The sequence below is a fragment of the Ochotona princeps genome, chromosome 23, assembly GCF_030435755.1.
Source record: "Ochotona princeps isolate mOchPri1 chromosome 23, mOchPri1.hap1, whole genome shotgun sequence".
Lineage (NCBI taxonomy): Eukaryota > Metazoa > Chordata > Mammalia > Lagomorpha > Ochotonidae > Ochotona > Ochotona princeps.
The window spans coordinates 11,373,644-11,517,822 of NC_080854.1; the positions used below are offsets into that span (position 1 = coordinate 11,373,644).

The 144,179-nt window shown below is 44.9% G+C and overlaps 1 protein-coding gene across 2 annotated transcripts; it reads right to left on the reverse strand.

The window, feature by feature from the left end:
• Positions 1–15,147: 15,147 nt before the first annotated feature.
• Positions 15,148–90,362, reverse strand: MAP3K1 (mitogen-activated protein kinase kinase kinase 1). 2 transcript variants are annotated; one of them, XM_004583803.2, is made up of 20 exons: positions 89,846–90,362; positions 45,958–46,108; positions 42,559–42,759; positions 38,664–38,864; positions 37,293–37,409; positions 36,788–36,936; positions 32,499–32,620; positions 31,872–31,953; positions 31,581–31,758; positions 29,837–30,112; positions 26,332–26,453; positions 24,823–24,914; positions 24,368–24,557; positions 22,798–24,067; positions 22,291–22,443; positions 21,109–21,271; positions 19,991–20,122; positions 19,082–19,224; positions 18,328–18,459; positions 15,148–16,186 (listed from the first exon to the last, which is right to left on the reverse strand). In XM_004583803.2, the coding sequence occupies exons 1-20, from the start codon at positions 90,343–90,345 to the stop codon at positions 16,037–16,039; spliced, it is 4,524 nt and encodes a 1,507-aa protein (XP_004583860.2). In that variant the 5' UTR covers positions 90,346–90,362; the 3' UTR covers positions 15,148–16,036. The 2 variants fall into 2 exon arrangements, with proteins under 2 accessions (XP_004583860.2, XP_058536174.1); XM_058680191.1 differs by lacking the exon at positions 89,846–90,362 and adding an exon at positions 88,593–88,784.
• Positions 90,363–144,179: the final 53,817 nt, after the last annotated feature.

Here is a 144,179-nt window from a genome sequence, read left to right on the forward strand (position 1 = left end):
TTTAACCGCTACTCTATCGCATCGGGCCCAGAAATAAATCTTAATGATAAAATTTCCACACCCTGGGCCCAGCACGATAGCGTAGTGGTTAAAGTCCTTGCCTTGCACTGGAATCCCATATGGTCACCGGTTCTAATCCCAAAGGCCCCACTTTCCATCCAGCTCCCTGCCTGTGGCCTGGGAAAGCAGCCGAGGACGGTCCAAAGCCTTGGGACCCTGCCCCCGCGTAGGAGACCCAGAAGAGCTCCTGGCTCCTGGCTTCGGATCAGCGCAGCTCCGGCCGTTGTGGTCGCTTGGCGAGTGAACCATTGGGTGGAAGATCTTCTCTGTCTTTCCTCCTCTCTGTACATCTGACTTTCCAATAAAAAAAAAAAAAATCTTTAAAAAAAATATCCACATCCTACTGAAAGGAAATGGCTTGGAAAGACCGACCTCGCCCCCAGCTGAGGAGAGGCTGGCCGCCTTCAACTGCAAACAGCTGAGCTCCATTTGCAAGACTCCTCCACCTGACTGGCTTCCTGGCTTGCCCTGACCACCAGAATAGCTCCTGAAGAGCTGCTTAATTGGTAGTTGTCTGGACTCATTGTGTTCTGGCCTCCACCTGCAGCCACCTTGTCCCTTTATAAACTTTTTGTTGGCTTGCTGGTGGAGAGGAGCATGTTTTGAATCCACGGGTCGCTCTTTGCCTCAAAACTGTTGAGTTCATGAAGCGAACCTCCTCCTACCGGCTCTCGGCTTGCGGGTCGCGTCTCCGATGGACTGGGCATCCGGCGGTGAGCAGTAGGGGCCTGGTTCTTTTTCCCTGTAACGCCTGTAGGTTTTTAGATATGCTATGTTATTGTGCATTTAATTTGAAGTATGTTTTAAATTTTTCAGACTGATAGAATGTGCAAGTAAAGCCATCGGCACTGAGTTTTCCTTCACAAAGAGTTCAGTTTCTTTTAGATAGATATTGTGCTAATTGAAAGTTTTTATTTTACTTTAGGTCAAGTTCGGTCAGTTATTTATTTATTTATTTTTTTTGTAGAATTTGTTGATTTCATCTGTTTTAAATTTATTGCAGGGAAGTTTTCCATAAGTGTTATCTCAGCATTTAATGCCTGTGTGACCTAAGGCGGTAAACTCGGTTTCTTTTCTCCTCGACTTAGATTGTTTGTATTGTCGCACATGGTCAGTAAGCTTTCCTGATTTTGCTCATTTTTTATGTGTGTTTTCTATTTTGCTGTCTCATGATTTATCCTTTGGGTTTACCTTGCTCTCCTAGCTTTTGAAAGCTCCCGGTTCTCATCCTTTCTTCTGTCTGATACGCTACACCTGCAGGTAAACATTTCTTCCAAAGCGGCCCAGACCTAGGAATTTTGATACATTGTTACCTGGTACAAAACAATTCAAAATCTCTCTTGTGGTTTCTTCTTTGATTCATGGGTTATTTAGAAACGTTTCTGATTTCTAAATGTTTTGCGGTTTCTAGGTACTTAATTTTCAGTTTGATTCTGTTGTGGTAGAAACACGCATGATTTCGATTCTTTTCATTGACTTCCTCTCTGTAGCCATTTGGTTTCATACGCTAAGTATGAATTGGTTCATGGCAGTTAGTAGTGTCCTTTAGGTCCTCCAGGTCCATAATTTCCGTAATAATGTAAATATATTCGTGTGGAATAGCAGGTGGGACCTGGTGCTAGACAAGATGGTCCCCTGAGCAGCCACGGAGCTGCGCTGCGTTCTAGAATCACTGCTTTGCACTTCTGTCCCTTCTTCCCATTGTTGTTTGCAGTTTTCCCGATACCCTGGCTCCAGGGAAGGTCAGAAATGCCTGTGCCACTGTTTCCTATTTAAAGCCCTGAGGACTGTGGAAAGGCCCCAGGATGCTCTAAATCCCACAAATACAGTGTAGGAAAGATGGCCTTGATAACATCATCGTCCTATGATATCACAAAGTAGGGCCTGTGTCCCTCATGGGTTGTAACTTGTGAAGTTGAAAATGCGATGTGACTTGATCTTTAAGCACCTACTATGTCCCAGAGTCCAATGCAGTAGATGGATACTAAGTAAATGCCTAAATAACATCAGATGATGGGTGATGGCCTGAGGGGATAGGGTGGGGTGCTGAGAAGAGTGGCCTGGGTATGTTGGGTAGCCTTCTCAGATCCACAGTCCTCGCCCTTGGGGACTGAGGTCGGCACTTTACCTGGCTCCCTTGCCCCCCATCTGCAGGTGCATCCACTGAGGTGGAGCTTTCATTGGAAGACAGCTGGAGAGATGTGAGTCTGTGCAGGCTGTGCTCTAACCAAGTGCTCCTTCTCCGTCCCCTCGCCTTCTCGGTCTTTGTCAGGTGTGGAGGTGAGATGTCGCCTGTCGTTAGCGTCACGGTTCTGCAGTAGCTCTTGTCTCCCTTCACCCTGCCCGTGTCTGTATACAAGGCTTCAAATGGCTGAATTTGTGGCAGATGGGGTGATGACGGGACACAGGAAGACTGGTGGGCGAAATTTCAGGATAGGCTCTGAGGTGGGGAGGAGCTTGCTCACAGAGCTGAAGGAAGGCAGAGTGCCTTCAAGGAAAAGAGAAAAACTAAGTGACCTCAGGCCTGAAGAGAGGAGGCCCAATCCTGTAGGTTCTTGCTCTTAGAAAGCTTCTCTCTGCCGATTTACTCCTGAAGTGGCTGAGACGGCTTGTTCCGGGCCAGGCCAAATCAACGAGCCTGGAGCTTCATCCAGGTGTCCTGTCAATGGCAGGGGCCCAAGTCATCTTCCGTTGCAGGTTTATTAGCACGGGCATTTGGGACTCCAACCAGTGGTCTTATGGGGGTGGTGACATCTTGGTAGCTTAACCTGCCATCCCACAATGCCAGTCCTGAGTTAGGATTTATTTTCTAAGGCTTACTTTTTTAAGATTTATTTTTATTGGAAAAGCAGATTTACAGAGAAGACAAGACGTATCTTCTGTCCGCTGGTTCACTCCCGGAGTGGCTGCAACAGCCAGAGATGAGCTGATTTGAAACCAGGAGCCTCTTCTGAGTCTCCCACACGGGTGCAGGGTCCCAAGGCCTTAGGCCATCCTTGACTGCTTTTCCAGGCCACAAGCAGGGAGCTGGATTAGAAGTGGAGCTGCCAGGACTCAAACTGTTGCTCAGAGTCAGTGCTTCAGGTGGAGTCTTAGCTTGCTATGCCACAGCACCAGACCACTTCTTTAACTTTCTGAAATACCCAAACCTGTCACTACAACATTCTCTCACCAAGTTACCACAGTGGTCTCAGTTTAATCTAGAAGCTTTGCTATCTCCATCCTGTCCCTTGGTGTCTTCATCCTGTTTTTTTTTGGCTGAAGACTAGTTTTACCTCCAGCTATGGGATTTGGAGCTTCAGAAGTGAATACTCAGTTAATTATGTGACATGTCTCAAAACTTGGCTTTCCTATACCCTAGCCATGTGCAAGGCCCATCAGCTCCTGCTCCAGGATGCGGTCAGTCCTCATCCACCCACCTCTGACCTCCACAGTCACCAAGCCAGGCCTGCCACTCTTGTCCTCTCCTGACTTTGCTGATATAATTGCCCAGCTAGTCCCCACATAGCGCCAAGTAATCTTTAAAAATATTTTTACAGATTTTCATATGAAAGGGAGGGAGTAGGGCAGCATTATGGCATATCAAGCTAATCGCCTTCCTGGGGTGCTAGCATCCCATGTGGACACCAATTCGTATCCTGGCTCCTCCACTTCCAGTTCAGCTCCTTACTTATGGGCTGGGAAAGCAGTGGAGCATGGTTCAAGTCCTTGGGCCCCCAGGCTCCCATGGGAGACCTGGGAGAAACTCTGGGCTTCTGGCTTGGCTTGGCCTAGGTCTGGCTGCTGTAACCGTTTGGGGAGTGAACCAGCAGAAAGATCTTTCCAATTCTGATGTTCAAGCAAAATAAACATTTTTTTTAGAAATAAATGAACCAGGATTAAATGTTTTAGCTAGGACACCCAGATCCCAGCTCGGATTGCCCGGGCTCCACTCCGACGGCTCCCCACGAATGGGCATCCAGAAAGCAGCAGCTGATGGCTCAGGTAGCCGAGTCTCTGAACTCATGCCAAGGACCAGATTCTTGGCTACCAGCTTCAGCCAGGCCCAGTAGATCACATCTGCTGGAGCGAACCAGTAGATGTGAGCTCTGTCAAGTAATAATAATACTTAAGTAATAAATAAATACTTAAAAATGAATCACATCTTATTGCTTCACCCAACACTTGCTTAAAAATCCTCCCATGACTTCCCATTGCACTAAGAATTCCGACTGTGAAGCCAGGGTTGTGCCAGTGAGTCAGCCTGCTGTCTGCAGTGCTGGCATCCTGTACGGGTGCCAGTTACTCTACCGGCTGCTCCATCTTTTTTTTTTTTAAAGATATATTTATTTTTATTGGAATGCCAGATATACAGAGAGGAGGAGAGAGAGAGAGGAAGATCTTTCATCCGATGATTCACTCCCCAAGTGGCCTCAACGGCTGGAGCTGAGCCAGTCTGAAACCAGGAGCCTCTTCCTGGTCTCCCAAGAGGGTGCAGGGTCCCAAGGCTTTGGGCCGACCACGACTGCTTTCCCAGGCCACAAGCAGGGAGCTGGATGGGAAGTGGGACTGCTAGGATTAGAACCGGCACCCATATGGGATCTTGGCGTATTCAAGGCAAAGACTTTAGCGACCAGGCCACGGCGCTGGGCCCCATGTGGTTTTGATGGTTCTGGAATGCTGTTGGTTTTGTTGCTCCAAGGATAAGGAAATCCTTCCAAGGTCCGTTTGCTGACATAATCCGCTTTAGAGTCTCCATTTGCCCAGATACTGTCAATGCTTGCCACCCCCTCCCCGTCTCAGCACTTGGCAGCTGATGCTGCAGCCAAGCCCAGGCAGTCTGTACTTAATTCTGGCTAATGTGTGTACCATGGGATATGATTGCTTAGCTCAGCCTGGCTCTCCACCACCCAGCTCACATGCAGGCCATGGGTGTTGTAGCCCTGTCCAGCCTGGTCTGCCCCAGTCCCAGTTCTCATGCTCACCAATGGGAGCAATGGCCCAGCGGGGAAACCGCTGCAGCCCCCCTGCTGGCTCACCCATCCCCACTGCCTCCAGCCCCCAGGTCTTATGTGTGTTGGTGGGAGCTGTGGCTCAGACCAGCATGGTCCACCTCACCTCGGAATTCACTGGCAGGTGCTGCAGCCTGGCCTGGTCTGCCGCAGTTCTAGCTTATGTTGGCAGGTGCTACAGTCTAGCCCAGCCCAGCAAGCCTCCAGTCCTGGTCCTAATGTGACCCAACCCACCTGAACCCCGTCCTGATTCTCATATCTGCTGGTGAGTGTTATGAATTGTCCCAGCCTTGCCTGCTGCCAGACCTGGCCCACATGTATGCTGGCTGGTACTCTAACCTGGCCTGGACTGGATTGCTCCCAGCCCTGGTTCTTGTGCTCACCTTCGAGGACTGTGACCTGATAGAAGAACTCCCCAAACTCCTCTGTCAGGTCACCTCCCAGTGGTAGATCTTGCGCACACCGGTGGGTCCTTGGGCCTGCCTGACTTGGCTCACCTCCTATCAGGCAGATACAGCAGCCTCACCGGACTAGCCCACCCCCATTCTGGCTCTTACTGTTGGGTGCCACAGCCCAGCCCTGCATGGTCCACCCCCAGACCCAGCTCTCACGCTGTTTAGTTGCTACTGGAGCCTAGCCCAGTCTGTGTGCCTAGGTTTAACTGGGAGAACATAATTTAGAAAAAAAAATACTACCATAGAATCTCAGTATGAATTATGGCATTGGAAGGACTTCAAAGAAAAACTGGGAGAAGAGTGGTGGGAACGGTTGCAGAAGGCAGCAGGGGGACGCCTGGCGTGCCCGGGGTCCCTGCTGGAGGTCTACGACGTCAAACCACGATGTTACTTGCCTTCTCTCACAGCCTGGAGTTTTCCAGAAGTTATGTGATGTGTGACAGGAAAATAGACTGAGCACAGAAACAAAATGAGAATTCAGTGATCTTTTATTAAGCCAGAAATTGGAGCTGCAAAAATATCTTAAAATGCCATTCTCTTCACTGTTTTTGTTTAGGGGGGGGGGATTTGGGAGGGGGACAGAGAGCTATTTTTCATAATGCTTTAAGATTCATATTAATGCAGTAAATACTAAGATTTTTAAAAAAGATTTATTTATTTACTTGAAACAGAGTTACAAAGACAGGGAAATACAGAGACTTTCCACCTGCCTGCTCCTTCCTGCCACAGGGGCAGAGCTGGGCTGGCCTGAAGCTAGGAGCCAGGGGCTAGGAGCTGCTTCTGGCTCTGTGAGTCCAGGGGCCCGAGGACTAGGGCCATCCTCCATCGGTTTCCCCAGCCATGCCAGCAGCGAGCTGGATCAGAAATGGAGCAGCCAGGAATGCAGCTGACGCCTGTAGGGGACCCACAGTGCTACAGTGCTGGCCCCAAACATGAGTAGATTTAAGCCACAAAAGAAAACTGTCATGGGAGCTCTTGATAATTTTTTAAAAGACTTATCTATTTTTATTGGAAAGGCAGATTTGCAGAAACAAGGAAATACAGAGACAGATCTTCCATCTGCTGGTTCACTCCCCAAGCAACCACAATGGCAGGAGCTGAGCTGATCAGAAGCCAGGAGCCAGGAGCCTCTTCCAGGTCTCGCATGCAGGTGCAGGTTCCCAAGGTTTTGGGCCGTCCTCTGCTGCTTTCACAGGCCACAGGCAGGGAGCTGGATGGGAAGTGGAGCAGCCGAGATACGAATTGGCGCCCATATAAGATCCCAGCATGTGCAAGGCAAGGACTTTAGCCACTAGGCTACTGTGCTGGGCCCACTCCTGATAATTGTACAAGTTTAATGGGGTCTAAAACAAGTCTAGAATTATATGTTGGAGCCAAATGTTGTGTTTGAAAATGTTGAGAAGGAGGTGCTTGCTTTGGCAGTGCATGTAGTAAAATTCTGAAAAGGAAAGCATATCATGAGGCATTTTGTGGGATGTTGAGCTTAATATGATTTAATTCTGTGATTTACATTAGTAGTTATGCATTGGTGAAATCAACTCATTTACTGCTGCAGTACCCACCTGAAATACTGTATAAAAAGTAGGAATATATATATTTTTTGCCAGCCTTTTAAGTTTCAAGTAACAACAGCTCCCCTTTTTCCAGCTGATTTACTGCCACCTAGCGGATCACAGTTGTAATACACATCCTTAGAAGCAGGCATGTGTGCATGGTGCCTGTAGCGTTGCACAGCACACAAATGTCTGCAGCCTTGGGTAGCAACAGGAAGATCTCCAACCGCCCTAAGACCAGAATCTTGAGAACTGGCGTGAACAAAAGTGCAAGACAGTGTGAAAGAGAAGAGGAAATGTGCATTAGGAATGGGATGTACACTTTTAGGCAGACTTAAGGTCGGGCTGTTGCAAAACCTTACATTTGAAGTGCCAAGTACCACAGTGTCCTGGAAGGCCCATCAGCAGAATGCCAGCTAGAAAGCTAAAGTTCAGAATTGTTCAAGAAATAGTGGATGGGTGGGTGGATTGCTGTGCAGGGGGAAAGCAAGCTGTACTGAGATCAGGAAAGGCGGCGTCAGACAGGAAAATGGAATTCTCAGTTATTGTCCTCAGTTTTTCCAGCCTTCTGAGAGGAATATAGAAATCTATTCCTGAGAAAGGGGTGAGGGTAAAGTTACAGGGTATTGGGAAAGTCAACACCGGATTAAGAGAACAACCTGGGAGTTTTACTCTGCTGCCCTCTGCTGGTCATAGTTAAACTGCCTGAATAATTCCACTGGTGTTTTCCAAGTAGGCTGAACTGTCACCGAAATACAGAAACTCCAATGGAAATCAACAAAAATGGAAAGGAGGAAATCGAGGCAAAATGCAAAACAGGGGCCGAAATCTGACGTAGCCAGGAAAGCCTGTAGCACCACCATCCCGTATTGTTCTGGGGTCACACCAGACATGTCTAAGGTTTATTAAGGAGTCATTATTAACCAAGTTTGATGATAACAGGGCCCACTAGAAATAGCAAATCACAAGTCCATATGGCAATCCAACCAATCATAGCCCCAAGAGCAACAAATGCTCATTACCCTCAAGTCCATTCGTTAAGCTGAAGGCCTATGTCCCAGCTTCCCCAGCAATGTAAGCTACCCTAACAGACACGCAGTGAATAACCTGGGCACACTTACAAAGCTGCAGACATTCACCTTCCCTGGCTTCTCTGCCCACATTCCACTACTGCTAGGCCTCACCCCTGCTGGAACTCCTGATAGTACACAAGTTAGAGATACAAAGCATCTTAGCATTGCCATCTTCATTGTCCCACCCAAGCAGTGACAGAGGGTGAGGAATAGAGACACACAGGGGCCATGCTCAGGGGACACCTGTCTTCAGGGGTACTGGGGAGGCCAAGAGTCAGAGTGCCAGAGTAATGGAACCATGTGACCAAGACAGAGAGCCCCTCCATGTCATGAGTCTTTAGAGGGGCTTGTGAGGGGAGTGGTTACACAACAGCGCAACACCGCCCCCTCAGGAGATAGGTGAGAGTCACAGGTGGGCAGGAGGGAATGCCTAGGTGGTGGGCGGGGGTAGTGGCTTCCAAGCTGGTGACCCTGAACTTGCTGCCTACCTCACCACAGTAGGGACATTGGTTCGAGTCCCAGCTGTTCCACTTCTGATCAAGATCCCTGCTAAACCTCCTGGGAAAGCAGTGGAAGATGGCCCAGGTCCTTGGTCCCATGGACCTACAGAGGAGACCCAGAAGAGGCTCCTGGTTCCCATCTCTGACCGTTGTGTCTCGGAGTTTAAACCTGCCAGCAGGCCCCAAGGTCACCGGTGTGAGGCAACAGTGTTCTTCGGCTGCAAGAACCGCCAGAGACAAGCTGGTGAGGAATGTCCGTTTATTCAGTACAAATTCCAGGGTTTTAAAGGTTAAGGAATGGGAGGGCACAAGGGCATCTTCCAGCAGTCCCCCCACCCACCAAAGTTGCTGTAACTGGCTAGAAGGCACATCTATCTCCCTTGAACTTCCGGTCATGTCTGAGGTCATGTACCACAAGTGGAAGCTGTGCCTCAGGTCATGGGCAGGTAAACTCTAAGCCACACCCACCAGGGAGCAATTGCTCACAATTGTGGCCATTTGGGGAGTAAACCAGTGGATGGAAGATCTAAGTCTGCCTTTCAGATAAAATGTTTTTAAAGTTTTATTTTTATTTCAAAATCAGATACACAGAGAGGAGGAAAGACCGAGAGGAAGATCTTCCATCCAATGATTCACTCCCCAAGTGACTGCAATGGCCACAGCTGTGCCGATCTAAAGCCAGGAGCCTCTTCCAGGTTTCCCACGTGAGTGCAGGGTCCCAAGGCTTTCCCAGGCTACAGGCAGGGAGCTGCATGGGAAGTGGGGCTGCCAGGATTAGGACCTGCGCCCATGAGAGATCCTGGTGCGTTCGAATCGAGGGCTTGTAGCCACTAAGCTAGCTCGCCAGGCCCCAGGTAAATTTTTAAAAATGCAATCCAAAAAATATGCAATTGTACACATTTTTCTAACTTTCTTTATTGAACACTTCTAAAATACAGAAAAGTATAATAAGCAACTGAATCTTTTAAAAATACGGATTTGAAAGGCCTAATCAAGAGTAGAAATAGAGGGAATGTTCCTTCTGCTGGTTCGTTCCCCACATGGCCAATGTCAGGAGCCTGGAGCTTCTTCCATGTCTCCTTCAGCAGTGAAAGGGAGTGTAATGGCTTGAGCCATCCTCGTTGCTTTCCCAGGACATTACCAGGGAGCTGGATTGGAAGTGGAGCAGCCAGGACCCAAACTGGGGCTCCTAGGCATTGCAGGTGGTGGCCTTGTCTGGCTCGCCCACAGTATCAGACCCAACAACACGGTTTTGTTTCTTGGTTATCTTTTTTTATCCAAGTTCAATAGCGCTTAAAATTTTGCGACATTACCCTCTTTCTCTCACACATACAAAGGCATATATAAATACATACATATCTTCTACATTTGTATATATTATTTGTCCCACTGTTACTGATACTGCATGGAAGCACCTTGTCAAAGTGGCAACCGACATACTTCTGCTGGAAGGCAGCAGTTGTGCCTGCTTTGGCAGTGTCTAACACGGGAGCGTAGTGGTGTCCCTCGTCCTGACATGTAATCTACAGCCATGCGCCTCCCTGCCTAGCCACCAGTGCGCCACTGAGCAATTTCAGCATCAATGACAGTTCTTACCTGGGATCAGCAAAATGATGCAATTCTAATTCTTTAACTTTTTTTTTAAGGTTTGTTTTTTTTTTTTTATTTGTTTGAAAGACAGATTTAGAAAGATGAGCAAGTCTTCCATCCATTGCCCAAATGGCAACAAGAAGCAGAGTGGGCCAGGCTCAAGTCGGGAGCCAGGAGCTTCTTCCATGTCTCCTGCTGTTTACAGGGCAGATGTTCTGGGGCCATGCTCGGAGGCTTCCCTGGGTGCGTGACTAGGGAACTGGATGAGAAACGGAGCAGCCCCTCCTGCTGAGCAATGTGCAGTGAGGGGCAATCCAGGCCGCCTCTATGTGCGGTCTGCTTCCTGGCCCCAGTGGATCTGAGATCCCTCCCTTTGAACATGGAGATGCTTTCGTCCTGTGTTTCGTTGTATCTTGGGCTTGAGGTGGTTGGGTTGACTCTGCCTGGAGCCCTGGGACAGCCCGTGCCTGCAGAGTTCCCTCTTTCTCTAGGTCTGGGCGGCTTCTGTCAGTATCTCTGACTCCCCTGCATGCTTAATTCCCCCTCAGTCCCGGTACCTTCAGCATCTGCTGCCTTCATGCTGTCCCACAGTTCCTGGAAGCAAACTTCACTTTCTGATTTTTTTTTTTGATTTATTTACTTTTATTACAAAGTCAGATATACAGAGAGGAGGAGAGACAGATTAGATCTTCCGTCCGATGATTCACTCCCTCAAGTGACTGCAGTGGCCTGTGCTGTGCCAGTCCGAAGCCAGGAACCAGGAAACTCCTCCAGGTCTCCCATGTGGGTGCAGGGTCCCAAGGCTTTGGGCCGTCCTCAACTGCTTTCCCAGGGCACAGGCAGGGAGCTGGATGGGAAGTAGGGCCACCGGGATGAGAACCGGAGACCATATGGGATCCCAGTGCATGCAAGGCAAGGACCTTAACCACTATGCTATCACACCAGGCCCATGTTATTAGTTATTAGTTTTCAAGCTCCTTGACTGTATCTTGTTTTATCTTTTCTATTGATCAGTTTGTGAAATTTTAAGTACGATAGAAATTTACTTTTCAGTTGGAGGATTTCTGCTTTAATTCCCTCTGTCGGGTGCTGGTGCGGTGACTTAGCCTGTTAATCCTCTGCCTGCGCACCAGTTTGTGTCCCAGCTGCTCCACTTTGATCCTACTCGCTCCCGATGGCCTAGGAAACAAGGGAGGATGGCTCAAGTCCCTGGGCCTCTGCATCCATGAGGGAGACCTGGAAGAAACTCCTGGTTTCTGACCAGTTCTGGCCATTGTGGCCATTTGAAGAGAGAACCAGTGGCTGGAACAGCTGTCTCTCCTCTGTGTGACTCTGCCTTTCCAATAAAAATAAATCAAATTACTCCTAGTCGAGGATGTTAGAGAACACTGACTGGTTGCTTTTTCATTTTCTGAAGTTTCATTGAGCTTTAAAAGAGCTATTTTGAAAACCGAATTCCTATGTGGTTTTCTGGCACCTTCTCTTGCTTTTTGGTTGGTCTCAGTTCCCTGGAAGGTCTTGATGTTTGTGGTGTATCGTTTCATTTGCACATCGGAGGCTTACACGAATGTAGCTGCATTTGTGGCTGTCTTTCTAGAAATTCCAAGGCATCTTCTGTCTGAGTCTCCGGCTACTTAGCTATTTCAGCACTAGACAGCACCCCAAGTTGTGAGCCATGCAAGCTCTGCCATCGTCCCGATCAGTCTTACACTGCTTCTCGGGTGCAAATTTATCCCAACTATTCAGCCGACATGTTGCCTCGCTACGTAAAGGGGAAGTGCCTGAAAGGGGGTAATATGTTCCTGTAAGCCTTTCCCAGGGCCTGGGGCAGGTCCAGATCTCCTGGCCCATGTCTGCAGATACCATGATGCCCACCAAGCCCAGTGCAGCCGGGCAGAGGGGACTGGGGACAAGGGATCCAAACTCGGCCTGCTCTGGTCTGCCAGGTGCTGTGCTGTGCTCGCTGCCTACGCTGCTGCTCTCAGCCACTGCCCAGGCTGGCTAGGGCAGAAGACCGCTGAGCCAAGCTCATCAAGTTTGCGTGGACACTGAGGCAGGTGGAGAGGGTCTGTCTGCAAGATCTGCTCGGCGCTGGGGTTTATCGGCCTGGCACAGAGTAGGCAATTGAGTAGGCAATTCTCAGAAACAACTTGCCTGATTCCTTGCCGTCTGGTGGAAGCAGCCCCTGGCTGGATCACATCCAGGCCTTGGTTGCAGGTCCCTTGTGATCCCTGGGAGTAGTAGGTACCAAGTCTGTAAGGGTCCCGGGGTGACACACCCCAGGTAAGCCTGTCTAGCCAGGGCGCAGGTCCCACCACCTGGCAGTAGGCCAAACCCAGAGCCTGTCCCAAAGGAAAGTTAGTGTCTGCCTCTCAACTGTGGAGGGCAAACTTCAGAAGGTCACATGCCCATGTACTGTTCCACTTCTTGTACCTGGCTTCACTTAACCAAGGTCCTCCAGGTGCATTTGGCTTGTCACCAATGACAGGATTTCATCCTCATGACCAACATTTCAGTGTGAGTGAGAGTTACAGAGTTTATGAAGAAATGGAACTAAAAAGAAAAGTTTGCTAGTGCAAAACATTGCTGAAATCCATGAACAGCTTTTTGACATTACGCTTTTTCTATGAATTTCTAGAAATTCCCTGGTATAGGTACCTTTTAGTCACCCACTGTTCTCGAGCCTGGCCCCACACTGAACGCGCCGCAGTGCCCCAGGCTGCAGGGGTCTAGTCAGTGCGCTACTTCCATTTCCCTTGGATATTCTTCTTAGGACTGGATTTTATGGTAGTTTTAAATATTTCTGAGGAACTTCCACTGTTTTATCCAGAACTTATAAAGAACTCAACTATAATCCAATTTGAAAGTAGGCTAAAGACTTGAGTAGGCACTTCTCAACAGCCCACAGTTCTGAACAAAAAGTTTAGCTTATGTGTAGTCATCAGGAAATCATGCATAAAATTCAGATTTCAAGTTTGTTTTGAAACGTGATAGATTTTGGCAATACTGGGCTTTCATTCTGACATGGCAGTCGTGGCTCCTGCTGGCCAAGAATTTGACATCAATTCCACCCCCAGGTTGGCTGAAGCCTTGGGACCAGTGACACTGTGGTCAGGTAGTCTGTAATCTCCAGGTAGTCACACACACCCCTTCCATCGGCTGCTCCTCTCCCTAAGTGGTTGCAAAAGCCAGGGCTGTGCCAGGCTGAAGCCAGAAGCCAGGTGGTCTCTGCCATGGTGGTACAAGCCCATGCACTTGGCCACCTGCACTAGCAGGGAGCTGCATCAGGGGCAGAGCAGCCAGGACCTACCTGAACCAGTGCTCATGTGGGAGACTCCAGTGTTGCAGGTGAAAGCTTCACCCACTGTGCCACAGTGGCCCCTATCTGCTACCTTTTGATAAAGATAAAATTATTTCAAAACAAATTTTGTTCAAAAATTTTTATTTACTATAAAGACAAAACACCAAAATAGGTACAAATACTATAAAATTGGTTCAAGGGGGTAAAAATTTTAATTAAAATATCTTGATATATTTAAAATAACAAAGGATACATTTAAGCCAAATTTTCTTAACCCAGAGATTTTTTTTTTCTGTTTTTTTTTTTTTTTTTTTTTTCCTGTAACATTTGCTTACACAGTAAGGTGCTAATAGAAGTTAGCCCTTAAGCCCTGCAGTCTTAGGAATCATAGTCACACAGCAAATAGAATATCATTGTGAAAGTGAACTTTGGTAGAAGAAAAATCTATAGGACACCTGAGGTAGTAGAAACTGGAATTAACAGCAGTAGACATTATTTACAACTTGAGTACCAAATAACATTAAGAACACAAAAATAATTACACGATTTTCAGTCCAGCTTTGATCCAAAGAAAATAAGAATATTACATCACATTTGCATTGAAAACAAAACAACAAAACACCACAATTACCAGCAAGCTGAGGGAACTGCAAACAAACTCAAACCCAAGGGATTTTGACAAGGAGAGCCAGTCTGAGTTTGAAATGTGGATGGGTGTGGTGATGTACAGGGTAACACTGATTCGCTGAGGTTCCTCAGTTTCTACAGTTTACATCTGTGCCAGACGCAGCACCGTCTGACCAGTGATCTTCCAGTACACAAATGGCAAGAGTGCATCCTTTAAAGCTTGCACATGGGAGTTGGAGACAATCTTAGTAGAACTGTGAAAATTCCAAGTAGTCCAAGAGGGAAGAGTCAAGTACAACACATACACAGCTAGCAGACTTCACATTTCTGCACTATTTTTTTTAACTCTTCAAATATTGCCAATCTTCCAAAACAAAGGAATGTAAAAATTTACTAAAACACATTCACATAAAAAAAAACAAACTGCCTTTTAAAAATTATATGCAACATATCCCTGTAAACTTATCTTGTAATTGTAACTTATTTTACTTCCAATTTGTGTTGTACATTTTAAATGTACTCTACGTAGCTTATTTAGTTTATCCTGAGTCTTTGAGAATAACCAATTCTATTTCACACTGGCTTCTGAAGAGTTAAAATTTCTCAAAGTTGTATTTAAGAGTTAATCAGTACTTTGTTTAAAAGACTCACCCAAAAAGCAAGGCCAGAGAGGAGCTGTCCCCCTTGAGGAGTCCATGCATCTGAATTCTACTCCAGACTAAAATCAGCAGGTCACTGTGCAAATACAACTCCATTTCACTTTGTTCCGAACTATACTTTCCAAGTTCAAAGCCAAAAATTACTGTTTAAAAGAATTTTTCAAATGGTAATTGGGTAAATTAAAGTTCAGTCCCCTTTTCTTGGTATTTAGCAACCAGGCCTACGGTCAGATGCACAGGAGGACGACAGCAGCTGCACGTGACGAGAGGAAAGGAAGACGAGTGGTGTGACGCCCTGCAGCCTCACACGAGAAACCAGACATCTGGGAACTAAAACTCAAGGTAATCTTGACCTTGGCCTTGAGCTGCAAGCCAAAGAACAGCTGATTTTTTTGTTTGTTTATAGTTAATCTGCACAATAAAAACAGTATCTGCCTCAATGTAGGTAGTCCTTTATTCCAACTGGAAAAACAGAATTAAATCTGATTTTTAAAAATTCTTGCAGTAGCAAGATATTAAACTCTAGTTCACATCTAGTTCTTTTTTTTCCTGGTTTGAAAAGATCATCTTTCCCTGAATATAAAAGAAAACTGAAGGTGAAATGACTATATAGAACCATAATTTCCAAAAACGAAATGAATGGGCCAACAGTAAAATGCACAATGAGCCACAACTGCCCAGGAATTAAAAAATAAAAACAAGGTCAATTGTGGCTCATAAAGAAGTTACCAGCTCTTAGAGACACATGCGCTGACTGCTACTCACAGCATACTCCGGCTGGAGGAGACAGATACGCTCTTATAACCAGTGACACTAACTAAATGGAGCTGTGGAACCCCTGCCGCTTAAGATCACTACATGAAATGGAAGTCATTGAAACATTAAAATTGCTCCTGAGCCCCTCAGCTGCTAATATTGCTGAAAAAGTGCTCCAAAAAATAAAATTAGGTTTCCATTACTTAGTCATGCAGACTTCACTGCTATCCTTTTCCCCTAGGGCCAGTTCTTTGAAAGGCACGGCTGATAGTTTCTGCACAAGTTGTGGACTTTTGCATATTGAGCTTAGCTACAGATGATTTGTCAATCACATACTTAGGTAAGGGTTCCCCACTGGCCTCGTGCGTTGCAGCCTGGGAGCAGGAAGGCCAGCCGGTTATTCGCGCATTTCCCCACAAAAGTTCTCCTGTTGCACGTCCTGTCTCCACCTTAGCGGATCTGCGTCACCAGCTACCAGGAGGTGCGGAAGACGGGATGCTTCAGCAGCTCTCGCGAGGGAGGTCTGTCCTGAGGCTGCAGCTCTAAGCAACGCAGAGCCACATCCCGCAAGCCGGGAGACAGGTGCGAAGGGATGGCCGGGGCGGTGGTGGCACTAGCGATCTGCAAGAGAAAGGCAGAGGGCTGAGACGGACCTAGCCACGGACAAGTACCTGTGCGGAGTTCACGGCCTCTGCAGATGGAAGCGCAGGAAGGGGGTCTGCCTGCTCCCAAGGGGCCCACAGGAAAGTCGCCCACTGGACGGGTAGGCCTCCTCTAAAAACCCTTTAACATTTAGTACTTGAGTGCTATCTCAGTGAATGAGGCTAAGTCCCCCAAATGACGGGGTAACCAGTGTTTACTCAAACGGATTCTCCTTTCCCCTCCTAGGTGGTCAGTCTTTTGGGTTCCATTAAACAGGACCATTTTTTATTTCCAGTACAGAGACGGAGTGAGAAAAACTAAATATGTCCAGTCAATCCAAGGATATCCACACCACAGTTGCATTTCTTCAGTACAGGCCAAGTTCATGGTTATCTATTACACTAATGCTCATAACGAAATCTAAACTAGCTAGGGCACCTGGCAGTAAGAAGGGAATTCAATTATCCACATACTGTAAAACTAGAAGGTTGCTGGTGCTGATTTATAAAATGTAAAATACATATCGAGTGAAAAGAGCAAGACAGTTAAAGTGATCCCTTCTGTAAGGAGTGAACACTGGCCTTCCCCCAACCACAGAGAAAACACAAGAAACACACACAGTAGGGCTGCATTTGGGGAAGAGAAGGATTGCTGCTTTTGCTTTTTATGGTCTGTAAGATGTGTATATAAAAGCGTATCCGTATATCTTGAAATAGGATACAGACCTTTTTAGAATTTTTTTTTGAAATTTTAACTTACATTTTGGAGTTTTCTCATGATTTGGAATGAGCAGGTAGGCTTAAATGATTTAATCTGTAACCTGTTCATCAGAAAGCTCTTCGTGCTAAAAGCATTGATATCTATATTGTTTCACATTGCGTGGGTAATTACTTTAATGCTGGATAACACAGGTAGTTTAGGTTTGGGAGATTACAAGCAATAGTGCAATAGATAATCCTGAACTTGACAACTTTCTACAGGTTAAACCTAGAGGAAATGTCTAACAATGGGCAGAAGCATATTTAAAATGTTGGCACTATTACCAAGTCATTCTCTAAACTAACACGCTATAGCAATTTAAACTACCACAAATAGAGTATAAAAGTGAGAACGCTGTTTCTCTATTTGATTGTTTTCAAAGACCTTCAAGTACTTACTAGAAGTTAAGCAAACTGAAAATGCTACAGTATAATCCTTTTAGCTCTATCTATGAAACAAATGCAACAAAATCTATTAAAATGAGACTGTGCCAATTTGAAACACACTTCCCATTGTTTCCAGGGTGTCACTGAAACTCTGGAATAACACCACACTTCATTATTTACTGAGCATCCCCTCTGTCCAGGAAGGAAGAGGGACTCGGCTACGAATGAGCTCAAGGACAGCCGGGAAACCAACAGAAAGGGCGTCGGCACCTGCTGAGGCACCCTGGAGGCTGGGAAAGGGCAGCCAGTGAGTGCGGGAAGAGAACACAGCATGGATGTGGGCCTTGTGAGCAGGGGGTCTCTGCCACAGGGGGAAGAGTGATAGAGAAGTCAGAGGTGGCTGAGGCCAACACAGGCACTTGGCCAAGTGGAGGCGACTCGGGGCCTACTGGTCTACCTGTTTACCTTTGTGATGGCCAACTGCTGCATGACTCTGCCGCGGAGCACACAGAAAGTGGAGTGATGACAGGTAAAAAGGTAGAATTTAGCAACTGACTTGGTTGTGAATTTAGATAAAACTCATTTACCATTTTGTTTAGTGAAAAGTACATAAAAATCTTCATGTTTTTAAAGTGATAAGTATATAACAAATTCAAAGAAAAAAATGTAACTAAAAGATGTTTTAATTTTGGTGAACAAATTGAAATACATAGGTTTTTTTTTTTTAAACAATGTGTTTTCCATGAACTTACTGAAGTTCCCTTGAGCGTGAATGATGATTCATGTTCAAACATTCAGTGTCTGCAATGACTTCACGGAGTATAGCTACTTCAAATAGTGAGGACTGACCATACAACCACTGCTACTGGCAACACCAAAGTCCTGGGGAGGCATTTACTGCAAGGGAGTTTCCCTTTACGTTAGGTTGATAGTTAGGCAGAACCTGTGAGGAACTGCCTCCTGTCGCATAATTACCTTAAATATCAAAGCAAGATGATTGGAGTGTTTTTCTGCATTCCAGGGTGGTTTTGCACAAGCCATTTCTATAATAGCGCAGCCAACACTCCAGACGTCACAGCTCCTCCCATACTGCTGGCCTCTCAGTACCTGAAATAAAGCAGAGGGAGTTTGGAAATGAGACTTACTACAGTTTTTTCTTGTGGTTATGAATACTAGTTTTTTAACTTCCAAGCAAAACAGTGGTACCAAGAGCCACGGCGTGGACTGCATTCATAGAGGACAAATATTTGAGAACTGTGAGATTCTCAAGCAGGGTCACACCGCAGAATTCGGAAGCAGCCTGTGTTCTTGGCAAATCAGGGGACAAGAGGAAAACACGTGATGATTTCACGTGCAGGTGACTGGCCGTGCTGGTGCAACTTCTGCTATTGATAAGACTGAGCCCTCTGCTCGTCCGCCTTCAGAAGAGGGAAAGTACTACGGCTCCGTGTGTGCACTTTGGGCTTACTACAAAACAACTGCTACTAAAAACTCAGCAACTCCTTGTTGGAAGCAATCTTGCAGCCAGTCTACTAAAACCTAACTTCTGGAATTCTGTCAAAGCAATGATGGAAAAACCTAAAATGAGGAATATTACCAAAACCTTATTTTTAGGGCTACGGGATTCTAGCTGGTGAGCGCAGATGGGGGAACCACTGTGTACTCACAGGTGTAATGCTGTCACACAGAACCCCGAAATACTGTCATCACGCTCGCGGCTGCTTCTCACCTCAGGTGCCATGAACGCAATTGTGCCCAGCAACTGTCCCTGAAACTCCCCTGCCCCGGTGCCTTTCGACGCCAGGCGGGCTGCAGCTCCGAAATCTGCAATTCTCAGTCTCTGGCCCGTGCTGTCAATGAGCAAGTTGGCACCTGTCGGGAAAGAGCAAACGAACCTGGATGTTAAAGGCAAGGAGAGATGAAGAACCCTAGTGTGACTGCACCAAGGGAAAGGAGCGGACTACATGGCGCAGGCTCAGACCAGCTGTTACTAAAGGGACACAATCTCTTATAAAAATCTAGTTCCAGAGGGAAAGCCTGAAGAAGAGGCCTAAGGTAGTGTGAAAGCTTAAGTACTGGAAAGCCTTCACAGAAACCCTTTTCCCCAAATTTCAGTGTGACTTAGTTTTGAAACACAACTGACCTAGACCAATTCAAATTGTATGCTACAGTTAACTATAAAGGTATCATGGAATTACTTCAACATACTGTCAAATACAAGCTAAAGAGATGCATGGACACAAGCCCAATGCTGCTCTTAACAAAAATAAACAGCTTATAATTTTCAAAATGATTTTTTGTGAAAGAAGTTTATGACATTCCAATTATTCTAAGTAAAACCAAGAACACTTGGAAAGTCAGTGCATCATAAGGCTAAGAAAGGGAATGGGGGGACTTTCTTTTCTTCTGCCATCAACTAGCAGTAAAGCCGTGGGAAAGTCGGCTTGACACACGGGTCGTAATCCGCTGTAGAATTGTGAAGGTGGACGACGGGACACCCAGAGCTCCTTTCGGTTCTAACATTCTAGAGACAGACAATCCCATACTTGGACCTTTGCTAGTAAACTGAATTTCTAAGCTTAAAATCACATGCTTCTCCTTATTGTCATCTCATTGTCATCTCCTTATTGTCTCGCACCTTTGACATCTCTGTGAATGATCTGGTTTTCATGGAGATACGAAAGGCCACGAAGTAGCTGTTCAGTGTAATTAATCACTACTGATTCCTTGAATGCTCCATATTTACTCAGCAAATGAGCCACAGATCCCCCTGTGTAAGAAATACAAAACAGTAATAATTATAAGCGCAAGCCAGAATTTGAAGAATTCATTACGCTCTGGTTTCTTAAACTTACTACTACATTTAAACTTGCTACTGCTGCATTTAACTTACAATCATATTTGGAGTGATGTATTTATATCCTATGTCAGAAGTGAAACTAAAATAACCCATTCCTGTGTCATTTCAAAAGTCTAGTAATTGGACTTCTTTTATCATTTTCAGGTTGTTTATTTTTACTTGCAAAGTCAATTTACAGAGAGAAGGAGAGACTGAGAGCAGCAGCTCTTGGATCTGCTGGTTCATTCTCCAAATGGCTGCAAAGGCCGGAGCTGAGCCCATCTGCAGCTAGGAGCTTCTTCCAGGTCTCCTACATGGCTGCATGGGTGCAAGAACTGCATTCCCGAGCTACAAGCAGGAAGCTGGAGTGGAAGTGGGTAACTGGGGCTTGGACTGGTGCCCACATGGGATACCAGCGCCTTCAGCCCATTGAACCACCACACTGGCCCCCTTAGGAGACATTTTCATGGAACCCTCGTGGAACAAGTTCACTTGAGGGCTAGACTACAGAATGCGTTAAAATTGAACAATTGTGGATGCAACTGTTCCTGCAAAGTACAATTCACTCCTGTCTTCTCAACCAAAATATACAAAATATGGGCACTGGGCTCTTAGTTTTGGCTGACTCTCTGGGAGAAAACAGGTGATGGCTCACACAGCTGGTTGCCCCAACAAGGGACCTCTGGCTAGAATTTCTGGCTTCAGCCCGTGGCTGTGACACTCGGGGAACAAACCAGAGAATGGGAATTTGCTCTGGGTTTGAGTCTCTCCCCCCTTTCATCTCCCTCTTTGCAGTTCATATATTTGGGGTGATTCACTTTTGGAAATCGAAACTATGTAACAGAAAAATTTCCCCTAGACTTGACAGCAGACAGTCCAGTCTGTCCACGGGTCTCTGTAATTCACAGCCTGCACACCTGCCATCCACTCGATGAAGAGGTTGTAGTTGCTCTTCTCGCACGTGGCGCCCAGCATCCTGATGATGTTCGGGTGACTCAGGTGGCTCATCATCCGGATCTCCTCTCGCAGTGCTTCCACCACCTCCTCCTGCTCAGAAGATGTGTTTCGGACATATGTCACCTGTTTCAAAGAAACATTCACAAATTGGTGAATTCTGATGAGATGCTACTCATAATTCTCATTTAACAATCAGATCGAAAATGGACAAATCCCGATTAGCTGTACCATTTGTATTCATGGATGCAGGGTACTTTGTCAAAAGAAGCCAGGTCAAGTGCTCTTGGACAGCAAGGGGCTGGTGTTGTGTAGTGTGTAAAACTGTCACCTGCAATACCAGCATCCCTTCTCGGAGTCAGTTCCTGTCCTGGCTGTTCCACTTTGGACTCAGAGCCCTGCTAACGCACCTGAAAAAGCAGCAGATGCTGGCCCAAGTGTGTGGGCCTCCCTGGCCCCCACGGGGGAGGCACGGATAAACCTCCTGGCTTCGGCCTGGCCCAGCTCGGGCTGTTTGCAGCCATCTAGGGGAGTAAGCCAGTGGATGGAAAATTCCTGTCTCCCTTTAAAACAAACGAACCAGAACTCCTAGGACGGCACTATTTTAGTAAACTGCTCAGAGGAGTGTGAAAATCACACCTACAAAGTAAACACAGAATTTGTGCTAGTTCTGGTGCTTTTTAAGATTTTTATTTGAAAGATCTACAGACAGAAGAAGGGTGGGAGAGCGAGTCCGTGCACTTCCGCCTGCGGTGCACTCCCCATGGCTGCAGGGGCCACAGCTGAGCCTGTCTGAAGCAGGAGCTCCTTCCAGATCTCCCACGAAGGTGCAGGTGCCTGAAGACTCGAGCCATCTTCCCTCTGCTGCTTTCCCAAGCCATAAGCAAGCAGGGAGCTGAACTGGAAGAGGAGCAACTGGGACACGAATGGCTGCTCACATGGGGAGCTGTGTCACAGGAGGAGGAATAGCTTGTTCTGCACCATGGTAACCCCAGCAATGTCCACTTGGGAATTTAGGTTTCCCAAAAGTTGGAGAAAGTATGTATACACATAGTGTTATCCCCTTATTCTTTTTTAGCTGCTCATGTGTTATGTGTTATTTCATAATATGAACTAGTTTACTTACACGCTCACTAGATGTTTACCTGTTTGACAGCCATCAACGTTCCAGTTCCCACATCTTGAGCTTGGTAACAGGAAGAAAATGCTCCAAGGCCTATCTGCTGGCCTTTCAACCATTCAGTGTCTTCTCTGTATGGTTGTTTTGCTTTGGTATGTCCTGGCAGTGTTTCTGGTGTCTACAAATTAAATGGAAGAAATCTTTACTGTTAAGTTAAAAGAATAAGGTTTTTAAAGAGATGAGCCCAGCAAAAATATTTCTCTTGTTCAGTGTGGGTTCCCAAACCACCATCATCCTTGACCTCTATGGCCACTGTTGGCAACTGCTATCTAGCGCAGCAAAGGTCACCATTATAGAATCACAGAAGTAATTATACAGCAAAGTTTAGACTAACGCCTTAGAAATCAGGAGCACTGCTGCTTAAACAAGACCAGCGTTATTCGTTAACTGTGCGTGAAGAACTTGACTGCAATGACTGAGCCCTGGTAAAGGCACAGTCCCCGCCAGCCTCCCCCAGAGGCTCTCCACTTACGTCCTGCTGGATGATGATGATGTCCTCGCCGTTCTCCACCTGCAGCTGAGGAACGATGGGGAGGGCATCCTGAGACGCTGACATTGCCATGGCGATGGCTAACGCTTCTTCCTCCTCGGCTTCCATCTTTTCTTTGCACTTCTGATTATGATTCACATCATCTTTGTAGGTGTCGTCATTTTCAGCCTTTTCCGGAGAGAGGACAGCGACTTCTGACTTAAACGTTACTGTCGTGTCGCCTGAAGGCATCGAGGCTTCCAGAAGGTCCTCAATGCTGGAGTTCAGCTCAGTGTTGACATCTAGCCTGCCCTTCTCCTCGACTGGGGTGAATACCGTCTCCTCACTGGGGATAAGAGCGTTCCCAGCACTGCTGCCGCTGCTGCCGGAGCCGTCCCCACACTTGGCAGTGCCGTTCAGATCAAGTGTCATGCTGTTCGTGGTGGCGTCTCCCTGCTTGCTTGTGTTACCTGGGGCAGGTCGAGATGGCTTTGGCCTGTGTATATTACTGGAGGGCAGTGGTCTTGATTGAGTAAAGATTGGGGAAAGTTGATCTGAGTCTTTGTTTTCACAACAGTTTCTCTGGAATTGCAGAGAGAGTTTGCGCTGTGTCTGAGGAGATGCAGAAGGTATTTTGCAGGGAACGAATCCCTGCGGCCTCTGCTTGGGGACGTCTGTGGCAGTGCCGGCTGGGACCGACGGGGCAGACGACGATGGGGTGGAGGAGGCTGGGAGCACTAGCTGCGAGAGATGAGACACAGGAGAAGAGTTCAAACACTGACTATGGGGTCTGCCTTTTGTCTGAAGCACTGGCTTTGGTTGTTCCATTGTTGCTGAGCCAGGAAGTCCCACTGAAACACTGGCCAGTCTGTCACAGACGTCCTCTGAACTGGCACTCAACTTTGTAGCACACAGTCCTTTTCCAGTTTTCTCTAGGTGGGTTGTGCGCTCTGCGGTTGCTGGATAGCTGTTAGGGGCGGAGGCCTGCACAAAGCCGCCCTGTTGGCCACCCAGGGAGTCTTCGGCACCCAGCTGGATGGCTTCGGCAATCTCCACCTCGTCGGCAATGGCCATCAGCCGCCGCCGCATCCTGGTGAAGTGAGTCGAGCTGGAGACGCTCAGCATCTCTAACAGCTTCGAAAACACGTGGGGCACTGCTGTCACCATCCTCGCAGAACTCAGATAGATCCTCCGGGAGAGCTTGCCAACCATCGAGTGGGAGTTATCAATGGACTGCAAAGCAAAGGCTAACAGGGACAGCAGCTTTTTATACCTGAAAGAGAAAAGTATGATCACCACACAGGTTCAAATGACTGAAAAAATACACACACAATACAAAGTTCCAATTTAGTCTGTGTACATCACAAAGCAATTCAATTTTACAAAAGGGTCCTCAGATCTGACTGAACAGTCGAGCTTACAGGCTCTTCTGGCATTTTCCATAAAATACTAGAGTATCGGAGTATTCTAGCCATTGCTCTATGTAAATTCTGAGTCTTTCATAATTCTAAAATGTGTCATTCTTGAGGAAGATGAGGGGTTGGTGGGAAGAAAACATCCAAGGCAAAGCTACCTGATTTCCACAGGCTCAGCTTGTGAGACATCAGTACTGACGATGTGAGGATAAAATTCTGCAGGAAATTCTAGCAGCAGTCTCTCTACCAGAGAAAGGCGGCCCAGGAGTTCCTGCCAGTTGTTTGATTCAATTTGGCTTCCAAGAATACAATTTAAGACATAATCAACACCACCAATGCCAATGGATCCTAGTAAAACAAAGGAAAGCAAAAATAATATTTTAAAAGCAAACAAAACACGATTAAATATTCTAAGGCCAACAAAATACAGTACAATTTCTATTTGTTTAAGAATCTCACTTTGATCTAATTCAGGTCTCTAACTGGGCTGAGTGAAATCAATTTATACTTCAGAATGCTGTAACTGCCCCGTGAGATTATGAGTTTAGGCTGCTGGGGAGGCGGCGGGGGGGGGGGGGGTGTGCTGTGCTACTGTGGGGTGAGCGAGGATTACCGGCTTTCAGGATTTCTCTGCCGACCGCCAGCTCTCCCGCTTGGCCTTTGCACAGTTCCAGCAGTGTGGATATGGACAGCTGACTCGTGCGGCTGGAAAAGGAAGGAAAGCAGCGTGAGGCTTGGGCCGAGCAGAACCCGTCCGTCGACAGCAGCACAGGAATGTCAAGCTCTGACCAAGCCGGGTTTCCCGAGGGTTGACTTTTTACCCCTGAAGCCTCATCAACAAATGCCACTGGAAAGAACACTCACCGTTAGATCTAATCATGTAAGTTCAAGCTTACCTGCTACGGTAGCACAGCCTCTTTAGTGCTAGCTTTTATGAAGTACTGACTTAAATATCAAATGAGATAATATCTTACTAAAAAGGATGCAGCTCCTGAGGTTTTCATTTCTGAACTTCAACAAGAATCTCTTGAAAAACAAAACCTTTCCATTCAAATCCCTTCAATTCTCTGAGCTGGTCAGAATGAGCTGCCAATATCCAAATGAAAAATTTAAGTATTGTCATTAAACTGAGATTGTCTAAATAAACAGCCTAATAGATTCCAGGAAGGAGCAAACACAACAATGCTGTGAAAACATTGAAATTCTCAAAAAACAAAACCAAAAAACTATTCTGATATTGAAAATGATACTTTTCACATGCATTTTACAAAATATTTGTGATTTTGCTTATTTTATTGAGTTATAAGGTATTCTCTGAGCAACAAGCATTTTTCAGTAGGTAGCTTTCTGTGGGCAAAACAATGGCGGGCAAACATAAACTTTATGAGAAAAGTTACTAGTCTGATTAGTTTTTGAGGGTCTCAACAATTAGCTAAGTCAACTTGGGGAGGACAGGAACGCACAGGGAGAATGGGTGTCATGGCAGAGGCCACACCAGGAAGACCCAACACTGGACAGCCAGGATGTGCTGGGCTGCAGGGAAGTGTGTCACACCTGTCTACGAGGGCCTGCCCACTGAATGAGGTGGCCTTTTCCTCCTGCTCTGAAATTGGAACACCAAAGGTAAGCACTGGCTTAGGAAGCCTGGACAGGGCTCCATTTTACAGCCCCAACCTCTATTTCACCGCCTCACAGTTTTCTTCCTAGTTAGCGTTACTTTGTTCCTTGTTAGTCTCCAAGGATATTTTCAGAAATACATAGATTCCTTGAAGAATTCAAGAAAAACTCTCCTTGCAAGAGTAAAACAATAGCATCTTTTTGGCTCCTGATAGTAATGACTGGAAGATGTAAGGATTCTACTAGTAATTCATCTTCCAAGGTCAGATTCTAGTTTACAGATACATTTATTAATGTTTCCCTCAACTGGATTTCAGATTAAGAACGTATTTAAGAGAGCTGGTCACTAACACAATAATGGTTGTCAGGCTGGCTTTCGCTCACCACTGGCTCTTCCCTCTAGGGTCAGAGATCGTGAATTCTGAACCCACGTTACAGAACAATATTCAGCTGTAAATACGAGACAGGGCCTTGCTGGAGTGAGGGCCCCTCGGGAAGGCCTCACCTGTTGGCATCAGCACACTTGACCAGGATGGTGTCGACCACGGGCCGGAGAAGTCTCTGCAGCTTGAGTCTTTCTGCCATGCTGTGACAGGGGGTATACACCAGCATCGCGCGCAGCGTTTTCTGGGGAGGAAAAACTGCAGGTCAGTCTGGGTTTAAAAAGCATTGCAGATCACAGACTACTCTGAGACACTCTGAGTAACAATAATGACAGTGATGGAGCTTAACCAATGGGAAACAAAACAAAACAAAACAAAAAAACTGACACGTTGAGATTTGATCATTGTTTACAACCTCTGTCTGTATTCTTGGGGAACAATGTTTTTCTCCACCCTCCTCCCCCCAGTTTGCCATTTGTTGAGTTCTTTACCTATGGAATGCTAATCTGGTGATTGTGAAGTGAACTTAAAGCATGTCATTGTAAAAACTAATAAAAAAGGAAGCAGAAGGAAGGAAGGAGGCAGGGAGTGGGGAATGTGGGCAGGAAGAATAGGGTGGGAAGTACCACTGCTCCCCTCAATTTGCATTGAGAAATACATGAAATTTGTTTACTACATAGAAGTACAACAATTTAACATATTAAAAAAAGAATAAGAACTTATAATGGCAAGAAGAAATAGCTGAATAAATAAAAAAATGTAGCAGAAAGTATTCAAATTCAGTATTTAAAAAACACTAAATTTGGCTAATAAAAAGAATTATTTTTGGGAAGAGAAGAGGAGCCACGCCCAAAGAGCTCCTGATGACCAATGCTGGAATCTTCAAGCAACAAAATGAATGATGGCTGACCTGTGAGCTACAGAATATCTGAGTGTACATTAATATAAATTAAAACCTGGACAGATACATAAAAGGGAAAGAGACAGCTCGTTATGAAGAATCTCAATTGACAGGGAAAGAGTGAGGACAATAGATTCATCACCCTCAAGAAGACCAGTTCTATTGGGGTGGTAACATCTGCCCTACGTCAGATGTGACAAATGCTGACATTAATGGACAAAATTTCAACGAGAAAGAGAATCTGTACAGCCTCAAAGATACCAACAGTAAGTTTACAGCAGACACCAGACATCCCACAATCCGAGAGCATGAGCCACATTCCTGTGCCCAGAGAAGGGACCGCCCCCGCCGCCCGTGGCTTTCTTGTGCAAAGTGTGAAGTACTCTCAGTGTACCCATCACATATACCCACACGGACAGGCACTCCACTCCAACTAGGTATAGTTCAAGAGTGCCAGGTCATAAAGACAGGCAGAGGCGTTGAAATCACAGATGACTAGCAGCAGACCAGGGCAGGATGATTGTAATGTGGGAGTCTGCACAGGATCTTCAAGCAGAAAAAAAAAAATGGTGGGAAAATTAATGAAATATGAATCAAGTTTGCAATTTAGCTGTAAAGTATATTGCTGACCCAACCGAGAAGACTGGAATAGGAATTTGGTAGCACACAATGATGGTATGAATGAGAACATGCAGGTTGCATTGAGATAACTCAGAAGCATATATGTTTGACATGTGCCAAGGAAGTGAAGACCAAGCATCATGATACCTAGATAAGACTCCCACATGGTTCAGCAAGGAATGATACATGGGGAGGGAAGTGGAAGGAATAAGACAGGAAAAAAGGGTGGGGAAATGGTGACGAAAATGAGAAAGGAAAGCTCTGAGAGCAGAGAACAAGAGGCATCCTTTAGAGCGCCCAAGCTCCTGGAGCTCCCAGGCCAGTTGACGGACAGCCTGAACCTCGGATGGATAACCAGGGAGTGAGGCACTAGATGGCATCTGTAAGGTGGGTGACATGGCAGGAGGAAGGGGTCACCACTGGCTGGGAAAATGAGGGATGGCTCCCAGAAGATGGGTTCTCAAAAAGAGAAACCTGCCAGGTAGTCAAGCGTGCCTAAAGGTTTGTGCTGTGAAGAGCCGGAAGTAAGAGGCCAAAGGCTGAGTCAAAAATTCCACAGTATGCTCGTCTCATATGACTGATAGAAAAACGGGCACATCTGGGAACAATGCATCCTGCCTGCTGCTCTTACAGATTCACAAATTGTTTCAGCTTATTTCAGGGTTCCTAAAAACTCACTAAACAGACCTGGTCACCTTTGAGTAATTTTGCATTTGATGATCATAACTAAGAGAGGGGTGGGGTGGTGTGGTGTGTGTGTATGTGTTCAGCGAACTTCTGAAAACCCTATAAGACTTCTACAGAACATGATGTATAAGATCCTTAAGTTCTAGAAGGTTCTAATGGTTTCTAATTCAGGTGGTGTTTATATGCTACCAGTAACGACTGTATTTTCAATACTGCACCAGGCATCATGCTTAGAAGTTTCCACATCATCTTATTTCACATTGAAAAGCAAAAATATTTTCATTACTTTCAAGGCGAGAAAATGAAAGTGTAAGACAGTCTGTGGAGTAACTCTTGTAGAGTCCCACTGCCAATACATGGAGAATCAGAAGTTAAGTCTAGATTTCTGAAATCAACTGAATAGCCAGATAGGTCAGGTGAGACCAGAGCTGAGCATGCCCAGGTGGCCCACGTCCCTAACCTCCAGGCTTACTATCCCCTAAGGAGAAGACTTAACAAAGCACGCACCAGCAGATGGGTCAGACACAAAGATTGTGTGTCTCAGAAGGAAGCTTAGAGACTGAGGAAGTGAAAGAGACAGGTACCAGGTGAAGCAGGGATTCTAAACTGGGGTGCCCTACTCAGTAACGTTACCAGGAGGTGCCACTGCTGGCTGGCTGGCATAACTTGGGGACAGAGAGGTTAAGGCAGGAGTGCATCTGGCATGTACTGGGCAGAGGCCATTAGTGGCGATAAACACCGGACAGCCCTTGTAGCCGCACCCTAACCTCCAACAAATACATATCTGGCCAAGGTGCACACGCTAAGGCTGCCCTAAAGAAGCCTGTGAGCTGGACAGGAAACATCCAGCCGCAACAGCCTCCCCCACTAGTGGAAGGCAATTGCTCCCAGACTAAAAGTAGGAACAAGTCAGCAGTCCCAGACCACAGCAGGTTCTTCTGTGGATCTGCTCTTGCATTTCCATAAAAAAATGCTTATTAAGAATCAGGCAAAAATGTTTCTTAAATTCTCTGAGAAGTCAATGGATATCAAATTAAAAAAGAAAAAAAACAAAGTCAAAGTAACTGTGATCACTTCATCCCAAAAGGCATTTGGGAGTTTTGACTTGATCATGTGTAAAGTGGCTGCTCAGGAATACGCAGAGATGCAAACAGCAAGACACTCTGCTTGAAGAACAGCAAAGAGATGTAAGAAAACCTGACCACATTCAAATCAGCAGCAAGGGAAGTCAGGTGGGAAGCTGGTTAAACCGAAAAATGTCATCTCCTGGGATTCTGGGAGAGGAACTTTAGATTTTTCCAGAGTTCAATTTGGTAATGTAACTCTATTGTATTTGGTAAACAGTATATGAAACAAGCGGCCAAGACCCCCTCCCCATCCCGGCCCCAATTAGATGGTTAGGGAATAACACTACTTACTAAAGCAGCAACATACACTTTGTAGACAGGGTCGCCGCAGACCACTGACAGGACGTTGCAGCAGGCCCCCACCACGTCCCCGGAGACGCTGGCCTGCGGGGATCCGCTGGTGGCTCCCACGCTTGGGCCACTGCCGCTGCCCCCAGAGTTTCCAGTGCTCTCCCCGTTCGCCAGCAGCAGCGCCCCACTAACATCATGGGAAAGACGCCTGAGGGCCATCTCTCTGACATTCCAGTTTCGAGAAAATAAGCAGCCAACGAGCTCCATTCCAAACACCTGGGTCAAACACACACAATTTAGTGGAAGGAAAACTGGATAAAGCCGCCCCATTTTAAACATGATTTTTGATCACTACGGAAGAAAGGCCCTTTCCTGACCTCGTCATGCACCTGCAGGTATGTGCAGCAAGGAAGAATTGCACACTCAAGTTCACCTGAGAGTTCTCACAAGTCATTAACACTCATCCAAGGAAAATGAAGAGTGAACTCCATTCCACTGAAAAATGAGGAGGATACGTGCATGCCCAGGTCTGGGCACCGTTCAGGCTGACCCCTTCAACCTCCCAAAGAAAACACTGCTGGGATTCCCTCACAGAGAAGCAGCCTGGAGCAGGAGTTATAAAAGCCAAACAGAAAAGCACCAGAAGGCAGGATCCGAGAGCAACAGGCACCATTGATAAATCAAAAGCAGTTGTTTGTTTTCCATTAGACAGAAATGGCCTTAAAAAAATCCTACAAAACAAACAAAAAACCTAAAATAGCCAAATATGAGACTACAGTACATGGAGACAAAAAGTCCAAAACTAAAAAATGCTTGTGCTCAGAATAGCAAAGGGTTGTGGGATTCCCTAGAATTACCGAGCATGTCCTTAACTTGTCCTGCCAGAGGCGAAGGAAAGAGTAAATGGTCTTGAGTTTTAGCTAACAATTAGCAAAAAGTAAGCTTAATATCCAAGGTAATTTATCATGTGAAAAATGTCCACATATTAGAGTTGGGGAGAAAATTCTGGGGAGCAAAATGACATACTTAATTATTAGACAGCGGCTCTAAAGAAATGTCAGTGGGACGATGATGGTCATGAAGATGAATTCACATGTCTCTTCCCAAATTTAACAACAGTCTGTGGAATTTAGTAGATTATTGGAAAGAATCATTTTACTTCTCCTATTGTCTACTAAAGACACTCCCTGGTCTTGGATCCTACAGTTTTCAAGCAAGGACTAAGCAGTCAAGAAACCAACAAAAGCCCCTACGTTACTGAAGTTAAAGTGATTGGAAGAGAACAGTAAAGGAACAGAAACCATTTTTACAAATGACCATGATCGATGTTTTTCTTACTCACCACTTGGTGGTCATTTGGCATCACTATTTACCATTAAGATTCAGAAAGGAAAAACTGACAGCAAAAAAGCAACAGAAATTTCTGGCAAGAAGGGAGTGTTAAACATCAGAAAAAACATGGAAGGATTTTAGTTTCTGTCCTGGGATAACTTGTTAGTTCTGTTGGTTCAGAAAGATGTTTATAAACTGGCAGGTAAAATTACAAAGAACTTTTGAAGCTTAAACTGTATTAAAAAGCAGCACAGTATTAACACTAAACATAGAATTAAAAGTTTTAATGGAGTAAGAGTCATGTTAGAAGCAAGCCCAAGTGTTTTCTAAGTGATAAATAAGTAACTAAGGGGTCCGGCATATTAGCTGATTTCTCACTGATTCTCTGGGAAATGAACAAAAAGCCACGGACCTGAATCCAGGGCTCAGCTATATCTTTGTAAGCAGGTGGAATCTGCTGAGCTCCGTAGTGAGTAAGGTTCAAGTTGCTCTCCTGGTTCCTTCTCTGTGACCCACCCAAGGGTGGCTGGTGGATGGGCTGTGAGGTTCGCAGGGAGGAAGGGGAGTCCACAGGGCTTGATAATTCATGGCTGAAACAAACATCAGTAACACTGGTTAAAAAAATGCTGAACAGATTCACACAACTTTTTGAGAACACTTGTTTTTTTATTAAACACGTGAGTCATAGATTCAAAATTATTACCTGTAGAAATCATGGGATCGCCACTTAGACCTACAAAGGGGACATATTAAAGGTTCTCTATTTCTTCTACATTCTTCTGCCCCTGGAAAATGAAACAAAATAAGCTTACAAAAATGTAGATATTTAACACCAAATGTATGTGTAACTATTTGCAATGGTTAGTACAGAATTTGTTTCTGGGGAACCTCAAGAGAATATTTGTAAGCAGGCAAACAGCTACCTCACTAGTTGTGGTGACACACTGTTCACTCTCCTCCAAGTGCCCTGCCCGCCTGATCACCGACCTTGGCAAGGTCATCCCGACCCCGCTGCGATGCTGTCCCCTCACTGCACTGCCCTCCCAGGTCACCTTCCACTTCCTCGCCTCCGGGTGCGCCGGCCAGGCGGGCACTGTTCCTACCTCATCATTACCACACGGACTAGACGATCCTGACTTTCTCAGACACCTCATCTAGCAGCTTCTGAACTCCACAACCTGTCAGAACACCTCACCAAGGGCCTAGGTGTCTGACCTTCCTGCTGCTTCTCTTGCCAGTCTCCCCACCAGCCGTGGCCACGCTCCTAACATCCTAACTCTGCCCCGAGCCACTGTGCTCTCCGAGCCCAGGCAGGGAAGGTGTCACGTACAGATGGACATGCAGTGGTGGTGCAGCTTGTTCCTGCAGCCCTCCTCACACACCGTCAGGCTCTCCTCGTCCAGCATGCCCAGTAAGCAAATAGGACACATCTGCTCCTCTTCATCCTTTATGCTGCACGCAAGGGAAGCAGAAGCATTACACGCTCAAAAAGAGAAAAAGAATGCTGCATGCCAAGATCTGTATTTTAGAATGTGAACACCATAAATTCTAGGTATTTCAGAGTTCCTTTAAATTCAGTGCAAACACTCGTGCACGCACAGGAGGAGGAAGGCAGGGGTTTAGCCTGCTTGGCTATGAAGATAATTTAATGCCTGAACTTCAATCTTACAAAGGACATTTGTGCCTCAAATTCTGCCACTGTTCTTTTTAAATGAATAGACTGCTATTAGGTCTGACCATGAACAAACGTACCACATTGTCCCAGATCTATAGCTCATCTATTCGTATCCTGAATCTGAAAGATCATTTCACATTTTTTGTGGCAGTGTAGATCTGCCCACTTCTCTAGAATTACTTCTGAAAACATACGTCATGCTTTGAAAGCACATATATCCTTGTATGATTGGAGGTGTGTGTGATTAAGCACAGAACGCGGAGTTCTGCTGGCTTCATGTAGCTCTAGAAAGTTGTAGCAAATCAACAGTCATTTTACGCAGAGCCAGCCTAGACAGATGACTTTCTAACTTACATTTCTGGTTGAAAATTTCCATGACAACATAAAGAAAAGGCCCCTGTATAGTAGGTAAGCTGTCTCATTCATTTGTTGATGTATATTTGCTATCAATCTTTCACTGTAAAACCATGGGAAGTGGCCATATGTGTAAGGAATATACATTTCCAAAAACTATGTTCCTTTTTAAAAAACAGTACATTTGTTGCATTAATTAAACATTTTTTAAAATCTGCCTTTTTTTTCCAGAACAGCTATACAAAAAAGGAAATTAAAAAAATCTTATCATAAAAGTCTCCAAATTTTAGTAATTCTACCGAAAAAACCCTCAAAAAACAAAACTAGTATATTTTTTTTTTTAAAGATTTATTCATTTTATTACAGCCAGATATACAGAGAGGAGGAGAGACAGAGAGGAAGATCTTCCATCCGATGATTCACTCCCCAAGTAGCTGCAATGGTTGGAGCTGAGCCAACCTGAAGAAGCCAGCAGCCCAGATCCTCCCCTCCAGGTCTCCCACTTGGGCGCAGGGTCCCAAGGTCTTGGGCTGTCCTCAGCTGCTTTCGCACGCCACATCATGCTGCACCAAAACTGGAATTTTAAAAAAAATGTGTACTCTCTTATGTGAATAATTATCATATGTTAGCCTGTGAAAATTTTTTTTGTGAATATTTTCTTTATGCCTCTGCCCATTTATGTGCTAGGATCCTTGGTTCCCATTTGTAGTTTTATGGGTTTTTGGGGTAAGGTTTTGTTATTAAAAAAATTATTTTGGGCCCGGCGGCGTGGCCTAGCGGCTAAAGTCCTCGCCTTGAACGCCCCGGGATCCCATATGGGCGCTGGTTCTAATCCCGGCAGCTCCACTTCCCATCCAGCTCCCTGCTTGTGGCCTGGGAAAGCAGTCGGGGACGGCCCAATGCATTGGGACCCTGCACCCGCGTGGGAGACCAGAAAGAAGTTCCAGGTTCCCGGCTTTGGATCGGCGCGCACCGGCCCGTTGTGGCTCACTTGGGGAGTGAATCATCAGACAGAAGATCTTCCTCTCTGTCTCTCCTCCTCTCTGTATATCTGACTTTGTAATAAAATAAATAAATCTTTAAAAAATTATTTTATTTTTATTGCAAATTCAGGTATACAGAGAGGAAGATCTTCCATCCCCTGATTTCACTCCCCAAGTGGCTGCAATGGCTGCAGCTGTGTCAATCCAAAGCCAGGAGCCAGGAGCTCTTCCAGGTCTCCCACATGGGTGCAGGGTCCCGAGGCTTTGGGTCATCCTCAACTGCTTTCCCAGGCTAAAAGCAGGGAGCTGGATGGGAAGTGGGCTGGTGGGATTCAAACCTGTGCCCATATGGGATCCCGGCGCATTTAAGGCGACGACTTTAGCTGCTAGACCACCACCGCGCTGGGCCCGAGGTTTTGTTAAATTTTTTAAAAGATTATTTATTTGAAAGGCCGAATTATAGAAAGGAGAAATGGGGAGGGGGGAGGAGAGGTCTTCCATCCCCTGGGTCTCTCCCCAGATGGCCAGAGCTGGGCTTTTGCTGCCTGCCCAGACCACTAAAAGGGAGTCTGACAGGAAGTGGAGCAGTTAGGACTCCGACCAGTGCTCATATGGACACCAGCGCCACAGGCAGCAGCTTCACCTGCTATATCACTGCGTGGGACACAGTTTTATTAATTTTTAAAAATACTTTCATTTTGTTTGTCCCCATTTAAAAAAATTGTTTCTGAAATACTATTTAAAATTTTATGTAATTTTGGGCCAGGTCCAATGGCTCTATTGGCTAATCCTTCACTTTCAGCACCGGGATCCCCTACGGATGGGCACTGTTCTGTGTCCTGGTGGCCCCACTTCCCATCCAGCTCCCTGCTTGTGGCCTGGGAGAGCAGCAGAGGACAGCCCAAAGCTTTGGGACCTGCACCCGCATGGGAGACCCAAAGAAGCTCCTGGCTTTGGACTGGCTCAGCTCCAGTCACTGTGGCCATTTAGGTAGTCAACCAGCGGAAAGATCTTTTCCTCTCTTTCTCCCTCTCTGCAAATCTTGCTTTTCAATAAAAATAAATGTTTTAAAAAATTATATGTAATATGCAGAGAAATAGTTTCTTTTTACTGATTTTTAGTTTTTTTTAAACATAAAACAAAAAATGTAACCAGCCAAGCAGTACAATCTGACATGAGAAAATGGTATGTTTTCTGAGTTCTCTGTGGAGATATGGATGCACACAACCAACCCCAGCTGGCCCATACCTGAAGCTTTTGTTCCATACCTCCCTTCCCCATGTGAAGAGGGAATCTATTTTAACCTTGGCTACCTGGCTTTCAGCATTTTTTATTTTTCTGCAAAATGGAAAATCATAGAAATGTTGTCAATCAAAAGAAGAAAGGCTCTAGCCCTGGAATACAGTCTGGTCCACATGCTGGACTCTCCTGAGCAGACAGGTTGGAGAAGAGCCTCGCTGAGGCAGGGCCGATCTCCAGGCTTGACTGCCTGCCCTGCTCCCACAAGCTCCCAGGCCCTGTGTGGCTTAAAGCATTGCTGAGCCACAGAAACCAGAAAACCCTCAACTTCCCGAACAACTGAAAAAAAATCTGGAGCTCAGAAATCAACTCATTTTATCAGAATTGTAAAAATTTAAATATTTGTTTTCTCTAGAGGAAAACCTCTCTCTCTTCTCTTTACTAGGTGCTTGTCATGATAACAGCACTTTCTTACTGTTCCCGAATTTGAAGGCAACTACAATGTTTCAAGGGTTGATGGGATGAAGGTGGAACTAGGGTGCTTTGGGAAGGTCCAGGAGACATCCTCATGAGAGAAGCAGCTCTCCTCTTGGAAGCAATTTAACCCTGAAATCCATCAAGTGATGTCATGGATGGCAAGAAGAATTGTTATAACACTAGAAAAGAGAACACTTGACACCTGTCTCTCTGGGCTACATTTTAGATGCTTTAGGCATATACGGTCATTCTTGTAACATCAATTAGGCAGTGGGAGACTGAGACGTGCTGTAGATTTTAAGCAGTAACTGTGATAAACAGCCACTGTACCTTGACTTACAACTAACCAGTCTTCTGAAGAGCCACGCCTGGGTTCTCACAGGTAAAAGAACCAAGGTAAGAATTCCCTCGGGACAGCTGTGAAAGCAGCAGTCACACAACACAAAGTGGGCTCTCTATCTGAAAGTGATTTTGAAGAACCTTCTTGTCCTATATAAAAGCCTTGCAAACACTTCCCATTCACACAATGCCTCAGCTGCATCATCCATAAAGAAAGACTATCCACCAAAGTGGTTCTGAGCACTGAATGAAACAGTTAACAGGTGCTTGGCTCAAAGCAGTAACTAACTGATACACACCACACAGTCATTTTCTATCTGCCACTCTACTTTTCTTACCAAATGGACATTGTTGTATTAATATTCCTGTTTTAACCTAGTAGCTTTGAGGACAAAATGTCCACATTTATTCTCAGATGACCTTAAATATTTTTTATCCTTGATTTTAACCAGAGAGATTCAATAATTGCATCAAACAGCAAGATATAAACATTACCCCTAAAATTAAAAATACTACATTAATGGTTTACATTCCTTAAAAAAAAATACTAACCTGTTTTCTGAACTAGATGTAGAAGTACTAGATGATGACAATGTATGAGAATTTGACATGCGTGAGACAAACTTCTGGATGGTGTTACGAGATGGGGCTTTGATCCTTGAGCTACGTCTACTGTGATATTTCTGGAACAAACTCTCAACCTAACGTTGGAAAAAGACAGTAACAATGATATTTTTACCATAGTTATTTTGCTTATGAAGAACTCTGTAAGTTGAATTCTTCGTTTGTATATGCATTAAGTTTTTGATAAAGCTAGCTTCAAAAACAGAAAAAATACAGTAGACAGTCTTTTTTTAACAGTTCAGTGTTTACTGTTTTTTTTCAGACTAGGAGAAAAACAAAACATCACTCAATAGGCACAGGAACCATTTGTAAGTGTCTTATGTAACCTCACACCTTGAAAACATTGTCTATTTAAATTCTGTGCCCATGGAAAATTTTCATAAGTAAGAATTTGTTGGCAATTTTACTCTGAAGCATATTACAAAAAAATTACCTCAAAATTCTTTAAGGTTTTCCTCCATAACATTGGGTCTGAAGGTTCTAGTTGAAATACCCGGAGCATAACAAATAACAGATGAATGCAGAATGTTCCACGCCCGCAGCTGCAGTTCTGAAGAGTTAAAAAAGACCTACAAATTAATAAATCTATGATTCTATTAGAACTTGAATATTTATATTTTTTATTTCCAAATTTATTATCAATAAATGTGTGTTTTTCATTTTCCTCATATACCAGGATAGTTTCAAAGTTCATGGAAAAATTTAATCAAAAGATAGGCTCATTTTTGTGCAAACATTTTAAAATATCTTTGTATAGCTTTTCCCTAATACACACTTTCCACAAGCCTCCTAAAGTCCCCTTGTATGCATGAGATATAAGCAGTCTCCAGCCAGCCATCTCATGAATTAATCTCCTACAGCCAATGATTATATTAAACAAACGTATTTTATTGGATATGTTAAGCAATAGTAAAAAAAACACAACTGTGCTAAAAAAAAAAAGTTATCAGCCAAAATACATCTTAAGTAAACTTTATTACTGATCTAAACTTTTGTTTTACTTGTACTATTCTTAAAAGTCATTTATTACAGAGATAGTAAAAAAGAGAGAGAGAGAGAGAACGACAGAGTTCTTCCATTTGCTGGCTCACTCCCTAAGTGGCCACAATGGCCGGGGTGAACCAGGGCCTTCACCTGGGTCTCCCGTGAGGGTGCAGGGGCCAAGTCCTTGTGCCATCTTATGCTGCTTTGCCAGATGCATTAGCAGGGAACCAATTCCAAAGTGGAGCACCTGGGACTTGAAGTGGGTTCATACATGATGCTGATGTTACAGATGGCAGCTTTACCAGCCAAAATGCTGGCCTCCTAGTCCATATTTTACAGCGGTGGCAGGGTCAGGTCAAAGCTAGAATCCAGGGACTCATTCTAGGCAGAAACTCAGTTGCATGAGCCATCACCCGCTGCCTTCCAGCTATGCACTGGCGGTAAGCTAGAATCAGGAGCACAGCGGGACCCCCAGCCAGGCATTTCAATACGCAAGTGGGCATTGCAAGGGGGTTCCTAAGTGCCAGGCCGTTTGCGTGCCCCAACTGACCTACATTTAAGAACACTGTAATATTTATTTATTTATTTATTTATTTATTTATTTTTAAAGATTTATTTTACTTTTATTACAAAGTCAGATATACTGAGAGGAGGAGAGATAGAGAGGAAGTGGAGCTGCCGGGATTAGAACCAGCGGCCATATGGGATCAAGGCGAGGACCTTAGCCACTAGGCCACACTGCCGAGCCCAAGAACACTGTAATATTTAAATCTGAGTTAGTAACATCTACTAATAAAATGTAAAGTGTGACGAATCCTACCTGTGGGCCAATGAACACGCGGTATTTATTGTCTGGGCTGTCCCCGCCGATCAGGAAGGAGTTGGGTCCTATTTGCTGCAGCAAGTAGAGCCGGGCCCGCATCACCTTGTTCACGCGGCGGCTCGTTTCCTCGGGACTGTACGGGGAGAAGCCATCGGGGGACGGGGCTCTTCGGGGTGGTGTGATTCTGCCACTCTGAAACTGCACACAATTGTCTTCTGTTAAATAAGCGTCTCACTTTTCGATAAGAAACTATGAATCAAAAGAGGTCACATCAGATAGCTGTGTGGCAGATTACAGTCTGAAAGTGTGTAAATATATGTTTTTTCTTAAAGAAAGGCAAAAACGCTTCATCTGATGTACTGAATTCAGTCAAACTTTTAAAATCTGTAACTGAGGATAAATGTCTGGCTGAGAGAGCCAACTATGAGCTAATTAAAATTTTTTTTCTGTAAATATTTGAGCTTTGAAAGGTATCATGTAAATAAAAATTAAAAGCATTAAGAAAAAAAGCACAAAAACTGAAAGGCAAAATGACTATGTCATATTCACTGTCTTTATGTAACAAGCCATTTGCAGGTACTGTGAAGCTCTTTCCTCTACTGAAACATCTCACCTTGCACAGCACAAGGCTGCCTGGCAGCACGCACCATGCCAGTCTCAATTCTAGCCCAGGAGTTCTTTCCAACAGTGCTAATGGGAATTCTAATTCTTTGGGATAAAGAACTGCATAAAGACAAAACATGCTGGCAATAATAAAAAGAAGGTGGTATCTTCTGATACAGCTGGTAGAACATAAAACGTATAAGTTGTTTTGGAAAGCACCATTGCAATTCTTCAAAATGAATGGCCCAACAAATCCACTGCTGGGTGTAAACGCCAAAGGCTGCGCAACAAAACTGCACAGCTCTTCATAGCAGTACTGATTATAACAGGCAAAAAATGGAGGCAACATCTCAACTGATAAATGGGTAAGCAAAATGTGATGCATCCATGCGAAAAAAGTGTTATTCTGCAACTAACCGCAGTAGTAACACGTGCAACTGCATGGATTTACCTAACGACATGTTCTAAGTGAAAGACGCCAGTCACACACCACCTAATATACGATTCCATTTGTATGAAATGTCCAGAACAGGCAAATATGAGAGGGTCTTAAAAAATCATGAAAAATCTGCATGACCAACAAAAAAAGTACTGCATGGATTTAAAAGATGTTTTGCTTGACATCAAAATAAATGTCTCTTAATTCTACTTCTCATAACATTTTTGAAGTTATCTTGATTATTGACAAAAATTAGATTTGTGGCTGGCTGGGGCTATAAAGAAACGGCTTTTCGTTAATGGAAAACTTTACACAAAATAAATATAATAGGGTATTTGTGACAGGACTCGTGAGTCGGGCAGCATTCAAAATTGGAAACGGGTCAGAGAGCTTTGAGCAGTGTGAACAGCCAGTTTGCACAGGCTGAACAGGAAGCAAAGTAACCACCAGCCTGGCTACACAGCTGGATCCCTGCCTGAACTGCGCACATGCGATCTAAGAGCGTAGTTATAAAATCAGCTTGACTGGCTGAAGCTCAGTTTGGCTTCCTAGAAACAACCCCAGGTAATGGTCTCATGTTTATTCTGCCTTAATGCTGCTAATAGGGTTCAGGGTCATCTTAAAGGTTGTAAAATGAACTGCAGCAATGGGTATACAACTGTGTGGGTATCCCCCAAAACATTAAAGAGCACAACTCAAACAGGTGAGTTGTATATGAATTATATAAAGGCATTCAGAGAGTTGGTGGAAAAAAAAGAACTAAAAATTAAGCTTATTTTCGTGCAAAAATTTGCAAAATCCATGTATATGAAGGAACTTGAAAATATTCATAGAAAAGATGTGTTATAATAAAAAAAACTGCATTGATTAAAAAATTTTGCATGAAAATAAACTTCAGTTTTGCAACTTCTTTGATCTGTGAATTTTCTGAGTTATTTTCATGTTCACGCCCCGGTACAGTCCACTCCTACATGGCTTCTGGGTCTGGGTTTGTCACCAGGTTCGTAAACATGCGAGTGGAGCCTTGAGGAGCTTGCACGTTGGGACTTGCTCCTGGAGCATCCCGGTCACAGCCTAGCTACCACGCTGTGAGAAAAGATGCCAGCAGGCTCCCCAGCATCTGGGCTGGAGGGATCCTGAGGGGACAAGCAGCCGTGGCTGCTGCAGCTTCAGCACAGGTCACGGGGAGCAGAGCTGGACGGCCCTGCTGAGCTCCACCCAGATTACAGGCTCATAAGCTAATGAATGAGTGTTGTTATTGCAAGAAAGTAAAAAGCTGAGATAAGGGCGTCAACACAGATCCAAAAATATCGTCAGGTCTCATGGGTTTGCTTTTAAATGCACTTTTTAAAGGACACATGTGCGCTGACAGTTTCAGACAAGAGCCAAAGGTCCCAGCTCATTCTTCATCTCAATCATCTTCCTCGTCTCTCACTGGCTCTTCAAGGTGAGAAAGCATTGCCACCATTAGAGTCTCTCAGCTTTTTACAAATATCCTTTGTCCAACTCAGTACAGAAAACAGTAAGATTATCACAGCTGCTTCCACATTGTCAGCTGTGATGTGATGCTTCAAGTACATGAAAAAAATCCAACACAGATATGTAAAAGGCAAAATGATGGGAGATGGTAGTGACAATGAATCCATCTTCCATCTGCTGGTTTGCTCCCCAAATGCTAGGGATGGGCCCGGGAGCCAGTACCTTGAGCCTAGTTTCCCACGGGCAGCAGGAACCCAACCATTTGGGCCAACATCTGCTGCCTTCATGCAGCACCAGCAGGAGGTTGGACTGTCAGTGCAGTGGCCGGGACTCAAGCCAGGCACCAGGACATAAGGTGTGGGTGGCCCAAGCGGTGGCTTAACTCACGCTGCCAACACTTGTTTCAGAGAGCAGTCTTTTAATAGCCCTTTCAAATAATTATTAATATTCTCCTTAGATAATAAACCACATCTCAAAAAGTAGTTTCCCAAGGACAGCTGCCATGTAGAACCTGAAACCACATGGAGTTTTGACCCATTATCACTTTGATCCACATTGCACTGCTCATGTGTAAAAGGAGAGCTCACTGAGCTACTCAGATCTCCTAACAGCCCACATGCACATTTCATTGCATGACAAAGATTACGTTACATTTGATGTCAACCGATCTCAATAAAAAAGTCTAAGTATTTGAGAAACTATCAAGGTCACAGTGACAAAGAGTTTCATCAGCTTTCAGGTTTTGCTCTGAAATCTCAAATTTTATCACTGATGAAAGAAACACTTTTAGTTATTTTCTCAGAATGACAGTCACAACTCATCTTTAAGAAAACGCCTGCTAAATCCCGAAGTCTATAAAATCCTAATCGGCTGGCATGTTCCCTCACGTGATGCTTTTCCACGATAGTGACATTAACAACCGCACAACTGCTTTTCCCTTGAGACAGCTGCTGTTTGGTGTTTCGTCCTGCCACCCATTTCATCACAGAATGTCACACACGGGTGTACCTGAATAAAGACTGAGACTTAACAAAACTTCCGTTCCCTCATCAGACATCCTTATGAAATGAAATTGTCTTTCTTCTCTAGTGAGCAGTGCAGGACAGTGAAATAAACCCTCCCCACTGTCACAACTCTCACTCCAGTGAAGGCCTCGGCAGTAGCTTTACTTGTCACGTCCTTGCACATCAAAGCAGGGAAAGACAAGGGCCACACATCCCGTTTTACCCAAGGCAGTGCTGCCATGGCGGAGGGCCGGAGGGGTCTGGGGCCCTGTGCCCCCAGGAGACCTCTGCTCTAACAGCACACCATAGGCCAGGTTCTTCCGTGTTCTGGAGAGCCTGAAAATCAGAAGCACACACACTGACTTACGGGCACAGGAGAAACTCTCTTCCTCCTCACTCCTGGCGACTCGGATTTGACGGTGCGGCCAGATGGGGAGCCACTGGGGGACGGGCTCCGGCGGCCTTTAGGGGCTGGAGAGGTGCTGCCCGCCTGGCTCTCTCCCGGACATTCAGCGGCCAGGCTACCCACTTCGGATCCATCTCCTTTAATAGGGATTGGTTTCACCACCTGAAGGAAAAGTATTCCAGTATTTGTTATACTTAAAAACACAAGATAGGTAGAATGGAACATCAAAGGCTAGGAAGTGAACGTAATGAGTCTTATTATTATTATTATTATTATTAAGATTTATTTATTTTTTATTGGTAGGCAGATATACAGAAAGGAAGAGAGACAGAGAGGAAGATCTTCCATCTCCTGATTTCACTCCCCAAGTGGTCACAATGGTCGGAACTGAGCTGATCCAAAGCCAGGAGCCAAGAATTTCTTTCCAGGTCTCCTATGAGGGTGCAGGGTCCCAAGGCTTTGGACCATCCCCAACTGCTTTCCCAGGCCACAGGCAGGGAGCTGGATGGGAAGTGTGGCTGCCAGAACATGAACCAGCGCCCATATGGGATCCAGGGGAGTGCAAGAAGAGGACTTTAGCCACCAGGCTACCGCACTGGGCCCGAGTTTTATTATTAAATATACAATTATACCAGCCACAGAGCAACTTTCATTTGATATTAATTGAAAGGTATTCAAGTTAATGATACCTTTTATCTACATAAATTTCATTCACTTGGGGTTTATAATTAAAATCTTATTCTACAAAATGTTATGGTCTCATATGCCGTACTAACTCAACAAGATTCATAAACAGCAATGAAATGTAAGCAAACATGGAAAAAAAAAGGATTTATAACTTCTATATTAATTTATTCAACTATTATTAAAATTTTTAATTTTACTTTAAAAAATCAGGACTTGAAAACAATACCAGGCATAATTTTAAGCATGACTGTGTCTGATGAATATACAATCATTTTTCCTTGGTGAGTTTTCATAATGTTCTATTACAGTAGATCGTTTAGGGATGTATCTCCGCAGGGGAGGGAGGGAAAGCTGGAAGTTTAAAGACCAAGTAGAAATGTAATTTTCAGGACTTGCTGCTTAAAGAAAATTATCAGGGCTCTCAGACCCACCCGATTTAGTCATCCTTAACTCCCATCCTTTCTCCCACTACTAAAAAGCAGCCACTGTGTTCCCCAAACTTGCCCACCCCTTCCTCCGTGCGTCACTCCCAAGTCCCTCCTCCTCAGCGTCTCCAGCCAGCAGCGCCCTGAGCAGCCCACGCTTGAACAAGAGACACGGTTAACGTCCCACCTTTGTGAGGCCTCCCCTAATCATCACCTGGCATGCCTTCCTGGCCCGCTGTGCATACCTGCTCACAGACTGCTCTGCCTTTATTTACTCTGTCATCTGGAGAAGTTTACAAGTTCCATGTGTTTCAAGAACAATGTCAAACAACTTGAACATTAACAGTAAAAACAGAACAAAATAAAGCTTCCCGAGCAGACAGTAACTTCACGAATATGAAATCTGTAAAGCACAGATGTAAGGTGGCGTGACTGACTTTTCTTAAGAACCATGTGCTGGGCCCGGTGGCGTGGCCTAGTGGCTGAAGTCCTTGCCTTGAACGCCCCGGGATCCCATATGGGTGCCGGTTCTAATCCCGGCAGCTCCACTTCCCATCCAGCTCCCTCTTGTGGCCTGGGAAAGCAGTCGAGGATGGCCCAATGCATTGGGACACTGCACCCGCATGGGAGACCCGGAAGAGGTTCCTGTTTCCCGGCATCGGATCGGCGCGCACCGGCCCGTTGCGGCTCACTTGGGGAGTGAATCATCAGATGGAAGATCTTCCTCTCTGTCTCTCCTCCTCTGTGTATATCCGGCTTTCCAATAATAATAAAAATCTTAAAAAAAAAAAACAAAAAAAGAACCATGTGCTGTGTGTTTCCTCCCATACGTCTCTCCTCCTCACTGCCCATAAACAGACACAGTGCTCCGGTACTTGCCAGGAAGTAGACAGTACAGTAAGATTTGCTCTTAGGAGACTCGGTGTTCCTGGTTCACACAAGGACAGAGCAGGCTTCTCTCTGTGCTCTCTGCTGGAGGACGCTCCAGAATCCGGCTTTAATGAATGCCTCCCGCACAGAGAGCAGCCCACTTCTACTTGGTTACCTTCTTCAGGCTGATGGAGTGGGAATACACGGCTTTTCCACTGCTACCGTCTACATCCCGTTGCAACAGGGCTTTCTCTTTCTAAGACAAACACAACTTCATCTTCTGAATTGAGTACTAAAATGATGAAGGAGTCCCACCACACTATCTTGTGTAAGGAATAAACAAGAACACAGAGGCTTAGCTGGGAAGGACTCAAGGTACCACAGTGGCTTGAAAGCTGATCTGTAATGGAATAATGAGATTTATTCTGAAGAGTTCCGTGGGTTAGAATTCAAAGGGGTGGGCAAGAATAACTGAACACAATGCAGCTCAACGCCCAGTGGATTTAGACACATTTAAGTAGATCCTAGTTAGGGTGAGACCTTGAAATGCTTTTTCAGATGACAGGAATGTTCTATCACTGCACTGCCCAAAGGGGGCCACAAGCCACTTAGAGCCACTGAGCATCCAAAGTGTGGCTAATGCCACAGAAGAGCCACGTCTGTTTTTATTTATGTTTCATTAACTTAAACAGGCACATGGGATGCATGTGCGATGAGATGATCATATGCCAAAGGACAGAAGAATTAAGCTGCTGCCTCTGTTTACCAAGGTCAGAATAAACCAAGCCTGCTGCTGCAGAGTGGGGATGCGCTTGGAACAGACGGGACTGACCACTGCCCTGGGAGAACAAAGCAGCACACTCAATGATCTTAGACTTTACAAGCCAATAACCAGGGAAGGCTGGAGGCCCTTGGCCTTGCTAACCCAGGAACTCAAGTCTTCTTTAGCCAAATCTTACAGATTTTTAACTCATTTGGAACCTCATGAGTCTATTTTCCGTTTTCCTGTAAGATTTCTGGAATTAAGAGCTTATGGATCTTAACTTAGAGATAAACCATTTACGTTGATTGCAAACTTGATTTAATTTAGCATGGAGTACCATATACAACTCTAACAAAGGATTTTAGATGCTACCATCAGAGGGCAGTGTTGCTTAAAACACTCGGTCCTCTACCAGTTATATTTCTAGAACTGGGTGAGCTGCTAATAGGCACAGTTTTAATTATGATTTATTCCGAGTGGCCAGACTCTCACGTAAATAAAATTACTGCATTTAACGTGAAGAGGAAGGAAAGCTTACAAGGGGATCTATTTACGCTTGATTTTCCGCTTCCTCCTGTGTGCCCTTCCTTAGAGGTGCCTTCCCCTGCCACTCACCACTGGGCCCCGCCTGTTCCTCCTCTCCAGCCACTCGTGCTTCCAGGCAGGCATGCAGGTTGCCTTCAGCTTCTCCCTGATCATTCGCTCTTCGGGGCGATCGTCCATCTTGTGCAGGCCTTTCAGAGTTTCTTTATTCTCCATCTCGCGACTGCAAGGGAAGGAGAAAGGAGAATGACATATTGATACAGAAGTCATTTCCAAGGACAATCACAGGCCTCTGTTTTACGCGGTCAGTGGACGAAGAATCCAAAAAATAACAGCTAACAAACACAAATGATTCAAGAAAAGCTAAAGTACTGTGAATTATACAGCACTACATTATTGCATGTATAAAGTAGGTAGCCCTAAGTGCTGCCTGATAACAAAATCAGGTTTTTATAAAATAAGGGCTTCACTTACAACACACAGGCTTCCCAGTAACATTCACACAGATCTTCAGCTCCTGGGGCTAAAATGCAGTGCACTAACAGACATACTCATGAAGACTGCACGAGTTTGAATGCTGCAGCCTAACATATCAAGTCCACATCAGATAAGCACTAGGGGGCTGTCTTACTCCTCTCAAGCCTCAGCATTTCCAATCATGAAAATCCACATAGAATCTGGCATGGACGCTGGTGTGCTGACATGACTTGACTGTTTAGTAGGGTAGGTGAAATGCAGCTACGTATTTTGCGATCCTGAAATAATTTTTCCAAAGTTTCAATGATGAAAACTTGAACTTTCCAAGACCACTAATTCCATGACACAGTGTTTGGGGGTACTCCTTTAACTACAAAGTTATCTAGAACAAACATTATAATCTTTACTTTGTAAAATAGTTACTAGAATAAAAAAATCTCTAAGAGCTTTTGAGAATTCTACAAAGTCTAACGAGTAAAGCAAACCTATACCTAGGAAAACAACCAACTTCAAAATACATTTACATCATTTGCACATGTATATATACACACAAACCAAAATATGCATGTTTTTTAAAACTTGGCTCATTTCCTAAGGAAAAATTTTTACTTTGAAAGAGAAATGATTTTTAAAATTCTGAGCTAAACTTCAACCATGATTCCACAAAGTGAAAAATGATTTTTCTACACTGATGGTGAGCCAGTGAAACGGCAAGTTCAGACTCCTGGAGAGCTTTTCAGCTAACCACGGCTCTCAAGTGGCATCTCCAGGGGTCCAGCTAAAACGTCCACTCCTCACTGCACCACCAAGGTAACGGTCCAGGGGTTTCGTCAGGCCCGAGGCATCAGGCCCGGGGCAGGAGGGAGACCAGCAGGCTCACCACCTGTGTGTCACACACAGCAGTTCACCTGAACCTCATGAACAGACAAAGGGGTTTCTACCACAAGGGTAGAAAAGCTGACATGTAGAAAGACGCAACAGGACATGAAAAAGGAGAGAAATATCTGCAAATGTCTGGTAGTTTTCTGTACTCAGACTATAAATTAAAAACATTTGAGGGACTGGTAGTAGAAACAGGGAGGGAGGGAAGAGGCCGTGGACAGTCGAGTGGACAAAGCAGGGGGAGCAGGTGGGGGGAAGGAGGGGAAGGGCACGGGTTGGGGCTGGAGTGGAGGTTCTGCCGAAGTCCATCCTGCTCAGTCAACCCTTGCTTGGGACGGATTTACCTGCACACTCACTGCCCGCCACAGCTCCCTCGCCAGGCTGCAGAACTGGCTGCAGACACACCTCCTGCTACCTGAGGTGTGGTTAGTTTCCAGGTCATTCTGAGAAGGCATGCACACCTGCACCATCTTCCTTCTGGTCTCTCATCTCCAACACTCTCCTCTGTGTTGCACCTTCAGCCTCCCTCTTCCTGGCACCCTCCCAAATGCACAGAGGACTCTTCCCAGGCAAATACATTTTCTGGGATGATATGACCGCCTTGAAGTCTGCATGATTTTTCCCTTCCCTTTCCGTTTGTTTGAAAATACTATAATCTTTTTTAAAAAATATTTACTTAATTTTATTGGAAAGTCAGATATATAGAGAAAGGAAGATACACAGAGAAAGGAAGATACACACTCCCCAAGTCGCCACAACAGCTGGAGCTGAGCCAATCTAAAGCCTGGAGACAGGATCTTTCTCTGTGTCTCCCTGTGGGTGCAGGGTCCCAAAACCTTGGACAGTCCTCCACTGCCCTCCTAGGCCACAAGAAGGGAGCTGGATGGGAAGTGGAGCAGCTGGGATTAGAACCAGTGCCCATACGGGATCGCAGCACCTGCAAGGTGAGGACTCTAGCCACTAGGCTACCGTGCCAGGTCCTGAAAATACTATTATCTTTTAAACTAGATTCTTACGATAAACACTAAGGAAGAATGTACTAGAAGAATGAACACATGTAGCTGAGATAATTTCTTTAGAATGTCCAGAAATGGCCCTGCTGGGTCACAATGTACACAAATTACAACTTTTGGTAGTATGTACAGTATGTTGATACTGGTTAGTATCCCTTAACTAGAATCCTTGGGACCAGAAATACTTCAGATTTTGGAAGTGACTTTGGATTTTGGAAAAGATAATTTGCATACTAAATATCCTAACTGGAAAATTCAACATCCAAAACTTTTAAATAACATTGTGTCAGTGTTCAAAAAAATAACATCTTCCTTCACAAGCCCCAGGCTGAGCAGCCAGCTGACCTGATCTGAACCAGCCATAGGCTCCTCCAGGGGTCATTTCCCCCTTTAAAATCCTCCAGGTTTTCCCCTGGGCATGTTCTGCACAGTCTCACATGACAGGGCCTGTCCTCTGCTCCAGGGGAGGCCACCGAGGCCCAGGCCAGTTCCAGCACAGGCTGCCTCCAGTTCCTGACACTTCCTCATGGTCCACCCCACCCACACAGTCCTCTTAGCCTAATGAGAGCTCCCGGGTCAGAGTTTGCACAGGATTTGGATTTCTTCATGCTTCTGGCGCCTGACAGTGGCCACCTCTCAGCAGCATGAACTTGGGAGCTGCAGGAGGGCAGAGCTGTTAGCTGTAATCCTCAGATCTAATCATGTGTGACCACTCAGACTAAAGCAGATTCAATACAAATGATCACCGACTATCATCTTTGTCAATCCTAAGAGCTTTCTTGGTTTTAAAGGTTAATGACTACCAATATTGCTGAATCTTTCTGTAGGTCTGTATTTTAACTAAGACTAAGTCTGTAATTTAAATGTTATTTAATCCAACAATTTTCATTGTTCCTAATCTGCAGATATAAGCCAAAATGTTCTCTCTAGTTTCTTTATAATTATGCATTAATTTAAAAACGTGTATTTTCCCACATCCAATGACTGAAATTTGAGCACTTCTTACAGTCATTAATAAACACGTATCATTAATTTTAAAATCTGTATTTTCCTCAATATTTGAAACTGAATGCCTCTAAAATCAAATGTTACTGTGCTTCGGTGGCATCATTTTCCCCAAGAGACTTTTGTGTTTCCTTTTTGTCACTAATGTGTTGGTTACTCAGTGGTGCGTTTTTTCATGGTGCTGTAATTTGTTGTTGATGTTGTTGTTGTGGCTGTTCTAACTCATACCAGTTGTTGACCTGGTTTCATGGCTTCTCAATTATGGTAATGTATAGTGATGGAGTACTGGGGTCTATCATATACAGATGTGGGGGTATAATGGAACATGCATCCCTGCATCCAGACGAAACATGGATTCCCAATGAAACTATTGGATATGTGTAGACAATGGGATGCTGGACTGCCGGACATTGTCTGTACCAACAGTGTCGAGGCACACTTAAATAAGAGACTAATAGAATTATGAAGGACTATACCATTGTAGCAACGTGGGGAAAACATGTCAAGGGGTGGGAGTTTGGGGGGGGGAATCCCAACCTATATGAAATTCACATAATTCAGAATTCAAAATAAAAAAGTGAAAAAAAAAGTTACTTTACTTGGTAGGGTTCTCCCCCTTCTTTCATGATATATAAAATAATGATACAATTTATGACCACTGGGATTTTAGAATCAATAAAATATATAGCCAAGAAGAAGTTAAATTATATCTACTCAAATGGTCTCTGAAATGGAAATCAAATGGGAGAAAAAACAGTAGTTTTCAGACAATCACATTATTGTTATAATTCTAACATATATATACACACTTATATACGACTTTGGTATTTATCTGACATTTGCTTGCATGTATGTATATAGAAGTGATTGTCATTCAACTAATATGGGTTATAGCAAGAAAAAAATTTTTTAACAAAAACAGATAGCTGTGAAGTCCTCAGTGATGACAAACATACCTGACTCACGTTCAAGATCAATGTTTCTGTCCTATCTACTACTAGAAACATACCTGCTAGTTTAACTGAAAAAGCTTTTATATTTGACTTTCAGAATGAACAGATTTTAGTAAAACAACATGCTCGGAGAACATTGTCTTTGAGCTTTAAACAATAAGCAAATCAAGTTTGAGCCAATAAAAACGAGAAACTTAAACACTGTACTGGATCAGGCTTCAGCTTCCTTTCCTGTTGACTCGGCCAACATGAGGCTTCTTGGTTTTGGGGGAGATCTAAGCGCTTAGAGCGAATCTGTGGTTGACTTTGAGCTCCAAGCATCCTTTCTCCCTCGAGATTTTGTTTCTAATCCTGCACTCCTTCTAGATTTACAAAACTCACTTGTGAAAATCTGAGCTGTTTCAAGGGTTCTTCTTGGGGAAGGCCTTCCCCACATCTGACCTGCTCCAGCGCTGCTGATTTTTCTTCAAGATCAATTCCTTTTAGCACTGAGCGTGATTGTTTTAAATGTCCCAGAGCCATAACTTGGAGCCCTTTAAAAGGCAACTATTGCCCTCTTCTCACAGCACTGAAACACCAAATACACCAAGACAGCTGACACTCTGCAGATTTCTTTTCCCTCACTAGAGCTACCCTTTGTCATCATCATGCCTTCGGTAAAGCGTTTCCTATCACCATTCTATGGTGATTAGCTAAACTTCCTGGTATACTAAGTATAAATTGCTACACGGCTTAAAATAAAGTATATCAGGCCTGGTGCGGTAGCCTAGCGGCTAAAGTCCTCGCATTGCACACCCAGGATCCCATATGGGTGCCGGTTTGTATCCCAACTGCTCCACTTCCCATCCAGGTCCCTGCTTGTGGCCTGGGAGGGCAGAAAACAGCCCAAAGCCTTAGGACCCTGCACCTGCTTGGAAGACCCGGAAGAAGTTCCTGGCTCTTGGCTCCGGATCACTGCTGTGGCCACTTGGGGAGTGAACAAGCAGACAAAAGGCCTCTCTGTCACTCCTCTTTATAAATCTTTCCAATAAAAATGAATAAATCTTAATATATATATATGATTATTATTATTAAGTATCTCTCTGTTTCACCACATCAAGAGCTCTTGCAATACAGGTACATTTTATTCACTTTTCCAGAATTGGTGCCAAATGGTCCTGGACAGGTGACAAAGGGCACCTAACGCAGTGCCCTTGTGAGGGACGCCTGAAGAGCCTTTCAGGCACAGCCCTCCCTTCCGAAGATGAGCTGTGATGTTGAGGGGTGCCAGAGTTTCCACAAAGAACCCACAGTGTCAACATGGGTGTCGTTGTGTGGGTGTTTCTCTGGCTGTGTCTCTGCTGATCATGGGAGGTTGGTTCAAAGACCATTTATACTGCAAGTTACTGGACATCCAGAACTGAACGAGTTTTCTATCTCTGGGAACCTAAAAACAATTTACATGAACCATGTCACTGCAGGAGGAATGGGCATGTGAACAGAACCAGGCAGAAAGTAGCAGCAGGGAGACTGAAATTCATCAGAAGCTAGATGGAAAAAGAGCTACACCCGAGACCTTCGGGGTGGCTTGGAGGGGCTGGATCATGGCCAAGGCCACAGTTGGTGAGTGAGGAGCAGAAGTAGGAGCAGGGCCAGGTCCCATTCCCTGTATCAGTAGAGTGGACTCTAAGGCCCACTTCCTGCTGTGCCGCTTCAGTCGGCTGTCACTGATGAGCGCTTGGGTGCCTGTGCTGACAGTACTAACCAGCGCTATGGCATTGGCCATGGTGACTGTTTACTACAAGAGTCAAGAAACATACTAATTCTTCACAACAGCAGTCCTTCATGGTAACAGGAGCAACTAAGACATAAAGGTCATATAAAATCTTTCTAGAAATGACGGAGATTTAACCATATCCCAAGTGAAGAGTTGTGTAACATTTAGATTATGGGTGACTCTATACAGAGTGAGTCTTGACACTGGATCCTGAGGATCCCCAGAAAATACACTGGGTGGTCTGGGGCAGGCACAGCTTGCCAACCGCATCCACTGTGAAGTGCACACATGGGCAGGACCACAGAGTTCTTCCAACTCACTTGCTCCGTGACAGGGATGAGAACAGGGGCCCTGTGAGACCCTCACAATGTGAGGTGCCAGGTAGAAGTGAGACGAGAATGGGAGACAAAGCAATGAAGTACAAGGCTAAGGATTCCTTCCCACCCACAGGATAGTGCACTAGCAGCTCCAAAGGGATTAGCTCAGCAGATCCTCATGGGACAAGGCTCTTACTATCCCACCTTACAGATGAGAAAAGGACAGGGTTAAATTACATACTGAAGGGCCCAGTGTGGTAGGCTAGTGGCAAAAGTCCTTGCAGTGTACACCCGGGAGGATCCCATATGGGTGCTGGTTCGTATCCTGACTGCTCCACTTCCCATCCAGCTCTCTGCTTATATAGCCTGAGAAGGCAGTGAAGGACAGCCCAAACCCCTGGGACCCTGCACCTATGTGGGAGACTCAGAAGAAGCTTCTGACTCCTGGCTTCAGATCAGCTCAGCTCTGGCTGTTGCAGCCACTTAGGGAGTGAACTAGCAGATGGAAGCTCTTTCTCTGTCTCTCCTTCCCTCTGTAATTCTGACTTTCCAATGCAAATAAATACATCTTTTTCAAAAATTACATGCTGAATGTGATACAGTCCTTACAAAAGAAGTAATGGTGTAAAAAAAAAATGGCTCACCATTATGAGAATCAGTTCCAAAAGATTTTATTCTAGGTTATATTCAGCAATGATTCTGAGAACTAAACCAGCACATGGGGTATGAATTTACATGGACAAGAAAAAAAAAAAAACTGGCGCTGGTTTTCCCCAAGTAAGCATCCTTTCTCTAGAGCAGCAAAGGGCTGGTGATTTCCACAGTGTTAGGCTGAGCAGAGCACACAGGCCGAGAGCAGAAGTGACTCCATGCTGAGCGCCCTGAGCACACAAACTCACACTGGGGGATTACTGCCTGGCCTCAAGCTAATGTCCCCTGCCCTGAACATTCCGAGCCGATGCTGAAGCCTCTGCCTGATCTCCTGGTGCCTGACCCACTGCTCCCACCCCTTGTGTGAAAATGTATAAAACCCCAGTGCTGGATAGTCCAGGTGGCCACTCCCCTGGTGTGGAAGGGGAGTGGCCACAATCTCCCATGAGGGAGTTGTCTGCCACACTCTCCCTCTCTCAGATGTACCCCAGCACCTCCAAACCTAACACACAGTTTTGTCATAGACTGAATTCCATCAGATACAATTTTAGAGGGGTGGGATGCATTATTTCCAGTACTGTGCACAAACCTCCCTATTTAGTTCCTTGACAGATACAGGCAAAGATCTCATCCTTGAAAAACTCATATTCTGATTACATTAGCAGCAAAATGAAATGGAAGCTGAGTAACAGACAGTAAGGGGACTGGTTACAAACCATGAAGATACACTGTAGTGTTCCTGATTTGTGTTTATAAAATATTCTAAGCTATCACACACATCCTTTAATCCTTTTATCTCAAATTGTGGATTAGCTTCTATTTAAATATTCCATATGAGTTTGAAAATTAGAAGTGTTCACCAGCAGAAACTACAAGAATTTGAAAAGCAGTATTTATTTATAAAACAGAACATATCACGGAATCACAAAAAATGCGCATTAAGCTAATTAAAACTAAACCCAGACACGGGCCACTGACACTGGAGATGCCTCTAAGCAGTTGCCCTAGATGGGAACAGGTTCATTCTCTGTGGGGCTGCTCCTTCCCTTTCCTGTCCCGCAGCTCCCAGCCCAGGGCACCGCAACAGCCACCAGGAGCTGCGTGGACAAATGGTGCCTTTCGGGACATGTCAAACAATTTCAAAGACAACAGAAAGAAAGGTTTCCCTGCTCTAAATTAGCAACAATTTGTAAGACTGTTTTAGCAATCATGCCAATTAACAATAGCAGATTTACAAATGGCAGAGTGCTTTCAGTCAAGGCAGGCAGCTCTACAGACATTTTTTCTAATCCAATTATCTTTGATCTACTTCTCAGCGTAAACTACATGTTCCAGGCTCCCTTAGAGAGCACCAGAAAAAAGGAAGCCCTACGGCTCTACTACACTGTATGTTCTTTTTACAATCCTTATTATCTTATTTTATTTTTATTTGAAAGGCTGAGACACAGAAAGGAGGAGAGACACAGACAGATCTTCCATCTGTGAGCTCCGGTCCCAAACCAGGATCCAGGAGTTTCTCTGAATCTTCCACATGAGCATGGGGGTAAAAGGACCCTGGCCATTTTCCGCTGCTTTCCCAGCTATTACAGGGAGATGGATTGGCAGTGAGCAGCCAGAACATGAACAGGCATCCATATGGAATGCTGCCACCACAGATGGAAGCTTGGCCTAAGACACGGCACAGTCTCTGTATGTTCTTACGTGTCAGAATGGGTTGATTTAAAGTAACTGGTATTCCAATCTTTCCTTGTTGTTCTCTATCTATTCTAGAGTTTTGTTTGTTTGTTTGTATGTTTGGAGGGGTTTCTGGAGCGATCCTGATGGTCATTGCAAGAGAGGGTGGGGACTCAAAGTTGGAACCAAGCGAGGACCAGAGAAAGCCCTCCTCCCTAGTCCCGAAGGAAGTTTACTGTTCTGTTTCTGCGGACTCTTGCTCAGGGCTCCTGGCTGCTGTTCTGATGCCCTTGGATCCTTCGAGGAAGGATTTGGATTTCTTTCATCCCATGTGGTGGATCCAAGTGGGAGTGGATGACCTCAGAGTTCTCGGCCTCCGAAGGCACTCCAATTCCCCATAGTCTCCTTGGCAGTTGGGATGTAGTCCTTGGTGCTCATACTGATGGTCCTTGGTGAGAATCCGTGAGTCTTCAGGATTGGGATACAACCTCCTCCTGTCCCCCTGCTCCACTCTGGGGTCCCCCCCCTCCGCTCTGTGAACATGACCTCCTGTTAACAGGTTGTCAGGACCGCTCTTAATTCCCCTTATATGTCTTTGTAGTTTAACTATTGTCTAATGCTGATTCCAGTCTGTTGTCTATGAGTTACCAGTTATGAAAGCTTGGAATCAGACAGGAAACGGTCAGCGTGGATACACTTATACCTTACTAGGTGGGACACAAAGATTGGTTACTCCTCACTAGGGTATTGAAGATTTCTCTGCACACCCCTCCTAAAACTGTTCTGCACCTCAATTGTTGACATATGTCTTATGTCTTGTTAGTTATAAGCCAGTCTAGACTACCCAAAAAAAAAAAAAAGCCAAGTTCAGCAAAACTATGCTTTAACGCTATATAATGCTAAATACTATAATGTAAATAGACACAAGACAGCTGAATAGTAATCTATAGCCATTTTAAGGTGTATAGAATCTGGTCGTGTATAAACTAAAATTGAAATGTCAATGAAGTAGTCACAGGATGTGGTAAAGAACTTGCATTTTTTTTTCAACATGTTGGTTACTCAATACTATGTCAATTACTTCCATAACATTATAAATTGTTGCTGATGTTATGTCAGGGCTTTTAATTGATATGGGTGATACTCTGCTGGCTCTACCTTCAGACCAGAGATGGTCTCCCCAGCAAGCCGTTGAATTTGTCTGGACAATAAGATGCTGGTCTCTATGCTTGGTATATGCTCGCAATGAAAGAATCTCAACTGATCTTGAACTGTGGTAATGCAACAAGGTGGAGGAATCCACCATGGGGGGAGGGTTTGGGGAGGGGAGGGGGAATCCCAGTACGTATAAAACTGTGTCACATAATGTAATGTAATCAATTTTTTAAAAAAGTAATTGGTATTCTACAGAGTACTGAATAAACTAAGAGACTGCTTAGGATAGTGTAACTGGTAACTCAACTGGATGCTATAAATTTTAGTTATCAAAGCTATACAAGTATATGCATAAATTACCAGCAACTTCAGACTAGGGTTCTACAGACTGAACATCCAAAATCTGAAAATCTTTTTTTTTTTTTTTAAAGATTTTATTATTATTGGAAAGCCAGATATACAGAGAGGAGGAGAGACAGAGAGGAAGATCTTCCATCCGATGATTCACTCCCCAAGTGGCTTTAACAGCTGGAGCTAACACAATCTGAACCCTAGAGCCTCTTCAGGTCTCCCACGTGGGTGCAGGGTCCCAAAGCTTTGGGCCATCCTCGACTGCTTTCCCAGGCCACAAGCAGGGAGCTGGATGGGAAGTGGAGCTGCCGGGATTAGAACTGGCGCCCACATGGGATCCTGGGGCATTCAAGGCAAGAACTTTAGCCGCCAGGCCATGCCGCCGGGCCCAAAATCTGAAAATCTTAAACCTGAGATGCTTCAAAAGCCTTGCAAAACTTTTTGCATGCCAATATGATGCCATAAACAGAAAATGCCACACTTTATCTCAGGTGATGGACCACAGGCCAAATACAAGCACCCCGAGAAACACTGTGTAAAATGACCACCAAGCTACGAGTGCAAGCTGCATACGAAACATACCTGAGCTGTTTTTATTCATTTTTTAAAAAATATATACTTGGGCCCGGCGGCGTGGCCTAGCGGCTAAAGTCCTCACCTTGAACGCGCCAGGATCCCATAGGGGTGCCGGTTCTAATCCCGGCAGCTCCACTTCCCATCCAGCTCCCTGCTTGTGGCCTGGGAAAGCAGTCGAGGACGGCCCAAGGCTTTGGGACCCTGCACCCATGTGGGAGACCAGGAAGAGGCTCCAGGTTTCGGGCTTCGGATCGGCGCACACCAGCTGTTGCGGTTCACTTGGGGAGTGAATCATCGGATGGAAGATCTTCCTCTCTGTCTCTCCTCCTGTCTGTCTATCTGACTTTGCAATAAAAATAAATAAATCTTAAAAAAAAAAAAAAAAGAAAGTGGTAGGGTCACAAGGCCCTTTCTTAAAAAATATATACTTATTTATTTTTATTGGAAAGGCAGATCTATAGAGAGAACGAGACACAGAGAGAAAAATCTTCCCCTGGTTCACTCCCCAAGTAGCCACAACAGCCAGAGCTGAGCTGATCTGAAGCCAGGAGCTTCTTCCATGTCTCCCATGCAGCTGCAGGGTCCCAAGGCTTTGGGACCTCTACTGCTTTCCCAGTCCATAAGCTGAATGGGAAAGCAGCATGTGAGACATGAACCAGCATCCATATGGAATTCTGGTGCTCGCAAGGGGATGATTAGCTGTTTGAGCCATTGCGTCAGGCCCAAGGCATCTTTTTCTTGATCGCTAATATTTACAGGAATATTTAAACTTGATAAATCAACTGTCTTCAGGGAAAAGCCATCTAACAGAATGGACATACAAACAGATATTATTGACACAATTAAGGGAAGAAATCAAGGCTACTCTTTAAGATGGACATGCTTAAGTATCAAAGGGGACATTACTCCCTGTGGCTGAGACTCAGATAAAGCATGAAAAAGATGCAGTGCAAAAAGATTTTTTAAATTTGCTCTTCATCTGCCTAGGCCCAGAGAGATAACATGGCAGCAACCCAAAGCATGGGTTACAGGGCTTCCTTGGTACACCTGTCTCAGGCTGACTGACTCCATCAACAACACATTCATCAACAACCACATTCAAGTGAGGATGATATCCCTCAATAGTGGAAATATTAGCTCCTATCCAAATCTAGGAAAACAGTAGATGTTTTAAGACTCAGGCATAAAACTCAACCTATTTATGTACGAATTAATACCAACTACATATACTCCGTGAAGCCATGAAAACAATTAGGTGTCCTTGCAGGCCAAGGAAAATGTCAAACTGCAGAGGAAGTTACACCTGCCAGACCTGGGGGTGGGCAGGGAGCTGGCTGAGCAGACCCAACACTATGCAATGCTATATCACATTTGTAAGAATCCCAAAAGAGAAGAGAATCAAGTCAGTAGCTAAGCCAAGGAAATGAGAATCCTGGAAAACCAGCAATCTGAAATCAGATAAGACTGAATTGCAAAAAGCAGCTGAGGAGAAGAGAGCAGGTGGGGAGGAGAACCAGGTTTCCTGGCTCGCACCCCTTGCCTGCAGTCCCGGCAGGGCAAGGCCAGCATGCCCTCCGCTCAACAGCAACCAAAGACTTGAGTTTTTCCCAAGTGCACTGTCTCATCACAAACGATGAACTTCATAAAATTGGTGAAATTTAGGCTGATAAGTGAAAATTCAAAAAAAAAAAAGATCAGAGCTGGAGTGAGATTATGAGTTTGGTAATTTTTTTTTTTTTTTTAGGATTCATCATCCCACGAAGTATGTGAAAAACCTAGTGACAGCAAAACAATGCCACTCTGCTATCAATGACAGGCAAAGCAAAGGGACAGTAAGGTGGACTGGCACTCTGAGAAATCTACAGCTTTCAAAAATACTTCCCCTGCTCATCGAAGCAAGCAGTAACCTCTGGAACAGTGCCTCTCTGTAATGTTCTACCACCCTAGTGTTCAGGGGAAGGAGTCTTCCCTTCCGCCAGACCCTTAGAAAATCCACCTTGCTTGGATAAAGCAGTTTCTGAGAGCCAATGGTTTCAGATGCAGTTAAGGATCAATTTGGCTCTATTTTCCACTCGTCCCTTTCCAACATAAACTTGTGAAGCATGTATTCTTTTGATCTTCACGGCTAAAAATTCCACTGTTTATTCCTTCCTCTGTTGTGTGCCTGACGCCTGACGAAGATCCTTTAGAAGAAACCTTTGGGAAAAAGTGGGATGCTGTGAGCATCCTCTTCCTTCACTGTGGAACACAGATCAGTAAGCAGAAAAAGGATGCTCGTTTTTTACAAACAGCATTTGGCTGAATGTGTGTTTCCTTTTAAGAATTCCCCTTTTGTGCTACCAGACAAATCTAGGAAGTGTCCACAAGACAGTGATGCATAAATCCAACGTGATCTCACACTCTCCTCAACAAGTAGACTGGAACTTCCTGCATCCTGATAGACGGGCCATTCTTAGCAAGGCTACATGTCCTGCCATGTCCTGCCCTCCTCCTAAGTGCCCTGGTACAGAGCATATAGCACTACAGTACAGGCAGGCATCCGACGAAAGCAGAAACATCCCTTCACAATTTAGTTTTCATCAGAAAGACCTCAAGTGACTGTTACGTGGAGATCCTGTGGTGCCTTCTCCAAATGGGTGTGTTGACAACATTCTAACTGTACCAATAATCTTTCAAGAACCATGGGAGTCCACTGTGAACTGTAGAAGGCTTAGAAAGAAGGCAAGCATTCGGGAGAGATCTGCTATGTAGGTAGATCCTCCTCCAATATTTTAAATGGTTTAAAGTTAAATATGTCACATTTTGAGTATATGTTAGTGAATAAAATCCCTAGACTTTCTTTTTAAGATTTATCTATTTATTTTTCATTTAAAGATTTATTTATTTTTAATTAGAAAGTCAGGTCTATAGACGAGGGGAGAGAGAGAGAGAGAGAGAGAGAGAAGACAGCGCTTCCATCCACTCCCAGGTGATCCAAACTCAGCAGCCAGGAGTTCTTCCAGGTCTCCCACACGGGTGCAGGGTCCCAAGGCTTTGGGCCGTCCTCTATTGCTTTCCCAGGCCACAAGCAGGGAGCTGGATGGGAAGTGGGGCAGCTGGGATACGAACTGGCGCCCAATATGGGATCCTAGTGCATGTATAGCAAGGACTTCGGCTACCAAGTTACTGCACTGGGCCCCCTTAGACTGTGTTTACCATTCTGAAGCGAATGAAGCAGCAGTGGCAGTGCTAGGAACACAAAGCCATTGCTGGGCATCGTTTCCTTCCAGAGTGCACGGACTAGCTGGAACGACTATGCTAGCTTCTTGCCGGTGAAGGGCATGAGAAAGAAGGCAGCTTTTCAAGGCTGGAGTGACAGGAGGAGGTGATGCCTATATAACTCTTTAAAATCATTTAATTTTTTAGTGTTCACTAAAAAGGTGAGGGGACTAAAGAGTCGGATGGGTCACTAGTTGGGATGGAAATGGCGCAGAGGGGAACGTGGGGTGTGTGTGAGGAATGAGTCCACAGTGGGGCGAGGGTGTGCTGCTTCCTGCTGCCAGAGCATGCCATTGTTGGTGGATGGCGCGGGTCTCTTCATGCCGCCTCAGGGGCATCAGTGCAGGAAAGAATGGCCAGGGGGTGCTCCGTGGGTGGCAGGCAGCTGGGTAACACTGACAGACCAGGGGACACACAACCCCCAGCCTGTGGCATGATCATCTGATCTAGCGGGTCCTTATTACTGGCCACAGGCTTTCCCTGCAGTAGTTATGTCCCGTACATCTGGAGTGTCCCCTATGTCATCTGGAGTGCTCTAAGATGTTGGCTTCATTGCCTAAGAGGTGACACAGTCCATCTGTCCTCACAGGAGCTCTTCCTTGTGCTCTCTGTTAAGTGCCAAGGCCTCTTGGTATCCATGTGCACCTCAGTGCCCAGAGGCCTAGGTACGCTCCATAGAACTTGGCCTGAAGTGTTGTGCCACTTGTTTCTGTTTCCATCCTTCAAAGAGGTTCTGGAGGTCTTCAGTTGGGGTGGAGGAACCGGCCATCCCTTCATCATGTGCATCTGGACATGGTCTTTGCCCCTTCTCTAGAGCCAGCAATGGAGGGTGCCTGGTTCTACAACAACATTCCACAGTCGGATCACGTTGGTCAAAGGTTCTCATGGTATTCAGGGAGTATCTTTCCTGACCAGGTCATGCTACCTGGTGTGATCCCAGCCCTGGTTCTTGCACCTTTTAGGGAGTGCTGCAGCCTGGTCAAGCCTACTGCCTGCTCTATCTCCTGTATGTATCTGTGGGTGTGTTGGCCTGCTCTGGGGGAGCCCCCTCCAGAACCTCTACCAGATCGACTCCCACATCGTTTCCCTGAGTGCCAGGGGGTACAGCAGTCTGACGTGGCCGCTCTCAGTACTGGCTCTCACACACACTGGCAGGTACAGTGGACCACTTGGGGAAACCCCTAGAATTCCCTACTAGGCTGTTCGCTACATGGGCTCTTGTCTGTGCCAGCAGGTGCAGTGGCCCAACCTGGCCCACATCCAAACCCGACAATTGCGCTCATTGGCAGGCCTTGGCCTGACTGAGGCAACCCTCCAGAGCCCCTATCAGGTCAGTCCTTAGATGTGGCACTTGGAATGTGCCAGCAAATCCTGTGGCCTGTCCTGTCTCTGTAACTGCAAAGAACCAGACTGGTAGATATGAGACTCAGGAAGACTGAAGGAAAATCTTCTACAGATGACAGAGCTCTGGCGAAAAAAAAAAAAAAAAAAAAAAAAAGAAACCTGTCCTTGAATACTAAACATTCAACATTCTGAAGATTAGGAAACTACACAAAATGAAATTTGCTGGGTTTACTTAGAGTGAGAAATCTCAGCGACTCTAAAACAGGCCGATATACACATGCCGATTCTTCGCATTCACAGCTGATGGCAAAGAACCTTGCGGTGGGCCACCCTGGAGAAAGCAGTGCCCCTCAGAGCACACTGAAGAAACCCTACTGCATTTCTCCTGCAATTTGACTCCAGCAAGTCAACACTGCCATGAAACATTTAGAGAAGAAACCCATGCCAGCAGTCTTAGCATTGCAAGACTTCTTAGGCCATCACAAAGTTCAGCATGTCTCCAGTGCAATTAAGGCTCCAAGAAGTCAAAATGCAGGGGAGAAAAAAGATGATGTGACACCACATCAGTGAGACAGGGTCAAGTCACCCAGTGCGGGCCCTCCTTCAGGAAAGTGGCCTCAGACACTGCAGCGTGGCCCAGCCCTACTGCCACCAGCAGAGACCAGAGTTTGTCACAAAGATTTTCTACCCCTGGCTTAATCTACTCACTTTTCACCCGATACATCACTATCTCTAAAATCTGTGTTGGTGACAAGAAAGCCTTAGAACCACACAACCTTTAGAAGGGCTTGGGAGTGGTTCTCATTTCGCTGCAAAGAAACCCTGGAGCTCAGGCACAGCAGGTCAGGGCAGGAGGAGCAGCACCCAGAAGAGGAGGGGAAGGAATAGATAGCAATGGCCAAGGAGGTAGTACACTGCCCAAAGAAGGCCATGGGGCAAATGGTCCACGTGGGACCCTCACCGGGGAGCTTAGGAATCATTGGGGTGAGGTAGAGATGTTAGAGGAGCCGTCAAAGTGATAGCATTTCACAGGCTGGGACACATGAGGAACTTGAGACTGTATATACAACAGAACCCACAAAAATCTCACTACAATCTGAATAAAAGGATCAGAAACAGGGCTGGCACAGGCTAAAACTCCACCTGTGGTGCCAGCATCCCATATGAGCACCAGTTTGGGTTTGGGTCCCAGCTACTCCATTTCTGATTCAGCTCCTGCTAATGGCATGGGAAAGCAGTGGAGGATGCCCCAAAGTGTTTAGGACCCTGCACCCATGTGGGAGTCCTTGAACTAGCTCCTGGCTCCCAGCTTCAAATCAGCCTAGCTCTAGACAGTGTGTCCCATTTGGTAAGTGAACCAGAGTAGGGAAGCTCTTTTTCCTGTCCCTCCTTCCTAATACTTTGCCCTTCAAATAATATATATTTAAGGGTCAGAAACAGCTTTAGTCAACTTACAGAAAAGACAGTTTGGCTTTTTGTTGAAGTAGGAAAGCTGGACCAACATTAACATGCCACACCAGTCTTGAGTGCTAACATGAAAACATGACTGCTATGATAATGAAAAAATTTTTAATTGCGGAGAATGGAGTTGGAAGATATTTTGGTGTAAAAAAATTATAAAGTTCTGCATAGTTTTTTTTATGATACACATTTACCATGAACTTTTGAAGACACCTTTCTTTGCTTTAGTATTAGTAAAAAATCATAATATTTCCAGCCAATTAATATTATCACTTAGACAACACAATTGAGTATATGCCACTACAATTATACTTTAAAGTGAAAAGAAAAAAAAAGCTAACTAAACCTCTGCTTAATAAGAATGGGTGTTTGGGCCAGGCGGTGTGGCCTAGCAACTAAGTCCTCACCTTGAACGCGCAGGGATCCCACATGGGTGCCGGTTCTAATCCCGGCAGTTCCATTTCCCATTCAGCTCCCTGCTTGTGGCCTAGGAAAGCAGTTGAGGACGGCCAGAAGCCTTGGGATCCTGCACCCATGTGGGAGATCTGGAGGAAGTTCCTGGCTCGTGGCTTTGGATTGGCTCAGCTCCAGCCATTGCAGCCGTTTCCATCATGGGATGGAAGATTTTCCTGTCTCTCCTCCTCTCTGTATATCTGATTTTGCAATAAAAATAAATAAATTTTTTAAAAAAGGCAGAGTGAGAACAAGAGAGAGAGAGAAGGAATGAGAGAGAATAAGAGATGCCATAACCTGCAGTGCCCTTCCCAGAGGCCCACGAAAGCAGGGCTGGGTCTCATTGAGGCCAGAACCAGCCATCTCCCGGCTGGGCAGCATGGATCCAAGGACTCAAGCCATGAACAGCTGCTTTCCAGAGCGTTTGTAGGGAGCTGGGGTCGGAAGAAGAGGCAGGGCTTAAACTGATAGAAGATGCAGGAATCCAATGTGATGTCTTAACTCACTGTGCCACAATGCCCACTAGAGAATAAAACATGTGGAATAAATTCTAACATCTTCTACTATAGACCGTTTGTCAGCTCAGGAGCTCAATGTAAAATATTATCCCTAATGGGAATCATCTGTGTATCTACTGATTTATCAATCAAACTATGTTATCTATTAGCAAGCATAAATCAACTTAGCAAAGATTATCTCCCCTCTAAAAGGTAACTTGCTGGGGTAGGTGTTTAAAGCAGAGGTTAAAATGTCTCTTGGGACACTCACATCCCGTATCAGAATACCTGGGTTCGAGTCCCAGTTCCTCCCCCTCAGTAGTGTGCATGCTGGCAGGCAGCAGCTGATGTTGGCTGAAGTTCTTTGGTCCCTGCCACTTCATGGGAGACCTCTCCTTTCAGCCTGGCCTGTCTCTGGCCATTGTGAACATGTGGGAAGTGAACCAGTAGATGAGTAATCTCTGTTTCAAGCAAGTAAAGTAATATTTAAAAGATGACTTTCTACATGCACAAATAACAGGTGAGAAAAGATGGAGGTGACACACTGTAGCCTCTTATAAATTTAACTAAAATGCTTTTTTTAGAAAAGTGCCAATGCACTAAAAAGAGTAGCCATGTAAAATTTTGGAATACTGAGTGTATTTGCTAGTGTTCATTATAATCTTTTACTGGTGAGATAACATACTTAATACTATGAACTACTGAAAAGGTGCCACTGTATGGGCTTCTCTGAAGTAGGTCTTTGGATTTGCAATTTGGCCCCAAGAATCCTCCCAGTGATGAATGACAAATCTGTAATCAAACAATCTCTCCACTAACATTCTCCCCCAAGAGAATCAGCAGGCTGATGTTATATGCTCCTCCATCCCTTTCAATTATTCCTTAAAATAGCTTACTTCTCCCCAGCCATCTGTTCACCTATTCCTATTCAGAGTTCTAGTACACAGCTCAAGACAAAACAAACAAAAACTTAGGAGCCAGCGAGTCCTATGCAATGCTGGGAGAGCTAGAGACCTGTGAAGAGCTGAGTCACGCTTGTGTTTAGATTCTTTTTCTTTACCTAGTTTTGCAGGCATCCAGCTCCCTCTGGGAATCCCAGAGACCTTCCTTAACCGATGGTAAAGTGGGATTATTGCAGAGTCAACAGTAGCACAGAGAAACTAAAAAGATTAAAGGAATGAAACAAGAGGAAAGAAAAAGAGATTTTTTTCTTCAGTAGGTGGCACTCTTTCCTTGCAAATGCAACAGGCAACTAACCATAGCACAGAAGGCATCCGCCTACTAACTGCTTGAGAGAGAAGGCACAGTAACCCCAACAGCCTGTCCTAAAGGCAATCTGTTGCTCATCTCAATGGAATGGTGGAGTTCACAAATTGCCCATTTCTTTTCACTGAAGCAAAGGTACAACTTAAGACCAAATAATGGCATTCACTTCACACTGGTAGCTTTTGACTTTTTAAAAAATACATAATATTTATTACAAAGATGATGAGGTTGTACACCCATGTGAATTTCTGATTGCATGGGGAGGGTTGGGGTGGAGGCAGGGAGGTGAGTTAATGTCTCAGTTTTCCCTCCAGTGTCCAGGGGAGAAGGGGAGGTGGGAGATGTACCACTCCTGGCTGTCAGTCTCTATCAGCTCCCCTTAGAGAACCCCAAGAGGGAAAGGATGTTCCAAGGGTGTTGAGTGGCCTTGATTGTTCTGAGAAGTGGTTGGCTTCCTTATACCAGAAATGAGAAATTCTTGTTTAGGCCCAGCTGCCTGTCTGTGCACCTCACTGTGTCCACAGACCTAGGCGCGTGCTGTGAAACTTGGCCTGTAGCGTTCCATCCTTTACAAGGTGCTTGATGTCCTCTGTTGGCTCAGATATGCTGGCTGTCTTGTCTTTCGTGTGCCTCTTGGTATGTTCCCTATTGCACAGGTGTTAGTGACTGAGGAAGCCCAGTCCTGTAACATGTGCTCCAGGGCCCTCCCATGTCTGTGATTTCCCTGAGGTCAAGGATTGAGCGCACACTGTCCGGTTTGGGGAGTATCCTAAGAAACCTTCCCTGGGAGGTCCTCAGACCTGGCTCTTATGTGTACCAGCTGGGTGCAGGATCAGGCCCAGCCCATCCTCACCCCAACCCTGCACCAGCAATACATATACTGGTAGGGGCAGCTGGTTGGCTAGTCCCACCTCCAAACTCTGACTTGTACCTATGGGTGCTATTATCTAGCATAGCTCAGTCTGGCCTGCCCAGCTCTAGAGCATCCTGGTAGGTGCTGGGGCCTAGCTGTGGCGACCCCAGAGAAACCCCACCAGGAAAACTCCCAGCACTGGTTTTCATGCATGCTGGTGGGTGCTGCAGCCTAACCTGGTCCCCAGCCCACCCCTACTCCCAGCTCTCGCACACACTGGTGGGTGCTGCAGCCTCATTGACTTATTTCTTAGCTTGGTATATGCTCCAGAAGATATACACTATTATCTTTTTCTAATTTTAATGATTTCAAATATAAAAGAACAATCTGAATGGAAATGGGGCAAAGAACTATACTTGTAAAATTACATTATTCCCATTTTAAACTTTGATCAAAACTCACATACTCACACACAGAGTATCGTTTTTACTGAGAACAACTGTTTCAATTCACCACCATTCTGGCTGATATCAGGATTAAGTTAACAACCTCAAAACCTTTGAATCAAAAAAAAAAAAAAAAAAAGTCAAACAAAAAGGCCTATGGTAGTACACTGGTAAGGCCACCTCTGGCAACACCTGCATTCCTTAGCAGAACACCCAGCTCTGCTCTCCCTGCCAGCTTCCTACTAAGATACAACCTGGGGTGGGGACGGGGCAGTAGGTCACTCTGCTCACTGCTACCCTTGGGGGGAGAGCCAGACCAAGCTCCTAGCTCTTGGTTCAGTCTGGTCCAGTCCTGGCTTTTGAAGGCAATAGGGAATAAACCAGAGAATGAGACGGATCTCTCTTTCAAATAAATTACATAAAAATTTTTAGAAAAAAAAAAGCCAACAGCTAAAAATAAGTAAATAGAAATTTATCCAGCTAACAGAAGAAGCAAAAAAAAAAATTTTTTTTTCAACCAATAAAAAGCCTAAACTTGTCTGGTTGTCCTCAGCTGTAGCTGCTGGTCTCATTAATACTCTGCAGGTTCCACCTCATCACTGGAGCTGCACGGTCACCCCCTTCCTCGGAGAAACAGCCCCATATACTGCCCTGAGTCTCCCCCGATGGTCCAGAGCAGTGCCACCCAGTGTGCAGGCCCCTTCCTCAGCTCTCATTCAGCAAACAGCAACCTATCCTTTCTTTCACCGTGGGATGCTGATGGACTGAATGTCCTCTTCCTTGGCCAGTACACAGGTGCTGAGTGAATAAACACATGAATCTTCCTCCCTGGCTGGGTCTCACTCATCCTCCACCCCAACGGTGCCAACCCTTCCACACCTGGTATTTGTGCATGGCAGGCTGTAAGGAAGCAAAGCCTTTTGGGTATGAGCTCCCCAAGATGTCACAGGCTTCACTGAGGTCTCTGAGTATGCCAAGTATCCGCCACTGGTCCTAGGGTACACTGTGGACAGAGAGAAGAGCTCTGGCATCAGTCTGAGGGAAATGACAGATTTCACTCCCAGGATGAAACGAGCTGGACAGTGAAAGAAGCTAAGAGCCATGGATTAAAAAACTTTCCCATAACTTTCCCCCTTTTGAAGTTTACCCATATCTATAAGTTTGTCAATGATTGTTGATTTTTTCCGATGGGTCATGGGAATATAAAACCTTGAAGAAAACCCCAAAGATGCTGTGCCTGGGAAGGAAGAGGCGGGAGCCATGACACTGCACCCAACTAGGGAAGCCCCGAGAGGAAGAAGATGAGCCGCTTAGAGGGGTCTAGGGACATGGCAGTGCTGCCAGCATGAAGCCAGGATCTGCAAAACTGGCTTCTCTGAGCTGTGAGTGTTAGAAACCATTAAGGAAGCATCAAAACTACAGCTTCTATTTCCAGAGTGTTGACTTCATTCTAAGATTTGGAGGCCATGGGGGGCATATAGTTTATGTTAATAATACAAAATGTAAAAACACAAAACTCCAATGAAAGCGAGGCAAAGACAAGACTTGAATCAACTTTGCTCACTGTTCCCAGGCAACATGTTCAGGATGGCAGTACACACAGGACCCTCAGGAGGCCCCTTCCCGCTTCAGTCCCTTCATGCAAATTGGCCAAATGGTCCACGGGAGCTGAAGCAGTGGTTCTCAACAACTCTGCCTTGGCGATCCCATCATCACAGGCAGAGCTGACCCAACTACATGAAACTGTGCAGGGAGTGTCACAGTTAGCTTTCAATATGTAACAAGTCATCCCCCTTTCCATCACACAGATACCATAAGGCTTTGATCGCTGGCCAGCCCAGACAGCCTAGGGGGAAACACAGCGTGAGCCAGAGATACCTAGAAGGGTATTTCTAAAATGGTCCTATTTTCTTTTTCTTTTTCCAAAAGCTATCTGAAGAGACTTGATATTTTCTTTTCTTATGACCACGAAAGTATTCCAGGATCATCTTCCCAGCAGTTGCCATGACTGTGCTCTGGCTCACCAGCATTTGCCTGACTGCCACTCAGCTAGGGACAGAACTTCTGTTAGGTGGCTGAAAAGTCACAGCTAGGAAAAAAGCAGAGAGATGCCAGAGGCACCCAGAGGCTGCAGAAAGAACACAACTCTCTGAACACTTAAAGCATATGCTGAGATAATCCTAAAACAAGTCTGCAAAATGTGGGGAAAAAAACAACCATGCAAGCAGAAACCATGAAAACAGGACCAGGGCTGCATACCTTTTATTACTGCGTCCTTGAGTGCCCAGCAGGGTCAGGTCTCAATAAATCTGTCCCAGTGACTACATTTTTATTACATCATGAGCTCTAAAAATGAAGTCAAAATTCCTCTGTATGTATTTCCCATTTCCTACTGGTGGAAAGCTTTTCATCAGACTGGCTTCCTGATTAACTGTTAATTAACCCCCTCCAGACTGTCAAGTTTCAGAAAAGCATGCTCACAACTTCCCCTCTTCTCCTCAAACACAAAGCCACTCCAGCAGACTCTTCAAGGCCTGTCTCTGCAAACCCTCTGGCTCCACTCCCTCCCCCTCCCTCTGCCCCCAGGCTTTAGTGGGTCCCTTTAATCCACCGGTGGCTACCAGGGCTTCCCCTTCCAGCTCTCCACTGAACCTGCTGCAGCAGTTGAATCCTGGCTGTTGGCAGCCCTCGCCCAGGGACATCACCACTGCTGATCATCTGCTCCTTAGCTCTATGTCTTCTCTGCAGGATCCTCTCCGTTCTCTTCCAGAAAATACTGTCCCTCCCCAGGCAGCAAAAGGAACCAATATCTAGCTCCCTGCTCCTTTCAAAGGTACAGATAAGAGCCTGGATCCACCTATCACAGATTTCCAAGCTGAAGCAGCCATTCACCCCTTGGCATGTGTGCCAGAGTGGGAGCAACCCAGGGTTTCCCCAAGCAATGATATCATCAGATAGAACCCATCAGAGGCCCTGATACGTTGATCCAGTAGACAGAGCTACTGTAATCATAATAAGATAGAGTTAAGCAATGCAGGGACTGAACTCACACACTTCTTTTAAAAATATTTATTTATTTTTATTGGAAAAGCAGATTATATTTACAGAGAGGAGAGACAAAGATCTTCCATCCACTGATTCACTCCCCAAGTGGCTGCAATGGCCAGAGCTGGGCTGATCAGAAGCTAAGAGCCAGGAGCTTCTTCCAGGTATCCCAAATGGGTGTAGGGTACACCAAACCTTTGGGCCGTCCTCCTCTGCTTTCCCAGGCCACAAGCAGGGAGCTGGATGGGAAGTGGGGCAGCTGGGATACAAACCAGCACCCATGCGTGATCCCGGCACTTGAAGAGGGAGGATTAACCTATCGAGCCATCACGCTGGGGTCTACATATGTTCTTTTTAAAGTTACACACAAATAAAATGTACGTAACAAAATCATTTTCAAGAGCCTGACTCTTGCACCATCCTTGATACCAGGGCAGGGTGTGGGTATGTCCACTCACATTTTAATTCAAAGGGCTTTCTTAAAGCATAATAGCAGTTTCTTCCCAAACATGCAAACCAGGCAGCTGGTCTCACATTCAGAGAAAACAAATCCTGTTGAATTCAGGTAAGACCTGCAACTACCTCTCCATTTCTCCAAAAGCTTCTCATGAAACTAGCTCGAGTGAACCAATCACTAGCTAGCAAGTACAAGACATAAACTCTGCTACCATCCCTGACTCTAGCCAGTAGTACCTGGGGAGCACTCAGTTCCTAGCACTGGTAGATTGACTTGAAGTGAGCATGTAAGCCTCCATTAACAGCTCATGGGATAGCAGACACGTTACTGTTATTGAAGAACAGTAAATCACGGAGTGTCAAAGCCCTGTGAAGGGCAAGGCCATTTATCTTGCCACGAAGGAGATTTCAGCTTTACCTGACTGACCCCCAGAGTTAATCTCCTTTGTTTGCTGGGTAGACAGATGACTAAGTTCTCTCAGAGCCACTAAGCTCTTTTAATTACCAAAGCAGGTGCCTGCTGGACACAAAAATAAAAGCCCCACACTTGATAAACAGGCCAGCTTTAACGTACTTCCGGGGAAGAGAACAAACACTGACAAAGGCAAAAATGAACTGAAGTTTACTGAGGCACAACTTTATAGCAGATGCTGGTTTTGGATATTGTTATATATCATAAAATAAAATAAATACTGCCTGAAACTAGGAAAGCGCACCAACTAAAAGAACGCTGAAGTCTGAGATAGGGTTGAATTGGAAATCACCGCAAATGAAAAGTGGCAGACTTGGACTGGCTCACGCCAGTCCCTGCTGTTTCGGCATCTGGAGAGTGAACCAATCAGTGCATGGAGTCTTCCCTCACTCCCTCTCTCCTTCTCTCTGCCTCTCCAGTAATAGTTCACATCTTTCCCTCAGCTCACACTGCTTCTCCGGGTTGGGTCAGTTACTGGAGACAAAATGTAGGCAGACATTGAGTCATGAGCAAAGCGCCCTACAAGCAGAGACAGCAACAATCACCTGTAACACCAACCACAAGGCAGCTCCCCGTTCTACTGCAAAACTGAGCCCACAAGGAAGGCTGACGCCCCTCTGTGGTCTGCTGTCCCCTCTCTTCTTTGGCACTCTGCTCAGAAAACACATGGAAGACTGATTTTGTGTTTACAGTCTGCCTTCTTTTCTTAGAACTTCATGCAAATAGCAAAACATGTTAAAATGCTTCACAGATGCTTCCTGTCTTTTGGGGAGCTCTAAACAGATAATTTAAGAAGTTATCACTAGGTATGACTTCCATTGCATTATGTGCTGTGTGCGACTACTGAGAGGCCAAAGAAAATTCTCAAGGACTTCACCTGCTTCACATTTTCCCATTAGTTCTACACAGGCAACCAAAGGCATCTTGAAATAAATCACACTGTTCAAAAGGTCTTTATCTTTAATGTTCAAGGTTTTAAAAGAGCCAACGTTTCTGAATCTTATTTAGTAAGTGTAGAAATTAACATGATACCAATTATTGAAATGGCAGACAAAATGGGACTGCTTGGTACTTGGGCAAATGAAACTTGAACTTCAAAGCAACAAAAACAAAATGCAAACAGGAACACATGATATTACACACACACACACACCAAGAGTTAAATGTAGGGCTGGTGGTCCCTCTTCCTCTCTCAGTCTAACTTGTTAGAAGGAAGGCAGTCTGGGGTTTGCAGTTCCTGTTCTGGAGACTGATTCTACGCCATCCCACTGCTCCTTAACTGAGTTTCGCTGGCTGCATTTACATCACAGCAAGAACAGCCTGCTGTCCTGGGCCTGCTGTGCTCAGGAGGAACAATTCCTGGAGGTCTCTGTGCCATCATTGCCCGGACAGGCCACTTGGATCCAGCTGCAGCAGACAGACCCTCTGCTACCTGGAGTTTCAAGGTGGGACTTGATGTTTCCATTTTTCAAGTGACTTCAAAACATGACGGTGCTGTGGGCAAGACTGCACAACAGAGCAGTAATGGCGCCAGGGTCTCTAGGTGGGAACAGCAGCTGACACCGCCCTGGAGGAGCAAATGATGGCTGTGAGGTCTCTGCAGTGACCACACACAGTCTCTGATGCCTCAACTCCCAGACACCTCGCTAAGAAAAAAAAAAAAAAAAAACACCCAAAATTTTAACCCACCATTTACAATGGAAGACACTGGAATGCCAACATGCTTAAAATTTCCAGGATATTTTGGTGGTTTATGTAAAAAAATATAGCATTTGAAAAGATTTGACGTATGCAGTTGACTAGACACAGGGGAAAAATTGTACCAACAGTCTAAATATGTTACATTCCTTATCAGAAACCTACGAAGTAAACTCCTGCTGCCCAAGCTTTTATGCGGTGATCTCTCAGAACATTAAGAAAAAAACCAAGTCCAGGTTGGAAATAAAAAAATCAGTAACTGAGAACATAACATTCTGTCTGTAGGCTAACATTTGTGACAGATTTCAAAACTACTGGCCAAGTAGTAAACTGAGCTCATGCAATCAACACACACACACACACACACACACACACACACACACAAACCAGCCTGGCAGGGGCAGCCTAACAGCATGAAGACAGGAAGTGAGCCCAGGACCAAGAACGCAGCAGAAGGAATCTAAAACACAAAGCACATGGGTACCAGCTGATCACAAAAACAGAATCTCATCCCTGCTCCGACATGAGATGTGCGTTTACAAAACCACTGAGGAGACACAGGGAAAAGCAGGGATGCCTTCACTTGGCACTATGGGCAACTTTGCTCCAGTGTGGAATTCAGTCTCGGTACCTCGCCACTGCAGTGTGGAGCAAAGAGGTGGTCCTTCAGCAAGATCTGTGTCCGCGTGCATACACGGGGCATATATGTGGTGGGGTGGGAGGGGAGAAAAACAAGAAACAGAACTTAAAAAAAAAAATTCATTTTGGCTCAAGATACGACCAATCACATTTTCTACTTAGATAGGAATTTTCTAGGAATTTTATTTTAGGAATGAAAATCTGTGGCATTCAGTATGAACAAATCTCCAAATAAAGTTCACGAAAAATAAGCGCTAAGAAAAAACTAAGCATGGATTTCAAATTATTTTTTTTTTACCAAGAAAACGTGATGTTTTAATTCCATTTTCCCACAAACTTTGTGATGGCCCCTTCACATTTTGGGAAACCTTCAACAACAATTAAAGATGCTATTACACATGGAATTCTGAACACAATTCTTTATCAAGCTGCTGAATCTGGATATGCTGACTTCAGATACTAACAGTTTTACACCTTGTCACCAGAATTTGGCCCAGGGAGCAGGAAGAGTAGAAAAAAAGCACAAAAGTTCTGAGTACAAACCTTTTTTCTCTTTGATGCCCAAACTGCCTTTTTTGGAGAGGCGCCCACCCAGGGAAGGCTTTGTGTTCCTGTGTCTCTGGCACTATTTACAACCCTGCTGGCAAATCCTCCTGCAGAGGAGGTAACTGCAGGACAGCCTCGCTCTGCACCAGGAAGGGGCCGTTCCAGCTGCCTTCTCCACCATGACAAAACTGACAGCCAGTTATCACAGCCAGCTCCAGCGAGCTGCCCAGAGGTGCTGAGGTGACCAACGTTCAAAAAGACTTGGCTCTGTTCTCCCCTACAGCCTTGTTTGAAGAGTATGCTGCGGTTCCCAGAATGCAGGCATGAACAACTGGTCCCAACGTTTAAGAACTAGCAAACTGTACAGGCTGTGACCAGGCAGGAAGGACTCCCTGCTGCAGGCCCACGTGCTCAGCAGTGCGTTCTGAGAACTGCAACGGGCAGCAAGGTCTGTGCAGATACATGCCAAACCAGTGTCATCTCAATGACTAACCAGTGAAAACCGTATCCCAAATCCATTCCAAAGTCTTAGTTTTCTAGAATGCAATGAATGCATTCCCTTTCTTCTTTCTCTTTTTTGTTTTCCTCCCTTTCTTCCTCTTTTTGTTTCTCCCTGCATCGCCTCAACACCCATTTTTATTTGAAAGGCAGACAAAGACAGAGAGGGAAAAAGAGACCTTCCCGTGGTTCATTCCTCAAGTACCTGCAATGCCAGAGCTGGGCTGGGAAGCTTTTCCTATGTATTTCTTATTGATGCTGGAGCCGGAGTTTATAAACCCAACAACTGGAAGTTCAAAAACTAATTGTTTCATAATGATAGCAAACTCAGCTTCAAGAAACATTTTAAACTAAATTCTGGAAAGCTCTAGAACTAGAAAGGAATGAAGAGATTAGACAGAGTAATCCTGTCACAGATGAGAAACCCAGGGGAGCTGCCTTGAGTCGCCGGGTGATGAGAGCTCTGATTTATCTGTGACTGACGAAACGCTTCGTCTGCATTGCAGTTGGAAAGTTGTAGTTTTATGTTCTTGCAGCAAATCATCTCAAAATAATAAGGAAAAACACATCATGCTCCAGACACATAACTCATACCAAACGCCTTTGGTTAGCCTAACAGGTAACCAGGCAAGGTGACCTTAAGCAGGTCTCCTCTGTATGGTCAAAGGTTTCACTTTGAACAGTGGGTCCTCACTGTTACTTCCGGCGGTGTCAGCCACAACTGAGTACTCTTCTGAGTCAAGGCCATGCTGCACTGTCTCTTCTGGTCACCACACTCACCCCTATTTTTGGGGTGAGAAATTTGAGGCCCCGGAGTCTAGCGGCAGAGGGGAGCTAGCACGGCCAATCCTAAGGACCCAGGTTCTGAGTGACAGTGTTCTGGAATGGAGCCAGCAGTTCCTACACCACATTTGGGATCACAGGGGGCGGACTCCATGCTGCATGAGATCTCTGGCTAATGTGGAAAGCCCTCGGATACAGGCTTGCTGCTGCAAGTGCACCAGCCGGCATGTCTAGCCAGGAGGCCTCGCGCTGTCCTATGCAGCGCTCTGGCTCCACTGCTCTTGGGCCTCCTGACCCACTTCCTCATGCACTGTAGTGACCTGTCCAACGACAAAGGCTTTTTATTTTGTGAAAGCACTGAGACCAAGGACGGGCCCGTGGGAGCAGTAACAAGACAGAGTGCTCACTCCAGTCAGAGCTGAGCCTTGTCCCTCACTTGGTCGCTGCACTCATCGGTACCTGGTCTCCACCCAGGCTATTCCTGCTGTCCTCCACGTGGTCCCACAGCTGCTGGTTTCTGGACTTGCTTGCTCTCTGCCCACACTAAGGCAGTCCCTCTCACCTGCTTCCTTCCTCCACACTCCTTAGGACGTGGAACCCTGCCTCCCATCACAGAATACCCTGCCAACACCTCCTCCGCCCAACAACCCCCTTATCACCAATCACCCCCTCCCCAGGCCAAAGGGCTGCTCATAGACTTCCTCCCGGCTGGATCCCAGCAGCTTAGCGCCTGGCTCGAGGCAGTCACTTGGGAGTGTTTCCCGAAAGCACCAGTATGCCCTAACTGTGAGGAGGGGCAGCATGAAACAGACACTCGCTCTGGCCGGCTTACTGCTCTGCTCTTCATTATTCCAGAAGAGAATGCCAGAGATGGGTACACTGGATCCACCTTCCAGTAAATCAAGTTTGCTTTACAAACACCTCTTTGTAAGCACTGCTGTCCCCACATGCATAGCTGCCCAGCTGATGACAGGAGAAAAACTAACGAAGGTTCAAAGTGACAAATAGGTGAGAAACTGCAGCAAGAGTTCACAGGATCCACACTGTAAGACAGACTTCTACACAAGCGCCACTTGTTTTTGGGAGAATGCCAATACTCCTTTATTGCAAAGGGAATACAAACACAAGACACATCTCAGAGCAGAAGGCATCAGTGTTTTGGGTAGAGGAACAGGCACTCAGCACACTGAAGAACAGCGGGGAACAAAACACGAGCCCAGAACCAGAGGACTAGGCAGGGGTGCCCCGGAAGGGGTGGTGAGGTGAGCGGAGGCCTGGCTGGCCTGGCCTTCTGGAGAAGACAGAGGTTCAGGTTTGCAGTGACCCTGGGTTAGCAGCTGTGGGGAGAGGGATAAAGGGAGGTGGGTGTAAGGGAGCACGCAACAACAGAACCAGGCACCTGGGGGAGGACTTGGGGGTGAGAAAACCAAAGACTAGGAGAAATTGGGGAGACAGTAGCAGTGCTGACTCAGATGGACACGTGTGAGGACACAGGCGCGGAGGGGCCAGGAGTTTGGATTGAAGCACTGGTGTCTGCAGGGCCTGGCAGAGCCTGCCCCACACAGCAGGAGCTGTCCCACAGACAACCGCTGCAGGCTCCTGGCACTGCAGCCAGGGTACTTTAGGCACCATCGTCTCCGTAAGAATGATTCAGCACAGGCACGGCTGACAAGCCCCTGGAATGGTCCCCTCCTCTGGCCAGCGACCCTTGTTATAACCATTCTATGAAACGTCAGATTGAGTTGCTTAGACCCTTGGAGCAAGAAGTTTCTCTTGCTGTGCCTGGGAATTACCAAATATACTAACATTCAGTATGTGCTGAACGGGATGTCTTAACTCAAAACACAGTGTTGGGACACCCAGTCAATCAGGGGAAGACACAGCCTGGAGCACCAAGTCATCAGATGGAGATGAAATTAAAGTACTTCTTGAAACTCATAAGGCTAGTGCTAGAATGCTGTAAGAATAGTGATTGCCCTTACTAAACAGGTGCACAGGCACAAGTCTACGACAAGGGCTACACAGACACCTATTCAAGCTTCACAGACGTGAATTAAAGCCCATTATCATCTTCAAAGGGGGGAAAACTGAGAAATAAAGTTAACTTTATTCTAACTGCTTGATAGTGGGACAGCCTCGACTAGAAGCCAGGCATCTTTACTCTTAGTCACTCCAAAGGCCCATCTACAGGACCGAGACACAGAAGCCACAAAGAAGTAAAATATGGAAACAAAACAAAACAAATCTAATGCTTATTTAATGCAAAATACCTCAAAGTCCAAAGCCAGACAAAGTGGAAGGAAAACAACTGTCACAAATGTTGGAGCTGATTTTCCTAATATGCAAAAGTAGCTTACAGACTGGCGAGAAATAAACAATGTGATCCTACATATGAAAGGAAAAGAATAAAAACATGGAACTGCCAGTAAATCTAAGATGCGCAATGATGCTAAGAAGTGCAAGTTAAAATAAGAAACTGTGCTTCTTCATTGGATTGGTAAAAAAGGAACAACTGATAAACACAACATGCGGAAGAATACAGGGCATCGGGCATCTTAGAAACCACAATGTGTATGTAACCTGGCATGGGTCTGGCAGGCTAATGGGTCCATTTTTAGAATACGCACAACTTTTGACCTGGTAACTTCACCACAAATAACGCAAATGTCTTAAAATAAGAGACTGGCTAATTAATTAGACATCCAGATAATGGACTACTACATGCTCATTAAATACATAGTTATAAGGGCCACTGTGGTGGCTCAACATGCTAATCCTCTGCCTTGCAATACCAGCATCCCATATGGGCATCGGTTCTAGTCCCAGCTACTCCATTTCCAACCCAGTTACTTGCTAATGGCCTGGGGAGGCAGTGGAGCATAGCTCAAGTACTTGGGCCCTACACCCACATGTGAGCCCCAGAAAAAGTTCCTGGCTCCTAGCTTCAGACTGGCTCAGCTCTGGCCGGTGTGACCACTTGGGGAGTGAACCAGCAGACAGAACCTGTCTCTCCTTCTGTCTGTAAATCTGCCTTTCCAATTAAAAAAGAAAAACTTAAAAAAAGGATCAAATATATTTTTAAAAAGTTCTATGTTCATGGATATAAAAATACTATTAAGAAAAAAAGGAAATTCTATAGTGCATAGTATGATAGCTAAGCAATCTAGACACTTTTTAAAAAGATATATTAAAAAAAAAAGATATATTAAACATCATCATTAGGACTGCGTTACAAGACAGTTTAACAACATGGAGGTGCCAGTGCACTAGAACAACTGAAACGTATTTTTTATATTCAAAGTAAGTTTAGATTAAGACACTAAAACCAGGCCAGTGCTGGGTCACAACAAGTTAAGCCACTGCCCACTACACTGACAGCCTATACAAGCACCAGTTTGAGTCCTGGCTGGTCTCAAGCAATTCCACTTCAGATCCAGTTCCCAAGATGGCCACAGTGCTTGTATCCCTGCCAACCACACTGGAGACCAGAATGGAGTTCCAGGCTCCTGGTTTCAGCCTGGCCTCATGCAGCCATTTGGGGAGTCAATCAGAGTATAGACAACTCAGGGTGTCCTCTCTAACTCTTCCAAATAAATCAATATATAAGACACTAGAACTTCTCCAACAACACTAATAGATACATCAAGCTGCCATACTTCTTTGTAAGGTTCAATGAAAATAAATTAAAATCATTAACAGAAATCCAGAAAGTAGATAAGAGGTAGCCAGAGGATTACGAAATTTTGCGGGAAAAGAAGGAATAAGAAACTGAAATGTCTGTTTCCAAGTAAACACCATCTTAGAATATGTAGACATTACAGTGCTTTTGCAAATAACCATCTCATTAAATCAAAATCCTTGCCGTGATTAATTTGGTCAATGCTACAAAGCTGGATTTGGGGACCTGACTCCTTGCAATTCATCTTGGAAAACAGACAGTACCTACTGGTGGCGGCAGCAGCTTAATGCTTACAGACAAGCATGTTAAAAGAAACTTCAAGGTATAAAAGGAGTCCAGCCAAATAAAGCCAGATAAAATATCTATATATTTTTTTTCTACAGACAAGCCACAAGATGTTTCTGATGAGCAGCGTGGATCCCACTGCATGCAATTTTAAAGTAGATCTAATTTATTTTGTATCACTGAGGTTACAAAACTATGTTCTCCAGATAACTTAGAGGCTTACCACTTCATGGATCAAAGTCACATCTAAGTTTCCCTTTATGTTATAACCTCTGTCACTTCAATTTACCGAGTATACAGAAACTTTTTAAAAATGAGCCACAGTTGCAATTTTATACACAAAAGCTTGCATATACAGCCTGGACCACATCCACTTTACCAATCAGGAGACTGGTATCCAGCAAGCAACGTGCAACAGTGCTGGGATGTAAGGCATCTATACCTTCAGGAGCTCCCCAGGTGGCCCCCCCCCCCCCCCGAAGGCGTTTTACTGTCCTCCTCTATCCCAATCATGCCTGCCAAGGTAGCTGTCTTCAGGAAACCTGTCATGACCAGGGCTCTTACTGCTGCCCCTCCTGCCTGCCTGCCTCTAGGTGCTCCATGCTGAGGGAGCCAAATGCAAAAGACTGTCGGAGTAACATCTAATCGCCAGTCCTGGACAAACGCACTCAAAGCTTGTCCAAGTGTAAAACTAAGACTTCAAAATGCAGGGTTTGTTACGGAGCCCTTGGCTGCAGGAGTCTGTCTGCCCAGTGCTAAACCATGTTCTAGATAAGGGAGACTGCCAGGCTCAGTTACCAGAGGTAAATGCTCAAGTGTTTCCTGTCAAAAAGTACTTGCCTATCAAGTCTTCTCTTTAATGCAAATGCATTGATCCCAAGTTTAATTAGTCACATTAATGAACTTTACATGCAATAAGGTTTTGGAAACACAAATCCTAAAAGTAGTATCTTCAGTTTCAGTACTTTAGAACTTCAAAAAAGGAATAACCATGTCAGTGTAAGATACCCTTATGTGTGTATGCAATCTCGAATTCCTAGTAAAGTACTGAAGAGTTTTATACATGTGAGAAACTTGTACCCATAAAGTGATCATGCAAGACACCTGTTTGCTCCTTACCACATTAAACAGTTCTACTCCTGAGGCACTAGGCGTGTCTACAATTCCAGCCACCTTCCAAAGGACCCACAAACCTACAATTTGGTAACTCCATAGTCTAGACTTATACCATTTAACTCCTTCTCAGCTGGCTTGTAAACTACATCTGATCAAAAGGCAAAAAGAAAGATGGCCCATGAGCTGGAACATGCCTATGCCATGCCATTACCCTGCTCATCCATTTATTCAATGAATCTTTCTTCCAGGTCAGGCATTTCCCTGGGTTCCCCCACAACCACAGGCCCTGCCACTCAGGTGCTTGGACTTGCTGGGGATGGCTATCACTCAGCCGAGGAGATAACCATGTAGAGTCCCAACACTGCCTGTGGGGATGCTGCGGAGACAAAGGCAGGGGTCAGGGCAGGCTTCCCTGAGGCAACAGTGGATGCCACAGTGAGGGAAGGAGGCAAACCTACAAAGAGCAGGGGCAAGTGTGCCGAGAGGCAGCTGGCCCAGCAGGCAGGGACTTGGTGCAGCACATCACGGATTCTCTGGTCTTTATCCAAACGGAAGGTGTGTGTAAGCTTTTACCTGATTTGTTCAGTTTTCTGGAGGGAGGACATTATGAAGGTACTCACACTCTGACATGACTGCTCCAGCCACAGCATGGCTTACAGATCTCAAGGGAGAAAGCAGACTACAGAGGCTATGAGAAAGAAGGCTGTGCCATCAGGCCCAGTGGCAGATGGCTCGGTGCCTGGCTGGTTCAGTGCTGTAATGTGCAGGGAATACGATGAGAGCTGGATTTGGGAGGACTGTGCATTTGGTACTGGACATCTGGGTGTGGAAGTGACAGACAGGTGCAGGCCCAGAGTTTAGGGGAGGTCATGGTTAAGAAACCAAACTCAGCAAATGTTTATGAACAGCCAGTAACTGATCGGAGGGTGCTAGTGAAGCTGGGGTGAGAATGGAAGAAAGAGAGAGGCCACCTAGGAGCACCCTGAGGGGCAGAGAACATGGACATGCAGGAGGGCACAGATGGGCCACAAGGAAGAAGATAAAGGAGAAAATCCAGATGGCTGAGCCATTAACATAAGGAACTAGGCACTTTCTAAGGCCAGGAACTCAGTTTTCTTGATATCTGACAGTCTGGTCATGGCTCCAGTTTTATTATAACTACACGTAGTCATTAAAATGTATGAATGATTGCAATTTTACATTATATAAAGCTGGTCAGTGAGTATTATCAATGACCGCTACTAAACACCAAGCAACGTATAACTCACAAGAAACAATTCCTGTTTTCAAATCTAAAGCTAGGATTTCGTTAAAATCACTTCACATGCAGTTACTGTGATTTTCAGACACACTAATTAAACATTACCAACAGGGAAAAGTTATCTTGTGCTAACACTGAGGGACACCAAATATTCATTGGGTGTCGGACACACCTAGGTGCTGGGAGGTGCTGCAAGGAATAAGACAGAATTCCAGGGCTGCTAACAAAAGGGTGCTAGGTATTCAGAATGCTCTAAGACTAGTCTGAAGTTTATTTGATAATATATCAGTTAAATGATCATTCAGGCAATAATGAGAAAGACTGACCACATCTAATTCTTGGGAGCAGGGCCTCCACCTGCAGCTGTGTGTCTGCCCTCTCCCTACACATACCTACTATCATGATGTTCCCATGTAACACAGTTAACACACTAACCACAGTTGTTCCCTGCCATGTAGCTTGGAGACTTCCCGCCGTCCTCAAAGGGTCCAATGGATTCATCACGGAGTCCCAGGGGTCCGATGTGCACTCTCAGAGACAGACCCTTGTGCCTTAACAATTCTCAATACACTACCACATCTCAATCTGCCACATCAAACTAATCAGCCTGCCACTCTAGAGGGCTTGGTCACCAATGGTACAGAACTTCCTTCCACGCCAGGTGGAACTAAGCCAATCGTAACATGTCACGCAGTGTAGGTTTGAACAAGGATACCACCTTATGCCCAGGAATGGGGACTGTCTGGCCCACCAGCTACCCAAGGCCTCCAAAATCATGGGGTCTGGCACTGCCCAGGCAACTACAGTAGGACTTGTAATTCAGTAAATCTGTAGCAAGACGATTCTTGGTTTTAAGATTTACTGTATCTTTATTGGAAAGGCAGAGTTACAGAGAGGAGGAAGAGTCAGAGAGAGAGAGAGAGAGATCTTCCTTCTGCTGATCTACTTCTCATATGGCCAGAAATGGCTGCAGCTCAGCAGACCTAAACCAGGAATGAGCCATGAAGTTCCTTTGGGTTCCCCACTTACATGCAGGGGCCTAAAGACTTGAGCCCTCTTTCGCTGCTTTCCCAGGCCACAAACAAGGAGCCGGACTGGAAGCAGCTGGGACTTGAACCAGCACCAATATGGAAATGCCAGCACTGCAGGGGCAGGCTTAGCCTAGAGTACACCACAGCACGGGCCCCAAGGCTAATTTTTAAGTTGATAATTCCATGTGGCATGTGAATGATGCTATATATATATATATCCAGATGGCCCTTGGCAGAAAAAAGGTAACCACCCCTTCCCCTAGAACACATTTTATATTTCCCTATATTGTTTTCCTAACTAATAGGACTGTTGTTAGTTACAATGAAGTCTGAATTCTACTTATTAGATTTACTTATTTATCTGAAAGAATTAGAGAGAGGGGGAGGGAGGGGGGAGGGAGGGAGGGGGAGGGAGTTGGGAGGGAGGGAGGGGGAGAGAGAGAGAGAGAGAGAGAGAGAGAGAGAGAGAGAGAGAGAGAGAGAGCGAGAGCGCTCTTCCACCTGCTCATTCATTCCCTAGTTAGGAGTTTCACCTGGGTCTCCCACATGGGTGGGGGAGCTGAGCATGTGGGTCATTTTCTGTTGCTTTCCGGGCATTGGCAAGGAGCCAGTTGGGAAATGGAGCATCTGAGATTCGAACTAGTACCCATATGGAATGCTGACCTTGCAGGCAGCAGCTTAAGCCACAACACCACAATGCAGGCTCCAAAACTTAAATTTTAACACTAGTATGGGCAAATAACCCATCTCTTGCTCTACATGCTCCTATTTTAATTTTCTCTTAAAAGAAAATTCCACTTGAACTTACAGTTATGCTTAACAGCACCGGCACAAATTGTTAGAAACTGGGGCCAGTGCAATCAGTGTTATGTTTTAAAAAGCAGTATTTTAGGGGGACCCCAGAGTGGAGCAGGGGGACAGGAGGAGGCTTGTATCCCAACCCTGAAGACTCCCAAAGCCTCACCAAGGACTATCAGTACGACCACCGAGGACTACATCCCTACTGCCAAGGAGACCACGGGGGAAAAGGAGTGCCTTCAATGGCCAAGAACTCTGAGGTCACCCACCCCCATTTGGATCTACAATGTGGGATGGAAGAAGCCCAATTCCTGCCTTGCAGGATCCAGGGTCATCGGAACGACAACCAGGATCCCTGAGCAGTCCACAGAAACAGAAGAACAGTAAACTTCCTTCGAAACAAGGGAGAGAAGCTTTCTCTGGCCCTTGACTGCTTCCAACTTTGGGTCCCCACCCTCTTTTGTAAGGACCATCAGGATTGCTCCAGAAACCCCTCATAACAAACAAACATATGAACAAACAAACTAGAATAGATAGACAGAGAACAACTAGGAAAGCTTAGAAACAGACAGGAAGCGGCTAGCCGGGATGCACTTATAACTCACTGGGTGGGACACAAAGATCAGTTACTCCTCTCTGGGGTGTTGAAGATTCCTCTGCACACCCCTCCCAAAAACGTTCACCTAAACTGTTGACATTTGTCCTGTTAAAGTTATAGAGTTAGACTACCTGAAAAACAACCAGGTTCAGCAAAATCATGCTTCAATGCTATAAAATGCTAAATACTAACACTGAAATAGACAAGAGACAGCTGAATAGCAATCTATAGCCATTTTAAGGTATATAGAACATGGCTGAATATAAACCAAAATTGAAATGTCTATGAGGAAGTCACAGGTTGTGGTCGAGAACATGCATTTCCCTAGTAACATATTGGTTAATCAATACCATGTCAATTAATGCCATAATGTTGTAAATGGTTGTAAATATTATGTTGGGTTTTTTACTTGATTGGGATGATACTCTGCTGGTTCTACCTTCAGACCAGAGATGGTCTCACCAAGAAGCCATTGAACTTACCAGGACAATAAGATGCTGGACTTTATGATTGGTCAAAACCTCCAATGAAAGAATCTCAACTGAATTTGAACTATGGAAATGCAACAAGGAGGAGCAATCCACCGTTGGGGGGGGGGGGTGTTGGGGAGGGGCGGGGGGAATTCCAGTGCATTAAAAAGAAAATGTGTCACATAATGCAATGAAATTAATAAATTTAAAAAAAAAAGCAGTATTTTATGTTAGCAGTATTTGTAGATACAAGGGCACTTGAAAAAGTTAGTGGAGGGGCTGCTGTCATAGCTTAGTAACCTAAGCTTCTGCGTGTGGTGTGGCATCCCCTCCAGACACTGGTTCAAATTCTAGCTGCTCCAATTCTGATCCAGCTTCCTGTTTATAGCCTGGAGAAGCAGCAGACGATGGCTCAAGTCCTTGGGCTCCTGCACCCATGTGGGAGACCTGGAGGAGGCTCCTGGCTCCGGGCTTCAGATCAGATCAGCTCTGGCTGTGGCTGCCATTTGGAGAGTGAAACAGCAGATCAAAAATCTCTTTGTCTCCCCTTCTCTGTATGTAAAATCTACCTTCAAATAAAAAGAAAAATAAATCTTACCAAAAAATCTTGTTATTAATCTGCATTGAAACACCACTCCCCTCCCCACCCTACCCTCCAGGCCCAACCCATCACGTAACTGTTCTACAAGAAGGGAAAGAAGGCACAGAATCAAAACCAACCTGGCTGAACGTACCAAAAGAAGGCAGGACAAGCCCACCGGTCCTCACTACGATGCTGGAACGTATGCTTGAGTGCTCACAAAGTGAGGACGGTACTGTGGCACTCACCACAGGGCCAGGAATGGCATGCTGCGGATGAGACTCAGCATCCAGTTTAATCAGGGGGCTCCTCTGGATCCCCCTCTCTCAAGCTCTTGGCATGAGGTTTTCAAACCAGCCTACATTGTAACCCATCACCAGACAAAGAAGCTGTGCATGATCAGCTTCCTCCCCAACCTTCCCTGACACCCCAACACACCCCCCCCCCCCCCCGCCCGCCACCTGGACCACACCCGCAGAGGCTGGTGAATGCTCAATCACTGAATGAAATCTAAAATTGTAACTAAGGGCTGGGGTCCAACAGCATCTCTCCCGGGGTGATGATTTAGATAAGCAAGTGATGTTAATACCAAGTTATTACTATTTTTGCAACCTCCTTTTAACCCCTAGTTTAACGTAACACAAACCAACACATATAAGTAAACATTCAGCACAAATCACTCATCCTCTTTGCCTAACATGATGGAGAGTGGAGTGGATCTAAACACAGAAAAATTATTACAGGAACGAGGCCAGATGATGGAAAGATGTGCATACGGGAACTTGAGAAGTTCATAGAAAATGAAATTAAAAGCCAATTTTTGGAGGAGCAATTTTTGAAATCCACAGGTTTGTTTTTGTTTTTGTTTTTAAATAATATTCATTTCCAAAAACTTTCTGAAGACCTTTTCAAGCACGGATTTCAAAAGCTTCTGCACCAAAGTAAACCTGAGCAGACACAGCTCCGTTCTGCTGGTTCACTCCTCGGATGCGCCCACCAAGGCCAGGCCGAGAGCCAAGTGCAGGGAGCTCAACGCAGGCCTCCCCAGTGGGGAGCAGACACACCCAGTCACTGGAGCTCTCATCCACTGCCTGTTCTGACAAGAAGCTGGAGCCAGAGCCAGAAAGCAAACCTAGGCACTCAAACCAGGGACACAGGCACCATGACTGAGGGCTCCTAAATTTACCTTTTAATCGCATTTTCAATGAAGCTTTTGAAGCACTCTGTACACATTTGAGGACCAATGTAACAACGCAGAGACCTAGCTGGCAGTCTAGTCTTCTCCTGCAGACAACATCCTCCTTCAAAATCACCAATTTGATTACTAATTTGAAAAGGAAACAGGAGGCATCACAGAATAAACCAACAGCTGTGGGTCTTCTGACTGTGAGATCCTGTGGCCCTTAACACCTGAAGGAGTTCCCACTGTCTGGAAGGGCTGTGATGATTAAGTCAGATAATATGCAAATCAACTTGCCTGACACTCAAGGAAGGCAAGGCAAAGGACTAAACCTATTCATACGTGCACTGAGCCATGGGTAAAATCCTTACATTGCAACAATTTGAAAAGAGCCCTTGAATAATATCATTATGTTGCAATGAGCCATTTATTCTACTCCTGATCCCAACTAAGTCTTCCGGGATTACAAATGGTCTTCAATTAGGTCTTAAGGACAACTCTGGTTTGTTCCTAATATCGCCTATTTCCTTACATTCTACCACATGGCTGTCTCTCCTGACTTAGGGTATAGACAGAGGCCAGTAGTTTGGACCAACCCCAAGTCTAAGGAATACCCTTGGTAACAGTGACAGAAGCAAGGCAGGCGTACGTCAGAAGGGTGCATATACATACAGCTCCTAAGCAGCTTCCCAACACTGTCAAAACCCCAGGTCACATTTTTTTTCTCCCACTGCCTTCCATCCCAAGAGACAACACTTAAAACTCAAGAAAATGACTGGGGTACAAGGTGCAAAACCAGTGCCTTCTCTGAGCTTTTCTGAATGTCCCTTATTTTTCTTCAGGGGAATCCACTCCCCATTAGCTACCTTGCCACCCCATCATTTCTTCCTCTGGAATGCACACAGCCAGTGTCATGGATTTGACGAGCCGACTCAGCCTAGGCAAGCTGCAGCTGGTTTGTCTGGCCTAGTTGAAAGCAAAAGAACACTCCTTTCTTTGCACATTCTGAAAACTTCAGGCCGAAGAGTCAGTGACCATCTCTGAGGCATGCCCACACATTATGCTCACGGTGCTACAGAAGACGCGAAGGAACATCAATGGACAGGGCTGCTTCCTGTTTTTCCTACCAAAATGGAGTTATTACAGTGTATTGGAAATCATCTATTAAGGAATGTTGGTTAACCAGTCACCCTTGCCAAAATCAGATATGAAAAGAAAACAGAAGTTGGCAACAATTTTAGTTCTGATATTTCTCTTCCAGAACTATATTAAACAAGGTTAATCTTTGAAGAAAGCATTAATTTTCTTGCCCAATTTAAAATGAAACTCGAAGACAGTTCATAACCACAAATCTTGGGAATTCATAAAAGACTAAGTTATGTGATTACCTCTACTGTTTTGGTGAAATCACCAATTTTGTAAAGGACTTATTTTTAGGTAGAAATGCTTTAAAATCTTTCTAGCAAAAGGTTACCAAATTATATTTTTAAGCAAGCAGCTTCTAAAAGGAAGTGAAACTGAGGGCTGTATGAAAATATAAAAGCAGCCTATGAGATATCTGTAGTTTTAAACAAAAACATTAACAAGTATAGCATATCTTGTTCTTCCATAGGGCCAGCAAATTGAGAGTTTGGTTTTTTAAGTTACAAAAATAGGATGGAATAATTATATCTACTAAACTCACAGCAGCCTGGTCAATGGAGAACAACACTGTAATTTTTCTTCAAAGGCAGCAAATAGCAAGAAAAGCCAGGGATTCTGTAACATCAGGAGAAATTCCAAACCCTTGGGTGCCATTTAAAAGCACAACACTCATTTCAGCTAAACAAAGAGGGAGAGACTTAAAAATCCTCAAATGTAAGGAGCTACTATTTATAAAATGTATGCTTTACAAATGTATCGTCTACATCCTCAATTTTCACATCCAAATATCAGATATTGAAGGAAATTGTAAAATTAGAAAAACCACAGAGGTGTCTTTTTAAAAAACAAATATTTAGACAAAAGGGATTTTTCAGACCTTTATTACTGAGATATAAAAATGCTTGAAAATCTGGTGTCCAAGTTTTGAATTTAAGGTATGATTGTAACTACTGTTTAAAAAACAAAATGAAAAATTCAACTGGGATTCTGATAGAACGTTATATCATCAAAATTTTTTCTTCTAAGACTTAAAACAGCAAATAATAAAACATAACATGCAATATAAATAACTAAAAAGTTATTTGATGCAACTATTTTCCTCATAATCAGATTTATGCTGACAGACTTAAATAAATTTCAACTCCCATGTCAAAGAACATAGGAACATATATTTCAAAAACATAGGAAATCAGCATTTTACCAGAGTGAAATCTTTACTCAGGACATTTGGGACAACAGTATTCTGATTAATAAAATGAACTTTTAAAAAGCTGTCTATTCAGCAGTCTGCTATTTTACATATTGTGCCATAACAGACCTCTTACACACAAAAAGGGGGTATTAACAGTTATAAAATGTAAAAAAATCAAGCATGGGTGGCCCAGTCCCACAATTCTATCTGCCCCCAACTTGGTCTTCTTATTCCATGTCAAGGCCTGCCACTAAACAACTTTTGTATTTTCACTTATACTACACTTTAAATATATAGAATGCTGATGTTTGCTAAATTCTTGAATCCCAAAAAATCAGGTCTCATGAAATTAGGTAAAATTAATTTCTCAAACTGAGTTGGAAAGATGACTTCTTTGGAGTTCACCTACAGTAACAAACACTCTAAAAGATACAGTTTTAACCTAACTTGAGCAGCAAACAGGAAAGCCTTCACAGAGGAATGTAACTTCTGAATACCAATTTACACGTACAAGTGCACAGGGGAAAATACCAGTCACAGATCTCCCCTTCGTCTGAACGCTGCCATGGTGCAGCACTTAGCATATTTTTTTAGGATTCTTGTGTGGGGGGGGGAGCAACTTCTAAGTAATAATTTGATTTTCAACAACTAAATCAAGGACACACAAAGTGCCACTCTAGCTCTCTCAGCAAAACCACAGATTTCCCACTGTCAAAACTCCTCTCACCAGAAGACATACTTTGCTCCAATAATAAAGGTCAAGGAATTCTACGATGTAACGAGTGCCTAGCACCACAAGCATTTCTACCAACTCAAAATGCCCACCAAGACGTCGCGCTCCGCACGCACCAGTCAGATTTCTGTGAAGATCAAGGGTTACGGCTGTCACACTTAAAGTCATTTTCTTCCGCAGAAAAACTCCCAGGAGCCCAGACAGGGCGAGGCCAAAGAACCGTTGGACTAAAGTGCCTCCAACGGATCGTCCTCCGCATGCACCGGAAGACTCCCCGGAGCCCCAGCCCACCGCACCGGGGGAGGCAGTGGGGGGCGGCCCTGCAGCTGCCCCCAAGCAGGCAGCCCCGGTGCCCACACCGCGATCCCACCCGGGTCACGCCGGAGGTGCTGGGGGAGCCGTCACCACCGCTTTCAAACTGAATGGCTGACACATCCGGTCCTGGCTCCGGCACCACTCGGCCGATTGCAAACTTCAAAGGCCAAATTCAAACTCCCAGCGCAAGTCACTCAACGTCTTAGGCGAGCAGAGAGTGTGCGTGCCCGAGAACACCAGAAATCCCTAAATTAGGGTGCGGTGCGGGGGGGTAGGGGGGTGGACGCCAAGTTAGCACACCCGCACGACCTGCGAGCCTCCTGCAGACGGCGGGACACCGCTTTGACAGGGGGTTACCCTGCGGTCCGTCCCGAGCCTCTGCAAGCCCGGCGCGCCGCCCGCGCCCAGGGACCCGCTGCCCCGACCTGCCCGGAGACTCAAGCCCTGCCTGTCACGTCCTCGGGGACCTGCTTTCTCCTTGGTCCTGCGTGCCCCCCACTCGACCTTGGGCGCCTCATCAGCCCTGCCTGCCGCAGGCTTGGGCCTCGCTCCCCAGGACCCCCATACCCCGGCAGCCAGGAACACCCGTTCGCGGGGGGCGGGGGGCGCCACTGGGCTGCTCCCCGTCCCCTCAGCCTGGCTTTCTGGAGAACCCCGACCTCCTCAGCCCCTACAAAGCCAGCCGGGTGTGTGTGTGCGTGTGTGTGTGTGCGCGCGTGTGGTGGGGTTGGGGGAGAGCAATCCGTATCTTTTCGCAACCGCAGCCCGCAGCGCGGCTCGCACGCCTGTCACATGTCTGCAAACAATAACAAACTCTCCGGCACGTCCCCATCCCGGATCTGGGGCGCCGTCCGACTCCGAAGGGGTCCGGGGTACTCGGGGTTGGAGGGGTGCGGGTCCCGGAGAAGGAGCGCGCAGTCCCGCTGCGGCGAGCTTCAGGACGCTGTGCGCAGTGCCCGGGATTCATTCATTGCCCGTTCGCCCGCCCGGCCTCTCCTACCACCCTCCACCACCACCCCAATGCCCGCCGCACCCCCACGACCGCGCTGCTCACCCGGCGGGGGCCGCTGCAGGAGGCTGCTCTGAGGCGGACGCCCGCTTCTCCCCGGGCTCGGCCCCCGCGGGGCTCGGGGCGCCTCTGTCCGGCGCGGCCGACGGCTCGGCTGGGTGGGCTCCGTGAGGCGGCGGCACCACAGCCTGGAAGCCGCCGGCGCTCGTGCCCGCCGCCGTCACCGCCGCGTCCGAGGGCTCGGGCGACGGGGAAGTGGAAGAGGACGGCGGTGAGGCGCCGAGGAAGAGCGGCGGCTCGGGCAGCTGGTCCAGCTCCACACTCCGCACTTTGCGCAGCTGCCGCCGCCGCCAGTCCGCCCGCTCGCGGCCCGCGCTGCCCGGATCCCGCAGCAGCCCCGCGGCGGCGGCGGCGGCGGCGACGACGACCCCGGGCACGCTGTTCGCCTGGAGGGCCCCTCCGCCGCCGCCGACCGCCTCGGGGCTCGCCGCCCTGGCGCCCGGGAAGCCCGACGACGAGGCGCGATTCCCCGCCGCCGCCGCCATTTTCTCTCGCGGGCTACATTCGCTCGGCCCCTGCGAGGGAGGGAGGGGGCGGGGAGAGCGAAGGGGGCGGGCGGACGGGCGGGCACTGCGCCGCCGGCGTGGGGCCCGCCTGCGCCAACTGAGTGAGCGCGGCCGCGCGGGGCGCCCGGCCCGGGGGCCCGACGGGCGTGAGGGAGGCCGGGCGCGCTGGGGTCCGGCGCGCGGGGCCTGGAGGCCAAGGGGGCGGCGGCAGGTGGGACGGGGTGGGCTGCGCTCCCGGACCCGGTGCGCGGGCAGGCTAGGTGGGCTCGGAGGTGTGAGGGGCGGCGGCGCCCTTGGGCTCTGCGCGTTACCCCCGCAGCGCTGACCAGGTAGTGCGGGCCGCGAGCGGCCACCTGAGGAGACTCCCCCGGCGTTCTCACGCCGCTTCCTTCCGACGCAGCAGAGTCTCAACCCGGCTGGCCGGGAGCTGGTAAAGGAAGCGATTCGTTGGCACTTGGGTCCTGTCATTCGCCGCGCCCGTGGCTGTGGGGCGTCTGGGGGATTCTGGTACAGACCGGTCTCCCGCCGCACCCCCTCAGCCCCCAACCCTGCCTGGGGCCGCGCAGGTGGCGGCCAGGATTGTCGCATACTGCAAAGCGAAAGCAAACCCAGGCTCCGCACAAGTGTCGCGGCTCACCAGAACACTCAAGTTGGTGTTCAGGAAAGCGTTCCTTCCCCCTGTGTGCCCCGCTGCACCCCGGTGTTCCTAATTGATAAACCTCCGCGCTTATTAGACTATCGTGTCCACCTCCCGTCGCTTTGGATGCGAGACACCCCCGCTCCCGAGACCCCGAGGGCCTGGAAGGGGTGGGAGGGTCCCGGCCGACCTCTCCGGAAAGGCTCCGTGCACAGAGCCGCAGAGAGCACGTTTGGGGCAGGAACCAGTCCTGTGCCAGGAAGTGCTAGCTCATGTCACCCCGCGGCTCGGATGCGGCTCGCTGCACGTCCCTCTTTCCCGACAGGGTCAGGCGGCCGTCCCTGCGGGGCTGGCGGTGTCGGACGTGGTGAAAGCCTCCTAGGCCAAGGGAGATTCGACTGGAGGGCACTTCGGCGTGGAAAAGGCCACCCCTGACATGTTTGACAAGTCTCTACCCTTTGCCCAACCGAGTGGCGTTTATCCGCACGCTCCCAGGAGCAGCGTTTCTAGATTGATTTTGTGAAGTATTGAATGAAATCAAGTTCCCACATATAACTGTTCAGACAAAAGCCTTAACTGTTTAGAAAATAATCCCTCTGGGTTTTCAGGTAGAATGTTAGCAAGGGAGCGTGATGGTGCGAGGGGCCCTAATGTCAGACATCCTGCCGCTCCATCTGTCCTATGAGATCGCTACATCCAACGGTATACATTTTGAAAGTCGAAGTAAATCTGTAGAGAATTTAAAGTCTACATTTAGGCTGTAATTATATGCTTTTTAATGGCAGTCAAGTGTATCGTCCAAACCAAACAGTAGTTATTTCCCAGGTCTTCCCGGATTGTCACACCCACTAAACCCTAAATTGAACAGGGTAGACTGTTCTGCTTCGGATTTAGATCTCGAAGCTTTTAAATGTGCACGCACTTCCTCGAATACCCGTAAGTGGGAAAAGTAAGGTGGAACTCTTTAGCCATTCAGAGTGGTTCCAACTGGCCAGCTTCGGAGATCGGAGCTGCAGGAGACAGCATCTCCGGCCTCCTCCATAGCGATTGTAGGGGACAAAATGAGAGGGTCTGGGGTGCCACGCCATGGAGAGGTTGCCATTTTCTGACCTCCATCTGTCACTACAAAATACCACGGAGAAACTTGAGTGATGGATTTCCGCCTAAATTTTGGTGCTTTGAGCTATTTTCCCTTACATCTTTTAGGCAACTCCTTGTACCTCAGGTGGTTGTTTTGCAACTGTATACAGACATGTTGATAAAAGAGGTTTGTTTATTTACAGGAGAGAGAGAGAGAACTCTGTTCTGTTAGTTTACTCCTTAGATGCCCACAGCGGCCAGGACTGGCCTGGGGCCAGAGCCAGGAGCTGGGATGTCATGCAGATCCCCCACCTAGGTAGCCAGGAACCATACACTTGAACCAGCACCAGGGCTTTCCATGGTCTTCACAGGCAGGAAGCTTAAGTTGGGACTTGGATCCTAGAACAGGACCCAGACACACCGGTGGAGGAGGTGGGTGTCAACTGCTTAGCCAAATGCTCAGACCTCCGTGGAGATTTTTTTTTTTGAAAGGAGAAAACTTATCAAAAGATGTGTCTAGTTCTGCTGCTGCCATAGGCAAACACAAGGTTGCCTTTGAGGAGCATGTAATTCTGCAAAAGTGCACTGCTACACTTTGAGTCTTAAGGACAGTTAAAGCCTTTAGGTCTGAATTCAGGGCTGCTGGATCCAGTTCGGTATCATTACACCGAGACCTGTGTCGGCTCTCAAGCTAATACAGAACTGAATCGTGTCAGTTTGTTTAATGCCGTAAAGGACACTTGCGTTTCTCCCCAGGTTGCTTTCACACCCAGAACTCCCGTTACTATTTTTGTAGGCGTTGTTGTCCTCCTCACTGTGACCTGGAGTTCGCAGCAATGTCGGGTAGGGCTTAACAATTTAGGTAACCTTTCAGCTAGTGCTCTACAGATCACTGCTTCTGCGTAATGCTTCTGGGAATCACCTAAGTCACACTCCAACTCTGTTACCGCATTCACTCAGAGGATTAATTTTACCACTGGGCACTTCCTCGTCATGCATAAATACCACAGACTCCAGATTGAAAAGGCTTACTGCACATGGGCTGTAGCTCATTCATCATGTATTTATCAAGTGTCTACTCACACATTGCTGGGAATATAGTCTGTTGTTTTTCAGTTCTGTAAAAATAGTAAAATATTCCCATCTATACTTTTTTTATTTTTACTTTTTATTTGAAATAGAGAAAGAGACACAGATCTTCCATCTGTTGGTTCACTCCCCAGATATCCACAATAGCTGAGACTGGGCTAAAATACAGCCTAGGTCTCTCACTTGGGAGACAGGGACTCAGGTGTTTGAGCTATCACCTGCTGCCTCCTGGGGTGCACATCAGCAGGAAGCTGGCTTGGAAATGGAACTGAGACTCCAAACCCAAGGCACTCTGTGTGGAGCAGGTGTCCCAAGTTTCGTCTTAATCCCTGTGCCCAAAACTTGCCCCTGGGAATATTTGTGCGTATTTATCAAGCTGACTCTGATGCAGCTTCTGAGTCTTCAGTAGGGAAATATCCTCATATCATATAGCTCTGTTTGTGACACCTGTGTCTTAATTGCATGTAAAACCAGATGGATGATCAAACAAAGGCTGGGGTTCCACCAGCCTTCTACATATTCGTTATGGAATACTTGACCAGGTTCTAAGCTAGAACTTTTCGGATATCATACTTCCCAGGTGTTTCAAACCATAAACTGTCGCTTTCTATGGGATAATGGACCCTCTGCATGCTCTAACTGACACTGTGTCATTGACTTTCTCACCTGGGAGCGGATCACAGCCGTGGCTGGTGTGGTGTGCTGCATGCCAATGGATGCCTCAGCACAGCAGGTGCTCAGGGCCACTTCTGTTCCCCTCCAAAGAGTTCTGGCCCCTGAGGAATCTATTGTACTTCTTCCAAAATCTCATAGCACTTCTTATAACTGTCCTTGTGAAGTCTAATTACAGGGTATACTATTGATTATGAAGTTAATAGAATGTGAATGTGTGCATGCACCAAGTTATTCTAATGAAGTGAAATATTTTGGAAAAGAAATGAAGGGGAGACATTGAAAAACAAATCTGTCAAATTAGTTGCGGATGTAACCAGTGTAAAAGATTGGAAAGTGTATTTGTACTCACTTTGTTTTAAAGAAAAATTCTAGGCATTGCAATATGTGACAAAGATACATGAGGCTGTGAGCACTGGACATAAAGACCAATGCCCTGCAGCCCAATACTGGCTAAAGTCTCCTAACCAACCAAAGCAAAACCAAATAGGGGTGGGCATTGTGGCACAGCTTTTTAAGATACCACTTCAGTAGGCAGGCACGGTGATGTGCATGGCAGCTGTCTGTCTGCAGGGTTGGCATCTGGTATGGGCTCTGATTTGAATCCCTGTTTATGGCCTGGGAAAGCAACAGAGGATGGCCCTCCTGCACCCACATCGAACACTCAGAAGAAGCTTCGAGCTCCAGCATCAGATTGGTGTATGGCCCAGCTCCAGCTATTGCAGCCATCTGGGAAGTGAATCAGCTGATGGAAGATTCTCTCTCAACTACTTCAAGTAAAAAAAAAATATATATATATATATATATCTATATCTATATCTATATATATATATATAGATATATATATATAATTTGGGATGCCTGTATTTCATATGAAAGTTCTTGTTCTGACTATGGCACACTTCTTCTTTTAAGATTTATTTATTTATTTATTTGAAAAAGCAGAATTATGGGGGGAGTGGGAGAAATACAGAGAGCTAGACAGAGAGCAAGAGAGAGAGCGAACTCATTCATCCGCTGGTTCACTCCCCAGATAGCCCCCAAATGACTAAGCTGATCTAAAGGTAGAAGCCAGGAGCTTCTTCCAGGTCCCCCCTCATGGGTACAGGGGCTCAAGCACTCGAGCCATCTTCTGTTGCTCTCCCGGGACACAGCAGGAAGCTGGATCAGAAGTGGAGCAGCCAGAACTAGAATCAGCACCTACATGGAGTGCCAGGAATGCAGGTGGCAGCTTTACATGCTGCACCACACAAAGCTAAATAATTACAATAACTATGGGAGTCTCTTTTCTTAGTAAGTCCTCCAAGCTTTCTGCATGTATTTACAGGTACTATATACTTAAAATCAGAAACCACATTTTATAGAAAATACTGAAAAAGAGTTGAATCGGCATTTTATATTGAAGAATAAAACTACAGGGGCCAGTGTTGTGGCGCATCAGGGTAAGCTACTGCCTGCGACACCTGTGTCCACATCAGAGTGCAGGTAGTCATCTTGCTTGTTCTGCCAGGGCTAGCAAGACGTCAGAATAGGACTCAAGTGCTTAGGCCACCGATGCCCATGTGGGAGATGAGGGCAGTTTCCTGGTGTGTGGCTTCTGCTTGGCCAATTCTGGCGATTGTAGTTATTTGGAAAGTGAACCAATGAATGAAAGACTGGTCTCTCTCTGCTTTTTCCTCTCCCTGTTGCTCTGTTTCCCATACTATTTAAATTTTTCCCATACCATTAAAATATTTTATATTAAGAATATAAAATTATTAAATATTCTTTAAAGAGTAAAACTATAACTTGTTAAATCTAATCTGAGTCACAGCAAAATTCTGTTCATTTTTCACAGCAAAAACTCTGCAGCTTCTTTTTGAATGAGCCATATTGTATATCATTCTTTGATGTATGCTGAGATTTTTCTTTTGCTTTTGGTTTTCGTGGCTTAGTCACAGCTACTTTTTTTTTTCCAAAAAAAAAAAACCCACAAAAATCAAGAATTTTACATTTGCTCTGTCATATTCAATTGTAGTTTTCCATTCATGCCCTTGTGAATTTCTTCTTTTTTTGGTAACTCACTTGTCTAATTCCACTCTATCTTGCAGGTAACCTGAGAAGGTCCATTCCTTTTTCCTTGGCTTTCTTCACTTGTGCACCATTTACAAAATTTGCAATTGATTTGTATTATTTTGGGAACAAAGTTACTGACGAGATACACAAAATTGGCACCACTGCAAGAATGCTGCTCGGTAATATACTGCAAGCTGCAAAGGGAAGCTATGTACATGCATATTCATTTATTTAAAATTTTCTAATTGTAACATTTTAACATGGCCTAAATCAATCCCAATAGCATAATTCACACACTCCAGTTAAGTAGGATTTCAATATATAATCAGTCACTCTGTACGCTTTTACCTTGGTGCTGTGTTTTTGCAAGCTGGTGGGTAACATCTCAAATACCTTAGTTCAGATGAGTCACAATTTAAGTGCTTAAAGCTGCAAGTATCTTGTGGTCAATATTTTGGAAATAAGAATACTGAAATCACAGTACCCAAAAGACTCATGAGTTTTATGGATTCTGAAATCCCTGGATGGGCTAGATCAGTAGATAAGACCAAAAAACAAACAAAACAAAAATCCCACACCTGGCTGCAGCCCAATAGTTGCCACATGATGGAATAGTGACACGTATTTTTTTTTCTCTAAATCTACAAGAATACAACTTGAGTCCTACCTATCGCCTAATACCACAAAGATGCTCCTTAACATTTGTGTACAAATGTTGCAAATGCTGCCCAGAAATGTGCTCAGTAGGGGACACAGAGAAGCAAGAATGTGGACACTCTTGTAACAGAATACGGCTTGTTGTAATCTGAGGGGACAGATTTGACAAGTGAGCACATTTGTCTCTTCGTTTACTAAATGCCTCCACCAATGAGATTCTCCTCTTCCCCAAAGGGATGCTCTTCTTCAACATCAGCAGCAGCACTCCTGCGAGTCGTCTCGACATTTTGAGGCCACAAGCAGGATGCCTCAAGTAGGGTTTCCTGGGGCTGTGCAGCACTGGTCAGCAGAGCAGACATTTAAGGTTACCGAGATGGTGCACACCACAGGTCTGGGACCGGGGCAGCTGTGCCCTTTATTCAATTTGTCTTCCAGATTTGCAATATGCGGGGTAGTCTAAGAGCCCAGATCTGAGAGAAATGCTGCTGGAGCACCTATTAGGGACCAGACACGACTCCAGATGGTGGGAGGGGAGACAATTAACCAATGCACTTTACCTCAAAGCACTTACAAGGCTTGCAAATGCGGTCAAGTCCACATTTTCTACCTGTGATGAGTCTGGAACCAGGGATCCATCCATCTCCATTATCCTTGGCTCCCTAGTCACTCCAGCTCAAGCTCGGGGCCTTACACGTATTACTTGCTCAATAAACAGGAGCTGGTTTAAGTGGTTACAGCATGTGGGCTGTCTGAGGGTTCTTAGGACTAGATCTTCAATTAAGACATTTCCTCCCTGTATTGGTGAAGACACTGAAACACAGAGAGGTTCAGTAACTTAAAGCTTATCCAACCAGCAAGCAGTGGGGGTGGGATGTAAACACATATGGCCAGCTCCACAGCCTGTTAACTTCAGATCTGCAGTGAATATATATTCATTACTCTATATCCTTTATATGTATATATATATGTATTTATCTTTAATGTCTTTAATGCTGGCTATTATTTTCTTAGTGAACATGAAAGCATTCAGGAGATCTTTCAGTGTTATTGCCTCATGGTAGTTTTTGCTTCCTAATGCCTTAAGCTCAGGAAATGAAAATTTTGCCGTGAGCTTCACCAACACATCCATTTGAATGAAAAACAGAATGTTATGCTCCACATTATTTTTTAAACCCAAAATCCAAAGCTCTATTTAATACATATTTATTTATTAATGTGAAAGAGTTATAGAGAAAGAGAACAAGAAACAGAGAGTGAATGAATAGTCTAAGCGTCCATCTGGCAGGTTCTCTTCCTGGGTGACTGACTTGGCAAGTGCTGAGCCAGGCCAAAGCCAAGGTCCAGGGGCTTCCTCTGGCTCACCACATGAGAGGCAACGTCTTGGACCATTGTCTGCTGATTTTTCCCAGGCTATACAAGTGGTATAGCCAGGACACAAACTGCTGTCCCTGTGGGATGCTGGCATTGCAAATAGAAGCTTTATCTGCTATGCCACAACACCAGCTCCCCAAATCTTTGCATTTGAAAAATCTTTTCAAGCTAGATATGCAAACTTACCTTTGAATTACTGTAGTTATTAAAATAAATTATACAGGATATGGCGCGATAACCTAGTGACTAAATCCTCTCCTTGCATGCACTGGGATCCCATATAGGTACCGGTTCATATCCCAGTTGCTCTACTTCCCTTCCAGCTCCCTGCTGTGGCCTGAAAAAGCAGTAGAAGAAGGCCCAAAGTCTTGGAAACTCTACACTCACGTGGGAGACATGGAAGAAGCTCCTGGCTGCTGGCTGATGACTTCGGATACGCTTAGCTCCAGCCGTTGCGGCCACTTGGTAAGTGAACCAGTGGATGGAAGATTTTCCTCTCTGATAGCTGCCTTTTCAATAAAAAATAAAATAAAATAAATCTTTAAGATAAATTATGCAAAGAAATGGAAAATAGTAGCTTAACCTTAAACCGGGATGATGGACATCCGGCCCTCTGGGCCATGTAAGGCCTATGACATCATTTTGGAGTGATCATGCCAAGGTAATAGCAGGCAGAACTCAAAACTCAATAAATCTATAGCAGCCTAGCCTTTAAGCTGATAATGTTGCATGGCCCATGAATGATGTTATACATATCCAAATGGCCGTTGGCAGGAAAAAGTTTCCCCACCCATGAAACAGTCTGTGGGAAGACATATTTGAGACAGCTGCCCGACGATTTTCCTATACCTATTCATTTCCACGTATTTGTAGCCAGGAAGCAACTGCCTCTCCAGAGATGATGTTTTCCCAGCTTATCTAGCAACGAGGCACAGCTATGAGACCAAGTGTCGCCGATAGACTGTGAGCCACCACTTGAAAGGGGTAGCACGGCTGGATCCAGATGACGACAGTGTCCAAGAGACGGCAGAGCAACAGAATGCAAGGTTCCTGAACGATGAGCTGGAGGACAACACCGCTAGACCACTTGAATTCCTTCTTAGGAATAAAATTCTGGTTTGTTTTTTTTTTCACTTGGGCCATTACAATTTTGGGTCTACTTGGGGCATAGCAATGAAGTTTATCTTAAGTCGTACCAAATGATTTTCTTTGTTGACTAATGCATTGTGAGACTTCAAGTTTTCTGTAAGGGAAACAGCATGACACTTTGCTATCCACCAAGTCTGCAACTGATTCACAGCTGGTTTATGATCACCTGTGTGACCTTTGGCAAACTGCACACAGGCAATCAGTGTTAATACGGGGATGTACAAGTCACTGCTGGAGCCTCGCCCTTTGGTTCTCCGCTTTACCACTACTTGGTGTACACAAGCTAAGTTGCCATGGCAGCGCCGTATCTCTTTGGTCTCTGAGCTCCACCTTGCTGACTAAATGGCAGGCAGGAAATGGGCCCTGTGAGCATCCCTTAGCCAGGGATGGGAGTTGCAGGGATGTGTGGGAGATGTGTCAACTTACAAATGCCTAAAGTGCATACCTCTTGTCAACTTTAGAGTCACTATTGAACTTGATCATCATGGGAGTGTTGACACTATAGTTATTGGCAAATGCTACAAATCAGCGCTCTTCCACCTGCTTCCAGCGCTGGTTGTTTAACATTGCCCAACAGGAGCTTTCTTGTTCCTGGAGTACATTATTCAGAGGGGCTTATTCTACAGTGGTTCCTAGTTTTTCTTTCTAGCAGGATTAAGTTCCAATTACCCACAGTGGTAGCCAGTTTGGCTGTCATTCCTGTTTCACTTCACTGTTCCTCTGTCAAGATCATCTTTACTTCTCAAGTCAACTATTTGCACTAGAATCTTGTATCAAGGTCTGCTGTTCAAGGAGTTCAAAGTAGGACGGCGGAATAGCAATAAATAAAATTGAACTTATCTAAGGTAGATAAAACTAATCGTGGCTGTTTTTCCTACCGAGGGCCATCTGGTTATTTATAACATCATTCACAGGCCATGCAAAATCATCAACTTAAAAATTACCTTTAGATTTATTGAAGTTTAGGTGTCAGGATGGCCGAGCGGTCTAAGGCGCTGCGTTCAGATTTATTGAAGTTTGAGTCCCACCTGCAGTTGCCTCTGCAGGGCCAGACCAACAGGTGTGCAGGTTGAACAGGTGCTTTATAGACATTATTTCTTCCCAATGCTACAATAATATGTAGCTAAAGCAAAATCAGCAGTTATTATAGGTCAATTAGCTCTAACGACAATTACAATTATACATTCGAAACTCCACTGTTTTAACTGTATGAATCTTTTCCAATGACTTCTTTGATTGTCTTAAATAATATTTTATTAGGCAGATACTGTGGAATGGCAGGTTAACTTGGTGCCTGGGCTACCCATATCTTGTATCACAGTTCCCGTTGGCAGTCCCGTTTACTCAACTTCTAATCCAGCTGCCTCCTATTGCGTCATGGAAGGCAGCACTGACCGACAGACACTTTGGTATCAGTTAAATCTGGGTCTGAATCACGGTTGCTCCAAAGGTTAACTACGCAACCTTTAGCAAGCTGCACACAAGATAGTCAGTGTTAATACGGGGATGTACGAGTCATTGATGGAGCCTCGCCCCTTGGTTCTCTGCTTTACCACTACTTGGTGTACACAAGCTAAGTTGCCATGGCAGCACCGTATCTCTTTGGTCTCTGAGCTCCACCTTGCTGACTAAATGGCAGGCAGGAAATGGGCCCTGTGAGCATCCCTTAGCCAGGGAAGGGAGTTGCAGGGATGTGTGGGAGGTGGATCAAGTACTTGGGCTCCTGCCTCTCACATGGGAGACTCAGATGGACCTTCCAGCTGCTGACCTTGACCTGGCCCTGCCTGGGCTGTTGCAGGCATTTGGAGAATTAATTAGTGGATTAGTGGATTGCTCTTTATTTTCCTGTTGCTCTGCCTTACAAGTAGGTGAAAATAAATTTTAAAATAGTGTTTTATCAGAATAAATAAACACCAAACATATGACAGTGCAAGGAAATCTGTAACATACAATGAGATAAGCTAACTCTAGCATATAATATTGTGAGATATAAATGGTTTTATCAAGTTATTTAAGACAGTGAAAGAAGTCACTGAAAGGGATTCATGTAGTTAAAACAATGGAGTTATAATGCATAATTTAAATTACATTTATAGGTAATTAGCCCATCATAATTGAAGAGTTTTAGCTAAGGATTATTTTAGGATCGGGAAGAGAAAACACTTAAGGTTATCTATCGGGGTAGGGAATGTCTGGTCTGCGAATTGTATGACCTTCTAAGAAAATTAGGGTCTCCAGGACCCTTTATCCACTGGACTTCATTTTGTATCGGCAATTTCTGATTTTGCTTTATTGCTTATTTTAGAGGCTTGTGCTAACCTTAGGCTTAAAGATCTTTTATTTACACGAAAGAGAGAGAGAGTTCCCATCTTTCGCTTTACTCCCCAGATGCCTACAACAGCCGATGCTGGGCCATACTGAGGCCAGGAGTCAGGAGCTCCATCTAGGTCTCCCACATGGATGGTAGAGTCCCAGATATTTGAGCCATCACCTGCTGACTCCCAAGGTATGCATTATCAGGAAGCTGAATTGGGAGGGAGTCAGAACTTGAACCCAAGTACTGTAACATGGGATGCACATGTCACAAGTGGTGTCCTAACTATGCCAAATGCTGGCCCTGAACTCAGATCTTACGTCACCTTCAAACAGTGATGTCTTCTAGGACCTCAGTGTTCTAGTAATCAACAGTGGTTTTAGACTGTTGGGAAAGGTCTTCGTGGAACTCACCATCACAGCGTTCTCACAGGGCAGGCATTTGGCTCAGTGGTTAAGATGCTGCTTTGGATGGCTGCATTCTAAATTGCAGTACCTGGTTCAAGTCCCAGCTCCTCCACTTTTGATTCAGCTTGCTGCTAAGACACACCCTGGAAAGCAACAGATAATGGCTCAGATGCTTGGGTTCCTGCCATCCAGGTAGGAAATCAAGATTGAATTCCTGTCTCCTGACTTCAGTCCGTCTCAGCCTTGGGCATTGCAGGGACTGAAGCAGCAAATGGAAGATCTCTCTCTCTGCTTTTCTTTCTTTCTTTTGTTTTAAGATTCATTTTCATTGCAAAGTCAGATATACAGAAAGGAAGACAGACAGAGAGGAAGATATTCCATCCACTGATTCACTCCCCAAGTGGCTGCAATGCCTGGAGCTGCGCCAATTCAAAGCCAGGAGTTCAGAGTCTCTTCTGGGTCTCCCATACTGGTGTAGGGTCCCAAGGCTTTGGGCCATCCTTGACTGCTTTCCCAGGCCATAAGCAGGGAACTGGATGGGAAGCAGGCCTGCTGGGATTAGAACTGGCACCCTTATGGTATCCTAGCGCATGCAAGGTGAGGACTTTAGCCACCAGGCTACTGCGCTGAGCCTGTGTCTCTTTCTAATAAAATGAAAATAAATAAATAAATAAATAAATAAATAAATGGTCTTTAAAACGTTATTTACAAATATATAACCTCTCTGGCTACTTTTCTTTCAAAATAGTTCTTTGTGGCGATTTGTGGTGAAATTATAACACTCCTTTCCTTATTATTTCTAAGGTAAATAGGGCCTTCTCATTCAGCAGGAGAAAGATGTTTTGGAAGTCCAAAATGATCAATTTCTGAAGGAAGAACAGCATGATTTGGTAGGAAAAGCATGGAAGAGGGTCAAGGATCCCAGGCTGGGGACTCTACTGTCTGTGTCACACGGGGTGAGTCAGTCACTTCTCTGCACGGGGTCATCGTATTTTCATCTTCAAAGTTACGATGCTAACCTGGATGACATTCAGCATGCATTCCAGCTGTGTCATTTTATGAAAGTCTGTCACACATGGACAAAAGTCCAAGTGCAGATGACAGAGCCATCGTTTGCCAGTCCTTAACATTTTGAGGGTTATGAAGCAGTAGGGAAAGACCCTAGTCATACCTGACTGAGCAACAGTTGGAATCAGCAATGCTGTAAAACACGCAAAAAGTATGTTTCCGTCTTTGAATCTTAGGAGAAATTACTGGTTCTTTCCATGTTTTAAATATCTGTTAACTTATTTGAAATGCGGAAAGCAAGATCTCTCATCCAATGCCTCACTCCTCAGATGCCCTCAACAGGCAGAGCTAGGCTAGGCTGAAGCTAGGAACCAGGAACTCTATCCAGGTCTGCCATGTTGGGGAGCATGGATCCAACCATAGTGGGTGGCAGGGTGCTCACTGGTAGGAAGCTGGGATGGAGAACAGCCTTGAACTCCAACTCAGGCACTCTGATATGGGATGCAGGCATCACAAGAATTTTAAAAAAAATATTTATTTGTTTTTATTGGTAAGGCAGATTAAAAAAAAAAAAAACAGAGAGGAGAGGCAGAAAGATCTTTTGTCTCCTGGTTCACTCCCTGAGCGGCTGCAACAGCCAGAGCTGAGTCGATCTGAAGCCAGGAGCTTCTCCTGGATCTCCCACACAGGTACAGGATCCCAAGGCTTTGTGCCATCCTCTCTTGCTTTCCCAGGCCACAGGCAGGGAGTTGGTTGGGAAGTGGAGCAGCTAGAACATGAACCGGTGCCCATGTGGGATCCCAGCAATTGCAAGGCGAGGATTGAGCTACTGAGCCATTATGCCAGGCCCAGGATGTAGACATTTTAACTGTGAGGTTAAATGCCCACTTTGAAATGACTGATGTTTTTATTGTGGTTTACTTGTTGATTTTTTTGAAGTTCGTTTTGTTTAACTTACTAATCATTGTACAGGCGAATTACATTAAGGAACCACTAGATAATACAGAGAACAAAATTCAGAAAAAAATTTAAAAATTTATTTATTTGTATTGGAAAGTCAGATATACAGAGAGGAAGAGAGACAGAGGGGAAGATCTTCCATCTGATGACTCATTCCCTAATTTCCTACTATGGCCAGAGCTGAGCCAATCTAAAGCCAGAGACTTCTTCTGGATCTCTCATGCCGGTAGAGTCCCAAGGCTTCAGGCTGTCCTCGACTGCTTTCCCAGGTCACAAGCAGAAAGCTGGAAGGGAAGCGGGTCCGCGAGATTAGAAGCGGCACCTATATGGGATCCTGGCACGTGCAAAGCGAGGAATTTAGCTGCTATGTTCCCATGCTGGGCTCAAAATTTAAAAATTTAAATCATTGACAGAGGGACTAAAATCAGAGACACCATTCTGAGAATTGGGATTGGATTCAGCCCTTTTACTGAGGGTCCCCAGGTGGACTTTTACACTGACATTTAGTTCTCCCATTTTTTTTAAAAGATTGATTGGTTTGAAAAGCAGTTATAGAGAAAAAGAAATCTTTCAATCTCCTGGTTCACTCTTGAAATGCCTGCAAAACTGGGAGTAGGCTAAGCTGAAGCTGAGCGCCAGGATCTCCATGCAGGTCTCCCACATTATACACTGCTGAGTCCCGGAAGAACAGAGTTATTCTTTGTACAAAAATCAAGCATTGCTTAACCAGAAAACAAATGTGTAGCCAGTGCTGATTCGGTCCAATGCATTTGAAGTTGTTTTGTGTGGTGATGGTGTGGTAGTCACTCAGAGCCCTCAACTCCTTCTGAGTTGTTTAGGCTCGTTTGGTGGGTGGCAAAAATGACAGAATTTCTAAGAGTGATGCTGAATAACTGTGATGTGGACCCTATCTTCTGTCTCCCTCGCCGTCATCAAGCTGTGACACAAGCCTGGAATGCCAGTGGAGATTCTTTGTCATTTCACAGTAGTTGGATATGTCAACACAGAAGACATAGTACTTTCACTGTCATGGTGTCTTCAATCTTGCAAACTGAATATTTCCTAGTCACCTTTAATAAGTCTGTCCCAAAGTTCTTTCTTTCTCCTTCCCCTTCTTTCATAAAGATATATCATGGGAGAAAAAAAAAAGGAATACTAGCAAAGGTACCAAGGAAACACTTTGTTTTATAAACATCTTGGAACTGGAAGCATATTTAATGGAACTTTCTCCCAAAATTATATTGGAGGCTGACTCTAGCAGGAAAAGCCTCAGCTACAAAGAATGTCATCCCAGAAACGGGGAACACTTGAAAACAAGTGGGGTTTCACCCATTCTTTAATGCTCCCCTTTACCAAATAAGGGTGGAATAGGCTACTGATTATGGGAGCATAATCAGTATGTACTTTGTTTCAGTGGATGATGAAATGATGCTAACTACCATCGCGCCTGGTATGTGTGTCTTTTGTTTTTCCCTCTGATTCTTGCATGCTACTGAATTAGAAATCAAATCATAAACAGTGGTTGTAACCAGGCCACCTGAGAGCCTACTCCAGACAGGCATTTTTTTCTTTTTCTAAAAATGATGATTCATGAATTTTACTGTTCTTAAGAACTCACCACAAGAGTCTGTGGGCAATTCTGTCTTCCTTGAGTTCGAGAGGTTTTAAAGGGAGTGTATGTGGCAAATACAACAGAACACTTCGCCATCTGTGCTTTTTTTTTTTTTAGGGTTTTTTTTTTTAATTTAATTACATTGCATTATGTGACACAGTTTTATAGGTACTGGGATTCCCCCCACCCCTTCCCCAAACCCTCCCCCCATAGTGGATTCCTCCACCTTGTTGCATTACCACAGTTCAAGTTCACATGAGATTCTTTCATTGCGAGCATATACCAAGCATAGAGACCAGCATCTTATTGTCCAGACAAATTCAATGGCTTGCTGGGGAGACTATCTCTGGTCTGAAGGTAGAGCCAGCAGAGTATCATCCCTCGAAAGGAAGCAGCCCCCAAATGCAGGCAGGCCAAGGCCCAGCTCACCATGAGCACATGGTGGCTGGGGTCGGGATCCGAGCAAGATGCTCCATCCTGCAGCCCCCCACCCCCATCTGTGCTTTCTTATGACCAGCAGTTAGTTTATACTCTTGGGGGAATTTCATGGGACTAGGGACTTGATTCCAAGAAAAAGGAGGTGAAAACCGTTGGACCATATTTGTTTTACTAGTGGAACAAGAAATAGAAATTGCCATAGGTGGCAGATAGAAAGTTCCAGCAGTGAAAAGTGGAATAGATGAGTTTGGTAGAAGAAGAGGAAATAGATGGTTGTGAGGTTTCTTAGGATCAAGGCATGTTTCTTTAGGCTTGCTATCAAGTCATCAGCAACCTGTCAGGCCATAGTGGTCACACCAGCAATTTGCAACTTAGAAATTTTTTATGAACCAATATAACTTTATCTTTAAATTCCATTTTGCATGAACTTTTGAAGGACCCTTGCTTGTGTGGGGTCTGATATTTCAACACCTGTATATTATATATCATGATCAGTTGAGGGTAACTGTTATATCTCTCTGTTATCAGGTTTTCTATGTCACAAGTCATAGTCCATTGGACAACTAGGAAATTGTGTTTTCGAGTCATAACCAGTCTTTTCCTTTTTGAAGAGAGCTAGAACACAAAGTATCAGAGTGCATTGTCTTCGGCAGGGCCCATTCTGTATCTCTGTTATGCTCTTGGGGTGCCCTGCATGCCAAGTGGCCGAGTTCTACTCCTCTTTTTATTCACTGAAATGAGCAATACTTTTGAAAAACGCTAGCTTTGGCAAGCAGTGATTTTTTTTTTTAAATTCTCTCTGTGTAGATTTGAAATTCAAGCATAGTTTCATTTATGTGATATAATCTGTGCATTTCTTTTTTTTTTTTTTAAAGATTTATTCATTTTATTACAGCCAGATATACACAGAGGAGGAGAGACAGAGAGGAAGATCTTCCGTCCGATGATTCACTCCCCAAGTGAGCCGCAACGGGCCGGTGCGCGCCGATCCGATGTTGGGAACCTGGAACCTCTTCCGGGTCTCCCACGCGGGTGCAGTGTCCCAATGCATTGGGCCGTCCTCGACTGCTTTCCCAGGCCACAAGCAGGGAGCTGGATGGGAAGTGGAGCTGCCGGGATTAGAACCGGCGCCCATATGGGAGCCCGGGGCTTTCAAGGCGAGGACGTTAGCCGCTAGCCCACGCTGCCGGGCCCCTAATCTGTGCATTTCTTATAAATAGAATCATATTCTACATGGCTCTATGCTTCACTTTTTTCATTTAGCATAATGTTTTCAAAATGTGTTCACATAGCAGCAACCAATACTGCATTTTTTATTTCAGGTGAATAATATTTCACTCCATGGATTTATCACATCTTGCTTTACCCATCCATTAATTGGTATTACAGTTGTTTCTGCTTCTGGACTATTTTGAATAATTTTGCTATGAATAGTCATGAGAATTTTTTCTGTGAACATGTTAAACACACCACAATGGCTGTCGATAAAGGAAAAAGGACCTGAGAGTGAAACATGGTAACAAGAGGGAAAAGGTAGGGGCCAGAGTTTTGGTAGAGCACTGTTAAGCCACTGCCTGGGACACCAACATCCTGTATGGTCCAGGTTGCCTCCACTTCCAAACCAACTCCCTGTTAACGGTCTGGGAAAAGCAGCAGAAGATGGCCCAAGCATTTGGGCCCCTGCATCCATGTGGAGATACAGATGAGGTTTCTGGTTCCATGCTTTGGCCTGACCCAGCCTGGGCCGTTGAAGTCATCTGGGAATTGAACCAGTGAATGGAAAATCTCTATGTCTCTGCCTATTGCTTTGTAACTATGACTTATACACAAAGAAATCTTTTAAGTCCCCACTTAGAATCATAAAATTCAATGAGTTTTAGCATATTCAAGGTGCTATGCATTCATTCCCACTGTGTCACGTTAACATCTTCATTAGCCTATTAACAACTGTTTCTCCAGTAGCACCCATTAGGAATAAGAAGAAAGTAGGAAAAATATTAGAAATGGAATTCTTAGTTATCTTACACTTTTCAACTTCTATTTATATTTTGTATTATTAGAGAAGTATACATATATAATTTATTGGGGAATAAATCCATCTGTAGGCAGTGAGGTAAATGTTGTGTGTGTGTGTGTGTGTGTGTGTGTGTTTAACTGACATGGTTCTCATGAAAAAGGCATGAGAGAACTGCATTACAAGGTCCAAGGACATTCAAAAGAAATTTGTAATTTGTATTTTACAAAGGACCTTTACATATGTTATCCCAAACGTCAAGAAGATCCAGAACATTTTAGTGATTTTTTTTTGGTCTGCTTCCAATTCTTACAATATCCAAATAGGACTTAACGGTGAGAAAATGGGCATACCCAAGTCAACATATCAGAAGTCAGTGAGTTGGCTCAGGGTTTGCTAGCCTATGTTCTCATCAGATAGAGCAGTGACACTTGAAATAAAAGTGCTTTGGAAAGCAAGTTGAAGAAACCATAAACCAACCTTCAGAGTGATGGTTAATGAATGATCTTTTTCGTGATGCTTACTTTTCAGAAGCTTACAGAGACAGGAATAGGAAAAAAACATTTAGCATGGAAAGCTATCTGGGATGTCTTGTTTGCATGATTCATTTTCAGATATCCTTAATTTTTAAAGAAGTGGAAAATACTGATAACAGCTGTGGATTTAATGAAACAAGCTTCTCATGCAAGATTATTGAGGGTCTTTATTTCAAGCAATTTACCAAATCCTGAAGTAAGCAGTCACACCTGCTAGGGTTTTCCAAGCCATTGAGGGCAGGCGTGGGGAAACAGCTGGAAGCTGCCCCTTTCTGCTTTCCGAGAAACTGAAGATTAATTTAAATAACCAAAAAGGAAAGCCACATCACTAGAAATTCCACAAGCTTACTATATATTTAGCTGGAGTTACATAAGAACCTACTCATTAAAAAGCACAGAATATAAGCCCAAAGGAGTTGTCATCAACCTCTCATTCATGAGAAAAAAAATAACACGGAGGACGTGGTGGTAATTAGCAGGATCCCTTGGGGCACACAGATGACTAGCTTTCACAATTCTCTCTTTTTAAAATACCTCTTTTTAAAAATACCTCTTTTTACCCAAGTTCATTTTTCTACACTGAGTTATTTTCTGCTTTGCTTTTTTTTTTAAGGATTTATTTATTTATTACAAAGTCAGATATACAGAGAGGAGATATACAGATATACAGAGAGGAGGAGAGACAGAGAGAAAGATCTTCCATCCGATGATTCACTCCCCAAGTGAGCCGCAACAGGCCGGTGCGCGCCAATCCGATGCCGGGAACTAGGAACCTCTTCTGGGTCTCCCATGTGGGTGCAGGGTCCCAAGGCCTTGGGCCGTCCTCGACTGCTTTCCCAGGCCACAAGCAGGGAGCTGGATGGGAAGTGGAGCTGCCAGGATTAGAACCGGCGCCCATGAGTGATCCTGGGGCATTCAAGGCGAGGACTTTAGCCGCTAGCCCACGCCGCCGGGCCCAGCTTTTGTTTTATATTTCCTAATTTTTGAGACCCAAATTCAGAAGAATTGTCTTAACGTAGAGTTTATTCTGTATTGGGGGCTGACCTAGCCCATCTTACGAGATTCACTACTTGTGACCTATCTATTTATATGACTTAAGACAAACATGCTCATTTTTTAAAAAAGAAAATTAATAAATCTCAAGTTTATTTTGACTGCGTGTATGTGTGAAAGAGAGTCCTCAAAAATGCACAGAAAATGTGTATCAATGAAAAACTGAATGGATTTTGTTTCGGCACAAAGATAAATTTAACTTAATTCCATTCCCCACTGTCCTTCTGAAATAGCATTTTGTACACATGTACATATGCATGCAGTCACACTCACGAACAGGATGCTCATGATAATCACTTGTAAACGTTGGCAAGCTTGAAGAGGACTGTATCAGCTTCTTGTGTTTGGAACTTCTTATGTTTTGAAGATGCAAATACTTCCTTTCCTCAAGTAAAACAAGACTTGGGAGCGTGAACCTCAATGTGGGCACTGCCTTTGATACTTTCAAAATTAGTAAACTTTGTCCTTTGAAGGATTTTTAAAAAGAGTTCCAGAGCTGCAAAAATATACCAGGTGTAACTTCTTAACACTGAATCAACAGGCACTTATTGGGCATTTTGTGTCAGTGGTGGGTCAGCGGCTCTCCTGTGTGATCTCCAGCAACAACGGCATCAGGTGGGAACTTGTTAGGTAAGTTCTTCAATCCCGCCTAAAACTTACTGAATCAGAAACTCGGAATGAAGCCCAGAAATCTCTGTTTTCACGAACATTCTGGATGATTCATGATTTGAGTTGAAGGCTAGGAACCACTTGTCTGTTGGTTACACAGTTGAGTTAAATAGGGTGTTTGAAAAGTGTGTGCACCTGTCCTGGTTGTCTACATCTGAACCAACGCACTTGCCCATCTTCCATGGGCAGTACTAGGGCTTTCCAAACACTACTGATGTGCTCGTGTCTTGGAGGTTGAGCCTGAGTTCCACATTATCACCCCTCACACCTGCACTTTGTACCCAGCTATGGAAGTTGCCCTGTGTATAGGGTCTCCCACCTGAAAGCAGGTTTCTTTAGATTCCTAATCACTCACACACTGTACAAGTTAGAATAGGACTCACACCTGGGCAGGTGGCTACTTAAAGACACAGTAGGGCTCAGCCCAGCACCTAAGAGCTGCGCGATGGAGGGTGGTGGCCAGATGAGGGGCGGCTCTTGGGTTCTTCCTGGGCTTTTGGCTCTGGGGCTCTGGTGTGTGCAGTTCAGTCAGGTAGAACCTACGTACTGTGCTGCCAGCATTTTGCCTTCCCGTGTCAACGAGATCTTTTCTTCTAGGACACGTGGATTTACCCTCACAGCCAAGAGTAAGTACCTGAAACTCTGACCTATCTCTACGAGGGAAGGAGAGACCCAGGAATTGCCTAGCAGCATTTTTGTAAGGCTAGTTGGAAAAGCTCCATGGCTGATGTCCTGATGTCCACAACTGTTGGCTGCGCAACTGGTATGCTGAGCAACTAGCATGTGGTGGGAGACTCAACAGGGCAAGTGGCTTGCCCTAGGTCACTGTGACTGGGATGCTTATTAACCCTACCACTGTCACTCTAGGACTGAACTCCAGTGGCAGAGTGATGTGCATGGGAGAAGCTCAGGCTACTGCTGTCTGCTGTGGAATCAAAAACTAGCTTTGCTGGTGGTTTTCAGAGCTGGGAGGGCTTACGTTTTGGTTTTGGTTCTGCTGGGGAGAATTGTCTGAAAGGGAGGTGGTGTCTTCATCGTTTCCTTCTGTGATAGCAGCCTTCTGAAGCTCCTTTTCTGCCTTCCTCTCCTCACAGGTACCCAGTTCCTACATACTTACTGGCTGCTCTACTTTGAAGCAGCTCCCTTTGTGGGGATTTCCTTGATACAGCTGTGGGCCTGGGTGCCGATCGCCCCGCATGCTACCGAGCTTATTCTGGAGTTCAAGGACCAGCGACGGGGCTCCTCCAAATTCCTCTTGGGTTCCTTCCCCATTCTCTTTTCATCTTACCGCTCAGACAGAGGATCTCTGCTGGAGATCTACTGTTTGCTCACATATTGGATGGAAGTGGTACCTAGCCTCCTAACAGAAGAACAGATGCCATCCACAGATGTCGCTGATGCCAGCCTGAATGAGTGTTCCAGCAACCCAGGCAGACGAGATACGGTGCTGCTGTTGACTTCGACCTACAGCCAGCCTCCTCTGTTTCACCTGCCTTATGTCCAGGAACCCTTCTTCCCTAATGTGGAGCAGCTGATCTTGGGAAGCCCAGGCAAGGGTCACTGGGACATAGAGTATGGCCAGACTCCATTTCTGGGTGAGAAGCTCTGTCACCTTGAGGATCGCAAAGTGAACCTTCACAGAGCCTCCTGGGGCGAGTGTATTGTTGCACCCAAGACTTTCAACTTCCCTTACTGTCAGGGAACCTGTCTGGCCCTGAACAGCGAGTTCTATCAGTCCAACTTTCAGTGCTATAAGGTAAGACATGACAACATGTTTTTTCTTCCATGGGTGGCGTGAAGTTTTTAGTGTTTCTGGGCTTGTCTCCTTTATGGCAAAGAAGCTATAGAAGGTAAAATTCACAGAATCCAGCACTAACATGTTAGGTCACATGTTCCCCCATCATACTCCTGTCCCTCTATATCTTGGCTCATAAGAAACACCTATTTCCTAAGAATTGTTCTGAGGAAGCCATGGTCCAGGGTCTCCCTCCCAGGCACTCTTGCTCCATTCCTGCTTACCTCTGCAGTCTACTGATACACTGAGGTAGGAGCCAGTGTCTTTCATAGCACTCACCTCCATGTCCTTTTGTTCCTACAGAAGGATGCACCTATTTGTTCCCAGCTCCTCCGGGCCTGTGTTCCTGTCAAGGTCAGGCTATTCTCCTTGATGGTCCAGGACGACGAGCACAAGATGAGTGTGTACCACGTGAATGCTTCCCTGGTAGAGAAGTGTGGCTGCCTTTGAGATGCCCATGCCCTTATGCACCTTGGCATTCTCGTGAGGGGCTGGGATTGGGCCTCACAGGGCCTAGAGTCCTCTGGAGGGTGGGGAGTGGGGATGTTGGTTGCTCTTAAAGAGTGGTTGGAAGGAATGAGTTTTGTGACTCCTAATACTACTTTTGAGGGCTGAGACTCCTTGTGTTTCGTTCCTAGTTGTACCTATCACTGACCGTGTGTGTCTGATCTGTCCTTGATTGTGTGAATAGGCCAGTAATGGTGTCATCATGGGAGTTGCTTAGGAGCTCAACTGGATGCATGTGTGGGGTAAAACTGTTATTAAAAAGGATTCTACTTTGGGCCCTATCTGAGCTGCTCCACTGCTATTGTCTTACTCTCTCCCAAAGGCCTGGGGCTGGTCCAAAGTTGGCCTAAGCGTTGGAATATCAATTCTTCCCCACCTTGAATGGTGGCTGATGTGTGTGTGTGTGTGTGTGTGTGTGAGAGAGAGAGAGAGAGAGAGAGAGAGAAAGGGCTCTGTGCAAGGGAGCTTCTGCCATGGGCTTGTCATGAGTATAGGGCATCAGACCTTCCTTACATAGTGGGTGTTGGGTGTCAGATGTATGGGAGATACCAGGAATGATGGACATAGCTCAAGACAGGTCCTTGGTGGATTGGTCTTTGATCTTATGAAGGGCTAAGTCCTTTCTCAAGGAGCTTCTGCCTGTGACGTCAATTGAGTGATGTTCACATTTTCTTCAGTAAAACTGGAGTACTGTGGTTAGTCTTTTGACTATCTCCTTACGTCCCTGCATCTGTGCATTGGAGTCGATGGATGTTGGGGTTCAACATTTATTGTCAAGGATCACAAAAAAGGAGCATGAGCAGACATTTGCAACAAATTTTTGTCTATTAGAACATTTTTTCCAGTTATCTCTGGTTTAGGGTTCTAAGGCCTACTTAAAAAATACAATATGGGGAAGTCCTCCAATGTGAAGTTAATATAAAAATTACCTGTTAGATTTTGGTGCAGAAGATGACCCTTGGCACCTTGGTGACAGCACAGATTATGTCCTGAGAAGCACATTGGTTAAATCGAGGGGGCGGGGTGCTTAAAACTGCTCTGACTTCCTGGTTGAGTATCTGCGGCTCTGTCAACTTGCATTTCTAGCATATGGGTATAAAATGATAGCTGGAGGGCCTGGTGTGTTAGCTTAGTGGCTAAAGTCCTCACCTTGCACATGCTGGGATCACTCATGGGCACTGGTTTGTGTCCCAGTGGCCCCACTTCCCATCCAGCTCCCTGCTTGTGGCCTGGGAAAGCAGTCGAGGCTGGCCCAAAGCCTTGGGACCCTGTACCCACGTGGGAGACCTGGAACAAGCTCCTGGCTCCTGGCTTCAGATTGGCTCAGCTCCGGCCATTGCAGCCACTTGGGGAGTGAATCATTGGACAGATCTTCCTCTCTCCTCCTCTTTGTATATCTGACTTTCCAATTAAAACAAATGTTTAAAAAGATAGTTGGAGTGAACAGCACTGAGTCTAGGAGAGGCGGAGAAAGAGGGAAGTCTCGGCCCCTGAGTTGCCTAGCCTGTCTTTCAGCTGAGTGGTGGGTTTTAACGTAGGGAAACACTAACTTCTGCTGATTCTTGGCCTGTTTTTTTTTCCTTCCCCTTTGATACTTCCACAACTGAATTCCTGAGAAGTCTATGGAAGTAGTTTAAATTTTGCTTACATTATGTAACTTGGTCGTCTTTTGACTTAACAGCAAGCTACATAACCCACTTTACAGCCCTAATCCCATCCTGATACAGCCACTGTTAGCAACCTGTCAGGACTCAGGTCAAACCTTTCTTTGTGTACATAGCTTTAAAACAGCCTTGAACTGCTAAGGAGACAATTCCACCGTTTCATTCAGAGATGCTGGTTCTTTGGTGTTTAAAATAGCTTGATAACCCTTTGAACATCCACCAGGAAGGGAATTAAGGAATGAGGTTCTATAGCTACTGCTGTTCCAGGGCCATGACCACTTTTGAATATTGTCTTCCTGCACAGGGGGAAGCTCTAAGGGGATAATGATAGATAGGGCTGTGAGGTAGAGATGTGACTTGTACACCATGGACCTCTCTAAAATAGACAACATAAACGGGCATGATCTAAGTCTCCAGTTTCTTCCTACACACAGGAAAGTTAAAATTCGGTAATGTTCTCTTTAACAAAAAATTTATCTTTCCCATTTAAAGTTGTATCTTTTTAAAAAAGAAAACCTGGGAGCCAGCGCTGTGACACAGGAGGTTAAGCTAGTACCTGCAGCCCCAGCAGTCCATGTAGGTACCAGACTGAGGTTCCCACCGCTCCACTTCTGATCCAGCTCCCTGCAACCGCACCTGTTGTGGCCATCTGGGGAGTGACTTGGCAGAAGGAAGACCTCTATCTCTATGTAACTCTGCCTTTCAAACACTTTAAAAAGAGTGGATTTTGAATAACTTTTAGTCGCCATTTGAATTCTTTGAATTACTTTTGTTAAACATCTGAAGTTTTTCCTGTGTTACATCATATTCTCTAAGAAAGAGATGTAAAAAGTTTGTATCTGATAGGATTTCAAGAATATAATACTCGGGCCCAGCACGGTGGCCTAGTGGCTAAAGTCTTCACCTTAAACATGCCAGGATCCCATATGGGTGCCGGTTCTGATCCCACTTCCCATCCAGCTCCCTGCTTGTGGCCTGGGAAAGCAGTCGAGGCTGGCCCAAAGCCTTGGGACCCTGCACCCGTATGGGAGGCCTGGAGGAGGCTCTGAGCTCTTGGCTTCAGATTGGCTCAGCTCCGGCAGTTATGGTCACTTGGAAAGTAAATCAGTGGATGGAAGATCTTTCTTTTTTTCTCCATATATCTGACTTTGCAATAAAAATTTAAAAAAACACTAAAACTTCTCACTACACCTCCTCTTTTTTTTTTTTTTGTTGATAACCTAGAGCCTCTTAAAAACATATGACAATACATTCTAGTTTAAATGCCTAAAAAAATTCACCGTTTAGGGCCCAGGAGCGTGGCCTAGTGGCTAAAGCCCTCGCCTTGAATGCCCCAGGATCCCATATGGGCACCGGTTCTAATCCCGGCAGCTCCACTTTCCCATCCAGCTCCCTGCTTGTGGCCTGGGAAAGCAGTCAAGGACGGCCCAAAGCTTTGGGACCCTGCACCCGCGTGGGGGACCTGGAGGAGGTTCCTGGTTCCCGGCTTCGGATCAGCATGTACCGGCTGTTGCTGCTCACTTGGGGAGTGAAACAGCGGACGGAAGATCTTCCTCTCTGTCTCTCCCCTACTCTGTATATCTGACTGTAATAAAGTGAATAAATCTTTAAAAAAAAAAAGTTCACCGTTTATAGAGAGGGAGGTCCTTGGGTGCCTTAGTCCATTTTGTGTTAATCTAACTAGATGCCTGAGACGGAGTTCTTGATAAGGATGTGAGGTTTGGGCTTATGGCTTTGGATGCTGAAAGGTCCGTTTGGCCACATCTTATGCAGACATCGTGTTGCTTCCTAATGTGGTAGATGGCAGTGCATTGTGGGAAGATATGAAAGATGAGTAGGACATGCAGAGGGGTGTGAGGACGAGAGAGACTCAGGCCTGGTTTATAACCACTGGCTCTTGATCCATAATCCAGTCCCTCTTGAAAATTCACTCCTCGGGAGGAAACCATTCATCTCCCTTAAAGGCTCCTGGACCTCTCAGCACTGCTCCATTGGGAACCAAACTTGCAGGAGAGTTCCCGTGGAGGCAAACCAGTCATCAGCAAGTTCATCACAGCCATTATTGCCTCGGGTTATTTTAAATTTTCATTAACACAAGGAGAACGGACATCATGTATTTCATACATACAATTCCAGGAAGACAACCACACTTCCCTCCCTCCCCTTCTCCTTCGCTCCAATGTCCTCCCTCCTTTTTTTTCTTTAATCTTTGTCAAAGCATCATTTCAATGTACTCCGTAATCACAGGGTTCATATTTACTTAATCTGCTCTGAAAAGAACATGCACATTTTGTATTTTGTACTTTTTGTGTCCACAGTCTTATTTATATATTTCTTCTGAAGTGTATTTCTTTGTGGGGAGAGGCCTCGGCCTCCCCTTGTGTCTGAGGTGTGGCCCAATACTATGGCCGGATCCTAAGTGAGAATCTTCAGGTTTTTCGGGAAAGTGTTGCTGACAGCTCTAAAAGCCTTGTTCACAAGAAGAAAGCTTGGCTACTGTAGTCCAGGTTTAAAGAAACCTGGGGTAAGAGCAGCATGCTTTTCCTACAGGCTGTGAGTCCTTCAGTCTTGGTTACAACCACAGAACTCTGGTTCTAAACTACAAAAGCCATTGTAGAAATGTAAGCCAGTGACTATAGCTGTATGCAATACAGCATTTGTAGGCACTGAAGTTTGGATTTAACATTTTTTACTTGTCACAAAATGATTTTCCTTTTTACAAGCATTTAAAAGGCTGTTTTTGGTTTGGGAGTGTTTAAAAAAATGCATCGATTGTCCCCTGGGCTCTCATGTGCCAACCGCCGCCTTTGCAGCTTCCTTGCGTGTGTGGGATAATGCTGGAAAGCACGGTTGATTTCTGTGAGAAATTACATCCCTGTCTGTTTAGGCCACTGCTAATTAGACTGATTCTTTGGTAACTTGCAGTTAAAAGCATTTTTATCTGAGAAACATCCGTTTCCACCTCATCCCCCCTGCCAATAGCCATTCATGTCCCGAAAGGGCTAGCAGGAGAGAAAAATGGAGAGACTGTTTTGTGAGTACAGAGGTTTAACTTTACAAGACAAAAGTAGTTTTGGAGTCGGTGACAATGATGATGTTTATACAACAATATGATTGGACTTTGTCGCTGTATGCTTAAGGATGATTGAGGTAAACTTGATGGCTATTTTACCACAACTTAGAAACATTTTAGGGGCAGGTGTTTAGCTTCGCTATGAAGATGCGAGTCTCACATCAGAATCCCCCAGTTCAGTACCTGGCTGTGTCTCCTGAATGCAGCTTTTTCCTAATGTGGACCTTGGGAGGCAGCAATGATGGCTCAAGTGATTGAGAGAGCTGGCTTGAGGTCTTGGCTCTGGGCTTCCATTCCAGAGGCTTTGGAAGGTGTTTTTTGGGTAGGACAGCAGATGGAGGCTCACACCGTGTCTCTTTCTGTAAAGATGTCAATCGTGTGTGGTGTGTGCGCACATAATAACAAAACTGATATCGTTAGGATAAGACAAGTTTCTGTTAGTGACTGTAGGCAGGGGAAGAGGTGGGGACTAGCAGGGAGTGCGAGGGGGTGTTTTTGCAATGTCGGGAAGGCTTTTGTTCTTAACCTGGACAGATGCCTCCTGGTGCGTTCCGTTTGTGACCGTTGACTGAGCTAAAGACTTAAGTGTTCTTGTGTATGTATGCCAAGGTGTAATATAGTGGAAGATGGAGAGAATGATTAAACTTAACAACAAAAAACCCGCTTGTAAGCATGTACACTTACTGAGCGCTAATTGCATGCTGCTCTTCTGCTAACTCATTTCATCCTCTTACAACACAACGACAAGGCAGGCTCTAATATACAGGAGAGGTAACTGAGCCACCACAGCATCTGGGGCTAAACGTGGTGTGAACAGTCCCGCTGAGGAGATACATCAAATATCTCCACATACATCTTTAGAGGAAAACAAGGACACTTCAACATGGTAGTGAGAAAAAGGAATTTAAAAAATTAATTTTGCTGCAGAAATTGCAATCCATGCACAGTTTATTAACAGTATACAATTTCCATGAACCTTTTGCATTCATGTGCATTGCTTTAAAAACTTTACATCAAAATAAGCTTTTAATCTAATTTTCCATGATCTTTTTGAAGTAGTCTCAAAGAGCTTTACCTACTCTGATATTTATTTTCATTTAATTTTTTCATTTTTAAAAAGATTTATTTATTTTTATTGGAAAGTCATAGAGAAGAAAAGAGAGGAAGATCTTCCATCATCTGGTTCACTCCTGAAGTGGCCACAATGGCTGGAGCTGATGCAACCCCCTAAGCCAGGAGCCAGGAGCCTCTTCCAGTTCTCCCACGTGAATACAGGGTCCCAAGGCTTTGGATCGTCCTTGACTACCTTCCTAGGCCACAGGCAGGGAGCTGGACTGGAAGTGGGGCCTCTGGGACACGAACCGGCGCCCATATGGAATCCTGGCCCATGCAAGGCAAGGACTTTAGCCACTAGGCTACGCCACTGGGTCCAGATTTTTAATTTTTCTAAGAGATTTATTTTTATTTGAAAGGCAAAGTTTGCAGAGAGACTAAGTGAGTACTTCCATCTGCTGGATCACTTTCCACATGGCTGCAACAGCCAGACCGGACTGATCTGTTGCCAGAAACCCGGAGCTTCTTCCAGGACTCCCAATTGGGGAATGAGGCCAAGCCCTTGGGCTATCTTCTGCTGCTTTCTCAGGCATATTAGCATGAAGTTGAATTGAAAGTGGAGCAGCCAGGACACAAATCAGAGCTCATATGGGATGTTGTGCTGTAAGTGGAAGATTAGTATGCTATGCTATGGCAGCAGCCCTGAAGTTGTTCTGGTTTTAAAACCAAAAAACTTCTAATTCTTCTTACTTTGTTCAAATAAGATTTTAAAATTTTTATTAGAAAGATATATAGAGAGGAGGAGAGACAGGGAAAGATCTTCCGTCTGCTGATTTACTCCTCAAGTGTCCACAACAGCCAGAGCTGAGCCAATCCGAAGCCAGGAACCAGGAGCCTCTTCCGGGTCTCCCATGTGGGTGCAGGGTTCTAAGGCTTTGGGCCATCTTCCACTGTTTTCCCAGACCACAAGCAGGCAGCTGGATGGGACATGGGTCTACTGGGATTAGAACCAGTGCCCACATGACATCGCAGTGCATGCAAAGTGAGGACTTTAACCACTAGGCTACCATGCCAGGTCCAGAACTTTTAATTCTTGAAGCTAGGCTGTTCCGGCACAAAGCTGCATGTCTCTGAACCAGAAGGAAAATTTTCCCCCTAATTTAAACTATAACCTGTTTGGGGTGTAAGTGAGATAATGCCAGACAAGTTTAGGGTTTATTAAAGAGTCTTTATTAACCCAGCTTGGTGATAACAGGGCCACTAGAAGTTAACTAATGACAAGCCCATATGTCAATCTAGTCTGAATCGAAGCCCCAAGAGGAACAAATGGTCATTACCCTCAAGTCCATCCGTTAAACTGAAGACCTATGTCCCAGCTTCCCCAGAAGTATATGTTATCCTGAGAGACATGCAACAAATAACCAGGGCACACTAACAAAGCTGTAGACATTCACCTTTCCCTGGCTTCTCTGCCCACATTCCACTACTGCTAGGCCTCACCCCTGCTGGAACTCCAGATAGTATACAAGTTAGAGATACAAAGCATCTTAGCATTGCTATCTTCATTGTCCCACCCAAGCAGTGACAGAGGGTGAGGAATACAGACACAGGGGTCATGCTCAGGGGACACCTGTCCTCAGAGTCTGTTGGCGGAAAACCAGAGAGCAAGCAGGTGCTGGGGAGGCCAAGAGTCAGAGTGCCAGAGCACTGGAATCATGTGACCAAGAGAGCAAACCCCTTCCTATCACAGGCTGTTATGGGGCTTGTGAGGGCAATGTTACACAACAATACAATACCATCCTCTCTCAGGATCCAGGTGATGATAAAATGAACATCACAGGTGGCCAGGAGGTACCACATAGGTCGTGGGGGTGTGGCTTCCAAGCCGGTGACCCTAACTAGCTGCCTATCCCACAACAGATCCTTCATCACACCTGCTTATTTAAGGATAAGTTATGATCACAGGATGGATGCCTCTCCTGGCAAATTTAACATCTGTCATAAGAGGCTCATTTTTATCTCATAAGTAAATTTTAAGATTCATTTGGAAGAGTTACAGAGAAAGAAGAGACAAATATCTTCCATTTATTGGTTCCTTCCCCAAATAGCCACATCTGGGACTGTGCCAGGCTGAATCCAGGAGCTTGAAGCTCCATCTGTGTCTCCCATGTGGGCGGGAGGGGCCTAAGTGCTTGGGCCATGTTTTATTGCATTCCCAAGCACATTCGGAAGAGACTGGATTGGAAATGGAGGAGCCGGGACTTGAACCAGGGCTCATATGGATGCTGTCACCACAGGCAGCAGCTTCACATGCTTTCCCACAACACCCATCCATCATCAATTCATTTCTAAAGAAATTCCTAATTCCTAATATTCCTAATTCCTAATATTTCCAGTGTCTCAGTGTTTATTCCTCCCTGATGTTTTAAGAATGTGTAAAATATACTCTCCTATTAAGATGCAGTTTGTACTCTATTTTATGGGTCAAGACCTTCTGGTAAGTTCTCCTGATGGCTTATTTCCTTTGTATTTTTGCTTTGTGCTCTCTGCCTTGTTTCTGTATTTGTTTCTCCAAGGCATGTCTCCTTCCTCTGCTTGGTTTTTACTGAGTTCTATACCAGCACTTCCATTCACTTTCAGCCTCCAGGATGTCCACTTCCGTCCTGGCTGGCCAGGTCTCCCTGGCAGCTTCCGGGGGTGGATGGGCCATGATGCCTGCAGCCTGTTCATGGCTGGTTGCTCTGGGACTTGTTCTTTGTCACACCTGAGCAGGTCTGTTGAGACATCATGTTGCCCCTAGGCCTCATCCTGGTTAAACAGTTGACAATACTCATGTGCAGAGAGAGGCTCTCAACTGGAGGAATTGTGAAAGATCAAGAAAAGTCCTGGAAAGATAAAGGCCAACAGAACAGGGAAAAGGGGAAGAGGAGGGGGCAAACCGGTGCTGCTCAGCCCATCCCTGCAGTTCATCTCCTGCCACTAGCACTTCAAGACCATCTGCTGGTATCTGCCTCTTAGGTCCCAATGCTGACTTTAGGGTTGCCTGTGGGAGGTGATACAAACTCAATTGAACAGGATTCCTACACAAAGCCCCTTGGCGGTCCCAGTAATTTTAGCTTGGATCCCAGCATGCTGATGTAATTGACATACATTTGTTCGTAACCTCATTTACTGCTAACTGTCACATAAACATTCTCCTGCCATGTGAAAGTCTCTCACTTCCTTTCCCTACTGTGCTTTTGGTCAATAGTTATAGACTTGGCCGCAGACAGCTGGTTGTGTACTAAAGTCATTTATAACAGTCAATGGACAACTGATTGTTCATGGGGAATCATGGCAGTTTCTCCTTAGGAAGGACAATTAGGACATTTTTTTTGGAAAAGCCTGGGGTCAGTTCTGACCTACACAAACACACACACACACACACACACACACACACTCTCTCTCTCTCTCTCTCTCTCTCTCTCTCTGCTTAGCTTGTCTTCTCACTTCCTGTACCCTGCATGTTGAGGGTGAGTTCAAATCCCGCACAGACCGCTGGTTCTTCTGTCAAGCTCTTGGGTGTTGAAAAATGGAATGAAGGAAACCATAATACTTGGTGAGGAGCAGCATCCAACATATATATATAGTTCTCTATAGCTCTGCTCAAAATAGGACCATAGTGTCATCTGTTAGAACCCAGGAAACTTTTGGTCCTAGAGGGGCTTAAGGTGCTTTTACGTTTTTTGGACTTTGCAACTTTTTTCTTTTCCTAACTGCAATATAAAACAATGGCTGAGAAGAGTGAAATCTGTTGACTGAGCAGGGGAATAAAAAAGCTAACAGGAAAAAATTTTGGATTTGTAGGGAATGTCTTCTAATTAACACTATGTTGATGGCTTCAATGTTTCTCTGTGTTTTGGAAAATTAAGTGGGAAATGATAATTCTAAAGTATCGTGTTAAGATTTTAATATCAGCAAGACTAAAGTTAGGAAAGGAGACCTGAGTTGCTGGTCGGCTGTCAGTGCCACTCTGTTGTTCCAGAAGCAGCAGGTGCCAGCCCCATGCCTTGCCCTTGGGCTTCCTGAAGGAGACCTGGTCCTTGGGTGTTCCTCATTGTGTCTCTACTGCAGCAAAAGGTGAATTAATAATAAGGTGCAGATGTGCAGAGGCCAAGACCTCCCCAGGTGAGCCTGTGGCAGCATCTCGTTTTCAGTCTCTGGGTTGGCCTAAAGTCTCAGATTCTTCTGGAAAGAAAACTGCAAACATGTTTTCTAGAGGCTACAGTCAGTTTCAGATCATCCAGGCAAGATCATTGTGCTTGTTTCTGCTTCCACCAGAGGCAGAGCTGAAGGGTGAGCTATTTAAAGCTTCCCTTATGGCCACATCCATGGCCAACTGTCAAAGAAGGGAAGAGAGAATGGGCAGTTCATCTTGAAATATAAAACCCCTTTTCTCTGGGTCTATTGTGGGAAGAGGAGTGAGCTTTATATTGACTGAAGCTTCTGAGAGCTATTGGAGAGGGAAATAAACAACCAAGAGGAGGAGATAAGGGCTTAACTAGGTCAGGTTAATTTTCTATTTTCAGAGCTTGTATTCCATAGGTGAACACAGAACATGCAATAGACCACTCAACAGAAACAACAGCAATTCATCATTTCAGTAAAAGATACCTAGATATGTCATTTTCAGGCTATATTTTAATATGGCTATACTGGTGAACAAAATTGAGAGGGTTTTGTTTTTCCTTCTACCAGTTAGAATACTAGAGATTTTGAAGCACTCAACTTATTGACATAGGATGTCTTCCATGGATTATGTAATGTAACTTCTAGAAAACAAAAGCTACAGCTTCTCAGGGTCTGGCAACCTCAGGGCACAACTGACTCCCCCTCCAGAAGAGCAGACCCTTAAGAAGCAAGCATAATGTCCGCCAGGCAAGTTGGGGAAAAGGGGTGGTGGGAGGTCTAAGTCTTCCTTTCTTTATTCTTAAAATGCAAGATAGGTCCCCAGGAATGTTTGGTGACCTGAAGAACTAACTTCCCCTCCCCTCCCAGCCCCTGTATTGTTGAACCCACAGAAAGAGTGATTTTGCAAGCTCTCTGAAACAAAAGAAATGGGGCATGCTTTCACCAAAGCTTTTCTTGGAAACTTTGAAAGGAAGAAGAAGGTGGGCCATTCAAGAAAAATGACTAAGGGTGATTGGTCCCTAAGGAGAAAGACAGAGGGAGAGAGGGAAGCAGAGCAAACCTTGCCAAGGGCTGCAGGTGTGGGTGCTGGTGGATGAAGCTGAGCCCACTGGGGGATGGAGGGCATTGGGACACCGCTGGAGAGTCCTTTGGGAACTGGTGGGTACCCTAGCATGCTGGCATTTTGGATCCAATTGGATCTGAGGCCACTCAGACTCGGTACATTAAAATTTCTGTGGATAGGACTAGTATAGAGAAAATTCCTTTCCAGAGAATTTTAGCACAGCTAAAATTCATCAGCTTCAGAGCAGGCAAATAATACATAGAACGTATATGACAGTGAATATTCCAGAAAAATCTAGAGAATTCCAGCCTGGAAACCCTTTGAAGTGATGTTCAGAAGTTTGGAATCAAATATACTGGGTTCAAATCTTGGTTCAGTCCTTTATCATTTCCATGTCAGACAAGTGACTTCATTTCCTTAAACCTCAGTATCTTCATTTGAAAAATGGGCACAGGGCTGAGTGGCTCTTGACTGCTCTGAAACTGATGCCTTCTCTGTGCATGCAGTCCAGATGTCCTTCTTTGCCAAAGTGAACATCTTATTATATAATGCAGACCTAATATGTGCCAGGACTAACTGCTTGCTTGGATGTGGTGAAAGCCAAAAGAAGTGTAGACAGCCTGTTCCACATCACTACCACCCAGATAGTAACTACTGGGACTTAGTCTTTCATCTGAACTGCCCAAGCTCAATATGTACACTAACACCTTTGAAGTCATGAATAGAATTGCCTCTGCTTTTGAGGTAAGGAAATGGAAGCTTCTAGAAGTTATGTCACTTGTGCACAGTCAGCCAGTCAGAGGTGGTGGAGGAGGAACTCCAACTCAGGTCAGCCAGGTAGGCATTGCCTGCCTGCAGTCAGGGTGTTTATGATGCCATCTTACTTTGCATTTTGCTTGTTAGTATCATCTGTATTACTTGTATGATCAGAATTCTAAAAATATAATCTCATTCTAGAAAACAGGAAAATCCAGAAAAGCACAAAAAGGAAATAAGAATCATTGTATTCCTACTGGCAGTTTTAAAAGGAATCTGACATTTTGCAAATTTACTTTCACTAATTTATATATAAATATAAATGAATATTATGTGGTAATGAGCATATATTTGCAACTTGACTCATTTTTTTTTAAAGATTTTATTGTTATTGGAAAGCCGGATATACAGAGAGGAGGAGAGACAGAGAGGAAGATCCTCCATCCGATGATTCACTCCCCAAGTGAGCCGCCACGGGCCGGTATGCTCCAATCCGATGCCAGGAACCAGGAACCTCTTCCTCCAGGTCTCCCACGCGGGTGCAGGGTCCCAAAGCTTCGGGCCGTCCTCGACTGCTCTCCCAGGCCACAAGCAGGGAGCTGGATGGGAAGTGGAGCTGCCGGGATTAGAACCAGCGCCCATATGGGATCCCGGGGCTTTCAAGGTGAGGACTTTAGCCGCTGGGCCACGCTGCCGGGCCCGACTCATGTTTTTTTAAATGAGAAATTTATGATATACTTAAGACTTACACATTATTTACATGATGTAAATGTTACACATAGGTTATAAATTCAATGTGTTAAGCTGTTTCTTTCTACTTTCTAAACATGGGATAACCAATGTAATATTTTTTTTTTTTTTTTTTTTTTTTTTAAAGATTTATTCGTTTTATTACAGCCAGATATACACAGAGGAGGAGAGACAGAGAGGAAGATCTTCCGTCCGATGATTCACTCCCCAAGTGAGCCGCAACGGGCCGGTGCGCGCCGATCCGATGCCAGGAACCAGGAACCTCTTCCAGGTCTCCCACGCGGGTGCAGGGTCCCAATGAATTGGGCCGTCCTCTCCTGCTTTCCCAGGCCACAAGCAGGGAGCTGGATGGGAAGTGGAGCTGCCGGGATTAGAACCGGCGCCCATATGGGATCCCGGGGCTTTCAAGGCGAGGACTTTAGCCGCTAGGCCACGGCCGCCGGGCCCTAACCAATGTAATATTAAACATCTGTGTTTATGAGTCATGAATTATATGATGATCTTGGATTTCAAATTATTTTCTAAGTTTCTAGAATGATTGGATTAAAACAAATGATCACAATTGAGCTATTAATTGCTATATGACAAACAATCCAAAACTTAGCGAGTTAAAGCAAGTTAAGCTAAGCAGTTCTCTCTCAGGAGTCTGTGCCTAGCAAGTTCAGAGGACTTGAAAGGGTTGGACCTTCAACATGATATGTTCCTGCAGAAAGGGGATGTCTCAGTCCCCTTCCACATGGCCTGAACCCAGGAAAATGGCCTCAGTTTCCTCCAGGGTGCTCTGGGTTCCCAGAAGGATGAAGCAGAAACTGCTGTACTTCTGCCTGTTAAGTACCAGATTTAGAGTTAATAGCGTCACTACCCCGTATTCTATTTTGAGAAGAGACACAGGTTAGATGAGCAAGGCTATAGAGGAATAAACCCTGCCATGGAAGAGTGGCATGTGCCCACGAGGAAGACAGCAGCTGATGGCAGCTACCTTGGGAGTCAAACTGTCATGCATCATTTCTGAAAATGGATTACAATACACTTTGATGAAGTTTAAAGCAAATGTGTGAGATGGTCAAATGTATACAAAAGTCTACAGAAATCTGTCAGAAAGAAATGTTGCTAACATCACTTGAAGGAGGGAAGGGAAACAGGCCTGTTGGTGCAGCACAGGCTTCAAGACACCGTGAGAAGGTCATTGCCAGAAACGAGTGCTCACAAACTTTAGGACGACTTGGCCATGCCTCAGGCAAACACTGAACTTTGCCAGTCCCTGGGATTGAGTTCAGATTGTCCCTGTTTACGTTAGCTCTCCTGAGCCAAACCACAACCTAGGCAGAGGTGCCAAGAGGATGGGTGCAGGGAGTGCTGGAACAGCCCTAGAGGGAGTCAGGACAGTCATGACTGGGAAATGCCTTGTGAGGAGCGGAGCTCAAGAAGTGAAAGAAGAAAGATGCAGGACCAGAGAGCCAACTGGAGACGCACAGAAAGCCCCTGGTTCAGGCCTGAGGTCACAGGTACCTCATGGTGCTATGCCTGCAGCAGCTTTTACAATTCTTTCTGGGCAGGGTCCAATGGTCAGAAACCCAACATTCTTTCTCTATAGACACTTGAGCACAAGGTGTGAGTTCCATTCCGAGTCCAGACTAGGAGACAGAAGGCCAGTGTCCCAGCCCAGTCAGGCAGAGAGAGGAGGTTTTTCTCTCTTAGCCCATCTTGTCATTTTATTTAAGTTTTCAGTGGATTGGTGACAGTTTACCAGAGGGCAATCTGCTCTCCTTAGTATACTGTTTCAAACATTAACCTCATCCATACTACACACCCAGGGTCATGTTTGACTATGGGTCTTGGCACCCTATGACCTAGTCACATTGATGCACACAATTAGTCATCACACTAGAGCTTAGGTCATGTGCCCAAACTCTAGCTGCAAGGGATGCTGGGAAAACTAAGTATTTAGCTTTTGCTGCTTGTACAATGGAAGATAAGTTGTGTGTCTTAAGATGAGGGATTCCTCAACTGCAAAGATACAAGATAAGATGCTGGGTAATTCAAAGAATGACAATTGTGTCCTACAGACTAGAATCTAGCTTCCTAGGTTCCACGTCTAGTTCTTTCTTCATGGCATTGCAGTTGCTACATTATTGGAAAAAAAATTGTCTTAGCTTTCAGAAGGCAGACTGATGGGGTAAGAGAGCACTGAGAATTGCATTCTTTAGAATGTGTTTAATTATTTTTACACTGGAGCAAATGCCGTGGGCTGATGATTTTTCATGGGAATCCAAGCCCCGCTCTTTGGCAATGAGTCCTAACTATTTTTGGAAGTTGGAAAAAAATTCGGAGAATCTGGTTCACTTTTGGTCATGTACAGTAGTGTTATTTTTGTGCCTCTCGGACAGTGACATGGTCAGTACTTGTTTTTCGTTGGCTTTCTGGTGGGTTAGGAGGTCAGGAAGAAGGCAGGGAATGCTCACGGTTGACTGGGCTCTGGCCTTATTGGTCTGTACTCACTAGTAGGAGCCCTCCCCATCCTGAGTGTCTGCAATGGGCTTCCCTCAGGTGTCTACCAGGCTTTTTCTCTGGTAGTTTTAGTTCCTTTTGATTGCAGTAAGAATGTTCTCTAAGGGAAGGTGAGAAGTATGTTAGTCCAAGAATCAGGAGCCCAGCATTTGAGCTGTAGCTTTGCCACCTAATCACTGTGGGTGTTGTAACTGACTTGTTCTGAGTCTGGCTTTCTTTATCTGTGACACAAAGATACTGGGTTAAGTAACCCCCAGTCAGGGGACATTGGGCAGCAAATCAGAATACCCAAATAAAAGATAATTTTGGAAATAAGGGACTTATCATTGAAACACATAATCCAGACTCACAATTATTTTGGGGCTTTGTTCAAAAGCTCAGTATTTACCAAAACACTTAGGCTCTCTTGTCTTCTTGGGCTATTAGCTTCAGTGTGTTGGTGATGTCTCCTGTAGTTACAGATGGTTATTGTAATTCTAGGCACTAAGAGTGAACAACATATCAAGAAAATCATGGGAGAGGAGGGATTACTTCCTTTTTATATGAGGGAAACCTTCCTGGGAAAAACATACTTCTTGGGCTCCATGCGATAGTGTCAGAGGAATGATAACCCAGCAGGTAGAGAGTCCATATTATATGTCCAACTCTACAAGCGAAAAGAAAAATTGGCAAAGTCCTTTCCATCTCTAACAGTTCAATTTTGTGACTCCAGTCAACAGGAGGATTTAGCCTTGGTATGGGGTGGCATGAGAGTTTAATCTGGAATGATTTTGAAAGATAAAGAGCAGTGACCTCTTTCTATGAAAGCTCATGGGACAGATACTGACAATACTCTTCAGAAAATTTTTCGTGAAAGAGGTGAGTTTCCTTTTTATGGAGCAATTGCTCTTCTTAAAATACATAAATGCCATCTGCTTGCAGATATAGTCCATGTATGTTTACTCTGCAGTTAGTGTGTTTGCCTGATTTCTACCTCTCTGTGGCATCCTCATAAAATGGTACTATGAGAAGAGGTTTGTATCCCTCAAAGCAGACATTGAACTAGCTGGATTCATACATGTAGTGATCTGTGGCAGATCATTCCTCTGAGACTCAGCAGGACTTCTGTGTGGTGTCTTTCCTATTTCTGACTGCTGTGGTTTACATGTGTCCCATCCAGCATTCAGGTATTAAAACGTAGCAGTTAATGTGATGGTGTCAATATGTGGGCTCTTCAACCAGTGATGGGTCATGATGGCTTCTACCCTGTGAAGGGAATTAAGGACCCTACCAAAGCAGTTTCACACAGCAGTTGGCTGTCCTGCCCTTCCATCTTCTACATGTGAGAAAGAACAGTCCTCTCCTCCAGGAATTCGGCACCACTGTGCTATTTGGCAGCAGAGAGAGCAGACTTGCCTAGACAACCAAACCAGCCACGGCCTTGTTCCCATACTTCCAGCCCTCAGCATGGTGAGAAATTGAATTTTTGATCTTTAGAAATGACCAAATCTGTGGAGTTCTTTTTTAAAAAAAGTTTAATTTATTTGAAAGTCGAAGAAAAAGAGAGGGGGAGAATATTTTACATTCTTTGATTCATTCACCAAATGTTGAAGTTGGGCCAAGCCAAACCCAGGAGCTAGAAATTATCTGGGGCTCCCACATGGGCCGTGGGATTGAAGTACTTGAGGCATCATTTGCTGCCTTGGATGAGTATTAGCAGGAAGCTGGGCCTGAAGAGGAGGTGCGGGCTTGATCTCAGGCACTCTGCTATGGGATCTGAATATTCCAAGTGACAGCTTTGTTCACTGTGCCACCACACCTATTCTCCCAGCCCCCTGATATGTAGGATTCTATTACTGTAGCACAAATGAATAATAATTTCAACATCATTTTGTCTGCCAGATAATATGGCCAAGTGGCGGGGCTGCTTTTACCACGGCTATAGCAACATTCTCTAGAGCCCCTTTTCTCTTCTGGACCATACAGAAATATGGTAGGCTTTTGAACACTCAGTATGTGGGCTGGCAGAGTAACTTAGGTATTATATCAGGTATTGCTTTTGAAACATCTTTTAATATTTTTATTTGAAAGAGAGAGAAAACTATTGACTGATTGATTTCCATTTGCTGGTTCACCCTCAAGGGCTGGGTTAAACTGAGGCTGGGAACTCAATCTAAGGTTCTCACATAAGTGGCAGGAAGCCAAGTACTTGAGCCAACACTTGGCTCCCAGACTCTGATTAGCAGGAAATTGGGCAAGAAAGTGGAGCTGGGTTTTGAACCTGGCCCTCCAGTATTGGCTGCTATGCCCAATGCCAGGTCTTTTGAAGGTACAGTTGAATAATACTCTCCTCTGTTGTCTTGTTTTGTTTCTTTGGATGTTGTGTTCTGCATTAGGCATTCTGTGTTACCTTCAGCATTGCTAGTTCCTGTGCTAATTGTAAATCCTAGCTTCTGGTAGTTAAGGACTGCCCCTTGGGTTATGTTTTGGGGTCCTACCATCCCCTTTGCTATCAGTCCAATTGTATAACGGTGTTTCCTACCATCATCCCTGGCACACAGAGGGGAACCACTACAGAATGCCTGACCCTCTTGGTGCATTCCTTAGCGCTTGACAAATGAGCATCCTCTGGTACATCCGCAGGCCATATATAGAACATCTGTTTCAGCACTCTCTAAGCCCCTTCACTCCCTCACCTACCATCTATCATGGTAACTCTGTCATTCATTTCAACTTCACTCAGTTCGTCCAACATTTTATCCATGTCTCTGGGAGCCATCACAGTAGAGACTTTGCACTACTTCCTATGGTTTTCTCGAGGTGTTAAAGTCCCATATCTTAGGAAAACAGTCCTCAGTCAACACACCATTCATTACCCAATGTTTTGCTCCAGTTTCCTTGAGCAAAATGTCAGCATCCTGCCCCACACATCTTCCTCTTGATCCCACCAGGATTTTCCCAACAGGCCTTGGTGCTCCGTAGTGGAACAGTCCCTTTCTCTGCTGAAAAGGATATTTGGGTGACATCGGGCATCCTGAAATAACTGGGGAGGGGTATATGCTTTAGAGGAGGGCTACAGGTGAGGCAAAGATAAGATTTGTACATTTCTGATGGTTCTGTAAACTGCTCTTATATCCACAAATTGGGAAAATGTAAGAACATGTGAATATACTCACTTTTATCTTTTTTGATATTTTGTTCCATTATGTAAATTTTTACACTTTGTAGCATTTTGGGGGTTGTAATTTTAGAGTAGAAAGCATGAACTTGATCATAGATGAAATATCTTTTGGCAAGTCATTCACTCTTTGTGGGCTTTAGTTTTTCTATTAGTAAAATGGGAATACTATTTAAATCGTGTAGAGAGAATAAGATACTGTATGTATAGCACTTAGAATGGTGTCTTTAACACAGTCAGTTTCAACAAGGATCCCCATCATAGTTTTCACCTTTCCATCTCTATTTTAGGGACCTACAAGGCAAGAATCAGCCCCCAATTCATTGGGTTTGTGTTTTTTTTTTTAAGATTTATTTATTTTTATTGGAAAGGTAAGGAGGAGAGATAGGAAGATCTTCCATCCAATGATTCACTCCCCAAGAGACCGCAATGGCTGGTACTGTGCCAATCCGAAGCCAGGAACCAGGAGCTCTTTTGGGTCTCCTGTGCAGGTGCAGGGTCCCAAGGCTTCGGGCTGTCCTCAACTGCTTTCCCAGGCCACAGGCAGGGAACTGGATGGGAAGCGGGGCCGTCGGGATTAGAACTGGCAACCATATGAGATCCTGGCATGTTTAAGGTGAGGACTTTAACCACTACACTATCACACCGGACCCCATTCATTGATTTTTAAATTATTGTATTTATTTGAAAGGCAGGGTTGCAGAGAGGGGGAAGAGACACATAGATCTTCTGTCTGCTGCTTCACTCCCAAATGGCTACACTGGCTGGGACTGGGCCAAGCTGAAGCCAGGAGCTTCAGGCAGCTGCCCTGTGCTCTTCCAGGTGTTTTAGCAGGGGGTGGATCCTAAGTGGAGCATCTGGAACTCAAACTGGCACTCATATGGGATGCCAGGATCACAGGTGTCGACTAACCCTGCTACATCACTATGCTGCTCCTCCATTCATTTTTATATTCCCTACAGTTACGGGCATGATGTCAAGAATATTCTAGGCACTGAATAAATGTTGACTAAGATAATTCAAGATCATCTCAGTATTTCATTTCAAGTAATATTTAATTCCGGAGTAGAAATGCCCTGTTAAAATTCAAAGCATAGAATTACAAATTCTTTTCAGAGACTGTGCTTTGATTTTTTTATCAATAATAGATGTTTTGGAAATTGCTTGTCAGAGCAGTGTTGGATTTTGATGAAGTCAGCTGTGACTTCTTGCCAAGTATGCTTTGTGAATTAGAAGAAAGGTGGTGAGCTGTAATGCTGACCGGAGAAACATCAGCATAGACTACAAGGATACATCTGAACTTTCAGCCCTATCACGTTGTCAGAATTTAGTGCTAGTCATTGATAATTTAAGTGTATCTGAGGGGCCAAGCAGTGAGGGATGGAAGGTTCAACAGCAAGGATAGAAATAAACAATAGTTGAAACTATTGCTATTTCAAAAAAAAAAAAAAAAGGTTTCCACTCAGCATGCATGTATTATAAGCAACTTAATTTCCACATGTAATTAAATTAAGGCTTAAGAACATTGAGCCTTGGACCCAGCGTGGTGGCCTAGCTGCTAAAGCCCTCGCCTTGAAAGCACTAGGATCCCATATGGGTGCCAGTTCTAATCCCAACAGCCCTGCTTCCCATCCAGCTCCCTGCTTGTGGCCTGGGAAGGCAGTGGAGGACTGTCCAAGGCCTTGGGACCCTGCACCCACATGGGAGACCCAGAAGGGCTCCTGGCTTCAGTTGGGCACAGCACTGGCCGTTGCGCTCACTTGGGGAGTGAATCATTGAATGGAAGATCTTCCTCTCTATCTCTCCTCCTCTCTGTATATCTAACTTTGCAATAAAAATTAAATCTTTTTTTTACAAAAACATTGATCCTTGAGGTATGGTTTGGTTAGAGTACATTTGGGTATTAACTATAGATAAAAATCTTACAGAAACTCTTCTTACACAAGAAAAATAAGGAAAGCAAAGCACCTGGGGGTCACAGATTAGTACAAAACCATTCCATCATTACAGACCAAGCCATCAAATTGAAAGCAGTTACGATCTCTGGCTCCAGGCATTTGGTAAAGGTGGCAACTGCAGAGTATTGGGTGTACTGCTTGGTCAGTCCTCGCTCTGTGTGAACAAGTAATCAGTGTATATTTAGATCATAGTTTTATACTAAAAAGTTATCACGGGAAAGCTTTTCTGTTAAACTTGTAAGATTTCCCTTTGTCTTTGTTGCTGTTATTTATTCAGCATTCACAGTTGTTTCACTGTGCTAATTGATATTTCAAATGTTTTCAACAAGATAAATTAAAAAATAGGACAGGGTGTGTGTGTGTATGAGTGTGTGTGTGTGTGGGCTGCAGTGTGAGCTTGTGTTAGGGAGGAAGAATATGAACCTGGGTCCTGAAATTCTCCAGAACCAGTTGAGGAAAGCCACACAGGACAGAGAATATCCAAACAAAACCTGTGTTCATTGATTTGAGCCCGATTGCCTAAACTCCGAGAGCCTTGATTTCTCCGTATCAGTAAGATGAAATTTCTTGCAGAAATTACTAATATCCCAACGGTTGCTTACAGATTAAATCCTAAAGAATATGTGGGAGAACTTTCTCATGGTGTTTAAGAGCTTTTGTGGGTACAACATGGGACACTGCATAGTCCCCAAGAATAAGAATAAAAAGTTGTTCTTTTTCCCAAAAATAGTATCCCCCAAAATATCATTAGGATCAATGGAAGCAGAGATGCCATTTTTTTAAAGATTTATTTATTTTTATTGCAAAGACAGATATACAAAGAGGAGGAGAGACAGAGAGGAAGAGCTTCTGTCTGATGATTCACTCCCCAAGTGAGCGCAACGGCCAGTGCTGCGCCCATCTGAAGCCAGGAGCCCTTCTGGGTCTCCCATGTGGGTGCAGGGTCCCAAGGCCTTGGACAGTCCTCCACTGCCTTCCCAGGCCACAAGCAGGGAGCTGGATGGGAAGCAGGGCTGTTGGGATTAGAACTGGCACCCAGATGGGATCCCAGCACACTCAAGGTGAGGACTTAAGCCAATAGGCCACTGTGCCGGGGCTGAGATGTCATTTTTTGATAATGAGACTTCAAAAACAAACACAAAACTTAAAAAAAAAAAATGAGTGATTCACATAAAAAAATGAAGCTTTCTCAGAGCCAAACCAGGAGATGTTTATTCAACATCTGGAAACCCAATTTTTGAGAAACAATGGGATAAGTAGCAATTTCATGCTTTTGTTGAAAGTTTGTAATGAGATGGGTGGGGGCAATGGAGATTCATGCTGAGAGGACGCTGGGGGCAGGAGAAGGAAGCTTATGAGGAAGTCCAGCTAATCCCCAAGAACACAGAGGGGCTACCAGCAGCATCGGACATAATAACGTGCTCACTGGAGATATTCACTCCGTAAAGGCCAACAGCTTCTGCCTGGGCTGCCACTTGCCCACGGTTATCTGAAATGCCAGCTACCAGGCCTTCTTCCTGCCCAGTAGCTCTTGCAATTCCTAAGGCACGCAAGTAGGGTTGGTCATTGAGATGTTCTGTGTCCTTCCAGTCCCACCTGCCTGGCCTGCTAGAACTCTCCTTCTCCATACTTGTGGTGAACATCATTTGCCAAGTGTTTACACGTGGGAAGATCCATACAACTTCCCTAATGGAAATGCCATTTCAACACATAGCATGGTCCTCAGAGCCTTTCTGCTCAGAGGCTGCACCTAGAGGATGCACCTGTTGTTTCAGAAGGATCTAATCTGTCTGTACTCTCTTCAAGAGATGCTCAAAGTGTGACCCATTGACTCACAGGGATCCTTGGGACTGCTGCAGGGAACTGGCACCTTAAAACCTAGGTTTATCGTAATACTAAGACCTATTTTTCAACTTGCATTATCATTTGCATGGACAATATGAAAAGAGTGGTGAGTAAAATTTCTAATGCCTAGTGCAAATCATTTACACCAGCTGTCATTGTGTTCCTAGCCACCACACCGTTGGCAGTTTTTCTTTTTCTTTTTTTTTTTTTTTTAATACTCCGGATGTTGCCACGAGCTATCTGCCTCTTGAAGAAGTCTGCTGTCAATTGAAGTATATTGTTTTTAAAACAAAGAAAGCTAAGTAATTTTTTGAATTAGAATTGTATTTTTAGATCACCATTTTTACTACAAAGAGTAACTGACTAACAATGGATATTCAAACTCAAGTATTTGGCAGAACTTATCTCCAAAATGAACCAGGAAAGACTAGTTCTTGAAGAGGAATAATTGGTAGTGTTTTTGCCAATTTTAAAATGTGAGATTCCAAACAAAAAAAACAATTCAAATAAGCGTTTTCCATCACTGTGGGCTGGGTAGTTGCCTCAAACACAGAGATTTTTCAGAGATGAGTGTTATATCTAAAGTAATAATACTGTATGTTAACATTATCTGCAGATACAAGGGCAGTTCAAAAAATTAGTGCAAGCAAATTAAAAGACAAGTTCACTTTGGTGAAGAAATTGCCAAATTCATACATATAAGGGATTTTTAAAATGTTAATGACCATGAATATTGTGAAAAAGTATGAACATAAATAAAACCTCCATTGTTTTTCTTAAAAATAAACATGTTTTTTGTTCTTTTTTTTTTTAAGATTTATTTTTTTTATTGGAAAGGCAGATATACAGAGAGGAGGAGAGACAGAGAAGAAGATATTCCGTCCAATGTTTCACTCCCCAAGTGAGCTCAACAGCTGGAGCTGAACCAATCCCAAGCCAGAAGCCAGGAGCTCTTCTGGGTCTCCCATGTGGGTGCAGGGTCTCAAGGCTTTGGGCCGTTCTCAGCTGCTTTCCCAGGCCACAAGCAGGGAGCTGGATGGGAAGTGGGGCTGTTGGGATTGGAACTTGTGCCCATATGGGATCCCGGCGTGCAAGGTGAGGACTTTAACCATTGCGCTATCGCACCGGGCCCCTATTCTATTTTTCTACAAATTTTTTGAAACAGTGTTGTACTAACAAGTATTATACCTATTTATAACATTTTAGATTCCATATTGCAACTAATCTTGAGAAATTTTAATTTGGGAACATATCAAAAAAGTATAACCACAATTGTCTGAAAAGGTTATTAAAATTTTTTACTCTTGGGCCCAACACTGTAGCTTAGCAGTTCAAGTCTTTGCCTTGAATGCACCGGGATCCCATATGGGCACAGGTTCGAATCCCAGCTCTCTGCTTCCCATCCAGTTCTCTGCTTATGGCCTGGGAAAGCAGACAAGGACGGCCCAAAGCCTTGGGACCCTGCACCCATGTGGGAGACCCGGAATAGGCTCCTGGCTCCTGGCTTTCGATTGTCTCAGCCCCAGCAGTTGTGGTCACTTGGGAAGCAAATCAGTGGATGGAAGATCTTTCTCCCTGTCTCTCCTTCTCTCCAATCTGACTTTGCAATAAAATCAAATAAAATCTTAAAAATAAATAAATAAAAATTTCTGCTCTTTTTCACTTGTATATATATATAAAGATGGATCTTTATCAATACTTCAACCAAAGTGCTGTATAATCATAGATAAAATGCAAAAGCAAGAGGACCCGACTGTCTTATCAAACCAGGCAAGGAGGAGATGGACAAAAATAGGAAACAATGTCACTCCTTTCATTATTTTTGTTTTGAAAGCTATAGCTATTTTTATTAAGACATTGCTATTTGTATTAATATAAAACAGGTTGAATGCTTTAAATTGACATTTTATATTGTAGTTTTAATTTCTAGCACAGTAAAATATTGTAAGGTAGAACCTGTTTTATAAAAACAGACTCTTCAGGATACTCAGTAAGTTGCAAGTATACAAAAAGATCTCAAGGCCAAAATATTTGACCATTATTGGTGTATTAAATACAATAATTGATTACTAGACTGATTCTATGGGACAATCTTTAAACTTAGACATATGACTAGTATGCATAATAAATTATTTTTTATTCTATTATATCTTCCTTATGTTGCCTCTCGTTAGCAGTGCATAGCTCAGAGCTCTGTGCAGAATTGCAAGGATCACAGCGGATTAGCAGCATTTCCACTGTGCACATACCTGTGATGTGAGGCCTCGGATGCCTTGTGACACCGGTTTTCACTAAATCTGGGCCTTTGTTTTAACTGGAAAGAAAGCAAAGGGGTTCATTCTGTAAAAAAAGAAAAAAATCGCAATGATGTTTTTGCATTTCCTATTTAGTGATCTCTTTAGGTTCTGACCCCTCCGGATGCAAACTTTGTCTTTACTCTCCTTGTATTTGTGAAAGCAAAAAAGGCAATGAAAAAAAATGGATTTGAAGTCTGTTTCACTAATCATTTCAATCAGTACCATCATTCGTTTTCCTGTGCGGGATTCTTTGGCGGTATTCTATCTGCCATTGCTTAGTTTACAAGAGCAGAGGCTCACGTTCCTGTAGCTTTAGGGACACTCCGGGCTTCTTTGTCCCTTCCTTGAGTATGCCAAACTTTCAGCACCTGATGAAATGTGCTATGCAAATTCAGTGGAATAAAGTAAGAAGTACACTGTCTTTTTGAAATAGAAACTTCACCGTGTAAAACTGTAATATAAGATTGCAAATGGGATAAAAATTGATTGGGCTTTCTGGTTTGTTTTTTTTTTTTTTTTGCCTCCGGCTGACAGTACCTGCCTTTGACTCATCCTGTGCGTGAGCGCTTCCATCCCCCGCACAGTTAATGGCCTGGTGACTCTGAGCTCTGTGCAAATAGTTCCTGAAGAACTGTTAGTATTTTGCGCATGCACGAGCCCTTCTGGTTACTGCTGAAATATCAGATCCAGGTAGGAAGAGCCCAGGTTCTGTTGAGGGAAGCCATCTGGCAGAGAAGACAATGGACTAAGATAGTATTCTAGTATTTCTATTCATGTCTGTTTTACAACCAACCATCCTTCACAAAGAAGTCTCAGAGCACCTCACAGCTGTAGTCCGCCCCGATGGCAAACCCTCATCAGGGCTTAAATGAACTAAACAATGCTAATAGAGGCCTAAGAGATTTCCACTGAATGTTGCAAATTTCCTGCCAAATATACAGCTCCTTTCCTTCCTTGACAGTGCTTAGCTAGCAGGCCAGTGTCTAAGGACCGTTCCAAGTAAAAGTGAATAGGGACATCACAGAGGCAGACTTTGCTGAGAAAGGGACCTGCCTCCCAATGTGCTGTAGTTTAGCCAGCAGCCGAAAGCAGTTCTGTTTGACCCCTTTTGTAACCTGAATTAGCACTTACAATTAATTTTAGCCACTGCAACATCATGGTAAAGAACGGGACTTTTGGAGTCAGAAGTGGCCACTTACTTTGTGGCTTTGGACAGCTTGTTTAATTTTCAGAGTCTGTTGTGTTTACTGGGAGTTGGACATGATAATCGTAACCTACCTCTGCAGGTGCTCGAAGCAGCCAATGAAAAAGTAAGAGCCATGTACAGCAGGGCTCCTACAGTGGATCGTACGTGTTATGATTACCACTGTGACACTGTTTGAAATAACAGGGTACAGATTCCGAAGAACCAATGACCTAGCCATGTGTCAGAATTTTCATTTTGGATTAAAGTCAGTTCATGCCTCTGAAACCACAGGCTGATGAAAGATTAATGAATGTTGCAAATAGCCTTGTGTTACCTAAAACTTTGTTGGATGCAGTAACACAAGCTCAGCAGTGGGATAATTAGGGCTGTAATCTGCTTACTCTTAATCAACTAGAGTCGTTCAGAGAACCCTAGCATTTAATTCTGATGACAGCCCTAAGGTCTGCTGGCTAACTGGATTTCTCTCTTGTTGGCAATGAGATGGATCACACTGAGACCAATTCTGGGAACATTAGGCCCCTTTGAAAGCTTCCATTCAAAGCATGCCATGTCACCTTGAGCCACTGTATCATTTAGGGGCTTTTAAATTTTTCAGCAATTAAGCATTCATGGTAAGTAAAATTATTAGTTTCCAAAATAGGAGTATACTAGAATTTAAAGAGGAAGCAAGAGCTGGGAGAGAGAGAGAAAAAAGATCAGAGAGAGAGAGATAGAGCACGCACCTTCAAGAATTACATAACTAAGTAACTTGTCATCAACGTGTGCCATAACAATTCCTAATTCAAAATTCACCTGGGGAAGAGGAATTAAAATACACCAAAATATATATTGAATGACGGATTTTGACAACTAAGTCCAAACTTCCCAGTTAAGATTAAAAAACATTCTAAATGTGTTACTTCTATTATTTATGTATTTTATTTGTGTTATGCAAACTGACATAGGGATCTCTCATCTCTCTATTCACTCCCCAAAGGCCTGTAACAGTAGGGCGGCTCCAAGCTAAAGACTGGAACCAGAAACTCGGTTTGGGTCTCCCATATCCATGGAAGAAACCCAACTACTTAAACCACTGTCTGCTGCCTCCTAGGGGGTGCAATAGTAGCAAGCTGAAAGAGGAAGAGGAGAAGGGGTTCAAGCTCAGATACCATCATATGGGGTGTGAACATTCCAAGTGAGTGGCTTCTTAATCATGAAGCCAAAGACTAAACCTCCAGTTATGATTTTTAACAGAGACACAATGTGAAATAATATCAGTTATGTTTAGAGTTTGAGTATTTGTAATTTTGAAACATATTTTTAATTGAAAGGCAGAGTTGCAGAGAGAAGAGACAGATCTTTCATTCACTGATTCATTCCCCAAATGGCTGCAATGGCGAGAGGTGAGTTGATCCCAAATCAGGAGCCAGGAGCTTCTTCTGGGTCTCCCACACAGGTGTAAATTACCATGGCTTTGGCCCATCTGCTGCTGCTTTCCCAGGCCATCAGCAGGAAGCTGGCTTAGGAGTGCAGCTTTGGATATGAACCGGTGCCCATACAGGATTCCAGTGATTGCAAGGTGAAAATATGGAATGCCAAGAGAGTATAGGTTTAACATATTATTATTTTTTTTAAAGATTTATTTTTATTGCAAAGTCAGATATACAGAGAAAAGGAGACAGGAAGAGCTTCCATCCGATGATTCACTCCCCAAGTGAGCACAACGGCCAGAGCTGTGCCAATCCGAAGCCAGGAGCCAGGAACTTCTTTTAGGTCTTCCACTCAAGTGCAGGGTCCCAAGGCTTTGAGTCACCCTTGACTGCTTTCCCAGGCCACAGCAGGGAACTGGATGGGAAGTGGAGCTGCCAGGATCAGAACTGGTGCCCATATAGGATCCTGGTGTGTTCAAGGCAAGGACTTTAGCTACTAGGCCACCGCGCCAGGCCCAGAGGTTTAACATATTATGCACCCCTCCTGTCCTGAGTCTTTAGTTTTGTAGTAGTTCTAGACAAGAACATTATAAGAGGAGATATATATATATATATATATATATATATACACACACACACACACACATATATATGTATGTATGTATATATATGAGCTTTATTTATTTTATTGGAAAGGCAAATGTACAGAGAGACAGGGAGAAAGATCTTACATTTGCTGGTTCACTCCCCAAGTTGCCACAAGGCTTGAGCTGAGTTGATCTGAAGGCATGAGCCAGTAGCTTCTTCCCAGACTCCCACACGGGTGCAGGGTTTCCCAAGGCTTGGGACCATCCTCTACTGCTTTCCCAGGCCACAAGCAGGGAGCTAGATGCAAGTGGAACAGCCAGCATATGAGCTGGCGCCCATATGGGATCCTGGCATGTGCAAACAACGACTTTAGCCACAAGGCTACTGCACTGGGCCCCAAGATGACCTGTTTTTTTCGCTTAACAGGAATCAAGGCAGTTATAGCCCTCATCATTGCTGGTAGTATGTGAGTACTTAGACTACATGCAAAGGGCTGTCATTCCTCAGATCCTCACAGCTTAGAGTGGGAATGTAGACTTGTAGGTGTCTATACACCTGGGGGTTAGATAGGGAGGCTCCCAGCCTCCTCCTCAGACCCTGTGGATTTGAATTTGCAGTTTAATATGAGCTCTAGATCACTTGTGTGTGTGTGTGTCAAGTGAGAATTGTTTTCGACCACAGGAAACCAATGTGTAATTAGAGGGACAGCCTTTGGCTTTGAGTACTCCATATTCTTACCATTCTGTTGACAGTAAGGAACAGAATGAATTTTTTTTTTAAACTTTCCTTCAAAAATTCTAGCAATGTACACAGACTAAGCTGAGAAACTTGAAATACACAGATAATTGAAGAAACTCATAAAATGGAGCAGCTGTAAACCTACCGCTGAGTTTAAAGAGATTTTAGTTGTAACATGTTAGCCTATTCAATTTATGCCTCCCTCCTGATGGAAAAAAAAGTACTTTTTATAAATCTGCACTGCATGAACATTACAGTGTGAACTGCTGCAGTGTGGTGGCATTAAGCACTTTCACGTTACTGCATGTTATCACTGTTTTCCATCTCCAGAACTCCTTATCCTCCCAAACAGAAACTCTGTCCTCATTACACACTGGCTTTTCAGCCCTCCTTCCCCGAAGCCCTTAGCAATCACTGTTGTGTTTTCCTCGCAAATCTGGCTCTTCCACGTAAGCGAAATCGCATGGCAGGATGTATTGCTTCTGTTTTCTCTCATGTTGACTTATTTGAGAGACAGGAGAGGAGAGAGTGCTTCCTCTCCAAGTGCCCATGATGAACAGAATTATTGAGCTGGTGTTGGGACCTAAGAACGTAGTTCTAGGTCTCCCACTTAGAGTGTAGGGCCCCAACTACTTGAGCCATGACCTGACGTCCTCCAAGGTCTGCGCTGGCAGGAAGTTAGAGAACCCATGCAATGTTAAGAAGTGAAGATATCTCTTCACCTACCTGGTAATCACTAAGCTGAAGGTTATGTTGTAGTAGCAGAGCATTTCCTTCCTTTTTAAGGTTAAATAATAGTCCGTAGCACATGGTTATCACATTCATTTATCCATTCATCCAACATGGGGCATTGGGTGATTGCCATCTTTGCTGTGAATGATATTAACCTTTTATCACATATGTAATTCAGATATATACAATTTGCAAATGTACTCTGATTCTATGGGTTGCATTTTCACTCTATTGAGTGTGTCCTTTTTTGCACCAAAGTTTTTTATTTTGTTGAAGCTCAATTTATCTTTCTACTTTTGTTGTTTGTATTCTTGTCATAGCCAAGAAATCATTGCCAGACCCCACGTCAGGTAGCTTCCATTAAGAGTTTTATAGTTCGTTGGCCTAGCGGCTGAAGTCCTCACCTTGAACCCACAGGAATCTCATATGGATGCCAGTTCTAATCCTGGCAGCCCGGCTTCCCATCCAGCTCCCTGCTTGTGGCCTGGGAAAGCAGTAAAGGATGGCCCAAAGCCTTGGGACCCTGCATCCACGTGGGAGACCTGGAAGAATTTTCTGGCTCCTGGCTTCGCAACCGTTATGGCCGCTTGGGGAGTGAATCAGGGGACAGAAGCTCTTCCTGTCTGTCTCTCCTCCTGTCTGTGTATCTGACTTTGCAATAAAAAAAATAAATCTTAAAAAGAAATGTAAGTGTTTTGTATTTGAGCTTTTATGTTTAGATCTTAGCTCTGTTTGATATGTAGTGTCAGGTATGGGCCTATCTTTATTCTTGCACATGTGATTCCAGAGTTTTTTTCTCATGATTTGCAGAAAAGACTGCCCCTTCTCGAGCAGTCTTGGTGCTCTAGTTGCATGCCATTGACCATATGTTTTTGAAAAGTTTATTTATTTTTATTGGAAAGGTGGATATACAAAGAGGAGGAGAGACAAGATTTCCACCCACTGGTTCACTCCCTAAGTGGCTGCAATGGCCGGAGTTGAGCTAATCTGAAGCTAGGAGCCAGAAGCTTCTTTTGGGTCACCCACGCGGGCACAGGGTCCCAAGGCTTTGGCCTGTCCTCAACTGCTTTCCCAGGCCACAAGGAGGGACCTGGATGGGAAGCGGAGCAGCTGTGATTAGAGCCGACACCCATATGGGATCCTGGTGAAGGCCCAGCAAGGACTTTAGCTGCTAGGCTACCACACCTTGACCATATTATTATTTTTTTTTTTTTTAAGATTTATTTTATTTTTATTACAAAGTCAGATATACTGAGAGGAGGAGAGATAGAGAGGAAGTGGAGCTGCCGGGATTAGAACCAGCAGCCACATGGGATCAAGGCGAGGACCTTAGCCACTAGGCCACGCTGCCAAGCCCGACCATATTATTTTATAAAGAATTATTTCCACGCTCACTCTTCTAGTGCATTAGCCTATAAACCTTTATGCCAATACCACACTGTTATCTTTTAAAAATAATGGTTAGGACAAAGCTTTCCTTTCCATCTTTTCTTTTTTCTTTCCTTTTCCAGAAATGGTCATTTGTGAAATTTATATATATAGTTCCTATCCATATATTTATCCATTTATATCATGTTTATGTATGGCATTATTTGGGCATGTTTTGCATGTTTTAGGCTTTTAGTTGAGGACTAGCATATTAAACACAGCCTTTTATTTTTCTTCTTAATTCAACAATACGTTTTGATATGTATCTGCTCTTAAATGTGTGTATCAACTTCATTAACAGCATGCTTCTATACTCAATTGATTTATGGCATGTAAATCCATTTCTCTAATGATGGGCAGCTAGGATGTTTCTAACTTCCTAAAAATAACACGAAGTATTACCACAAACATTTTTGTGAATGCCCTACCCATGCAGAAATTTTCTGCAAGGGCAGACAGATATCCAGGAATGAACTGGCCAGTATCATAGCGTGGATTGGTAAATGGTGTTTAACAGTGTGACCTAGACATTCACCATTGAGGTGAATGTAAGTGATAGGGATTTGCTATGGGGACTGTCATTATTGTCTTGGTTAGAGTATTACTCTCCTGGACATAGCCTAAGGGTTGCTGTTTTTATTGTCCTGGCAATGCATACACCAGACTCCTGCCCTGGCGACACTGTCAACATGCTGTTTCCCAGTACTGTGTTTGCTACGTAATTATTATGCTTTAGTGGTGGTTGCGTAATGTCATATTTTCCTGTTTCTTCTGTATTCCGTGGGACTTTGGTGTTTGCTCATTTCAGTTTTATTCACCATGATGTAGCTCCTGGGTCTGTTCAGAGCAGCTTTAGTGAGGGTTTAGAGTACAAGTTGAGGGCACGACCTTGCAAAAACAGTCTGGGTGCTTAGGGTCACATACATTTTTTTTTCTTTTGGTTAACATTTAACCAGTTGCTTCGGTAGAACACTCAAGAATTTTGACATAATTGCAATTAAGAATCCCCGAATGTTCATTCTGTGATGTTTAGATGTTCTTGTGTCATGGATGAGGGCTCTTAAAGTTAGAGCATTTTGTGTCTAGGCACAGACTTTTGATCTTAACAGATAAATATAAATTGTGCCTGTCCTTCGAAGTTATTCATTGGGTGTGATTTATGCAAAGGTTAGCATACAATGAACAGTACATGTGACATATGAAGTGTGCAAAAGGATTAAATGTCCCACTGAAATGTTTTGATGGTGTTACTTTGGAGAAATCAATTTTGCCAATTGTTTTCCCCTATCCCCAACCATCATCATAATGTTAATGATTCAAATAGGACTTCCTGTAAGTTACCAGATGCCTTTGTGACTTATGTTTTCCTGTCAGTACTCCTAAAGTTCCCCATT

What these genes read in the sequence shown, in the direction of transcription:
- MAP3K1 (XM_004583803.2), bottom strand. Translation starts at nt 90,345, where the DNA reads ATGGCGGCGGCGGCGGGGAATCGCGCCTCGTCGTCGGGCTTCCCGGGC. An exon ending in CCACCACTGCATGTCCATCT is followed by an intron (nt 31,954 to 32,498) that starts GTACGTGACACC and finishes TTCATTTTCCAG; the next exon opens with GGGCAGAAGAATGTAGAAGA. An exon ending in ATCTTGCTTTGATATTTAAG is followed by an intron (nt 16,187 to 18,327) that starts GTAATTATGCGA and finishes TTTCTCTTGCAG; the next exon opens with ATCGCTAGTGCCACCACCGC.